At 41.2% G+C, this 144,179-nt stretch overlaps 1 protein-coding gene across 11 annotated transcripts; it reads left to right on the forward strand.

Annotated features, from left to right (window-relative positions):
• The first annotated feature begins 13,990 nt into the window (after window positions 1-13,990).
• On the forward strand, window positions 13,991-113,139 carry ADGRL4 (adhesion G protein-coupled receptor L4). 11 transcript variants are annotated; one of them, XM_073357253.2, is made up of 17 exons: window positions 13,991-14,447; window positions 17,409-17,558; window positions 67,470-67,622; window positions 77,243-77,398; window positions 77,961-78,031; window positions 79,873-80,052; window positions 80,176-80,323; window positions 82,926-83,042; window positions 85,151-85,344; window positions 86,593-86,763; window positions 88,279-88,482; window positions 90,028-90,248; window positions 90,363-90,429; window positions 107,613-107,704; window positions 109,276-109,444; window positions 110,055-110,113; window positions 111,881-113,139. In XM_073357253.2, exons 1-17 carry the CDS (start codon window positions 14,426-14,428, stop codon window positions 111,891-111,893), a joined length of 2,187 nt encoding a protein of 728 aa, XP_073213354.1. In that variant the 5' UTR covers window positions 13,991-14,425; the 3' UTR covers window positions 111,894-113,139. The 11 variants fall into 11 exon arrangements, 10 of the variants coding, with proteins under 10 accessions (XP_073213354.1, XP_073213351.1, XP_073213352.1 ...); XM_073357250.2 differs by having other exon boundaries at window positions 13,992-14,447; window positions 80,140-80,323; XM_073357251.2 differs by lacking the exon at window positions 111,881-113,139 and adding an exon at window positions 111,667-111,869 and having other exon boundaries at window positions 13,992-14,447; window positions 80,140-80,323.
• The last annotated feature ends 31,040 nt before the right edge of the window (window positions 113,140-144,179 follow it).

The raw sequence follows: 144,179 nt of genomic DNA on the forward strand, positions 1-144,179 counted from the left end.
CTTTCAGAACTGTAATTATATCAGGGGACCGGAGGATGCTGAACACAGAGCACTTTCAAAAGAAGCACAGGGTAATCCTGGGCGTTAAAGATTGTTGTGGCTCACCTTTGTGCTGGGAAAACCATTTCACAATATTCTTTTAAAGAGTAATACTTAACATGGCTAATGAATACATGCACTGCACAGGCCTGCGAGTCACGAGACCAAGATTCTAATCACAGCTATGTGACCTGCTGTGTGATTGTGAGCAAGTCACTTCACCTCTCTGAGCCCTCCCACCCTTTGTCTGCCTTGTCTATTGAGATTATAAACGCTTCAGGACAGAGAGTGCCTCTTACTGTGTTTGTACAGCACCTAGCACAATCTTCATTGGAGCCTGTTGTGATAATTGGGCCTACAAATTTATCTTCAGTGTAAGTTCAACTGTGAAAAGTGAGTGAAAGTTCATAAAAATGACACAATAATCTATAACAACAAATGTTAACAAGAAGAGATTTAAGGAGACAGACTAAATTAATTTAAATAGAGAGGGTCTACTCATACCACTCAATGACTGTGTTAAATCATGATTGGAATACAAAAGAAGTAGGGAACTAGAAATCACTGGACCAAAACTGGTGCTTCAGAAATTAGGGCTAAATGGTGGGCAGAATAATGAGAGGATGGACTGTTCCAGTGATCACACCCAGAATAGATGTTGGGGGGAGGGAAACGGAACTTCTACCACCCCTGCATCTGCATCAGAAGGAATTTTATTGTAATACTCTAGTGAAGACTCAGTGAAGACCACAATCACTGCCCCATCCAGGACCCAACCTGGTGCTACATGAGAGATTCCCTCTTGTGTCTTTTTCTGTCTCCCACTAATTTCCCCCATCCTCTCTCTCTACTTTTCACCTGATCTGAAATCAACTGCACTGCGTGGCATCAGTGCAGCAAGATGAGATAGTCCATCCAGTTCTGCTTGGTGGGGAGGGACCTGACCAGACCAAATGTCCCAGACCAGGGCGGCAAGCCAGTATCCAGAAAAACAGCTGTTATGGCTGACCTGCCAGACTAAAGCAATCACTTATGACTGACCAACCACCCTGTATCCTGAGAAAATTAGCAAAATCTGCATTTCCCCCATCTTTCCTATCCTATCTCTTCTCTCCCGTCAGTGTCTGTCTGGACAGGAAAATGATTATCATTATTACCAACACAAACTGAACGACAGAACTAAAGCTTTCTTTCCCAGTAAGAGGGACTGTTTGACAGAATAAAAGACTTTACCCAATAGTCATCCACTTTAGAAAGAGATTTTAATAAGTTTGGATTGTTTTGCATAAACACTCAATTTGAGCATCAATGCTTTTTATCTTCTTTTATTTTTTTTTCCTTTTGTGAGTTCCAATCAATAAATTTCTAACCTTTAGTATGAAATTCCTAATGTGTTTGCCATGGTGCTAAGTAGGCACAAGTCTATATATGAAACACCAAATGTTGTTTAACAGTATTTAATATTGGACAGTGACAGGGTCATGTTTGGGCCCATATATTTCACTCAAATTAATATGACAGGTCTTTAGACCCTCGTGTAATACAAATGATTACTCTTCAGAGTTGTCTGGAGAGCACCTTGTTGGTACTGCACAAATAATAAATAATAATTATAGGGATAAAAATCAGTGTGGCAGACTAACTTTCTCTTAGCCACACCAACGCAAGCCCATTTGATTATATACCTGTACAAAAGTCAACTTCCTCTCTCAGCTTCACCCATGCATTCCACAGAGTTGTACGATAAGGATGCATTTGTGTAACTCAGAGGAACAGATGGCCTGACTTTTGTAAAGGTCCAAAGCTTGCAGTTTTTACTGCCTTCTTACTCCTATTAAGCCCAATTCTCCACTCATTTACCATACTCACTTCAATGTGGCTTTAAGGGTGCAAAGCAATACAATCCAGCTGTAAGATTTCTATTGGAGTTTTACAGGAGTTGAAAGAGAGGGAGGGTTTGCTCCATTTTGTGTTTCCCTAACTTGATACAGAAGGATCTTTGAGACTGATAGCAAAATAGTGGATAAAGCAGAGCTGGTGAATGTAATTTATCTGGCCTATATAAAAATATTCTATAAAGACCTCTTGTGATGTTGTCTAATTAAAATATGACCATGCAAATCATTGTTGCTACCACTGTTATACAATTGCAACAAATCTTATACAAAATGTGCCGCATAGCCGAAAAGGGTTAAGCATCCTGCAGGATAATTGACCCAAAGTCAACCATTAGAGAGATGTTAGAAAGGTATGTAAATGGCAATTAGGGCCATTCCATGGTAGATAGGCTAGAACTTTGAAATGCAAACCTATATTGTTAGACATTAGAGGTGATACTAATTGTATGTGTGTACTCAAATCTTGTTAAATGTTAGCCATGTAAACAGACAGTTCCTGTCTGTCACTATAGCTATTGATTCAGAGATCAAAAGGGAATATTGACATTTAGGTGAACCTTGGATGCAATAATGTCATTGTATGTCTCTTTAAAATCTGTGATAGACTGCCTAATGGATAATTGCCATATGTTAATTTGTGTAACTAATTACCAGTGATGCTTAGGAGATAAGTCTACTTCAAAAGTCGCCATGATTGCCTATTGTTCGCCTGAGAATTCTGAGCTGTCAAAGAAGACCTGGAACTGTATATAAACCCCTTTGGTCCTGATCCTTTTTATCTCAGATCTGCTGGATGCTTCATGCAGGGGAAGCTTAAGCGCCAGATTGAGATCTCCAGTCTTGACTGGATCTCCCTGAGTATAAACATTGGACTATAACTTACGAACTAATTCTGAAAGAACTCTTTGCAACTCCAAAGCTCACCATCTCTGCCATGAATCTGAATCTTAAGAATTATATTAATATCTGTATGTATACTGATCATTTAACCAATACTCTCTCTCTTTTCTTTTTAATAGATTTTAGTTTAGTTGACAAGAATTAGCTGTAAGCATGTATTTGTGTAAGATCTGGACTATTCGTTAATTTGGGAGGTAATGTGTCCAATCCTTTGGGATTTGTAGAACTTTTTTATATGATGAATAAGATTTTCAGTAATCCTCATCATATTTGACTTGGGTGTCTGGGTGGAGGCCTAAGGCAGGGTTACTTTAAGGAAACTGTGTTGTTGTTTTCTGGGTAACCAGTGAGGTATTACAGAAGCTGTTTTGTGCTGGCTTGGAAATCTAAGTATTGGAATATCCACCAGTTTTGGGGATTGTCTGCCCCACTCTTTGCAGTTCACCCTAATTGAGTGACCTCAGTTGGCTCCCCTAGTACCCATGTCACACTTTTACAAGAGGTTTTTAAGAGAATCTGTGATCATCTAGTCACTGATCATAAAATAAGGTCAGAGATAGAGAAATTAGGAATAAACAGCCCGTTCACAGGACTATAAGAAGATGGTAATGGGCTTAAAGGGACCGGTGCTAAGCTCAGTATTTCTCAATGTATTCAGTGATGATTTGTAACTAATGAAGTTCACCTATTTTTTTCTGTTTATAAGCAGCTTTTTGAATTGCTGAATGTATTCATGGTCTGTGAATTTCTTCAGTGAATAACTCTGAGGGCTGAGTTCTCTTGACTGCTCTGGCCACTTTGCACACTGTAAGGAGGCCAAAGAATCCTTAAAGCATCTGGAGAATGCCAGTGGAGAATTCCCCTCATGTAGGGGAACTCTCTGTTGGCACAGATCTGGTGATGATGGCTCCACCACCTCCTGTGTCAGCTGCCCGTCCGACCTGGCACCAGGGGAAGGCAGGTACAGGTTAGGAATGTTCCAAGGCCTGATGTGAGCAGGACAGGGAAGTAGGGCATAGCAGAGTTCCTCTGTGCCCAACCCTCCACTGACATGGAATAAATTAGGGTTGCCCCTGTGCAGCCCAACTAGTGCCAAGGCCGGGCCCCTATGAATCAGGGTGTCACAACCCTGCAGTCCTCACCTTGTCACTCCATCCAAGCTTGGCTGAGGCGAGTAGTGAATCAAGCTCTTAGTGTGCATAGCACTGATTAACTGTGAACATTTACAACGTATGCTGTATTAATTGTACACCTAAGTCCCAGAGCAAGGCACTCAGACACCTGTGTGGCAAGTGGACGATAAATGCCTGGGAAAACTGGAAGCAACAGGGGCTAGTGGAAAGGCCACTGGACTAGGAGTTAGGAGCCTGAATTCTATTCCCTGTTCTGCCACTGACCTTGGACAGTTCACTTCACTTCTCTGTTTTCCCTCCCACCCTTTGTCTGTCATGTCATGTCCATTTAGATTGAGGAGTTGGTGTAATGAAGCTCTAAACTTGGGGCCTCTGGACTTGGAGTGGCATTCCTGGCTTCACTATGACTGATTTGCACTTCTTTGGTGGCACACAACAGCTATAATGCCACTTATGTAGTTGGTGTCAGATTCCTCCTGCATGTGGGGGTCTCTGGGTGGCACATAGCTCCTGGAAGTGACTCCTTGGCCCTCACAGCATAGGGGTATTGTGGGGGAGGAGAAAGGAGAGGCAATGTAGCTGTAACACTCCTACCCTGTACATGTACAGCATGACTTTTACATGTATATGTACAATTAGAATTTTGCTTTAGGTGACTATTTGTGAGCTGAACTTGAATTTTTGGCATGTATTTGCACTAGTAAATCACTTAAGTATTTGTAGGAAGTGAAGAAGGAATGGTCACATACGCTGTCAAATGCAATTTGCTTTTGACTTCAAAATAAATATTCATGAATCATTTCCTCCACTATTTGCTCACCTCTCATATTTAATGATCTGGGAGATGGGATGAATAGCAAAGAGCTGAAATTTGCTGACAATGCAAAATGATTTCAGTTAATATAAACCAAAGGATAAAGCAAGGAATTCCAGACAGAGCCAATAAACATAGGTGACTGAATAACAAGATATCAGATGAAGTTCAGTGCAGATACAGTGAGATAATGAACACTGGAAAAAATCATTTGAACTACTTGCACATATTGATGGGACCTGATTTAGCTGTAACCTCTCTGGAACAGATCTAGGAGTTAGGGTGGGTATAGTGCATAGCAGCAGTCAGAAAGCAAAAAGGCTGACACTTACCCTTGTGCAGAGAGCCAACACAAATCCGATGCACCGCTTAGGTCCCACTTAAGCCCTATTGAAAAAGGACTTGGTGCATAGGCCTCTGCACAGGGATCAATTTTAACACAGAGAATAAATGGTAAAAAATATCACTGACATTTGGCCAGATTCTACACTGATTTACACCTTGTAGTAAGTGATATAGTTGCATTCTTATTTTGATGATGGCTTTCAAAATTTGGGCAAGTCAATTCAAAAAGTATATAGTCAGAACAGAAAAGGTGAAGAGAAGAGCAATGGACATGATCAGCGGCTTAAGGCGTGCAGGAGAGATTTAAAAGCATTCTTAGTTAGTTTGAAAATCAGAAGAGTAATAAGGGCCTATGTGATAATGTACAGTATAACAGAAGCCTGTCAGATGCTCCTATTTACTATCTCTTATCATAAAAGATTCTTCAGGCCATAACAGGATCCAGTAGCTGGGGCAGAGAAGATACTTTTTAACCCATAAGTTATAGTAACACATAATTGCCTTTTCACTGAGCTCTGAAGGTCTGTTTGACATTTCCTATGTTCCGTGCTGGAAACTATGGCAACACACTAAAGAATAAAATCTAAAATCACTAAGACATTTTTTTTTTAGCGCATCTAAACGGAACTAAAAACAGATCTTGTCTGTCAAGCTTTAGCCCAGGACATTTTTATAGCAGAGTTATAAATCCCCTGAAAATTGGGGTTTATTCTGGAAAGAATGGCAGACTTTAAGCTGTCATAGAGCATGGTTAATTATCCCACTGTTTGAAAGGTCAGAGTTAAACAATAATAGGGCCAGAGATAAATATTACTTTCAGGTATTGCTCTAAACTACCAAAGAAAGGAGGAGGTAAATGATGCTTTAAAACCAAATAGCAAAGAAAAGCAATATGTTTTCAGGGAAGCCTTTTATATGGGCAATAAAGCAGGGAGGAGTCAAACAAATACATGTGTGGAGCCCTGTGGAAGGGCTTATTACTAATAAATCACCCCACTGGTTCTATACATTAATCATCATCTTAGATGGCAAAAATATATTTACAAAGTCCCCTCACACACATACACACTCCACCAAACCTTTCAGGGAACTTCCTGAACAATAATACAAACAGAATAATAATTAAGAAAGAGCTAGATTTTGCCACACTTACACCAAACGCTACCTTACTCCTCATGTGGTCTCAGGACTTCCTTCACTGTAGTGTTAGCTTGAGGTATAACTCAAGTGGTGCCCCTAACCCAACTCTTGTGAGCATACACAGAGGTCTCTAACTTGAGTTAGGTGGTGCTTTAAACTCAAGCTAGCTGGCCCCTCAGGGGCGTGGTTTGACGTTCAAGGAGTGCTGAAGTTTGAACTGGCAATACAGTGCAGAATTGCAGCTGGAGATAGAGCTGGAGGATTCACTCCTACACAGATCCTCTGGTTCTCTTCCTTATGAAGTGGTTGCTAGGGCCATGGAGTAACCTCCATGGAGTGACTCGTGCTTTATGGACTAGGGCCAAAATTCCTCCCAACTTCCCCTGTAGACATTCCCAATGCACATCTGTGTCCTGAAGCACTGAAAGAGAGGATGTCATATAGAAACACCTTGTCTACATGAACAGATAGATAATTTGTACAGAATTACCTGTTCCTGCATCTATACATCAGAGAATATTCTGCAGCTCAATGGCCATAGGTTATTTTAAAAAATCAATCACCTTATAACCTTACCATTTAAACTTTTAGCATTACTAACAGTTCATTCCATCATAGACCTCAGAGATGGAAAAGAACTATTTGGGTCTTTAGTCCATTTCTTTCTGAGTGCATGATTGTATCCTACAGTCTGTAAGACTTGCATGTCATCATGTGAAAAAATAGGGCTAAATCCTGAGATCCTTGTTCAGTGTTTATTCATTCCTCAAGCCAATTGGAATTTAATTGAGTAAGGACTTCAAGATATGCTGCCTAATTTAACCTTGTTTGAGAGCCCAGGTTCTAAATAAAGAAAATGATAGTAAAAAGCCAGTATGGAATAACTGTGTGGAAATTTGGGCCAGGATGTTGTGATGGAATGATCTAGATGGGCTAAGGCAGAGATTCTCACGTATCCCAACAGAATAAATTGTCAAGACTCCTCTTCCATAGTTTAGGGATTTTCCTTTCAACTAGCCTGTCAAGGTTCCTTCCTCACTCTGAACTCTAGGGTACAGATGTGGGGACCTGCATGAAAACCTCCTAAGCTTACTTTTACCAGCTTAGGTTAAAACTTCCCCAAGGTACAAACTATTTTACCCTTTGCCCTTGGACGTCCACTGCAACCACCAAACTTTATCTGGGTTCCTGAAAAAAACGTAGTTTGGAAACGTCTTTCCCCCCAAAATCCTCCCAAACCTTGCACCCCACTTTCTGGGGAAGGTTTGGTAAAAATCCTCACCAATTTGCATAGGTGACCACAGACCCAAACCCTTGGATCTTAGAACAATGAAAAAGCATTCAGTTTCCTTACAAGAAGATTTTAATAGATGTAAAAAAGAATCACCTCTGTAAAATCAGGATGGTGAATACCTTACAGGGTAATTAGATTCAAAACATAGAGAATCCCTCTAGGCAAAACCTTAAGTTACAAAAAAGACACACAGACAGAAATAGTCATTCTGTTCAGCACAGCTATTTTCTCAGCCATTTAAAGAAATCATAATCTAACACATACCTAGCTAGATTACTTACTAAGTTCTAAGATTCTATTCCTGTTCTGTCCCCGGCCAAAGCATCACACAGACAGACACAGACCCTTTGTTTCTCTCCCTCCTCCGAGCTTTTGAAAGTATCTTGTCTCCTCATTGGTCATTTTGGTCAGGTGCCAGCGAGGTTACCTTTAGCTTCTTAACCCTTTACAGGTGAGAGGATTTTTCCTCTGGCCAGGAGGGATTTTAAAGGGGATTACCCTTCCCTTTATATTTATGACATAGCCTGTCATAAATGTAAAGGGAAGGGGAAACCCCTTTAAAATCCCTCCTAGCCAGAGGAAAACTCCTCTCACCTGTAAAGGGTTAAGAAGCTAAAGGTAACCTCGCTGGCACCTGACCAAAATGACCAATGAGGAGACAAGATACTTTCAAAAGCTGGGAGGAGGGAGAGAAACAAAGGGTCTGTGTCTGTCGGTATGCTGCTTTGCCGGGGATAGAACAGGAATGGAGTCTTAGAACTTTTAGTAAGTAATCTAGCTAGGTATGTGTTAGATTATGATTTCTTTAAATGGCTGAGAAAAGAGTTGTGCTGAATAGAATGACTATTTCTGTCTGTGTGTCTTTTTTGTAACTTAAGGTTTTGCCTAGAGGGATTCTCTATGTTTTGAATCTAATTACCCTGTAAGGTATCTACCATCCTGATTTTACAGGGGTGATTCCTTTACTTCTATCTACTTCTATTTCTATTAAAAGTCTTCTTGTAAGAAAACTGAATGTTTTTTCATTGTTCTAAGATCCAAGGGTTTGGGTCTGTGGTCACCTATGCAAATTGGTAAGGATTTGTACCAAACCTTTCCCAGGAAGTGGGGTGCAAGGATTGGGAGGATTTGGGGGGGAAAGACATGTCCAAACTGCGTTTCCCAGTAAACCCAGTTAGAGTTTGGTGGTGGCAGTGGATATTCCAAGGACAAAGGATAAAATTAATTTGTACCTTGGGGAAGTTTTAACCTAAGCTGGTAAAAGTAAGCTTAGGAGGTTTTCATGCAGGTCCCCACATCTGTACCCTAGAGTTCAGAGTGGGGGAAGAACCTTGACGTAGCCATAAAGAAAAAGGAGGCAATCATGACCTCCCTGAAACTGTTCATGACCCTCAGGTTGGAAACTTCTAGGTTAAGGGATTGGTACCATAATAAATGAGCCTTTCACCTTTAATTTTGCAGTTCAAAATGAGTTCACATCAGCAGTTACTAAAAGTCATTACCATCTGAAGTTAGTTCAGTGTTCTGTGTAAAATGAGTTTGTGGTCTCAGTCCTGATCCTTCTGGAGAGGTGTCTGTATCACAAAAACCACCACCACTGAACCTAAGGTTGGCACCTTTGTTGCCAGTCCCAGTAGAAGGTAAATGGTCATGGGAACTAAATTACTTTATCCCTGGAAGAGTTTGCTTGTGAGGATCCTTGTATTATTGCTTCCCATCCTGTACCTGGTCTGTGAATGAAAATAGAGGACTGCAGTTGCAGGGCTGTTAGTCTGGCTTTCACAAGCATTAAATTAACATATAAAGCCTCATATTGTCATGTATTTTACTGGAGCAAAACAAGAATGAGTAGAGAGAAATTGGCTTCTTCCATTTAAATTTGCAGTCTCCTATAGTTGGAGTCAGCCATATAGGTTTAGGTAGGATGTGTGTGTTTATTGCTGGAGGATTGGCTAGGTACATCATCCCAATGGGTATATTCAGTCCTATTTGTCCCAATGCAATATGATGTTTGCACATAAAATGAAAAGGATTCATAAGGCATTAAATAAGGAGGTGAGGGAAAGCAGGAGAAGCTGCAAAGACTGCTTCTGTGATAGACCTGTGTGTTCTGGGAAAATTTTTGCTGAATATTTTTTGTGAAAATAACTTCTGGAAACCCAGGAAACTCTTTATTTTGGTGTGACACTAGTCACATTTTCAATTGTATTCAGATTTGTGTTGCCTGGGGAAAAAATGGCATAACTGCCCTTTTCAGTGACTAGATAAATGAAACATTTCCTAAGTGGCACAGAGACTATCTGAATTCCTGTAGTATATTTGGTTTAGAACAGTTGAATTAGTTTGATATTTACAAAAAGAGAATCAGAAGAACGAAGGCTTTTCCCAAAACATCGCTTCCTCAGTCTGTTGTGTTTGAATCCATTTCTTTTTGGCAGAAATATTGATGGTTTGAGCAAGTTTCCATTTGTCAGGGGAAAAAAAAGAGGGAAAATAAAAAAGAACAACTAGGATAACTCTTAACTGTTGACATCAAATATTCACCAGCTCTTTTTAGTTATTTCAATAATGGAAACAGAAAGAGTGTGTGTGTGTGTGGTTGGTTGGCTGCTGAGCTCTTTGCATATATAGATGAAAGTTTCTGACAGTGCTAGCATTGTGTGTGCTGGAGCAGAGCTCTGTGTGTGTGAGAATGTGTGAAGAGGGGAACGTGTAAAAGTATACTGGAGACAGCAGCATGTGGGCTGGGGATGCAAGGACCTTAATTGGACTTGGTAGGACCTTTAGTCCCTGACACACATACGCATGCTTAAAACCCAAGGTGATAGACCTTGCCTCAAAATGTACAATACTCTAATATATTCTGTGGGGCGTGGAACACCCCTCGGAAAATGTCCAGCTTTAATGTCTGATCTATAAATGAGCACATTCAAAGCAGTGTGTCTGTCTACATTTTTATATGATCTGCAAAACCACAGCTAGACTGCCTGTAGTCATTCACCTGTTGGCATCCTAGGTCTGTTGCAAGGTTCTTTTTGAAGGGTATTGGACACCCTAATCTTCTTCATTTACGTGATTTCTAATTTTTTCTGATGTTGTAGGTGGTCTTTGGAATAAAACAATTGCTCTGTTTTTATCTGTTATGCAAGCTGACTAAGACAAAGCCCTAGGAAGTAAGAATTACTCCCATTCATCATCAATGGGGTGTTAGCTTTATAACATTGTCTGCATAATCAGCATCTTAATTACCTTTCAAAAATATTGTAGGTAAATAAACTTTATAATGCAAAGGCTGGCACATATCCAATGATCTCTAAGAGGAGACTGATGTCTTCCCATCAAACACACAGCTATTTATTTCAGAACTTTATAGTTTGACACAGGATACTTCAATCTCTGTGATTACAGTAATCAAAAGTCAGAATTTAAAATTTAGGTACCCTCATCTGTACATATACATATGCTCATGCCTAACTAAGACCCTGATCCTGAATACACAAATGGGACTATTCCCCATGTGTAAAGTTAATCATATGCATAAATCTTTGTAGGACTGGGGCCTTATTCTTTAAAATATTCAGTAAAACCTGCTAATCGGGTATATGCAAATATACATCTCTGGTAAAAAAGACTATCAAGCTATAGCTATAGCTATGCCTATAGCTCGTTTAGTGGGACAATGAGTTAACTATCAAGTCTGTGCTTTGCTGGAGGCTGCTTTATTTACAGGTATCATGAACGTGCTGCAGGTAAGTTTGTTAACATTTGCAAGAAGAGAGCGTACATGCCACATCACAATGGGCAATCCAGCCTGAGTAAACTGCGCTGTCCCAGGAGCAGGGCAAGAACCAGAGTCACATTGAGCCTTATATGGATTATAAAAACGAAGGTATATGTTTTCTTTTCCATGATGTCATGAATCATTTGTTTGTTTCTTTATTTGTAGGAAAGTGGAAGAGATTTTTCAGCACTGACACGCCATGTCACCTTCTCACATGTCATTTATTTGAATGTCCTTTTCAAATGCACAGGGATGTGTGTGTATGTATGTGTACACACACCCCTGCCCCTCTCTGTCTATAGACATGATCGTGCATATATTGATTTAATATTTTTATTACATCTCACTATGACAGTGAAGGTTTTGAAATATCAACTGTGTCCACATATCTATTCTGGGGACACCATCATAGGGCCTAATCACATCAGCCACAATATCAGAGGCTCGTTCACCTGCACATCTACCAATGTGATATATGCCATCATGTGCCAGCAATGCCCCTCTGCCATGTACATTGGGCAAACTGGACAGTCTCTACGTAAAAGAATAAATGGGCACAAATCAGACGTCAAGAATTATAACATTCAAAAACCAGTCGGAGAACGCTTCCGTCTCTTTGGTCACTCGATTACAGACCTAAAAGTGGCAATTCTTCAACAAAAAAACTTCAAAGACAGACCCCAGTGAGAGACTGCTGAATTGGAATTAATTTGCAAACTGGATACAAATAACTTAGGCTTGAATAGGGACTGGGAGTGGATGGGTCATTACACAAAGTAAAACTATTTCTCCATGTTTATTTCCCCCCTCCATCCCCCGCTGTTCCTCAGACGTTCTTGTCAACTGCTGGAAATGACCCAACTTGATTATCACTACAAAAGGTCCCCCTCCCCCCGCTCTCCTGCTAGTAATAGCTCACCTTACCTGATCACTCTCCTTACAGTGTGTATGGTAACACCCATTGTTTCATGTTCTCTGTGTATATAAATCTCCCCACTGTATTTTCCACTGAATGCATCCGATGAAGTGAGCTGTAGCCCATGAAAGCTTATGCTCAAATAAATTGGTTAGACTCTAAGGTGCCACAAGTACTCCTTTTCTTTTTGCGGACACAGACTAACATGGCTGCTACTCTGAAATCTGTATTATCATGTGTTTCACCTACTTTTCTTTTGTTATGTGACAATCTACTCTTTATCCCCATATACTGGTAGACACTATCCGTAAATCCAGCTGGTTTAATCTCCAAAATGTCTCTGAAATCTTCCCTTTCCTTTTCATTCCCACCACAGAAATCCTTCCATCATCCTTGATTATTGCAATCTTATTCTCTTCAGAATCCAATTGACACATCATGCAATTTTTTCCAGTACTCTGTTGCAAAAATAATGCACACCTCCCAGTATTAAGATCACATTCATACATTCCTAAATCTCTGGCTCCCTATTGCCTACTCAATCTGATCTGAGTTCCTCATATCATTTTCAGTTCCCTCACAACCTACACCTTCTGTTCTGCTTTTAGCATCTATCTCCCTTATGCTTTCTGCACATCCAAAGCCATTCATCAGAAGTTACCATTCCAACGTATGGTCTAACCTTCTTTGATTCTAATCTCTATGCCTGGGTCCAAAGTAGTGTGATCAGATAGAAAGTGTGCAAAATTGGGACAGGGGGTGAGGGGAAATAGGGGCCTATACAAGAAAAAGTCCTGAATATCGGGACCATCCCTATAAAATCGGGACATCTGGCCACCCTAGTCCAAGGAAGCTCAGCAATACTGTCTGAGCTGGGATGATGACAGTATCCTAGCCTGCCTGGGACATTTCCTGCCTTTTTAAACTAGAGGCCAGAGACAAAAGACGAGTGACCGTTTCAATACAAGATACCATGAATTTCCAGGGAGAAAAAGGGTGTCTTTTGTATAATGATCTTCCTAGTCTGAATAATCCATCCTTCCTTGTGTGCTTGGGCCTTGATTCAGCAAAGGATTTAAGCACATGTTTAATTTTAAGCACATGCTTAAATCCTGTTGATTCACATGCTTTGCTAACTAGGGATGGGATTATGACAATCATTAGCAGTAAACAAGTGTCTAAGTGCTTTGCTGAATCAACCTTTTTGAATACGCCTTACTGCATAACTTTCAGCTTCAGTCACATAAATCCTTAGAAATGCTGGCTCCTTCTACTCCTGACATTCCCAGCCCTGTGTTTGTCTTCCTGCCTCCTTCCTCCCTGTCTCCATGTCTTTGTTTTCCTCACAAAGCAGAGTTCAGTGGATTTCCTGTACTTTTTCTCAGGCTGTTACCCTTAAAGTGACAAAGCCTGGCAGAAATCAGGACTTTCCTCAAAATGAGGAAAGCAGTAGGGACAAGAGCAACTACAGTAGGGGTCTTCTCTCAGAGATTCTGACAGGGACTAGCCAGGGGAAGCATGCAGCAGCTTCTGAGTTGCTTACCAACCCCTTGCATTCCTCAGTCTGTCTGTTCCTCCCATCCTCTGTGATTTGTCCACTATTCCCCTGCTCCAATCTGCGCCACCACCCCTCCCTCTCTACACTCTGCAACTGCTACCCTCCCAGTCCCTTGTCTGCTCCACCCCCACTCCACTATCTAATCTGCCTCCACCCTCCCTGCCACTGATCTGTCCCTCATCTGTCTTGCCACCCACCACCCCCACCATCTATTCCACCACCATAACAATCTGCTTTTCCATCCCTCCACTGCCCTCTAAGCCCCTCAAACTACTCCTCTAGCCTACTCACCCCCTGATCTACTCCATTCCATACCCCTGCCGGCTTATTGCCCTATGCTCTCTCATCTGCTCCTTATCTTCCCCTGCAGATCTGTTCCTCTCCTTTTCTACCCTGCCTCTCCAGCTCCTGAGTCACTAAAGAGTTTTTTTGTGGGGGGAAATGAGGCTCAGGGTAAAGGGCAGGGTAGGGCCAGCAGCTTCACTGGGGTTTCACGTTCCTAATGGGCGTGTACAGGCACTTCGCACATGCTCATACATTCTAAGGCAGGGCAGGTTCTTCTGTTACACAGGGGCTCAACTCCAAGCACTGCATAGCAGTACCCCCAATGAAACTACTCCCTCTCCTAGGTAGGTGATTTTCCTTCCCAAATAAGTGAGGGGCAGGTGGAAGAAGGTGGCGGGGGGGTGGAAAGATGAAACTGGGGGACAACTTTGCAGGGGCTAGGCAAAGGACAGAATCAGTGGCAGCTGAGGGGAAAACTCATGGGTAACAATGATTAAAACGTTCCTCAGAACTCTGGTTAGTGCTGCTGCTGCATTTGACTATCCCATCGCATCAGGGTAACCCCAACATCTCAAAGTCATCGGTATTCGCTCTCTGAATCCCTCAAATGCTTGCATTTATTTCATTCTGTAATCTGCTCTGTAAAGCCAAAGCTATTGATTTGTCTTGGTGAGGGATGTTCTTGGACTTCACTTCTCCTCTAGCTTTTTTGCTTCTGATATCTGAAAGATACTCTGAACAGTAAAAATAAATGAACGAGAAGATGAAATTTGGGAGGAAATGAATTGATTTGGTTTGTATATAGTTTTTAAACAAATATGTAATTTTTAATATTTTGAGTTTTTCATGACATTTTTATTTGTCCAGTAAAGCAACTTTTCAGTGAACTTTTCAGGGGCAGTGAAAGCTGTAATTGTAACACTAGACTAGCAAGTATCCAGCATGATATTTTGGTAGAGAGAAGCAGAATTGCAGGGGAAGGGAGTACCAAGAAGGGGCTTTATGTTTTGTAACTTTCCTTATGTCTTTTCTCATGGTTTATAAAGTACAAAGTCAGAAGTGTTTTTCCCCTCCAGTGTTAGCTGCCTGGTTTTCTTAATGATTTATATTTATGTCAGTGGGCATGTATAATTTTTTGTGAACTGTTAGTTTCCTCAAAGTCAGCAGTTCCTCTGTCTTTCTTTGTGTTGAAAACTATACACATGTATACAATGGGAAAGCAGCTTCTTAATTCAGGAATCATTTAGTGAGAGAACGTAGAAGGTAGCACTTTTGGAACACAGACATGATATTTAAAAAGACTTCCTTTAAAATGATTTGGAGGGTTTTTTAAAATGATAATGCTACAAATGTTGTTCCATGGGAATTAAATCTTCTCTCAGATTGTGACTATGTTCTGTGTTAACTAGATATGGGTAGACGTGGTTTAAAAATTGATCGGGGGAACTCTCACTGGTATTTTTCACCTGGTTATTGTTGAGTAGTTTGGATTACACTCCATGCATAATTCTGGATACAAAGGCAAGTATCTGCCTCTTCAATGGGAAGGAGTAGAAAGCTTTGAAAACCTTTCAAAGGTTTTTCCCACTCCACTATGTACGTTTTATGTTGATCATCATTTTAAGCTTGTTGAACACAGGTTCCAATACTCCAAAGGCTTAAATGTGTACTGAATTTTGACTATGTAAGAAGTCTCATTGAATACGTTTTTACAGGACTGGAGCTTCAATCCTTTGTACCACTTCAGTGATACCATACTCTTTAATGTTTACATAAAAACTAAGAATGGCCATATTGGGTTGGACCAATGCTCTATCTAGTCCCATGTCCTGTCTTCTGACAGTAGCTTGTACAAAGTGCTTCAGAGGGAGTGAACAGAACAGGACAATTTATTGAGTGATACATCCCCTGTTTTCCAGTTCCAGCTTCTGGTAGTCGGAGGTTTAGGAACATCCAGAGCATGGGATTGTGTCCCTGACCATCTTGGATAATAGCCATTGATGGACCTATCCTCCCTGAAATTAATTAATTCTTTTTTGAACCCAGTTATACTAATTTTGGCCTTCACAACATCCCCTGGCAATGAGTTCCACAGGTTGACTGTGCATTGAGAGAAGAAGTAGTTCCTTATGTTTGTTTTATACCTGCTGCCTATTAATTTCATTGAGTGATCCCTGGTTTTTGTGTTATATGAAGGGGTAAATAACACTTCCTTATTTACTTTCTTCATGACACTCATGATTTTATAGAACTCTATCATATGCCCCCTAAATCATATCTTTTCTATGCTGAACAGGTCCTACTCTTTTTAATCTCTCCTTTTACAGGAGCTGTTCAGGACCCTAATCATTTTTTTTTTGCCTTCTCTGTACCTTTTCCATTTCTAATATATCTTTTTTGAGATGGGGCAACCAGAACTGCACATAGTATTCCAGGTGTGGGCATAGCATGGATTTATATAGTGGCATTATGATTTTTTCTGCTTTATGATCTATCCCTTTCCTAATGGTTCCTATCATTGTTAGCTTTTTTGACTGCTGCTGCACATTGAGCAGATGTTTTCAGAAAACTATCCACGATGACTCCAAGACCACTTCCTTGAATGGGAACTGCTAATTTAGACCCCATCATTTTATATGTATAGTTGGGATTATGTTTTCCAATGTGCATCCCTTTGCATTTATCAACATTGAATGTCATCTGCTATTTTATTACCCGGTCACCCAGTTTTGTACCATCCCTTTGTAATTCCTCACAGTCAGCTTTGAACTTAAATATCTTCAGTAATTTGTATCATCTTCAAACTTGGGCACCTCACTGTTTACCTTGTTTTCCAGATCGTTTATGAATTTGTTGAACAGCACTAGTCCCAGTATAGATCTTTGGGGACCTCTCTCCAATGTGAAAGCTGACCATTTATTCCTACCCTTTTGTTTCCTATCTTTTAACCAGTTACTCATCCATAAGAGGACCTTCCCTCTTATCCCATTATTGCCCATTTTGCTAAAGAGCCTTTGGTGAGGGACCTTATCAAAGGCTTTCTGAAAATCCAGGTACACTATATCCACTGGATTACCCTTGTCCACATGTTTGGGTTTAGAATTCTCTCTAAGAATTCTAATAGATTGGTGAGACATGATTTCCCTTTATAAAAGCTGTGCTGGCTCTTCCCTAACATATTGTGTTCGTCTACGTGTCTGGTTGCTGGAACGCCCCCAGTTGGCTTGGTATGTCCTGCCCATATCTGATTTTAGAATTCAGTATGCATTTTAGAAACAAACAAACATGGTTTACATTTGTTTCAGTGTTTGTGTCCAGTCTGCTGGACTATGGCTACACTTCTCCGAACTGCAGCATGACGTGCCATAAAGATGCGGAGTGTGAAGTTAAGGGTGGAGTGCAAGGCTGCTATTGCTCCCCAGGATTCACAGGAAATGGCATACATTTCTGTCACGGTAAACATATTTTACCTACGTACATTGCTACAGGGCATGAAAAATATACCCAGTACCTATTGAGGACTAAATTTATAACCAGAATAATACTTATGCTGACATGCTACCAAGGCTAAAAAACTGAAGTGCTATCCCTGGTCATTTAAAGTAATAGTGGGTACTGTATTTTATTGCAACTTGTCAATCAACTTTCTATCTAATATTCTAATATAATTTACCATATTACATCTCTCTTGTTTTATTAGACCTGCTTTCCCTGTTGCACTTCGTTCCACTTTGTCTTTTCTTTCCTATGATAGATAATTATATATTTTCCCCAAGTTACTGTCAGCTATTTGTTCTTATTTCCTCCTCTTCCCCCACCCCTCTGGAAAGATTACAAGAATAGAAGTACACAATTTATGGGAAAGAATAGTTATATAGATCATCTACATTGATTGGTTTCAGAGTAGCCGCCATGTTAGTCTGTATCCACAAAAAGAAAAGGAGCACTTGTGGCACCTTAGAGACTAACAAATTTATTTGAGCATAAGCATGCGATGAAGTGAGCTGTAGCTCACGAAAGCTTATGCTCAAATAAATTTGTTAGTCTCTAAGGTGCCACAAGTTCTACATTGATTGTCTGCCTTTTTCCACTGTTGTCCACCTCAGTGCTACCAACCAACTCTCATAATATCTGATGTTTTTCCTAAAGCCCCAGATCCTGGAGCCCTGTGACTAAGTGAGAGTCTCAACTTTAATAAAAAAAAAAACTTTCTGTGGAGAAAAGCTTGAAAAAGTGAACCCTAAAGACTAGTAAAACAGAAGACAAATAAAAGGAGTCCTAAATACATTATGTCAAACTAATCTCATGGATTTTAAGATGATGACATGACTTTGGAGGGGCCTGATTCAGTATTTTTGAAGCTTGGATAGGCAATACTGCCACTTCCATACTCCTTCACACCAATTCTCTTGCACATAAGGCTTTTCAACTTTTCTAGACACCTAATATTAATAACTGATAAGCCAATGTTCCCCCTTTCACCCCAGCTGCTGGAAAGGGAAGTAAGCTGGGATTCCTAACAGGAATCTGTCCCTGGGGGACTCCATCTTTCATAGGTATCTGATAGGTATCTGATTACTTTGAAGCTTCCCTCATCTCCGGTCATATCCCTCTGGCTGCTGGAAGGGCTAAGGAATTTCTCTTTCTCTCTGTTCCCCTCTCCCATCCCAATCTCTACTCTCAGCATTCTGGGCTTCTGGAACATATGCGGAGAGAAAGGGAGGTCCTGCTACTCTATCCATCTCTCTGCTTCCAGGCTGATGTAAGTGAGGTCTCTATACTCTTCCTCTCCCCCAGCCTTCATTTGTGAGTTGCCCTTTGCAGTGAATAGCTGTAGGGTCTGCCTCTGCTGCTCCAGCTGCTTGTCAGGCTATGCCCAGCTGCAGCACTGTGACCTGGTTCTTGTCGGTTTTCACTGCTGCTCACTACGTCTTTAACAGCAGTCATGAACTGTAACTGGATCCTGGTCAGAGCTTCCCCTAGTGCACCTTGGCAAAGCTCTGAGCAGAAACAAAGGCACGGAGCTAGCTGTGAGAAAAATAAAGAAAACATCTCTGCACTTGGGAGCCCTTGATTCAGGTTTATAAACCTAAAGGCTAGAAATTTACTTTCTTTTTATGAAAGCATAGGACTTGAAGGTGCTTGCCTGGGAAAGCTGCCTTCCCTGCATGTGTCTAGGGAATGTTTAAGTGTAAATATACCTGATCAATTAATGAAAAACTGTAGTGACAAAAAACCCAGGTCACCTGAATCCCAGTCCAATGATCTATCCACTAGACCAGTTAATCTAATTGATTGCAATGTTGAATACATGTTTGCAGAATCAAAATCTCTATTTGTGAATAATTATTCAATGAAAAAAATCCAAGAATTTCAATTAATATTATTTGCAACTCACATTTCCTTCTACCCCATTATCATGTCACTAGGATATTTTTTCAGTGAGGAGCAATTATGAGTCAGCAATTAAATTCACAGCAAAGATCACTATCTCCTCTTTCACTATCCTTCCTCCCCAAGGTCTGAGATATTTTTAATGTTTATATTTTGTTTATTTTAACACCCCCCCCCAAAGACTTAGAGACACTTATTGGTTACCATTTACACCAGTTTAAGACAAAAGTATCAGTCATTCTCAAAGCCTCAGGCTTGATTAGCTGTATAGAGTTATGCTAAGTGTCAGGAAGCTCAATCCTTCAAACCAAATTCCTAAAAGTGTTCAAGCAAGGCAGCTTCCAGGCCGATTCATGGTGCATCACGGTGAAATCAAGACTGTTAGGGTGTGTCTACACAGCAAAGAAAAGCCTGGGACTGGCCCGTGCCAGCCGTCTCAGGCTTGTGGGCCTCGGGTTGCAGGGCTGCTTCATTCCTATGGACACTTTCAGTCTCTGGCTGGAGCCTGAGCTCTGGGATCCTCCCATTACGTGGTCCTACAGCCCGGGCTCCAGCCCAAGCCTGGAAGTCTACCCAGCTATGAAACAGCCCCACAGCCTGAGCCCTGTGAGCCCGAGTCGGTTGGCATGGACCAGCATGGGTTTTTCTTTGCTCTGTAGACATCCCCTTAGAGGCCTCAGTTAGGTGAGACCAACAGTTTCTATAACAAACTACCTCTAAAATCACCAAAGTCACTTACCCTCCAGCTTAATAGCGCAGTTCATATGTGGGATGTTCTTTCTGAAAGAGAGGCTGTGTTATGCAGAACATTGTCAACACTGTATGTATTCGTCTAATAGCATAAACAGGTTCAATTTAATTGGATAGCTCTAAAAAGGATTAAAAATGTAGTCAGGCTACACCCCATCGTAATTAGTTTAAAGCTAAAAAAAGTAGAGCAAAGCTGCAGTTGTTTAATGATATATTAGATCTTGTTGTTCTAGACAGAGCATGCAGCACAGCAAGCTACACATGTCTCTTCAATTAATAATTTTAGGCTTTTATGATGATAATTCAGTCACCTTCAAAGAAGACCATCAATCATGCGTTAACATAAGCATTTTTTTCTAAATAGTGCATATAATGTCATTATGTAAGAATTTTTGTTATTTAGAAAGGTTGTAACAGTCATAATTACTGTCATTAACATGAATAATGTTGCACTGCGTAAGCCTATCTTCTACTCTGTATTGCATCTTTTCGCTGATAACCAACCAAACCACAGTAGCTCTTTCTTTTGAAAAAGAAGTTCAAGCTCCATTTTTGTCTTCATGATATGATTCTCTCTCTGTAAAATGCTTTTAACATCAAAACACACCCGTTGTCAGTTTAATTCCAAGTCAGTTTATATAAAACTGTCCCTCTTTATTTAAAGGGACACTTTCAATTATTTCTAAGTGGTTTTAATTTGTCTCTTTACACTCAGTTGCTTGTAACACCTTTTAAGTACTTGTAAAAATTATTTCCGTGCCAAGTCTGTCTTTTCAATGTGATGCACTTAGACATTTCCCTCTGAGTTTATTGTGGAGCACAAGGCAATATAGTCCTGTTACTTATTTCCCAGCACTATCATTGATCAATCATGAATCACTGATGTCAGCATACCTTAGGGAATGGGGTTTGTTAGTTAACTTGTCCTCTCTTTGCCAGCTGGCTAAGTGACTGCAGAGCACACAAAATTATTGGACTCACTGTGTCTAGATAGAGATACACATATATATATGAATTTAATTTCCTGGTGTCAAAATCATGGATTTTAAAATAATTATCCTTTTAGAACCGTGTGGATTTTTTCCCACCAGACTTCAGGCGTTTTCAATTAGGTCATGTTTTGGACCTTCAGGAAGCATGCTTTCATCCAATCCTGCAAACAGTTACTTCCGTGCCTAGTCCCATTGTCTTCAGTGGGAATATGTGTAGGAGTGAGCATAGCTATGGGAATGACTGTTTGCAGGAACTGGCATCTTTTATGTATTAGCATTATAATTTACCCCGTGATAAATTCTGTCTGCATATAATCCTCCAGAAAGCTACAGATGAGTCACTTTTTCAAACTTTACACTTCCTTGCTGCAAAATAACCTTACATTTCTCTTATTTCTTGTAAAAGATCTATGTCCCTAACTCTCTATTTATAATATGACACAGAGAGAATGACCTTACAGAATGCAACCATTTGCCTTCTAGGGCTCGGTTTGGAGGCATATATAATAGTGGGAGTATATTTTGAATATATTGCATCTGGTTGTATATTATTTGAATATAATGCATGTGGCCTGCATATTTCCTGACATCTGTAATTGAACTTGCACAGCTAACAACAAGGTAAAGCATGAAGCTAGCATTATGGTGAAAATATAACCAAATAGGACTGATTTATCAGAGAATTAACTTCCTTTCATGCAAGATTTCTGTGGATTTTGCACAAATAAATAGAATATATCTACCACTTTCATAAATCCTTTTCTTTATATAAAAAGGGTGACCTTTTTCTTTTGTACACAAAACATCCTTACAAGCTACAGAGAACTGAACTGGCCATGTAAATTACATGTTGCTTGTAATCCTGACTTCCTCCATTCCAAAAAACTTTCAGACTTTTGGAGAAAAGCAGAGTGTGGAAGTGAAGCTTAAGTGAAGTCAATCTTTTATTTCTGAAACAGAGAAAAATGGCCTGGCACCATTTAAGCTTTCTCAAGCAACTCTATCATTTCAACACTGGCTGCCTCTTGCATGCTGACTGCCAATTTGCGGCTTTGTTGGCACACTGCAGAAAATTAAAGTAAACAGTGTGATCACCATGTTTACTTTAACTTTCTAAAATATGGCAGGAAAATGAAGCAGTGCTGTTTGTTCCAAGCGTGCAGGCAGGAAAAATAGGAACACAATATCCCTCCAGATTTCCTTTTAAATGTCCATTGACAATTAGCCTTCTAAAAGATGAATCAATCTTATTTGTAAAGTAGATGCAGTTTTTTCAGACATAGCGAGAAGGAAATGATGCCATCAAGACAACTTTAAACTTTAGTAGGACACAGGGCTCTGAAAAGCTGTCGTGTCTCTCTGTTCAATATGCAATAGAGTAATATTTATCAGTTTCCTAGAATCACAGTGTAAAGTAAAATTTTATACCAAAATACAGAAGCCCTGTTTGATTGTTGGTAATTTACCTAAATTCAGCTAAATCAAATTGAAAGCCTACTGGAAATCCAAATGTATATATATTATTAATGTGTCTCATTTTATTGAGAGGCACGGTGTTGGCTTTATGGCTTTAGCCAACTCTGAAGATGATCTTTCCTGCAAGATACCAGGTATTACCCTAATGTGATGTTGTCATATTCTACCATCCAGCCTTCATGGCAGTCACTGAATTCATTTTGATTCATCAGTGTCCCTATGGTCATTAAATGGTATAGGTGTATGGGTTCCAGAGAGATTTTTCCTTATAAAGTAACATGACCCTATAAAACCACTGTCTCTAGTCATTTTTATTCTATAAAAAGATGGTCTTTAGCAGCAAACAGTCTAGTCTAAATGCTGGCCCAGCAAAGGATAAATTTTGTTGTTAGCAGCAGATATACATCAAATATCACAAAGCTTTTACTTCTATGTTTACCAAAAAACCCAAAACCACTGACATAAAAGATCCAGTCCACCCACTTCTAAATCCATCTCACTGGTATCAGTAACCAGAAACCATAAAGGCCAAATTACAGCAGCTTTAGCATAGTGCAGAGGAGTTGGGAGATGATATGCGTTAGTTAGACACATGTTATCAGGCTCAATACATGGTTAATGGGGCAAAATTCTTTTGCCTGTGTTATGCAGAAGATCAGATTAGATCATCTAATGGTCTCTTCTGGCCTTGAAATCTATTAAACCCTTTTGCTCCATCATCCCTCAATGCAGGATACAGGCCATGTGGTTGATCATGTCCTAGTAGTGCAAAGATAGGAGGCACCATTGCTGACATCCATGCATGCAACTCAGAGTAGTCTACACTTCCTGTGCACTGGCCAGAGGCTGTGGGTCTGTGAAGAAGGAAATTGTACAAATATAATAGGGGCTATCACTGAGTGTACTCACCCTGGGTTCCCAGAAGCATTGTGTGTACTCCTGACCTCTGTAAGCTCATGTACTATCTGTAGGCCACCATTTGGGTACTACACCTCCTCATCATTGTCACAGCAGCTCAGGCTTTCTTAGCTATAAATAAGATGAAAGTGAAATAAAGTCCCAAGCCTACAAACTATTCCTCACAAGAATAGTTATGCTGAGGTCAATGGGCAAGAACTGCTCACTTGACTAGGAGTTTGCAGTATCAAGTCCTCAGTCCGTTGTTCATGAAGATCTGAAGTAATGAAAAGCTTGGTACCGACACATTGTACTCAAACCCTAGCTTCTATTGAAAGCAATTTAATTTTTTTCTTTACATTAATATTGGCTGACTTTGACATTCATATTATTAGGTAGGGTCCTCCTGGGAGACTGATCATCATTCAGGGAGAAGGGGCTAGCTGAGTGAAGTGTGTGCATAGTCTTGTGAATAAGGTGCCTGACTTTGGTATATGGTATAGCACACAGATATGAGTTCAAGTTTTCTTTGTGCTTCTATTAAAATTCTGTACTTTATGTAGTAAATAATGTAAGGGATCTTCTGAAATTTGCTGACCTAGGAAAGTCAATCCTTCTTGCAAATCAGGAGGCTGGAAAGGCTGACCTGAAGCACAGTTCTGCAACATGGAGTTGTGAAAGAGTCCCAAGGGGTTATGAGCACTTTAACTCCTGTGTCCAGTCCTCTCCTCCACATGGACTAACAGCTTCATTAGCAAACTTGAAGCATACTGAGCGTGTGTAATGCTGACAGACCCTGGTCGTCAGCGGGTGGGGTCGAACCGGGGACCTCTGGAGCTTAGTGCATGAGCCAAAAGCCAACTGGCGCTTAGCTAAGACTGTAGAGCAGACTCATTAATCTCTCTCTCTCTAAGTGGTCTCGGTGCCACTAGATGGGACAGAACACCACACCTAGGAGGTGTGTGGGTTACATACTTCCCTTAGCTGAGGAAGCGCATCCCAAGCTTCAGAGACTTCCCAGTTGAAATCCCAGAAGAGCCGCCACTTGTAACACCAACAGATCCCGGTCGTCGGTGGGCAGGATCAAATCAGGGACCTCTGGAGCTTAGTGCATGAGCCTCTACTGCATGAGCTAAAAGCCAACTGACTCTTCGCTAAGGCTGTAGAGCAGACTCATTAATCTCTCTCTCTAAGTGGTCTCGGTGCCACTAGATGGGACAGAACAACACACCCAAGAGGTGTGTGGGTTACACATGCTCAGAGCATTCTCAAAGCATGCCAGGACGGCTGGGCCAAGCCTATTTCTGCCTCCCGGAAAAAGGGCAGTTGTAGGCATGGTGCTGATTTAGGCAGCCACAACTTCTTCTGAAGAGTTTCTGTACATGAGCTGTCACCAAGGCTTCTGTTTTATTGGCTCCTCTCTAAAGAAAATATGTGATTCTGGATGAACAATATAAAATCTGAAGAAGAAAATCCAGGATAGAAAAAAAATATATTTGTTGAAATGTTTTGTGCCTCTGATCTTGGGCATGTTATTTTTTCATTTTCCTAGCTGTGACATGGGAATAATCATACTTCCTTTCCCAAGGTGAGGGAGGCTTACTTTATTAATAATTGTAACATGACATTCTTTGATGGACAATGCTATATTTACCTGTCTAAAAGGCCAACACTTTAAAAGACAAATTATTTAGTTGTGTCTTATTTAAAGTGATGCTGTCAGGGCTGAGTATGACCTTTTGCATAAAACTTGATTTTTTCAAATGTATGTATTTATTTGCATTTCTGCCTAAACAAAAAACAAAAACAAAAATAAAAAACACTGCACTCATTTTATCAGCTCTCCCAAGCAGCCAACCCAATCTTAACATCCTAGGTGGCTGACTGGAGACATCAGAAGAAAATCCAAGATATGCTGTGTTCATTGTGGATATGGATATGCATGTGGTGTGAGCCAGCCCACTACAGTGTACCTCCACATCTTTGCTCTTCTTGGGCGCCAACAGGATGAGGTAACTAAGGATTCATATTATTTTTTATCTGTGCTATCTGTCAAGAACAGAGCTAGCAGGGAAGCAAAGGGACATTGGAATGCAAAACCCTTGTGTGGGATCCCAACAAAGATGCCGGCCTGGATCTTAAAATTTTGTTCAGTGTATGTCATCCAACTCATTGGATGAGGTTTTTTTAAAATATGATTATGGTTCATTATTTTAGGATAAGACACATGTCTGCAAGGATCCAGATGATAGATTAGCTGAAAAAGAACCAAGTGCATATATCTGTCCTCATACCAAATGGCAGAGGGGTACAGTGGATAGGACATGGAGTCAGTTACTGGACATGGTTCTGTTCTTCGCTCTGCCACTGACTTGCAGGTTGACCTCTGACAAATCACTTCACCATTCTGTGCCTCAGTTCTCCCACATGGAAAATGAGGATAATATTACTGGGATGCTCCGCTGAGGAGACCCAGAACTGTCAGCCACTGTGTTATCCCGCTGTCTCAGCGGGAGTGAGCTTTGCTGGAGATTAGACTGTGTCAGCTCCCTGCCACAGTGGCCCATCTGCTTTACCAGCATAGTCCTCAAGACTCTGTCAGTCAAACCTTGCCTTCGTGGCAATGATCAGTGAAGCCAGGTCCCCAGAGACATCTCTCTGCAGTGTCCAGTCCCCTCTCACTAGACACTCAGAAATTATTAAGTTCACTACCTCCAAAGAGCAGAGTGTACACCAGCCTGTTAACTTAGCAGAGAACTCGCACTGTAATTCAATATAATGGCACTGAGATAGTTTATGGTCAAACTAAGAATAAGTTTATTAACAAAGAACAGAGATCTCAATTATATGAAGCAAGAGGAAAAAGAGACAGTCATGGTTACAAACAAAACAAAACATGTTTTATAGAGACTAAAACTTAACTTTAGCAAGTTACAATCTTTTTGTCTAAAGCAGTTTTCTTACTTACATTAATTTACCAGCAGCCCTAGCACTCCTGGCCGGGAGGTCCAGCTTTCACAGGCTCAGAGGATGCTGTTCCCCATGTTCCCTAAGTGATGGATTCCTAAAACGTCTTCTTCCTCTTCTGATATTACCCAAAGTCCATTGTGTCTGACTCAAGGGCTAGCAGGGCTTCCTGGGATGCAGATTCTGTCCCCTGGCATGATTGTTAAACTGTCTTATCCCTGCTTGTTAGCTTGATGAGGTTGTTTACCTTGTGTGTAAATGTACTTTAATTGTCCTCTGCCTGTTATCAGGCTGGTCAGAAAGGGGAAACCATATTCCTTTGTCTAGGGTAGGCTTAATGTATGCACTGCTGCTCAACCACATTTGAAGAACATATTTCTCAGCACACCTCTATAACTCCCTGTATGTAACCCATACATACATCACTCAGTGATTTTCAGGACCAGCATGTCACCAGTTTACGTATGATTGCTTACAAGACATCTTTTTGATACGTATTATGACAACAGGGGACAGTGTCACACCTGATATGACTTTCAGTATGTTGGGTACTCTGCCAGTTGGCATTAAGGGGCTCCCAGGATCACAATTACTTACCCACTTTAGAAAAAGTACTTCGAGATCTATGGATGAAAAGCACTATACGAGCACTAAGTAATATTTATTATTACATACATACTTATTGGGGCCCAAACAGTTGTATTTGTCATTATTTCATCATCAAACAAAACAGCAGTAGATAGATGGATTTGAACAAATTGAAAATAATTTGGCATGTTGTTTCTTGGCTAGGGTGCATATTTAAAATGGAAATAGGTCCTATGAAACAGCCTACTGTGAAGAAATGATGAGATTTTACATGTTCTACAAGTTATGTATCTCAGATGACTGAAAAAAATCCTCTTTTGTTTGTTTTATTTATATTTTATTTCATTTGAAATCATACTTTGAACATGAGTAAAGTTCAGTAAGTGAACTTTCTGAATGGGCCAGAAGGAACAAAACTTCCTCTTTTCACATCTTTAATCATATCCCTACTCTTTTAAATTGCTTCTGGTGGCCTCTGACTAGAGCTAAAAAAAAGGTGGGTAGCTGATGTGATAGAAAAGCGTTATTTTCCCTTTCTCAGAAATGTTCCTAAACTTTCAAGTTGATTATCCAAATATGGATTACACATTTAATTTAAAATGTGCTTTAACATTCGCCAAGTGTTGCTGACTTCCTTTCTCTAAGAAAGATCCTTTTCATCCTGCTTTGTGGCTCTAAAATCAATCAACATATTACATGTTTAGAGGATGTGGGGAAATTCATTTAAGAAGCTGTAAATGTATTATCTTAGAGTCTGCTCTACTTTGTGTCTACCAGAGATATGATTTTATATCCGGTATCTCTAGTATCAAAAGTAAAGCAGTCCCAAGGTCCAGAAGTAACAAATATGTATAGCTAGCTTGTTTGTCTGAAATAAACTGAAGGTATGTATTTCCAGCATGTGTCTATGTATTAATGTGTGTATATTATTGTGAGTATACACCTATGTGTGTATACAGATATGTATGAAATTGAATTTACATGCAATAATATTCCCTAGAAAAATATTTGGAATAAAAATATGAAGCTATCTTTCTAACAAGAAAATGTAAAGAAATGTAAAATTGCTATTGTTTTACTTAGGTTGTAAGACTTAACACTTTCTGAAAAGATAAAATGTACACTGGGGTTTAATGGGAAGGAATTGCTTGCATAATATCCATTACCTTTAGATGTTTAGATCCAGTACCTAGACTTAAGACAGTAGTAAAGTTTGCCAACTGTTAGTCACTGCAGTTGTATTTGTGGCTAAGCAGAGAGCTGAGAAAAAATGTGTTAGTAGGATCCCAAAGAATTATACATGTGAAAGAGAATGATATAATTTTTGTGCAGGTACCTTGCTGTTTTCCATAAAGTATGTAAATTATTTCTCTATGCATGGCTGGCCTGGTCTGTTCAATTTATTGTGTCCCCATTGCATAACTTATCTAGTTTAACATTAGAGGACTTGTTCTTACTTTTTCCCTGGTATGAACTGGGCAGAGGTGGTGGTGTTGTGCATACAAGCCTCGTCTGAAATGTGTAATTTATCTAGGATGATATGCCGGCACACAATTTTTCTGTGTATGACTGTGAAAAATTGCCAACTGAGCTACTGGCAGACAGGATGTCTAACCCTGTATAAAGCTTGTATGGATAAAAGACTTTAAGAAGGAAATTGACACTTTGGGCCTCTATTTGCCGTCGAAAGAGATAATGACATTCTCCAAGAAGATTAGAATCTAACCAAACATTGTATTCTAAATACAGAGCACAAAGCCGGTGCCATTTGTGAATATGGGAACCCAAGAACTAGTTTTTTGTACTGTGTATTTTTTTAGGTACACAGATTTAATTTGGAGATTATGCTTTGAAAATAAAATTTTATGGTATGTGTGTTTTTGGCTGATAAGAAATTGATTTTGTGACGTTGGTATACTCTAATTGAAATATCTTGCACTGTGTTTTGTGGTGATTAGAGGAATCCATATATGCTTGGAACCATATTATTTTTTCACCTTGAACCCTGCAGTTAATCACAACTGTAATCACTGGGAGGAAGGAAGCTGCTGTTTTGATGTGGTACAAGGAAACTGAATAATCTCTGTTCATTGTCTAATGGGTAGGGTCTTATGTGATTACTTTGGGATTTAGAGCTAAGGTTAAGAGATTCATGATCATTTTAAAAATGGAGATTTGTGGGTGAATTAACACTGAATAAACACAGAGGGCCAGAACCACAGCTACAATTGTGCTGGACACAGAGCAAGTCAGGCTGCATGTGCAAAGGAAGTTTCAGGAGTTGAGCAACATTGTGATCCTGCTGCCTTTGTATACAGAACCGGACACCTTTGGCTGAGGCTCCTCTAATTTACACTCTCTGCTAGGCCCCCGCACTCCCAAACACCAGAAAATTGATGTAGTGAAAGGCCATCTTGACCACTCACATTATTCTATACCATGCCAGCAACAGGGAGGTGGATTGGCACTGGCATAAGAACTTCTGTGTCAGTGGATTGCCTTGTGAGGAGAAGATCTCTGCAGCTCAGCATGGGGGCAAAATGCACCAGTTTTATGGTGTGTAGCAGCAACTGTGCATAGCAGAAACCTGCCCAGAGTATTTTTCTGGTGGCTTTTCAATGTTATGTTTGTTTGATGTTGGGACTGAATTTTTGGCCCAGTTTAGGTTCAAGCAAGTGTGACAGTCTGAAGTTGTTGGAAAACCAATGTTTACACAGTTGTTGTGGCCATGTTAGTCCCAGGATATTAGAGAGAGAAGGTGAGTGAGGTAGTATCTTTTATTGGACCAGTTTCTGATGGTGAGAGAGACAAGCTTTCGAGCTTACCACAGAGCTCTTTGTAAGCTCAAGAACTTGTCTCTTTCACCAATAGAAGTTGGTCCAGTAAAAGATACTACCTCACTCACCTTGTCTCTGTAAACCAATGTGGCAGATAGTCTCATTATTTTAGTTATGATTTAATGTGACCCATTTGTTACCTTGACACAAGGATCTTGTTTCTTCAAAATAGAAAATGAAACTCGATGAAAATCCTCCACAATAAATGGTTATTTGTTCAAAAACAGTCAAATCCAATCTTCCTTTATGTTAGAGGTATTCAATATAGAAAAATAGTTCTCGTGGATATGCACTGGCTTTTATGCTTTATTCATAATGAAAGCTATTCACATAGACAGCTATCTAAATAAGTTACCTTGAGGGAGGGCAAAAGTATAAATGGTGACGAGCATGTTTATGTAGTTAATATTTATTTGTTGCAAACAGTGTCTGAAAAGGATTTGAGGCTAGTTTGTGGCGTTTTGAAAGTATAACAGATTGTTTTTCATCCCTAAGAAGCTGCTCTGCAAAGGCCAATGGATAGCCAAAGTGCAAGAGGCCAAAAAAAGGATGAATTCTGAAAATTCATTCCTGTCCCATCTGAACAGAGGAACACCACTCCACTGCCCCCCATTCCACTCCTTTACACCACAGCATAAAAGGGGCAGAAATCACCAGCATCTCCCCAGATGAGGATTCCATAGCACAGGAGAGAGTCCCCAAACAGTTGCAGAGCTAGCATAGCTGGTGTCTGTGCCATGCTTCCCACAGCCCACCTTTGTATGGAGAGGTCACATTACAGCAGAAGCTTCCCTTCACTTAAATAAATCATCATGGAGAGGAATACAGGAGGTAGCGCAGAGCCTGAGGAGGGGTGACTGGATCTGCACTTACGCAGCTCCACTGGCCGAAAATTAGCACATAGTGTAGAGGGGAAGTGAGTGGAAGTTGAGGCTGCTCAATAATCAACAGGTCCCTTATGTCCAGCCAAAAAGCATAGTAAAGTATTTCATTATTTATGTCCATGATGGTGCAAGCATCTGTCTCGAAATGGTGAGTGAGTGATGCAAAAATGTCAGCTTCACTGTCCTATTGTATAAAGGATACATAATGCATACAGAGAGAATTTTATCTCCATAACAACCACAGAGAAAATAGGAAAGGCAAATAGCTTCAAATGAATATTGACTTAAAAGCAGATTTGAGGAAAGTTTCTATAACTTAACACAGCTTCTCATGTAGGTTAATCTGAATAGAAATGAACTTGGGTTGCAGCTGTAAATGGGGCATGGCCCTGGCTCAGCTCCTTTTCATCTACCACAGTATAATAAGTGGGTGTCATGCAAATCTTGCTGCAGTAATTGTAAATATGATTAAGCTTTTAATAGACCTAGTTCCATTATTAGGATCCTGGAACGTTTTAGTAAAGCTGTCTTTAGAAAAATGAGGTCATAGTCTGCATCATGTGGCATTGTTGTTTTCACAGGCAGGGCTAAGAGCTCAAATGTGTTATGGCCTAGGTGTGTCAGGATACAACAGTGGGATACAAAAATGCTAAGTTCCATTGTATCACTATACACACAATGTCTAAGAGTGAGAGGGATGTGGCAGGAGATATTGAGGTAATATTTACACAGCTGTGTGCTGCAAAGAAAACATTCATTAGCTGAATTTTTTGTACATCCTCTTGGTTTGCATGCACTGCCAAATGCTGCTTGCCGTGGGGGTGCTCCAACTGGCATCTGGGCTGGATTCTTTGGTCTCACACATTGGGCTCTTGACTGTTTGTCATCCCCAGCCTGCCTTTCATCCACACACAAAAACCTCTAGCTCGAGTGTGGTGGTGTTTTATACCCAAGCTAGCTGGCCTGTCAGCAGGTACAGGCTGAAACACAAGTGCTGTTGACAACACTTGTTGACAAGAGAGCCACTCTGCAGTGTGGATACATGCTATGGCTTGTCCGGACAGGATTTTAGGGTTTTCCCTTCATTTTGTATTGAAACGACTAAGCCCCACTTTTGCATTTTCTGGTTAGCGGAGCAGACACCTGGCCCTCAGTGAGGGAACTCAGACAGTAGCCCTTGGGTCAGCTTTTAGCTGTATTCTGTGGCACTATGATAAAAAAAAATCCCCTTTGATTTACTTGGTTACCATGTAAATTATACTCTCCCTTTAGTGATAGGAACTACTGAATCAGTAACAGTCATGATCACTATAATGATACTGTATGCCAAACTTCCATCATAAGTCCACTGAGGGGGAGCTGATGCTGACTATAATGTAATGGGGCAGTGACATGTAGATGACTTTTACAAGCCACAACAGCCTTAGAACATATACCTATAGGTTGGGGCAGAGTTTCCAAAAAGTTGAGAGTTGAGCACTGTTGAAATCTAGCTCTAATTTAGGTGTCCAAATGAGAGCTGAGCTGTTTTGAAAATATGGTCCTGCTTGTGGGTGCTGAGCAATTGAAAATCTGGCACTTCATTTTATGCCCTTGTTTCTAGCTGTTTTTACTTTTGATTTACTTATTTTGAAATTGCAAAGACCCTTTAATTAGGGAGGGAAATATATGGATGAGTTAGATCTGCTAGTGGTAATGACTCCTCTGCCACAAGAGATTCAATAATTAAATAAGCAGATAATCTCCTTATAGATGAGATTTAGAAAATCATAAGGACATTACACTATTACAATGTTTAACGTCAGTAAATGGAGAAAAATCATTCTGGCAATTTTTATCAGCTGCAGTGCACATAGAGGGACAGTTTTCTTTCTTTTGAACAGCACAATACTGAACATTTCCTACATTCCTCCTTGTTACGTATGTTTGAGTTTTTTTGGTGGTTAAACCCCCATAAACATGAAATTGAAGGCTTGCTATTAGAATACTTGCTGACAGCTCCATCAGTAACATCCTTTCCAATAATACCATCACATCATGATTCATCTATTGTGCTCGATACAGTCAATTTAACCAGATGTATCTTCCTCACTTAGTTAGGATCCGCCTCCCCTCATTGGTAATTTTTTCTTTAGACACTTCATCAGATTCCCACTATAAACCTGTGTTTATCTTTGGTACCCTCTTATAGTTGTGGAACTCACATAGCCTGCAGAAAATCAGAGTAATTGGCTTGCTGCGGGTGAAGAGTGGGAGTGGCTGAAGGGAATGGCAAACTCCAATGCACAAGACAGCAGTACTGCCCCTTTGCTGCCAATGGCTGCTATCCCCGGCTGTGGGCTGGAATTCCAGCTTCAATCCCTCTGCACCACTTGCATGGAGTGTTAGGGCACTAGATCTGTGTAATCCCCTCAGCCGGTCTGCTTCCGGCAAGAGCCTTCCATTCCGTCCTATTCAGAGCCAGCACAGAGACCCATCCTCAGTGTGCAAGATAATGTGTGGCAACTCTGCGCAGAACTCCACTTGAAGCTCTCCTCACACAGGATCCTCAGTACCATGTAAAATAACATAGCTTTACTGATTTCTAGAGAGCTATGGCAATTTACACCAGCTGAGGATCTGGTCCAATGATCTTCCCTCGCTACATCATGAGAAAACAAAAACAAAAACAAAAACAAAAAAGGAGAAAGAGAATTAATTGAAATTTAACATTTGTTTTCAGAATGAAACATTCAAGTGGCAGCTTTATCTGGTGAAACCGGTAATACTGCTTGAAAACAAAACCTATATTTACTCAGATGCTTATATAGCTAAACATCTTCTGCAGATAATTTTGGCCCCTAAGTAATCTCTGCAAGTAATACTGGACACTGGCAATGCTGCAGATCTGAAAGATTGAAAAATTGAATCTCTTTTAAAGTCATTGATTTCGTCCTACACCCTGTTAGGTGTTCTCATCCAGATCCTTCGGTATGCAGGAGCAGTGCTCAGGGCATCTAAAAGAGGGGGACAATGGTGGCTTTTCATCCTCTTTTTGTCCCTGATCCATGGCGTAACTTAGAGTACCATTAAAGCTACTCTAAATTTGCACCGGCTTGCAGGGCCCCACTAGGGATACCATATGTCTTATACATTTTTTTAAATAATTAATCTGTATTTTGTTAATGGCCAGGTTAGACACTGTTTCTGAGAAGGCAATTGCAATCCTTAATAGGTTGCTTTATTTTTCTTTTCATGCTATACTAATACTGAATAATGAACATATGTAGGAGTGTTTATACATGCAGTATACATCACTGTTTTGCTGTGCTACAATTTGATAAATGTGATAAACATGATGATTATCCTAACATGCAGAGATTCATACAAACCCAGGGGGTCTAATTCAGCCCATAATCTGTTTCGATTTTGCATGCTGTGTGGGCTACAAAGTAGAGGCAAGAGAGATTCCTATATTTTCTCTTGGTAAATACATCTTATCTCTTTCTATATGCATGTGCAAATACAATAAAAATTATAAATGATATCTACATTTCTTGAAATCTGCTGAGAGATCAAAACCTTCTGGTCGAAAATTTGGATCAGTATTTGATTTATGAGGTACTTGGCTTCCATAAATATATTTAAAAAATCAGATTCCCTATGGCTGAAATATCCTCTGCCCTGCACAAAGCTGACTAAAATGGCTTTGGACAGGGATATAAGCAAGAGATGCTGGAGAAGAAATTCACACATCCCAGTCTACAGACAGGCTACTGGGGGGAGGGTTAGCTCAGTGGTTTGAGCTTTGGCGTTCTAAACCCAGGGTTGTGAGTTCAATCCTTGAGGGGGCCATTTAGGGATATGGGGCAAAAAGTGGGGATTGGTCCTGCTTTGAGCAGGGGGTTGGACTAGATGACCTTCTGAGGTCCCTTCCAACCCTGATATTCTATGATTCTATGACACAACTCTGTAGGCACAGCCCCTATACTGCAATTCCTGGCCATTGCAATAATCTAATCTAGACACCATGAAAATCAAAGTATAATCTCTCAGATGCTATGATCTGCTCCATTGGCCCTCTCCCGGCCAGCTACATCAACCCATTTGGAACTTCCCCTCTCTGACACACTTTGAAGCCTCCCCTCCCTGCTGCACATGGAATGTGGTGGCTGGTCTTCCATATAGCTGAAATGGCACAGAGTTTTTTGCAGGCACTCTCATCAATTGAGTGTATTTCACTGTATAACAAGATGTTACATTCACATTCTTATACTGGAAATTGAGCAGCAAGGATCAGGAATCCATGTAAATGGACAAATTGCAAAGCATAGTGACTTGCCTTTTATGGAAAACTCATTCATTCGAGATGGAAGCCACAGTACATAAAACACAAAAAATAATAGTGAAATCTCAAAAATACCCATTAAATGTGAAGTACCCAAAGGTACTAAATTTGCTATTATAGATGGAATCACCAGATGGCACTATTACATTCAGTCTGACAAGTTTTTTCTTCTTCTTCTCATATAAGCAGTCTTTGAAGAATGGTGCATTGATAGTTTTATGAGTCAGACTGAGTTTGGAGAAGCTCTTGCAAATAGCAAGGGAGGTTACTCTCTGCCTTAATCTGTGTAACCAATCAATTGTTGGGTAGAATTGCTTGCAGGAAACTGGGCATTGTGTTGGTGCTGAGATTCCTGAAAGAGCAGATTGCTTTTGTGCCTGCTGGACCACTTCTTTTCAAGGACTGGTGCATATAGTGTAAATAAAACAAGTAGATGCACAGATTCCAAGGCTGGAAGGCACCATTGTGATCACGTTGTCTGACCTCTTGTAGCACAAGGCCATAGAACGTCCCCAAAATAATTTCTAGAGCATATCTTTTCGAAAAAATCCAATTTTGATTTAAAAATTGACAGGGACAGAGAATCCATCATGACCCTTGGTAGATTGTTCCAAGGGTTAATTACTCTCACTGTTAAAAATTTACCACCTATTTCCAGTCTGAATATGTCTAGCTTCAACTTTCAGCCATTGGATTATATTATATCTTTCTGTGCCAGACTGACGAGCCCATTATTAATATTTGTTCCCCGTGTAGATGCTTATAGAGTGTAGTCAAGTCACCCCTTAATCTTCTTGTTAGTAACCCTAAGAAAACATCAACACTCTGCGTCAGTGATTTCTTTTTCAACAGGAAATCAACACGCAAGGCTCTGAGATCTGCTCCCAAGAGGCTTCATTGCAATAGCTTTCTAAACTGATTCTAGACCAAAACAAAACAAAAAAAAAAATCCAGGCACCTCCAAGTATAAAAACTGTTGGGACTATAGAAATGAAATCCCTAGGTTGAGATTTTGTACAGAGGACTTTGTGTCATGGTATGGCTGTCATAGCTGCCCCAGTTGTTGATTAGGCATGAACGAATTGTCAATGAGACTCCCTAATTGTGCCCAAATATTCCCATAGGACATACAGATGCTCACATTTAGTACATGTAAATATTATCATTGACTCTTGCTGTTCCTAACCTTTTTGCCTGCGTTTGTATTATTTCTCATGCCTGACTGATGTTAACAACACCTCCTAAGTCAGTATCATCTGTGAATTTAATTCACAGGCTGTTCATCTCTTCTTCCAGAACATTAATAAATATGTAAAATAAAACTGGGCTTACCACCGAATCCTGTGGCAACCCAACTGGCCACCTCTTCACAACTCAGTACAGTGTCATTTGTCATGACTCATCCTTATCCTTTGTTTACATTCCATCAACCATTTTTCAATCCACATGATAGCACTTCTACCCAAGAATATTAATCTATTAAGATTTTGAGAGCCTCTTTATCAAATGCTGTACTAAAATCAAGATATGTTCCAGCAACTGTGTTCCCTCCATCCACTAAGCTGGTAACTATCAAAAAAGCAATTACATTTTCCTGGCATGATCCAAGCTGCTTATTGGTCATAATTCTATTATCCTCTTCCCAATGTTTTCACCCCTTAATAATTGTTCCATTATTTTACATGGGACTGAATGTAGCCTTGCTAGAGATAACTGTCAGGCTTGTTCTCCCTTTCCTTCTCCTTTTACTTTGGAGATTGCTAACAAATTTTGAGGTTCAAAGATTCATAAGTTTTAAGGCCAAAGGGGTCCATTAGATAATCTAGTCTGATCTCCTGTATGTCATAGGCCATTAACTTTTACTATTACCTTTGTGTTGAGTCCAATAATGTGTGCTTGACTAAAACACATCTTCCAGGATGGCATCCAGTCTTGAAAACATCGAGAGATGGAGGTGGATCTCTCTCTCTCTCTCTTTCTCTCTCTCTCTCGTCTACTTTGTAGCCCACATAGCATGAAAAACCAAAATAGATTATGGGCTGAATCAGGCTCCCTGTGTTGGTATGAAACTCTGTCCATGTATGTGGACAATCCACCACTTTCCTTGACAGTTTGCACCAATGGTTAATCACCCTCACTGGTAAAAATCTTATTACTAACTTGAATATATCTGACTTTAGCTTCCAGCTATTGGTTCACATTGTGCCTTTCTCTGCTAGATTAAAGAGCCCTTTAGTACCCAGTAGTTTTGCCCTTGTGAAGATACTTATATGCTGTAATCAAGTCACTGCTCAGTCTTCTTTTTCATAAACTAAACAGACTGAGCTCTTTAAATCTCTCACTGTAAGGTATTTTCTATAGCCATCAAATCATTTTGTGGCTGTTTTCTGTATCCTCTCCATTTTTTCAACATCCTTCTAAATTGTGCACACCAGAATTGTATTTGGTATTCTAGGATAACGGCGGAGATGAGGACAACAGTGGAGGGCCCATAATTTTTCATTCATTTCAGTAGTTCCTAAAGTTGCTATTTTTTATGAAAGGGTCTTGGCTTTTCATTTTTCTGGTAATGCTTGTGTTACTGCTTTATTCAGGGCATTGCATTGGTGACTTTAGAAGCTGATCATAAGGTTAATGTCCAGTTTCTGTTTGTGAAATGTGATGCATTTGTTTCTAGTATAGTATACCTTTAATCTGTGATTCTCTTCTTGTACCATCTGTGCATTTTGCTGTGTTGAGGAGGATAACCTTTGTACCTGTGATCCCACTTTGGGGGCCAATCCTGTGGTTTAAGTCTGCAGTACACAGGCATAACTCTCACTGCCTTCAGTGAGAGTTGTACTCGCCTGAGGACTGCCGGATCACACCCTTGGTGGAATTATTTTTGTATGGCAGCAAATTGGTGACATGGTTCAGTTTCAAGAACCTATGGCAGGAGGAAAGCAGGAAGAAAATCAAATGGAGAAAATTGGCAATGACAGGATGGAAACTCTAATAGTGGCTCAGCATCAGTGGGGATCATGGGAGACCGCACTCGCAGGCTCTGATCTAGGAAACAACTCTGTGTGGACCCAATGGGACTCTGCATGAGTGTAGGAGTCTACCCAACCCAGATTAACTCTCAAGTTGGTGCCTAATTGAGCTGTAGTGCAAACTAATGTATCCCACTGTGCCAAATTAGGAAAATGCTAACTTATTGCTGCTGATGCTAATTTGCCACCAATTCTGGTGGGTTTCCTAATCTTTTGTATCAAGGGGTCCCAACATTCTCGTTTATTTTCAAACATTATTTTCCTTTGCTGCCATCTCTTGTCATCTTTCTCCAACACTTTTCCCTTTTTTCTCTGCATCTCATTCCCCAATCTTTATTCTCTCTCTCGCCAAACGACATTCCTCAAAAGGATAATGGGTTTCATTTTGAACAGCATCAAGGATTTCCTTGTGAAAACAATGGTGTTGAAAACATGGAAGGTCTGACTTGAAAGGATAGTGTGGACACTTTGTCCATGCCACAAAAATCTTGATCCAGCTCCTGGAAGAAAACAACATTAGCTCACACAGAAGATTTTTGTTTCTTGCAGACCTGCATTCCATATGGTTGATAGAGCAGCAGAAAGACATACTTCCTCTGTTGACAAGCAGACAATCAGAAAGGCAGATGTTGTCACTTCCACGCACTGGAATTTGGCTGCCAATTTAGTTAACATCCTCTGCCTATTCAAACAACTCAGTTAGGAAGCTGGTGGTGATAGTGTAACTTTGAGGATTTTGCTCCCAGATATCTGGTTAGGATTGCCAAGCATCCGGTTTTCGACCCGAATGCCTGATCGAAAAGGGACCTTGGTGGCTCCTATCAGCTGTTGGGTTTCAATGAGAGTAGCAGGTGCTCAGCAGCTCTGAATTTCATCACCCACTAGCAGCCAAGCTCAACCACTGCGAAACAGCTCTTTGGCAGTGTTAGCATGCTCTGGGAGGGAGGGGGAGGAGCGGGAACATGGTGTGCTCAGAGGAGGAGGCGGGGCCAGGGCAGGGATTTGGGGAAGGAGTTGGAATAGGGCAGGGAGGGGGCAGAGTTGGGGTGGGGTCTTTGGGGAAGGGGTTGGAATGGGGGCGAGGCAGGGGTGGGAAGAGGTGAGGCAGGGTGGGGCCTCAAGAAAGGGGTGGAGTGGGAGCGGGGCTGGGGCAGAGGGGAGGTTGAGCACCCACAAGAAAGTGAGGAAGTCGGTGCCTATGCTACCTACTACCTCAGTGAGGACCCCACAGGTGCAGAGAATTGGGGACCGTGCCAGTGAGCCAGCTAAAGCTCCTTTCCAAACAGTAGATGGAAAATCTGCACCAACAGGGGATGATCTGGTGGCAGATCAAAGGCCTATGAATTTAGATACCTACATTTGTATGCCCAAATAGGAAATTTGGCCCCCAAACTATAGTTTTATTGTGATATGAGGAAGGTTGTGTATTTTATTCCTATTCCAATTTTTGCTGATTAGTTCTAAGAAAAAACAATAACTATGATAAGGAGACAGACGGTGGGGCTGATTCTGTCATCATTTTCACCAGTAGCCTTTCACTAGTGACTGTGAGAGAAGAATCAGGCCCTCCTTTTTATGTAAATAATCTATTTTAGGTACTCATAGGACCACATTATATGAGCAGCTCCCAGTCTTTAATCATTTACCCTCACGACACTTTTGGAGGTAGGAAAGTACAATTATCCCCATTTTTCTGATGATGAACTGAAGCAAGAGAGACCACGTGCCTCGCCCAAGGTCACACAGGAAACCCCAGCCGACTGAGTCCAAGGCTAGCACCCTAACCATTGGGCCATCCTTGTGACAGTTTGGGGGAATCAGTCTGTGTACAGCTTAGGAATTCCAGTTTGATTTTATGAACTGTGTGTATCCTTATATCTTATGCCCATCATTTACTGTGTTCTTAAATCATACCCCTTGTGTCCAGGATGAGGGAAGCACATCAGGTGTGTAAGGCCTTGAATAGGCTAATCATAAATGATTACCACCATCTGAACTGATCTAGGCCATAATAGAATAATGGGGTTGTTGAAACTTGACTGAAACCAGTTCTGGCCAGAGTGTTTGGAGAGAGCCTGTGTTTGGAGTAGTGGAATTTCCCCAGAACAGGACAAAGAACCAAGGTGTTGATGCTAGCTTTTAAAGCCTTGGAGACTGGGTAAGTCTGAGAGGGAGACAAAGGAAGCATGAACAAGAGAGAGGGGAAAGCTTTCATAGCAAAGGGGACCTATTTAATTTCAGGACTAGGTGATGTGATGAATTGTCGGGCTCAACGGGTAGTGATCAATGGCTCCATGTCTAGTTGGCAGCCGGTATCAAGTGGAGTGCCCCAAGGGTCGGTCCTGGGGCCGGTTTTGTTCAATATCTTCATAAATGATCTGGAGGATGGTGTGGATTGCACTCTCAGCAAATTTGCGGATGATACTAAACTGGGAGGAGTGGTAGATACGCTGGAGGGGAGGGATAGGATACAGAAGGACCTAGACAAATTGGAGGATTGGGCCAAAAGAAATCTGATGAGGTTCAATAAGGATAAGTGCAGGGTCCTGCACTTAGGATGGAAGAATCCAATGCACTGCTACAGACTAGGGACCGAATGGCTAGGCAGCAGTTCTGCGGAAAAGGACCTAGGGGTGACAGTGGACAAGAAGCTGGATATGAGTCAGCAGTGTGCCCTTGTTGCCAAGAAGGCCAATGGCATTTGGGGATGTATAAGTAGGGGCATAGCAAGCAGATCGAGGGACGTGATTGTTCCCCTCTATTCGACATTGGTGAGGCCTCATCTGGAGTACTGTGTCCAGTTTTGGGCCCCACACTACAAGAAGGATGTGGATAAATTGGAGAGGGTCCAGCGAAGGGCAACAAAAATTATTAGGGGTCTAGAACACATGACTTATGAGGAGAGGCTGAGGGAGCTGGGATTGTTTAGCCTGCAGAAGAGAAGAATGAGGGGGGATTTGATAGCTGCTTTCAACTACCTGAAAGGGGGTTCCAAAGAGGATGGCTCTAGACTGTTCTCAATGGTAGCAGATGACAGAACGAGGAGTAATGGTCTCAAGTTGCAGTGGGGGAGGTTTAGATTGGATATTAGGAAAAACTTTTTCACTAAGAGGGTGGTGAAACACTGGAATGCGTTACCTAGGGAGGTGGTAGAATCTCCTTCCTTAGAGGTTTTTAAGGTCAGGCTTGACAAAGCCCTGGCTGGGATGATTTAACTGGGAATTGGTCCTGCTTCGAGCAGGGGGTTGGACTAGATGACCTTCAGGGGTCCCTTCCAACCCTGATATTCTATTATTCTATGATTCTATGATTCTATGAAGTGGAACTGTTCTTAATGTTTCCTCTGAATATTTTAGGGGTGCCTCAGTTTCCCCTATGCATTTCTTACGTCTCTAGGTGGTGGGATAACGGGGTGTAATTGTTGCAGAGCAAAGGGCCAGTGTACATAAATGGCCGACGCTCTGTCTCCTGGCAACTGATGGCCTGGGCCCTTCCCCCCTGCAAAGTGATAGCTAAAGAGTTGGAGAGCAAAGGAATCAGGTTACCTCCTGGCCTGGGAAAGGAACAAAGCCCAGAGAAGGAGGGGCTGGAGGATGAGTCAGTTTGGGCTGGCTGGGGATGAGGAGTGAAGTGCAGATGTGGTTGTCTGGCTCACTGAGCCCCAAAATGGACCTGGCCAAGGGGTCCTGTTCTCTGTACCTACAAGCTCTGTTTTAGACCATGTTCCTGTCATCTAATAAACCTCTGTTTTAACTGGCTGACTAAGAGTCACATCTGACTGCAAAGTTGGGGTGCAGGACCCTCTGGCTTCCCTGGGACCTCACCTGAGCAGACTCACTGTGGGAAGCGTACGGAGGGGCAGAGGATGCTGAATGCTCAGAGGTCAGACCCAGGAAGGTTGAAGCCGTGCAAGCTTTTTGCCCTGCAGATAGTCTGCTCACAGAGAGGAGACCTCACCAGAGTCCTGACTGGCTTCGTAGGGAGCAGTTCCTGAGCATTGCCCGGGGACTCCGTGACAGGTGAAGAAGCAGGAAACTGGCCCCAAAGGAGAGAGACTCTGAGATTCAGAGGAGAAGCTGTGTGCAGTAGTGGGGATCGTGGACTACTACAGGACTCTGACCTGAGCACAAAGAACACTCAATAGTGGTGAGGAAACTGAGGCAGGGAAAGGCATGTAGGTATTTATTATTTTGTCTAGATCTTCATATTTCTTGGGCCAGCTAAAGTGAAGAGTGATTGGTGTTTTGGGAGGCTTACAAAGTCTGTCAATTGTGTCAGTTTGCTTTCACCATCAGGTGTCCCTGAAGAACTGAACTGTAAACCTAGAGCGGCCACAAGACTGTTGCTCTGGGAAAGGGTATGCTTAAGCTTATGGGGTGTCAGCACTAGTCCTGGGGTGCAGGGCAGCTGGGCTGCAGGCCTTCATTTCCATGAAGGGGTAACAAACAGACAGCTAGTGCCTAGGAAGTAGCAGCCAAGGAAACAGTGTTATTGCCTACTCAGGCCAAAGGACGCACCTGGTTTTTGTATGGTAGAACCCAAACACAGCAGCCTAGTGAGTGTCCTGCTGGAGGAGTTCAACCAGGGCTGTGTGACAATATACAAAGACTCTTTCTATGATGTATTTCGATAAATGGTGTATAACTATTGTCACTTGTAAAATGAGATATTGGACCTGCCTGGTATTTTAGCTACTCCTTAAAATGTAGGCCAACTTACTGGTTCCATCATTTTAATATTCATTGGTGCAAGTTTTTATGGCAGTAGTTGCTGCTATCATTTTTAATTTCTCCTCTGATTTCTTGGTCATGGTGTCTGGGTTGTCTTTAGTCTGGCTATTCAAGGCTACTCTAAGGGACATTTCTTTGGGTATGTTAAAAGATGTTAAAAGAAAACACGGGTATGTATTTTCAGGGTGCCTAAAGCATATGGATATGCACCCATTTGTAAGGTGTCGAGATCTAAATACATAAATAATACTTTCTATGTTAATATGCAGTAAAACAATGGGCCAGTTCCCAGATGGTATAAATCGGCAAAGCTCCATTTAGTTCAATATCTTCCTGCTGCAATTTTTGGGTGTGGGGAGGGGAATTTTCTTACTAAGAACATTGAAAAATATATTTTGCATTTCAAAGATAAAATACAGAAACCAATATGTCATTAAACCTTTTAATTTTCTTCCAAGTTTGAGACTGAATTGACAAGAGATCAGCAATTGGCAGGACAACAAATGGAACATACTAAAGCAACCAATTTGCCAGCATGGAGGGAGGCAGAAGTGTCTGTTTTGCATCTGTTGTTGTAAAATCCTGGTGGTTGATTTTCTTTTCACATACAGTACGTTGTCTACAGGGTTGATTATTAGATAATTTAATAATCCTTTACTATACCACAATGTGTACAAATGCTAGGCCACCTCTTCCGCTAAGGATCCTTTCCACCCCGGTGTTGTGGTTCTGTGTTACAATTCATAATGGAGGTTTATGATTTACACAGAACGCTTCATATCTGCCACACATCTGTTCCCAATGCCAATTAAATTTGCTTGTTGTGCCCTTCTGCTCCAAATACCAACTCATGTCTTTTTTCTAATAAGTGCAGAGACAGGAAGAGGAGTGGGATTGTCACTGCTACCCTGCTTCAAGCCAGGTGTCAAGCAGCAGACAGAAACAAGACAAAGAAAACCTTTTCCATATTTTAAAGAAAGCCCAGCAAGTGGTAACCATAGATACTTATTTTCTTCGTAAAACAAATAGATAAGTGTGAGCTAGAGTTGCAAACTTTCTAATTCCAGAAAACCGAACTCTCTTGCCCTGCCCCCAACTCATTCCATCCCCCGTTAGCCCACCACCTAGAGATGTAAGAAATGTATAGGGGAAAATGTATAGAGGAAACATGCTCATTTTCACTGCAAGGCCCAAACAGGCATATTTATTGTTTTGACAGATGTATTATGCTAAGTTCAGGTTTTATTCGTTATAGGACCTTAGAGCTGGCAGCAATGTAGTCAAAAAGGGTAATTAAAAAAAAATTCACAAAGGTTTTCATGATTCTTTCCCTCCCCTCTTCCTATTTTTCATAATCAGCTCCATGTTTTTTGTTCACTAAAGTTATTGTAATTTTATGTGTGGAATTAGGACCACACATTATCACAGCTGCAATGGGTCCATTAAAGGCCCACTCCTGAAGCCCAAGTACAAATCCATAGAGCAGTGGTTCTCAAAGCCAGTCCACCGTTTATTCAGGGAAAGCCCCTGGTGGGCCGGACCGGTTTGTTTACCGGCCGCGTCCGCAGGTTCGGCCAATCGCGGCTCCCACTGGCCATGGTTCGCCGCTCCAGACCAATGGGGGCTGCGGGAAAGGCGGCCAGCACATCCCTTGGCCCGCGCCGCGTCCTGCAGCCCCCATTGGCCTGGAGGGGCGAACCACGGCCAGTGGGAGCCGCAATCGGCCGAACCTGCGGATGCGGCAGGTAATCAAACCGGTCCGGCCCACCAGGGGCTTTCCCTGAACAAGCGGCGGACCGGCTTTGAGAACCACTGCCATAGAGCACAACCACAGAAATGCACACCTGTCCAGATACCTATATAAATAAATCTGTAGAAACTGACTCCCACACCTACATGCAGATACACACACAGTATTCATGTGTACAGATCTGGCTGCACTAACACATATACTTCCACATCATTTAATATTACAATTGTTGTTTAGTGCCTAGAGACCCCAACTAAGACCAGGGATCCAGGGTGGTAGGTGCTGGACATACACATAAAAAGAGAGAGTCTGCAACGAAGAGTTTATAATGTAACTAGACAAAGGTGAGGAGAAATGTATGATACATTGGCTCTTCTGCAATTACTAGTCAACAACATTCACTTTTTAAGAAATAATACATTTCTTTTAGAGTTCCCTTCTCTTTTAAAAATTTGTTATGAAATAAATACATATACATTTTATGTCATCAATTTTTTTGTGCACTAGCCAGCAAAATGAACAAAAGTCAAAGAGTTAGGCTGCAAATTTTATTCACACAGGTATACACACATGCAGCAATACACACACCTCCCTGCACAAAGACACACAGTCTCTTACACACACACAATGCATGTATGCACACACTTGCCTATACAGAGACACTTTTTCATACACTTTTCCAGGGGCTGCCTAAATCACCCAGTTGGGAAGGGAGGAGGGTGGGCTGGAGGGGAAAAGATGGGGGGGAGGAGAGAGGATGGGGAGGGAAAGAGGCCAAGGATGAGAGCAGGGTGGGGGTGAGAGGGGGCAGTGAAGAGAGAAGAGAGAGATTGGGGGGTATATCGGGGGTGGATGGGGATGCAGGGGGGTGGATAGGGATGCAGGGAGAGGCAGAAGGCTACAGGTGCATGAGGACATGAGGGGCACAGAGGTGTATAAGGACATAATGGGAGTTCAGCAGTGTATGGAGGTGAATGGGGTGCAAGGGTGTCGGGGGTGAGGGACATGGGGGTGGAAACTCTGGGAAAGTGAAGAGGATTGGTGGGAGAGCACTGTAAGGGATACAGGGCTGGGATGGGTAGGTGTGGGGGGCAGGACAGAATGGGATAGAGGAGGGATGCAGGTAGGGGGATGGGGGTGCAGCCCCATTCCCAGCACTCGGAGATGGGGATACACACACCTTGAACTCCTGGGTGCCAGTGATGGGGTGACAGACAGACACCATGGCGTGGCGGTGCGCCAAACAGAGAGTCAATGGCTTGGTCAGTGGTGTGGTCTGGAGCTGCCATGATCCCTTTTTGACTGTGTGTTCCAGTCCAAAACCGGACACCTGGTCACCCTAGCTAGATGGTCAGATAATAGACATTAGTTAGTCTGGCCTGATCAAGAATGCTGCAGTGGTTATTGTTTGAAGGACTGATTAGAGATGATAAAGTAAATAATTCTCTGCCCATAATTTTCCCAGACATTAGTTCTTGAGGCCTTAATAGAATGAGATAGGTAGAATAATGGCATACCTCTCTTTTATTAATTTTAAAGAATTACAGCATATCCTGGATGGTATTGAGAATTTGACACTGGAAGTAGCAACAACTCTTGATGAAGCATTCAAAATATCATGAGTCAGGTATCAAAAAGTCATGAGGTTGTCATAAAAATGAGATTTTTTTTAAAAAAATTGGTTTTTGATCCTTTTCTCTGCAGCCACAGGGTTAGAATTGTGGGGGGGGAGGGGTCTTCTCTCCTCATGTAAACTAAAATTGTCATGTAATCACATGATTCCAGGAGCTAATGCTTTAGAAAAATACTAAATATCATGAGACTATTAATTTTGTGCAATCTAAATATTTCTAAAGCAACTGATCCTCATAGCATCATGGTGTTGTTCACAGTAAAATAGCACAGGGAATGCTTCCCAAAGTATGTCTAGCATTTGCTTTTTTTTCTTGCTACGATTTATCTCTTAAATCCACTACTGCCTGAAGTTTTGTGTTTCGTTATGGAGGGAATGTCTTTGTAGAGAACTCCTCCTGATCAATCTTCTACAGGTTAAGGTCCTGCCTTAGGACTGTGCATTATCCACTCATCCATAAATCCACTAACAAAATAATACAACCCAAGGGAGCAGGCACTGGCTGTGGAAACCTTGTTTCAGCTCCAATGGAACTGCACCACTGGGAGCCGGGACAGTAACAAGGAGTTCAGAAGCTAATGCAGAGGCAGAGAGTCTATAAATTCTCTTGGGCCTCAAAAGGATGTTCCAAGTTCTGCACAGTTTTCAGGGGTTCCAGAGTTTGGGAGTTCCACCTTTAGTTTTTAATGTGAGAGGACTCCAAGCTAGCCTGTTTTAAAGTCACACCCTAATCTTTTACTATCCTTCACCCAACAACATGGGAATTTGGAGGGAGACTTTGCAATATTTTGTTACTACTGTTTACTAATTACTTGTTTTACAATAGCAGCAAAAAGTCCCAAATGAGATGAAGGCCCCATTGTGCTAGGTGCTATATATACACATAGTAAGAATCCATACTTGCCTGAAAGGGATTATGAATAAATAAACAAGGACAAAGAAAGAATTTTGCTGATGGGGAATTGAGGCACAGACAGATTAAGTGATTTGCCCAACATCACACTAAAAGTCTGTGGCAAAGACAAGAACAGAACACGGATCTCCTGAGTCTCAGTCTGGTGATTAACCACAAGATCATTTTTCCTTTCTTCCACCCTGGACAACCTCCTATGTCTCAGTGTTGCCAGTGAAGAAGATGATGAGGCCCAGTGTATTGTGTTGAACATCATTCCAAACTATCCAATTGGTATCCACAAGAATATCACACCTTCCACATCACTGTAGTCACCCTTCAAAAGTCAGCATTTCCCAGCAGTTATCACACAGTGCTACTGAAGGTGCTGCAGCTCTCCCTCTATACTTAGAGTAGAAGGTATCAGGGTGACTGTTGTTAGCAGTTGGCAAATGCTGAATTTTAAAATTGTGTCTACAGCACTTCATATAATTATTGCCAAGGTGATAGTGTAGTGAGATAAGCATAGCGTTGACAAGCAGACTTATCCACCTTCAGAGTTTAGTTAACAGGCTGGCTGTTTTGAAATTCAAGAGAAGTCCACTCTGTCAGGAAGGATTTCAACAGAAAATTAAATGGGTTTGCATATTGCTCTGCATGACAGATTTTTCTGTTAGCCTTCAAGGTCTGCATGCTCTAACCAAGCATGTAGAAGTAAGATACATGTTTCTGAGTGCTGTAATATTTGTTTTTATTGTGGAGAACTATGAAATATAAGCAATGGTTCCCTTTATCATATTTTCCAAAATTGTTGTTTTAATCTACTAAATATTTTATGGATTTATAACATTGGGTGGTGTACTTTTTTGGGGTGTATTGCCCCATTAGCTTTCCTCTCAGAACAAATGTTCTCTCCGGCTATCTTCTTCCCTCAGGGGAACAAATGTAGACAAGAAAGATGGCTCTGCAATTATGTCTTGACTGGAAGTAACTGCAGCAGAAATTGTGTTGAGTTTTTCTTTTCTCTTTCTGATGAAGTGCAATTAGTACATTGCTTATCTCTTTTCACGAGATGTTTCCGTACAACGTTATTGTTAAGCAACATATGCTGCCACTGCACCCGTCCTTTAAATATGCAGCGGAAACAGTCAGCTCTGTTCCACTGACAGAAAACATCAGACTGGCAAAGCACAGCTTTTTATCTGGTGAGGGTAACAGTTTCTCAGCTAATAAAATGGCTGTCATTCTGCCTACCGTATAGATAAGGAAACCAAGGACCTGTGTTGGCATGCCAGTTTGGATGGCATGTGGATGCCCTCTGTTGGCATGCCAGTTTGCAATTATCCTATGATGGAGCACTTCTGAGCTTTGATTGATTAAGCATTTTGGAAGAAAGGACTTAAATAAGGGAATTTCACTGGATATCACAATGACATTGTTAACGCCACAGTAGGCAGAAACAAAAACATTTAAAGTACAACTGGGAAAAAATGGCCTCATTTAATCTCCCTTGGATGTCCTTGCCACATTCCCTTATTCACCTCATATGTGGGATGTAAACAACTTAAATTCTAAGGTTCTTGTGTTGACCTTTTTTACCACGTGGCTCAAAGTAGTGTCTGAAATAAAGATGAGACACTTTCAAGACTTCGATGGCTTGTCACAATAGACTGTGTTTAAACATAAAACAACAGAGTGATACAGCCTTTGGCTAAAACAGGCACTAAAGGAATGTGCAGCTCCTCAAGAGAATCATGATTATCTTGCACCTTGAAGATGACCTAAAACTGGGCTAATTTTGAACGGTTTTTCTTTGTTCTTTACTGTGTTTTAACATAGGAAATAACAGTAAGATTCTTTGCCTTGTATCTTAGCACCGCACATAACTTACAGTCTGCAAGGAGGGGTGACTTTAAGCTACCCGTGAACTTCTTGATCCTGGGCTGCTTTGGGGACTGGAGAGGCCCCCTGTATAACTTGCACAGCCCTTGGGGCCTTTCTAAATTATAACAACTTCCCTGAGTCATAGTGCTGCCTGGAATTTTTACAGTGTGATATGCTGTGGTCTCATCCCTGAGGTTCCCCTCCTGACCCCAGCTCTGGCTTACTCTCTACACCAGGGCTTGCAGCAGGGTCTTTGGAAGGCAGTTTCCCTGACCTTTCAGAGCTCCTTTATGCCATTCTGGTCCTTTTATGAGGCACAAAGGAGTTGGAACGTAGTTAAGAATCTTGCCCTCGAATTTTAGCATGACATTCCAGGCCACTAGTTCATTTAATTTGGTTTTCTGTCTCTGGCAGTCACCAATACATCAGAGAGGAAACTGACCAACACACCCAGATGTTTGTGCAGTGCTGGAAATGGTACTGTGGAAACCCCACAAAAGATCACAAAGCATGAGATTTGGTTATTCTTTTTATTTTAGTTGGTAGAGATAAAATGGTATGATTATGATAGTTTACTGTAATAACCATGGGTGTTACAGTAGTGCCTAGAGACCAATAGAGAATGAGGCCTGGTTCTACTAGGCACTGGAATAGACAGTACCTGCTCTGAAGTGCTTACATTCTCAAGGGTAGTGGAAAGGGTAGGGTTGCAAACCCTCCAGGATTGCCCTGGAGTCTCCAGGAATTAAAGATTAATCTTTAATTAAAGATTGTCATGTAATGAAACCTCCAGGAATATGTCCAGCCAAACTTGGCAATCCTAGGAAAGGGAAATAACATCTGAGCAGAGAAATCAATGTGATGACAAGAAACATGCAGTTCCAAGACACTTTGGGGGGATGGCAGGAGGGATAGGGGTTGAATTAGGCAGAGATGAGCTAAATAAAAAGACAAGGGGAGGGAGAGTGGAAAAGAGGACAGAGCAGGTGAGAGGGGGAAGGAAGGGGGAGCATGTGGGGAGTGAGGCTGAAGTGAGCAGACTGAGGAAAGGAATGGGAGAGGGTTGGAGCAAGTAGCCAATCAACACAGGAGAGAATGCTGTACAGCTACTTAGATGGCCTCTTGTGGAAGTGAGTTCCCTGTATTAACTATATTCTGTGTATTTTTCTTTTATTTCTTCTGAATGTATGGCCACTTTAATTCATTGTTTCCCCTTTGCTTTCAGATTATGGGACAGATGTTATTAGTTTTGGCTATAATCTTCATAATTTTGAATCCCTTCAGTCACTACTTTCCAACCTACATGATAGTAATTTTTGCAACATGTCCTCATATCTGTCTTCCTATACCTCTTACCCATTTTATTGTTTTGCACCTTTTTAATCTCTGTCTTTCTTAAGGTGAAGTCACCCAAACTGGATAAAATGTAATCAAATTCCATTTTTAATTTTGGTGAAGTTAAGTCCTAAATTAAGATTGAAACTATATTTTCAGGAGCTATAAACCTATTCAGTGCTGTGACTGAAATAAGAGTGTTTGTCAAACCCCAGTTAAGTTAATGACCTGCAGTGTCTTGACTCTTTAAAGGAGCAACAAACTAAATAACTTCTGTAAGTATTCAGTAAGGAAGGGACTGGACACTGCAGGGAGACATCTCTGGGAACTCAGCCATTGCAGTGTGCTGTTTGTTAACACTGGCAGAGTCCTGAAGAGTTTGCAGGCAAACTAGTATGGCAGGGAGCTGTCACTCATCTTAGCAGTAGCAAAACTCTTACTTGCTGAGGCTTAGAGGGGTAACCCAGTATCTCACAATTCTGGGAACCTCAGCAGTTTGTCACATTGGCAGACAGGTTGGGGAAAATTCAGGCCTGGGAGGGTGTTGCGGTCACCTTGCAAAAAGTAACTGGGTGGTGGAAGCCAGGGTGAGTCTTGCAGGATTGTAGACTGGCTGTTGGTATCAGGGCTGTGAGCCACAGCAGAATAGTGCTGAAGGCACTCAGTGTTGCAGGGCAGGCAGTTACACAACCCTGAAGTGTCATTACAAGTTTCAGCATATATTCCCTGTTATATGTATGCAAGTTATCTCTCAAGCCAGGAGAATCTGTCAAAATCATATGAATGTTGGACTGGAAGGGACCTCAATACATCATTTAATCCAGTCCCCAGAGGATGATAAGTATTATCTAGACCAGTGATACTCAATCTGAGGCTCAGGAGCTGCGAGTGTCTCTTCAATGTGTCTCCTGCGGCTCTTTGGAACACATGATGTTAAAACACTGTGTGATTTAATTATTAACCAATCTAAGTTATTAACCAAATAGGATACTTTTAATATGTTATTAACCAATTTTAGAATACTTGGTTAGTCATTTTGCTGTGAGAATTATACATAGAGAGAGTAAATGAAACAATGAATTCACACTACTGCAGCTCTTGTGGGTAATGTTGATTGCTAATTTGACTCCTGAACCACTGAGGTCTAATCTAGGCCATCCCTAACAGGTGTTTGTCTGTCCTATTCTCAAAAATTTCCAACAATTTCTGAAGATTCCACAACCTTCCACAAGCTCATTACTTCTTGTCCTGTCCTTTAGTGGTTAAGGAGAACATCATATCACCTTTCTCTTTATAACAATCTTTTACATACTTGAAGACTGTTATCATGCCCCTCTCCTCTCCCTCCCCCCCACCAAGTCTTCTCTTCTCCAGAATAAACAAACCTAATTTTCTCAGTCTTTCCTCGTAGGTCATTTTTTCTAAACCTTTAATAGTTTTTTTTGGAAACGGAAACATTTCAAGCTTGCTCACTGTATAAACTGGGAGTTTCACATCTCAGTGCCAAGCATTTCTGTGTGTGTGTGTGTGTGTGTGTGTGTAAACATAGTAATAACTAACAAGGTTATATACATAAGTTGCTCAGGTACATTATTGGTATTTGAAACCACTGTGCAATCACTATTGACAAATACCGTAATGGGTTGCCATTAGGGAACACTGATGTAACCATCAAAGGCAAAGCTACCCAATGGAAAGAGTTAAGATGCCATAAACCACGTTTGCAGTCACCCACCTTGTCTCTCTGATATTCTAACTACACACACAGGAGTCGACGAGTGGGTTAACTCACTCTACCCTTGGAGTTCAAGCTTTGAGAATCCTCTGTATTGTAAACAGGCACAAAAGGAGGGCTGAAACCCAGCTCACCAAACCATGTGGTCTCAAGGCAGCTTGGGGCTGCCAGCGTTACACAACTGTAAAGCTCATAAGCTGGGGTTGTAAGAGGAAAATTGTTCTGTAAAGTCCTCAGTTTTGGCAAAGACTGTGTATATGTCTACCCTGGGGGGAAAAAGTGTGTTCTTAACTTCGGTTAAAAGAGCAGTGAAGTCACAGTTTTTAACTCAGTTTAGCAGCTCAGGTTGAACTCCAAGCTGCTAACCCAAGTTACAAGTTGAGTTGCTGTGTCTTGGTTGTTATTTTAACTTGGCTAAGCTAACCTGTGTTAAGAGTGTACTTTTTAACAGTGTAGATATACTGTGAGTCCCGAGACAGAGGAAAGAGAGCTGTTTCTTGGACAGGGCACAGGTGTTCAGCCTGAGGTTTCTGCCAGAGAATGTTGTCTACATGCTATTTGTTTCTACTTCTGCTCCAGAAAACCAAGCAGGTGTTCATTTTGTAAATAAACAAGTTGCACTAAGCAAATACATGGCTCCAAATCACCAATTTCTGCTCCAAAGAGGAAACTAACTTGTGAGAACCCAAAATCTGCTACTACTTGGAAGAGGGGCCTGTTTCTCCCCTTCTTACGCTATGTGACTCCATTGATGTCAGTGGACTTAGTCCTAATTCACAGCAGAGTAAGGTATAGGGCAATCAGGACCTATCTTTTTGATGGTGACCCCTGTTACCAGAAATGTAATTTTAGGGTCCAGGTCTAAGAACATGACTGTCAGTAATATACACACTCCTTATCTAAAGAGGATTTTCACCAAGGGATTGAATACTTATAGTATTTACAGTAGCTAGAAATACTTACAGTAGTTATTATAGTTGAAGTAATTAGTCTAGCTGAAGTATGGCTGGGATGTTTTCCCTCTGGGCGGAATACCTCAGTCTGGGTGTCTCCTCCTAGGTCTCAGCTTGCCAGACCGTACATGATATCTTCCGTTTTGGAGACTGGAACTTTTCCAAAAAGTAATGGCTTTTCTCAATTATAGATTGAAATGGTTTCCTTTTGTGAGTTACTCTGTTATTGAATAGTGAAGCTACTGAATTCCAGAGCATTTAACTGAATGGCTTACAAGTAATATAGAAGGCATTTTGTTTATCACCAAGTCACATTAATAGTAGGGGAGTCATCATGTAGCTATTTGGTGACATGGTAGCTTTATGGTTCACGTGCAGTCGGAAAAAAAGGATGAAGCAGAGGCAATTAAGAAAAAAATGTCCACTCCATGCTAACATCAAGTGGTTTATTTACTGGGGTTGTTTTTCCTTTAATAACTCAGCCTTAATAACAAAGGAGACCACAGTGACATAGCTCAGTGTCTCTCATCAAGTCACAGATTAAGGCCAGAATGGACCATTAGATCATCTATTCTGACCGCCTGTGTATCACAGGCCATAGAATTTCATCCAGTTACCTCTGCAGTGAGCCCCATAACTAGTGTTTGACTAAAGCATATCATAGTCTCAATCTCTGATACCCAGACAGATCTCTGAAAAGGACTTTCTCCACACAGAGGATAATTAGCTCCTGGTTTTAGAAATCAGTGAATGCTGCTCCACGCAGAGCAAATATCTTTTGCAGAAGGCCCTTCTTTAAGGGCTTCTGTTGTATTTGAACCGCTATTTCTGTCAATGCAATTTTTACCACATCTTTTGGTCTATTTTATTACCCAGAATGGAGGGTGAGACAGATATGCAATTTCCTGCAATATCCAGGACAAACCTTATTGAATTAAGTTGGAGTATTTTAGGAGTTAATTATATTAAACTGCAAATGTTTGTGTTATTGTGGGATTGTACGTAACGTCTCAAGGGGGGAGACATGACTAATGTAAACCCTGGGAAGTGCTGTTAGCTTCAAAGGACCATTGGAAACAACAGGCAAGACAAGAAAGAATTTGTTAAGTCAAGTGGGTTTCCCAGGAAATCTTTAAAGGGGAGGTGTACACAAAGGTATCCCCCGGGGTAATGCAAAAAAACAGCCTTTTGAAACTTCACCATGAGGAGGTGACTTCTGTCTGCTGGTCACCGTTGCATGAGGACAAGATCAAAGGCCCAGCAAGTACATAGGGGTGACTCTCAGATTCATGGTGTGCTTGTTTTGAGCCAAGGCACTTATGAACTTGTGTCCTCAGGAAAACCCCTTTGTGGGGTTTGAAGGATTGACTTCTTACCAGAGCCCTTGTTGGAGATGGGATGATCTCTAGTAAGCTTATTAGCACGTGTGTCAATTATTTCATTGTTTTAATATGTTTTCTCTGTAATGATTTCATCATAAGAATTTAATGTGCTTGCATAGGGAAAGCTGGGTGGTAACTTATAACTGTGGGGAATTATGCTATTTATAGCCTCTGAGGAGAAAAGCAAAGTAGGCCTGACTTGCTGGGGGCTTCACAGTGTAGGCAGGGAATGTGCAACCTGTATATTCACTTGGTCAGGAGGTAGGGAGATGTGAGTCTCCACCCAAGACAGCGACAGCTGGGGAGCAGGAAGCCGGAAGGTCGGTACCCTCAGTAGACCATAGAGGGTGGAATACAGTTGCCCCAAACTGTGACAGAGGGTATTATTATAACAGACCTCAATCTAAGAGCAAGCAAGAAAATTAATAAATACTTTATTTCAGATACTTTAAAGCAATTTGTTTTTAAAAAGCTTGGCATTTCTAAAGAGAAAGGTAACACACTATTATATATATATGTCATACATAGTGCCATAATGTGGCACCAGTTTTTAAGTGGAAGACCCAGTGACGTGAAGCAGGAGTTCTGTTTCCACACTGATGGTACCAAATGGCTCATATTATATGTGCCATTGTTTCTCAGAGCTGAGATTTCCTATAATGACTTTTAATTCATCCGATATCATGATATCAAATAAGTTTTCAGCAGGGATGGATTTTTTTTTCCTTCCCAAAATATTGTTAATCAATTAAGCTGTGTAGTGTTGGCATAGGCCAGGGGTGGCCAACCTGAGCCGGAGAAGGAGCCAGAATTTACCAGTGTACATCGCCAAAGAGCCACAGTAATACATCAGCAGCCCCCCAGCAGCTCCCCCACCCCGCTCCCAGTACCTCCCACCCACTGGCAGCCCCACCGATCAGCGCCTCCCCCTCCCTCCACACACCTCCCGATCAGCTGTGTCGTGGTGTGCAGGAGGCTCTGGGGGGAGGGGGAGGAGCGAGGGCACTGCAGGCTCAGGGGAGGGGGCGGGAAGGGGTGGAGTGGAGTGGGTGCAGGGCCTGTGCAGAGCTAGGGGTTGAGCAGTGAGCATCCCCCGGCACATTGGAAAGTGGGCACCTGTAGCTCCAGCCCCGGAGTCGGCGCCTATCCAAGGAGACGCATATTAACTTCTGAAGAGCCGCATGTGGCTCCGAAGCCACAGGATGGCCACTCCTGGCATAGGCAATCTTGAAGTATCACCTTGGGTTACAGACGACACCCTGAAGCCTGCATAGGGCTCTTTTACCCCTCCCCATTCATGCTGCCAGTAGATGGGGCGTTGCTCGAGGAAAGGGGCTGTGGCCAATACTTACGTGTGCTTTTCTGGCCTCTGACTGCATTTGCAGCCCCTTTGGAGCTGCTAGCAATTGACATGAGTTAGAACAGCCTGAGAGATCCACTAACTTATGCTGAGGGTACACGTACACACAAACATACAACGATACTACTTTGCAGATGCGTACAACCTGTGCTGTACATAAAATGGTACTTAGTAGTTAGATGTGAAACCATTTTCCTGAGGATAGTTGGTGTAAAGATTCTGCTTTAAACATGCAAAAGAGAGTAAATTCACATGTAGGCTGATGTTCCATCCTGAACTTGTGCTACTGGGCTTATGTATTTCATAAGATCATATAAATCGTACAGTTCTGCATCTGGAAGATTCAGAAGTGGGTGATCTGTCTTCTGCAATAGCTACAACAGAGTGAATTAAGGGCTGAATGGTAGCCTTAGCTCTGACTTTCCTGAATGTTGTTGTAGAGTGGATTCTGGTATTCATTTCTTAGAAGAAACCATTGTATGCCCAAATGCCAAAAAAGGGTTAATTTGAGACTGTGCACTTAGAATTGAGCATCACAGGTTCTGATCCTTCTAATTCTGTAATGCTGGTATAATATCTGCACCATGGCAAATTGAAAATACAGTGGAAAGTCCACAAGAAATTACAATGGAGATGTTGTCTGTTTTTAGTTTTAAAACAAATACTGTTCTGCTTACCCTGCTGAAATTAATCATTCATTTGGACTGCATATTTAATGCTGCAGTGGACACTGTTGTCAACCAAAGAATCCTTCTCAATTCTAGACACTGCTTCACTTCTCACTTTCCTTTTAAAAGAAAACATTTTCTGAATGTACATATGCTTCTTTACTTCTTGGTTAGAAGATGTGATTTAATGAAAATAAGTCGGTTATCAACAAAAAAAATAACACAAATTGAGAATGACTTAATGTAATAAGCGTGGAAGTTTCCAAAACCCTTATTGGTAGTGTTCAGAAAAACATTCACACCTGTATATTGCTGACAAGCCACATCCGATGTACTCCAATTCCAAAGTACATCACCTTGTTTTAATTCATTTTTTTCAGTGGAGGAAATCCAGGCATCTGATGGTGGTTTCTCTTGCCGTAATGTCTCAAGCATGTTGTGTCCAGTACCCAAATGGGATGTTTGACAAAGGGTGCATGCCAGATTGTGTTTCCCTGAGGAAGGAACTTGGAAACTTGATCCATTTGTGATGAGAAGAGTATGAGCCATATGTTTTTCATTCTTCCTTCTGTTTCTGTGCCATTTTTGTCTCCACCAGCCTAATAAAAAATAACTGAAGTCAATGGGAGCCTTTCCATTAATTTCCATGAGTTATAGATTTGGCCCCACTTCGGTACCAGACTCTTCCCACCCTTAAAATATAAATATATGAATAAATTGTGGATCCATTCACTCCAGGTGAATGTGGAGGCTGTACTGCCATTTCACATCATATCACCTGGGGGGAGTGATAGTGCAGTTCATGCAAGAAAATGCTCTTTTTTTCAGAGTTCAGTGGAGATGAGCCTGAGCTAAATCCAAACACCCATCCCCATCCTTTGAGGGAGTTCAGAATCCCCACCTGACTCTGGATCCAAATTTCATGTCTGGCCTCTAACTCTATAATGGACCAAACCAGAACAGAACGTGGTTTTCCCTTGCGTCCAGTAGGCCCCAGTTCAGCAGTGTATGCAAGGATGTGCCTAACTTTGTGCATGTGAGTAGTCCCATATAGCTCATTATAGCCAGTGAGCACAGTCCATTTCATACCGCATGGTCAAAGTACAGTTAGATCTCAGCCTAACTCCAGTCCCGCTCAAAACTTCCCTCCGTGCTCCTGAGGGGGGCTTCCTAGCAGGCAAGGAGTTGTGAAATTCTCCTCAGTGCGTCCCACCCCAGCTCCCACCTGCAAATTGGAAATGGGCAGTTTCTGCTGCCATTTGGGCCTAATGTCGACAGGCTGAGGACTCCAGGATTTGAACCTATATAAACAAAATGTGAGTATATATGTTGGCCTAATGCAGTGTTGTTTATCTCAAGCCCTTTGTTGTCTGTTTTATGTTATGAATAGCTTGTAAGATAAAGCTGTAGGTATGTCTGCCTAATTCAAGGTATAAACTTGTTTATCCACACTGCAATGACAGGGTTTGTAAGCCAGAGTGTTATGATGCATTTTCTGGCTGGTGGTGATCAGGGTCTGGAAATTTGGGAGAGTGTTGCCCAGAGCATAAACTTTTCTTCTTTTTTTAAAATCAAACTGCTTGCTGTTGTGTTCTTTTCTGTAATCTTTGGTGTGGGACCAAAATGTTTAGACACGCATGACGTGTCTCACTTGCTCACATCCTCTCCAAATAAATTCAGTGTATTTGTAACTACTCAGGTATAGAAGATGCATGTGACTGCTCAGTAGAAATTGGATCATTGTTCATCTCCTCTTGTCAAGTCTCCATCAGCCCATTTTCCAGAGAACTAATCCATTCCTCACAGTCACAGACTGAGAATTCAAACAACTCACTGCTAACCTGAACTGCCAGCATTTCAATTTTGTTTGTGACTCATCATTTTCTGTTATAACTAAGCTATTACAAACAGGTCACTCGCTCTTCTTCTTTCAGTCTGCGTCGTAACAATCTCACCGGACTAGATGCTCTGCTGGTGTAAATAGACATAATGCCATTGAAGTCAAATTTCTACTTGCTTTGTGATGAATTCATAGAACAGCCAGTGCTATTGGGTTCCTGGAGGGTGGGGGGAGTTGCCGCCTCCTATGGGAAAATTCACAGCAGAGAGAGGAATTCTCTGTAATGTCCGCTCGTGAAGTTTTCCTCAAATTGTTCTGAACAGGGAGGGGGCTAGGAGTCACCTAAGTGAAACAAGCAGTTGACTCTGTTTCTTCACATGAATTCTGGAACCACCCATAAGCTTCCAAGCAGCTGTAAAGGAGATGGGCTACCGAGTCTTCTCCGGTCCACTGCTGCTTCTGAGATTCCTCCCACCCCCACCCTCAACACTACAGTGCTGCAGACCTCCACACATTTTTGGTGAATCATGCCAAGGTGGGGAGGTTGTGACACATCTCCTTCCCCTACACATTCATGGGACTTTTTGAGGGAAGAGGAGTGACAGTGCCCAGGACGCTGCTAAATAAACATGTCCCTCTCTGTATGGGAACAGTGAGATCGTACGCAGTTGTTCCAGACCTCACATGGATCCTAAAATCATTGAATTCCCTCCCCCCCCACACACACACCCATGCTCACTTTCCCTTCTCTAACCTGACTAATTTGAGAACCTGCTTCTTCTTCTTGAGTCCAAGTTGATGCTTTGCAGGGTAAATGTTTTCTTTCCAGTCAAGGAGTAGCATTTTAACGATGTTTTTTTTTCTTTCAGTCTGTTCTCCACATATGAATGATCACAGATTATAGATTTTCTTTTCATGATACTCCACACACATTGGAGAAGTGCATTGTTCTGTGCAGCTAAGCAAATGACACTTCTCATCACTAGCATTTATCCCAATAGTAAATGCATTTCACATTTAATTTCTAATGTCTGATTTTACAAACAATAATGAGGAAAGCTTTTTGGATAACGTAAGAACCTCTCCAAAGTTTGCCCAAGCTCTGAATAAACCATCCTGAATGTTTTTTTTTTGTTTCAAAAAAGTGTAACCCTTTTACTCCTCACTGTCCTTCATTTGCGCAGGCTGCTTTGCACTTCAAGGTTCAAACCAGGACCTCAGAGTCTATTTACATGGAATGTGCAGCCCCATTTTTCAGCTAGAAGCACAAGAAATACTGGCCTCAATTTGCCCATGCATCAGTGCGGAGCCTGGTGCAAGGACTGAGAGGGAAGACTTGTGCCTCACTGATTCCAGGGCTTTCCGGGGTTAGTTTGGAACTGGGGTGTGGAACCATTGTACCCACATGCCTAAAAGACCTCAGCATGCTATTAAAATGCCCGGGGCATCTCCAGTGCCATAAACTCTTGCAAGGAGGTGCACAGTCATGAAAGCACAGCGGGAAAGAGGCACAGGTATTTCCCATAGCAGCTGTGTGGCTGCTGTGTATTCCCTTTGTACCAGCATAGCTGGTGCAAAGGCACCAGAGGTCAAAGATGAATCAGGCCCATTATGAAAGACATTAATCCTAATGAGATTTCCAGCCCAGTTTTGCAGTCTCAAATGGTTCATCTAAGCATCTGCTCTTTCCTGCTGATTTGAACCAAACCTAAATGCTGAATATTTTAAGAATCATAAATAAATTGTGTTAAATTAACATTAATGGTAACATATTGCAGAAAAGAAAGGCAGATTGCCATCCTCGGGTCAGTCTCTTACAACTGTAGATATACTGTACTGCAGCACATGAGCACTGTATGTAAGATCGCTTGCTGTTCTGAGACCTCTAGACAGGCAAAGCACAGCAGGGTGAGTAGCACTGGAATTTGTTTTACAGGAAGCCTTCATTTCCTTGCTTTTGAGGGGTTAAGTGAAGCACTTCACCACTGCTTTCTCTTGGGGGTTATGCTGGGGAAGGTCAGCTTTAAGTTTCCCCCAGAGGCTTTTCAGGAGCTCTAGCAGGTGAGGCTGCTGTCAAAGGAGAACAGCAGAATGCAATGAATCAGTGTATTCCCCAGCCACCTTGGCTACATTCCCTTCCCAGCCAGTGCTGTCCATTTTTCAGACTGTGATGGTTCCACGCTAGTCCCCAGGCTTGTGCTGTCACAACCATCCTGACAGCTTTTTGACCACCAGGGACCCTGGTTTACGCTGGCCTGAATCAGGGCTCAATCTGATTCTCTGTTTTAATTGCTTCTTTTAAGGCGATACGGGGAGGGAGGAAAGTCTGATGATAAAGCTGAGAGCGTAACATTAGCAGCAGTATGAGCTGTGTATCTTATGAGCCATAATAACATCAAATGTGTAACTGCCTTTATGGCAAGTAGCCACTGTGCCTGTTCAGTTGTTGATCCCTACATGGCCCCCTAAAGGATTGAACTCACAACCCTGGGTTTAGCAGGCCAATGCTCAAACCACTGAGCTATCCCTCCCCCCGGAAAGTTCGTGCTTTCTCTCAAGAAAAAAATGAAAAGGGTATTTCAAATCAAACCATACATTTAAACTAGGGTTGGCACTTCAGGGGCTTCTATTTAGCTACTGCCATATTACTGACCAGTGATATCATTTTGTAACTGTAATAGTTCCAATATAGCCATATTGGAGATTGTAATTTAGTTTCCATGGTGCACTAAAATTGGGTAATGCCAGAGAAACTGAAATGTCGAGTGGAATGGGGATGGAGAATTTTGTACTATAAATTCAGATTGTTAAAGTCATGCTGAATAGCACAACGATGCATTTTTCAGTAACATGGTGGCATCAAGACACATGAATTATTATTTTAAACCAAAAGTTGTATTTCATCCACAATTTAGAGTTCATGCATAAGAAATGTTCCATATGTAAAACTTTCTCATAACTGCATTGAAAGACATAGTTATAGCTTTTCTTTAACAGTAGCTATGGGGTTGGGGGTGGGGAGGTCCAATGCACAGCCTGCAGAAGTCAATGGAAAGACACACATTTGGCATCAGTGGTTTTTGGATTAGACCCTATAATTCTAATCCAAAAACTAATTCATGAACTAATGTCATGCACTGTTCATACAGAAATAACATCAGCCCGATTCAAAATGCAGCGGGCAAGTAAAAGCACATCAGTGTCTCAGACCTATTCTTTTAGAACATCTTTATATATAGCCTGTAAACTAGCCGAGAAATTGAGTCTGGCCAATAACTGACTGGATTTTTGTTTGATTATAAATATGCCCATGCATCATAAAATATAAAGTGTTCTCTGAAAATAGATGTCCATTATCTTTGTATTTTTGAGACCAGCATGTATAATCATTTTTATTTTACACTTATAAGAAAAAAAACCACCCTACCCTATAGTAACACATGTACACGCCCCCATGTACAGTCCTTTTTGGTCTTTGGGCTACTTAAACCTAATTTCCTGTAACTAAGTCACAAATTATTCATGGTTTCCTCCCATTGTGATATTTAATTATAACAATTTGAGTGCATACCAAATATTATAGAACTCTGCTTAAAAAAATGAATTCAAGACTGATCAGCCATTCTGTGAACATCTTGTGTATCAAATAGATTGGAATGACACATTACCATTCAGGCACAAGAATTACCCTTGTAATTTGACCACTCTTGTTTCTAAAAGTCATTCATATTTATTCATCAGTTATTTAAAAAAAAATCTTTAAACAATACCTGTTTCACTTGTGTCATTTCTTTCCCTTGGTTTTTAGTTTGCATTCCTGAAATATTGCCTGCAATGCTTCATGGGTTTCTTTTGCCAGCAGTTGTTTTACAGTGCATACACATGTCATAATTAGATTATGCAGCAACAAAGCAAATGGCTCATATGCCTGTTCATCATTTAGCGTATCCTCCTTTCTGTCCATATTGCTAAACAAGTTTGTTTAAGAAGGGGTTAGAAATTATCTAATCTATAAATCCTGATTTTTGTCTGACTCCCCATAAACCACAAATCTGATAGCATTATAAATTATGTAAAAATTGGAAAACATCTTTAAACTCCTAGGCTTCACACTGGATTTTTTTATACAGTAGCTCAATATCTTGACTATAAAAAGAATTGAAAAATATGTTTTGTTGTTAGTGGTTTTTAAATATTTTTGTGAAGTCAAGCAGAATACTTAAATATGACAATTCAAAGTTTATGTGAAATTTCTTTTTTCTTGAAAACACATCCCCTTTCTGTCCCTTGCAGGAACTCAGTGATTTTTTTTCCATAGCAAGCATCCCCTTTGTTCCACAGATGTCAGTGGTACTTTTGCCATTAATTTCAATGGGAGCAGGACCTGGTCCACTAAATTATATCCCTGGCATGGTCTACTCGAAATTTCACATATATGAAATCTGAGCTTGTAGGAAAAGCTAAATGGAAGTTTACTGTCAAGTCTTCATTGATATCATATTAGCACTTCAGATGCTCACTTTGCTTGTGTTTGACATGTAAATTGCTAGGTTTCATTTCAGATGACTTTGAGGTTCCTTTCATTCCGATCTAGATTATGTCAAACTTTATGTATTCCTGAAAGCAGAGTTGGTGGCCAGGTTAGAGATGGCTAAGGTCATGTTTGGCCTAATTTTCTACTGCACACCCTGTGTCACTGTTGACCGATATGCAAAATGTTGTAAAATGCTGCCATTCTGATTTTGCACCCACTCTGCGCAAGTCTAAATGACCACCCCAACTCCAGTAGTAATAGTTTCTCCTATTACTCCTAATGCCTTGTCCCACATCAGAAAAGTTTATCTTGCACAGTGCAAGCATGAGGGAAAGGTAATGACCATGGCAGGGAACAATTGGTGAATTTTATCAGGCATTAACGAAAACAATGCAGTGTGACCACCAAGTTCCTCTGGACTAGGAGCTCTATCCTGCAAGGAGCTCAGAACTCTGGCTCCAATCCAGTAAAGTACTTAACAGCATGTGCATAGTCCATTGTCTTCAAGGATGCTAAGGCTCACACTTAACTCCTATATGTCATTAGACACACACATTTTCTGTCTTGTTATATCCTACCCTTCATTTTACCTGCACTGTTACAGCAGAGTAAAAGAGGAAACATACAAGAGGCTTAAGACTTCTCTGCACGCTTGTACATAGACAGAGCCTGCATTTACAGATAGTGCTGGAGATCAATAGCCATCTGCTTCCTGCTGTGCATCACGTCAGCACTCGTAGGTTCAATACTAAATAGTTTCTCTCTTTTCTTGGTACTGAGATACTTCAAATATTTGTACACAGTTCTTAGGACCCTCATAGACATTGTGGATCAAATTATACATAGATCAGGCCTGATTCTGCTGTCGGTGACACGGGAGAAAATCAGGATTAGAACCATTGATGTAAATGGAGTTGCATCCATGTAAATCTGACGTTAAGTGATCTGGGAAGTTAGTTCTCATAATCTTCTTTGCAAGGAGTTCCTGCGATGCCTCTGTGTAAGCAACCTAAAATTCTGTGCTCATTAGCTAGTCAGGCCAGATGAATGAAAACAAGCCATGCTTGTAGGGTGATTAAAAAAGAGATTTGTTTCCTCTCAGGAAAGTGGGGGCCAGCAGGAGCACTTATCTGAAAAGGTTCCCAGAACAGGAGATCCTTCCAATATACAATGATTACCATTAAAATATTTATGAGCTCCCAAAATATATGGAATGCCGCCAATACCACGGGAAAGTTAATTAGACAAAACTGTAAAGATTTTAACGGTGTCCACTGTATGAATCAGTTTATACTGCTTGAGCGTGTTCTTTGGGCCACTTGAGAGCTGTCATACAGCCAGGCTTTCAGGACTGCCGTTCTTATGTCTGAGACACTAGAAAACACAGGCAGGAGTTTTTGCTTTTTCCACGCACAAAATGGAATGACCTCTGTCTGTTCAGCCCTATTTCCCCCTGGCCTTGAATAAGTCTCCATGTAGCCAGTCTTCTTACCCGCTTCTGTTCTTCCAAGGGTTCCGCCCCACATTTTCCAAAACCACTGCGTCTTATCTTCTAGAAACCATTGCATTGCCTGCCCCAACACCATAGTTTTCGATTTTAATTGCAGACTTTGTATGGCGCACTCATAGCCACACTGATTTTTTCAGCTGAAAGGCTAGGGTTCTAATGGATAGTGTGCATCACAGTAATAGGTCATGCTGAGCAAGATCACCAAACACGCACACACAAAATGCAATTCCATGGTCACAGTCATTGTCCCCAAGAGGGTGAGTTCTAAAGGAAAACAACGCGAAGGTTAAAGTTTTCTATGGCATGCTTGTCATTGGAGTGAGAAACATGCCACAGGTCATGAAGTGCTCATATCTTAAAATATTAGTTTCTGGGCTCTGATTCTGATCTCATTTACACCAGTTTTCCCCCGATGCAATTCCATTACTTCACTGCAGTTAATTCGGGTGTACACCAGTGTTCTGTAAGTGAGAGCCAAATCACACACCCTTCTCTATTGTTTTTTCAGAAGTACAGCTGCTAAAGCCATAAAATAAATATTGTTAACATACCTTAGCAAATTGCTTTTACACTTGGATTCCTTATTAAATTAAATTACAATATTAGTTATAATGAGTGTAATCCATTCATTAGCATTGACCCAAAGTCCCCTGGAGAATGTTGTAAATCCATTTGATGTTCCTGAGTGGCATTTGCACTGTGAACTAACTGAAAGGTGTGTTAAATCACATGTAGTAAAAGGGTTTCCCATTAACTTTACATCTGAAAAGGTCCCTGTGCAAGGGCTATTCCAGGGGTTCAGAATAAGTTACAAGGCAGACATTTGTCCCTGCTATAGCCTTACAAATGTCAGCTCACTCTATTCTTGCCACTCTCTCAACTCATTTGGCACACTGGTATCGTCCTTATCTGCTGGCACCTGTGTCTGAAAACACCTTATTTCAGAGAATCAGAGAATCATAGAAACCAGGGTTGGAAGGGACCTCAGGAGGTTATATAGTCCGACCCCCTGCTCAAAGCAGGACCAATCCTCAACTTAATCATCCCAGCCAGGGCTTTGTCAAGCCTGACCTTAAAAACTTCTAAGGAAGGAGATTCCACCACCTCCCTAGGTAACGCATTCCAGTGTTTCACCACCCTCCTAGTGAAAAAGATTTTCCTAATATCCAACCTAAACCTCCCCCACTGCAACTTGAGACCATTACTCCTTGTTGTGTCATCTGCTACCACTGAGAACAGTCTAGATTTGCAACACTTGCCATGATTTTTTCTCCCTGCTACCATGCCTCTTAATATAATTATATTTCTGCAATTAGTAGCTATATCTTAGAGTTTTATACTGCTCCCCATCATTGTAGACTCTGAGCATCTTCCATATAACAGTAAGAGCAAAGTCCCTAGTGGACTTCATGAGAATAGCCTTCTCTTAGGATGAAAAACTCTTCTTGGAGTATTTTTTGGTTCTGGGGAGCTCTTGCTAGATTAATTTATTTCTTTTGCTTCAGGGTTTTGGGGGGAGTTTTCGGGGGAACATTTGAGTGGATGGAGGTATCAGTGTTGTGTCATTCTTGCTATAGTGGATATACTTTACTGGAGAGGAAGGTTTTGCACTGTTCCCTAAAGTTGGTCAGAGGATTATTTAATTGTATAGAACATCCAGAATGCAGTGTGTATGGAAGAATATAGAAGAAATAATTGTATTGTGTGTATTGATTCAATTGGCTTCTTAGTATGTTTTGTCAAATCACTTAGATCATTCCCCTTCTCCTCCCTCACCCCTATGATAAAACCCACAGGAAAGGTGTCTAGAGGGGTAATCTTCAGAAAGATACCCTTATGAAGTTCTTTCCCTGTTGCCTTTATAGTCGGTGAATCCTCCAGAATTTGTGGGAGATGAAGGTTATCTAGGTCAGGACACTTGCCCCTGGCAGAAGCCCTCTGCTCTTTGGCATTCACTGTCCCAAGGACCCTAAGGAGAGAAGGCTCCATAGCAAAGATAATGCATTCTTTTCCAAAAAATCTCGAGAAGGATAGAAGTGGAGAACAATATACTGTATATCTGTGCACATTTTTTTGGCACCTGCCCATGTCCCATCCTCCATATGTGGATTTCGGGACACCATCCACATGTTAAGGACTGGGACAACTGTCTGAAGATCGGAACAGAAGTCAGGTCTAGTGGGTACAGCAGGTGTCCAGGTCAGTGAACAAAGTCAAGGGTCAGCACCAGAGTCAACTGCCAATTACCAGAGCCAGAGCTGGGACTGGTAACTGATTGTCAGAAGTTAGGCAAGAGGACAGGAACTGGAAGAGAGGCAAAGATCCCGCACAGAGCAGGAACATGGTGGTGAGCAGGAACAAAAGCAGGGGGACGCCAGGAGCAGAAAAGGAATCAGGAACAGGGTTGGGTGCAGAATGAAGGAAGCAGGCACAAGCAGGATCCAATGCAGCAGCAACAGGGAATCACCTAGTTGCTCAGACAACTTCCTATGCCTCCTTCTGGCTTACGTGGCATGGTTGAACCAATCAGTGGAGCTTGGCAATCCTCCAGTCCAGGCACCTGTGTGGGGTGCCTTGGCTGAGGCTGTTGTCCTGTTAGCTTCTCAACCCACCAGCCTTCAGCAGACATTGGGTGGAGGTGAGAATGCGACAGCTGTCTGGACACTCTCAGGCCTGGGTTTGAGACCCAGGATATCACACCAGGTCTCTATTTGGAGATCTTCTAAACATGAGCGTATCTGACCTGATATGTAGTTTGGAAGTGGGGATTCCTGCTAGAACATCAGTTTAGTACAAGCATTTCTGTTCTCCTCTAATACATGGCTGGTTTTACTTTGGATACCTATGTGGCTTTGAGCATGATTAAGTCCTTGGCATTTGTGAGGCCAGTGTTAAACAGATAATCAGCATGTCAGTCTCAACATCGATAAATAAAAAATACTGGAGTCCAGATTAAACCATTATTTTATTTAACTGACAAATGAAAATTATGTTTATGTAATTTGTGTCTTGACAGATGATAATGAATGTGAAAATGCTACACAACCTTGTGGAGAGAATGCCAACTGTACCAATACTGTGGGGAGTTATTACTGCATGTGTGCAACTGGTTTCAGATCTAGCAGTGGTCAAGAGAAGTTTGTAACTAATGATGGAACCTTTTGTGTGGGTAAGTTACTATAATGTCAGCCAGGTAGCTTTAAATTGTCACTTATTTCTTATGCATCCTGTTAATTAGAGAAATCCAGTAAAAGAAATTCAGGTGCCCTGATCTGTGCAATTTGGATGAGAGCTTCCCATAATTCAGAGTGGCACAGACCTGGTATTCCAGTTCAAGCCCCTATGTCTCAATAACTAAAGACTTCTTCCTAATATCTTTACTCAACAAAAGTCCCGTTGACCTCAACAGAACTTCAGGATTTAACCTGAATGCAGTAGCTTTATATAGGAATGTAGATCTAAGGCCAAATGGTGGCCCACATTCTTTCCACCTTATGCCACCTTCTCCTGGGTCTACCAACACAATGGGCCTGGCAGGGACCAGATGGGATTTGGTCAGAATTCAAGGCAATCCACTGATCCTGGACCAGCAGAATGGCCTTTAGGGTTTGACCCAGCCACATTCAATTTGCTCACACCTCAGCACCAGACTCTGGGCAATATTCCAAACAGCCCTTCATCCCTCACTGATTCTTCTTTTCAGTTCTGGTTTAAGATAGTGAGTAGGATGAGTATCTACCCTACCTTCTGTGCAGTCCTTCAGTTTCTACCTCTATAGCAGTTTGATGGATCACGTTTAGGATTACAAGACAGGAAATGTTCTCTGGGAAAATATTATTTCTGAACAATTGTGCAGTCCTTAAGGATTGCCCTTCATTGGAAGAATTGTAACTATTTCTCTTTTTTCAATCCTTTGGTAATTTTCTTTTTGTGCTGTGATTCTCTTTTGGGAATGGGAAAACAAGCAATAAATCCACTGCCTCTTTACACAGGTATATCATCTTTGGGCTGATTATATTTAGTTCCAGATATCTCTCTCCAAAGCTTGACAGTCCTGACAATGTCTGTCTTTTCTTACCATTCCAAATATAAGCAAAATAGTTGCATATTAGGCTAGAGAATGATCTAGTCAAAATTTCATTGATGTTTCTCACATCCTGATATCATGTTTCCATTTTACTACGTTGCTGTGAATCTGTTCTCAGGTTATCTGGGATTCATGTTGTGAGCACAATGAGCTGTAAAAATTACCTGTTTCTAGAAGATGTCTTGATTTTTACCATAAGCTTCAGAAATCATGTCTTCAAAGTTGTTTCACTTGACTGTTCCTAGCTTTGCTTTACTTTTTTGCCAGTTGAGAAAGATTACTTTTCATTATTACATTTGTCTGTCTATATCCATCTGTTGTCCCTTTTCCTGTACTAAGATTATGTCTACACTGCAGCCATAGGTGTGACTAAAGCACGTGTAGACATACCTGAGCTAGCATTGGTCTTGCTAGCTTTGTACTCAAGAGGCTAACCAATTTAGCCATCTGCTTTGCTGCAGCTTCACTATTATTATTCGAGTTAGCTAGATCCAAGCTAGCTTGGATATGCCTACACATGCTGAAGTCCCTGATTTCAAAGCAGTCGTATCCTAGATCAGGGGCTGGCAAAATTTTTAGCCTGAGGGCCACATCGGGTTTCCAAAATTGTATGGAGGGCTGGTTAGGGGAGGCTGTGTCTCCCCAAACAGCGAGGCATGGCCCGGCCCCCGCCTCCTATCCGACCCCGCCCCACTTCTCACCCCCTGACGGCTCCCCCGGGACCCCTGCCCCATCCGACCACCCCTTCTCCCTGTCCCCTGACTGCCCCCAGAACCTCTGCCCCAAACTGCCCCCCATCCAACCCCCTCCCTCCTTCCTGACTGCCCCATCCAGGACCCCTTCCCCATCCAACCCCCCTGTTCCCCGCCTTCTGACCACCCCGACCCCTATCTACACCCCCAACTCCCCAGCCGTCTATCCAACCCCTCCCCCCACTCCCTGCCCCCTTACCGCACTGCCTGGAGCACCAGTGGCTGGTGGCATTACAGCCGAACTGCCCAGAGCACTGGGTCAGGCCACAGCTCTGCAATTGTGTTGCCCGGCTGCCCAGAGCATTGCGCCGACAGCGCAGTGCACTGAGGCTGCTGGGGAGAGGGGAACAGTGGGGGAGGGGCTTGGGGTGAACCTCCTTGGCCAGGAGCTCAGGGACCAGGCAGGAGGGTCCCATGGGCCAGATGTGGCCCGCGGGCTGTAGTTTGCCCACCTCTGTCCTAGACTGTAAATATCTAGATGGGGCAAGGACCATCTCTTTGTTCTGTGATTGTACACCACCTAGCTCAATGGGGTCCTATTCCATGCCTAAGGTATTATAAATTAATAATAAACTTTTTCCCTGCTGTTCAGAGTGTAGACATTCTACTGTAATCCTCTAGTGGTCCTTGATTGTCGGCTTTCCTCTTCTTTTGTGCAAATCAGTGTGGATGGAGTTGACACATTCCAAAACAAAAATAACCTCGTGGCATAGTATGCCATTAAATACAGGTACAAAATAAATAAATTCAGTTTTGCAGTTTATCGAGGAAGCCATAGAGGATTACATTGTAACCCATGGATCTGCTACAGGGGGGAGAGGTCTCAGACATGTCTTCTACACACAGACAATAGCACCCTAGTGGAGTACCTAGGTGGCAGGCAGTGCCATATTTCTGGAGTGGACACCAGTATTATAATACGAATCTAGTAGTGTTGGCTATGCTGTACAAGTCAGAGCTGCTTAATTTGCACTAGGACAGTGCTGTCACTTGATGTATTTATGTGGCCCCAAGACACATTCTGAATTTGTATCAGAAGGGTAGCCGTGTTAGTCTGGATCTGTAAAAGCGGCATGGCAATATACAAAAACCTGTAGGAGAACACTTCAACCTCCCTAGACACAATAGCAGATTTAAAGATAGCCATCATGCAGCAAAAAAACTTCAGGAGCTGACTTCAAAGAGAAACTGCTGAACTTCAGTTCATTTGCAAATTTCTCAGGAAGAAAAGGAGTACTTGTGGCACCTTAGAGACTAACCAATTTATTTGAGCATGAGCTTTCGTGAGCTACAGCTCACTTCATCGGATGCATACCGTGGAAACTGCAGCAGACTTTATATACACACACAGAATATGAAACAATACCTCCTCCCACCCCACTGCCCTGCTGGTAATAGCTTATCTAAAGTGATCATCAGGTTGGGCCATTTCCAGCACAAATCCAGGTTTTCTCACCCTGTGAATGGCTCGCCAACTAGATAAGCAGTTTCTCCTTCCTTGGTGTTCACACCTCAACTGCTAGAAGAGGGCCACATCCTGCCTGATTGAACTAACCTCATTATGCCTAGGCTGCTTCTTGCTTGCATATTTATACCTGCCTCTGGAAATTTCCACTACATGCATCCGACGAAGTGGGTATTCAGCCACGAAAGCTTATGCTCCAGTATGTCTATTAGTCTATAAGGTGCCACAGGACTATTCTGAATTTGCACAATCTAAGCTTTCTTTAAACAAACAAACGAAAAGTTTCTATCCCTCTGGGATTTCATGTTAACCTTTCAAATGTGAAGCAAGCATAACTGATGCAATGTTGTATTCCTGGGTCTAAAGATAGCCTGAAACACTGTTTCTGGGAGATGGCAGTTCCCCACCATTAATCTAATTGGGCTGTTAACTCTAATATCTAATGATGACACTTTACATGTCAGTGGTAAGTTTTTCATGGCTGATCATTATATCAGATAGATTAGGGAAGGGGGTGATGATAACACCCACAGGGAGAAGAAAACTGGAGGTTTCTGTAGAGAAGGAAAAACAGAGGGAAGGAAGGACGAGAGTCACAAAGACAAGGGACAGAGAAATTGAGAAGGGAGAATAGAGAATGAAAAAACCACAAAGTAGAAATAGTGGTGGTCCTGAAGGTGAGGATATTTTCCCGCTTGTGATGCTCAATATAAGCTAAATAACAATTATAAGCTTATTTACTACATAAAAGCCATTTTCCACCCTTGATCTTTGTATATGAGTGAATGTTCTGCTGTGGGTCAATGGGGGGAATGGAGCCCTAAATTGTAACCCCAGTCCGAGGGGGTCAAAAATAGAATTTGTTCCTGTCCAGAATGAATTTGACATCTCTGCATCACAATTTCTGGAAGAAGTTGCACCATTCTTCCAAGCATGCACTTCTGCATTCGGGTCCTGACTTTTCCCCCAGCTGATTGGCCGTATGCCCTTCTTTGTCATAGCACATTAGAATGCCGTTTGTGCAGGGATATGGCATTATGCCACGTAGCTGTTATCGCTTTGCATATGCCCTTCTTAGGACAATTTGGAACCCACTTTGTGTACATTGTTCCCCTCCATAGTACAGAACCAAAAGGAACATCTGGTCCTTTACCAGTGGACTTTTCAATACCCTACAAGCTAATAATAAGCATAATTTATAATGGAGACATCAAGCTATCTTGACTGGCTGATGAAGAATCAAAGAAATATAGCTATGATCCCGTAGTTGGCAAGACTGAACATAATAACCATTCTCACTACCTTTATATTAATTGGAATTATCTTGCCTGCTGTAGTAAACGAGCAGTGACAAAAAAGCAGAAAGATAATAAAAAGTTATGCATCTCTTTTCATACTAGCTAACTGGTGCTCGTGGTGTTATTTTGGGGGATTTTGCTTTAATATTTCTTTCTGATCGGAGCTATTATAAAGTCTTCGAAGCTCAGTTCCAGAGTTTGTTTTGAATATTTTCTGAAAGGGAGGGTTCCTTGCTGAGCCATGGCAAATGGTCTTCTCATTAAAGGGCCCGATCCTTCAACCATCACTTATGAATCTTCTCACTAAAGACTACTCATGTGAGTTAGAGTTACAAGACTGGGCTTTTGGTGCCCAAACTTGCTCTGATTGTAGATAATCGGAGAATGAATGGGCTCCTAGCTATAAACCTCAGGTGGAAATGGATCACTTTCTAAAAGCATTGACAAGCTGTTGTCTCCTGTGTGGTCTAAAGTTGCACATGCATCTAAAATAGAATGACCCCCTCAAAACCCTACAAAAAGTACAAAAGAAAACTTAAACTGACACTGTTAACATTTTTAAAAGCAACATACAATCTACCTTGAAATGGCAGTAAAATCGTTGATGGCACCTACAAATCATATTGATTTAAAGAAAATATGAAGGTGATCAGTACCTTTAGTTATCTACTCCAGTAACTATTTTCTCCAGTAAATACTGTATTAGCTAGGTTTCATATATATTCATTCAGTATAGACAACTTAGCTGCAGATAAACTATTTGTATATACTCCTTAGCATCTTTGATGCCTTGTCCATGAGCTTCCACTTCTGTTTTTAAAATCCTGCTTCCTCATTAAGGTCTCCATTACAACTAATATGTGACAACAGTATGAAAAGAAAGGTAATTTATATAAATACCTAATAATGACAAATAAATGATTTGGGCTTATGAAAAACAAATTATCATATGTTGCAAGACAAGTATAATAACCTTGAAAAACTTGTAATGGTAAGTGACATAGCAACCTGATACTTAGCAATGATGATCTGGAATACGTTCAATTATTTATGCACTTCTCTAGGAGGTATAATTTTTAGGAAAGGAAGGTTGCTATTAGTCATCTATTGATTTTAATACCAACTTTATAAGTGTTGTTATAAATCAAACTATTAATAGATTATTTTAGCACACATTCGAATCAGGCATTTCAGGTTGTTGTGAAGTTTGTCATTTATTGATATTTCACAATGAGCTGCATGCTGGAGATCTTGTTAGGACTTACACATCCTTCTCTTCATAGCTGAGAAGGCCAAGAAAATCCCTGGAGGTAAGGCTCATCTGTGGAACCATTATGCAGACTGGTGTTGTCATTGTTTTCTCACCCTTGGCTCTTCAATTTAATCCAAGTGCATCTATGTTACAGTAGTGGGACACTGAGTGACATTTATGTGCTCCAAAAAAGAGCCATACAATTAATTGATGTGAATGGATTATTTAAATGCCGGGACTAGTGTCTTTGGCCCCATGCGTTCAAATGACAGCATTTGATTATGATTTACCTTTTGTGTAGGAATATCTCACATGGTACTTCTCTTTTTGTTTTCCTCACTTTTATCAATCCACTGAGATTTGACATGGTTGACACCTCAGCAGGCAGGTCATAAAAAACCATTCAGGTATAAATAATGCAAAAGCCCATATGATGAAGTCAAATGACTCAATATTTGTTAATTAAGTATAGAAATGAATTATCAACATAATACAGATGTCAGCAACTTAGTCTCACACTTGATCTTTCAAAATAACTCTTAGTGCCTTCCAGTGTGATTATGGCACCCTGTAATTGTCTAGGAAGGCCTCAGTCTAAACCAGTAGAAGATAGGAGGCTGTGGGGACCGTGGATAAAGCAATAAAAAAAAGTAGGGTGAGATGGTTCTTAGACTCCTCCATTAAATGTTCAAATGCCATGTACAATTCCATGTACAAAAGATTTTTTTAAAGCATTTATCTGATTTTTTTAACCAGACATGCTTGCCATTGGCAAATTATGTTCTATTAAATTACCAACAAATGATTCCCACCAAAAGCAGAAGCCCTTTGAGTATTCCTCAAATGCCTTTATGTATCTTTGCCTCCCTCCCCGCACTCAGACAAGTAAAATCTTTTTTTCTCCCTCCATTCTCATTGTTCTTCTTCCTCTGTTCTTCTAATATTTATTTTTTATTGTATTAACCCGTCCCTACCATTGTCTCTTCCTTCCAATTCCAAATGTCTCCCATTCTTCTTTATTCCCTGAATTTCTCCCTTCTCTCTCTAGTCCACATACCCTGACTTCTACTTTCCACAAATGTATTCCCACTCCTCCTTATCGGTACTCTCCCCTTTCTGTGCCAAATCCAGTCATTCTTCTTTTTCTTACCCATTTTTGCCTCACACATTCTCTGCCTCACAGAATCACTGTCACCAGAAATCCACTCTCTAATCTAACCAGTACCAGCACTGAAAACCAATGATCAGTTCCTCAAAACTAAAAGCCTATTTCATAATGTAGTGCCAATCTTTAAAAAAGGGAAGAAGGAGGATCCTGGGAACTACAGGCCAGTCAGCCTCACTTCAGTCCCTGGAAAAATCATGGAGCAGGTCCTCAAAGAATCAATCCTGAAGCACTTGCATGAGAGGAAAGTGATCAGGAACAGCCAGCATGGATTCACCAAGGGAAGGTCATGCCTGACTAATCTAATTGCCTTTTATGATGAGATTACTGGTTCTGTGGATGAAGGGAAAGCAGTGGATGTATTGTTTCTTGACTTTAGCAAAGCTTTTGACACGGTCTCCCACAGTATTCTTGTCAGCAAGTTAAGGAAGTATGGGCTGGATGAATGCACTACAAGGTGGGTAGAAAGCTGGCTAGATTGTCGGGCTCAACGGGTAGTGATCAATGGCTCCATATCTAGTTGGCAGCCGGTATCAAGTGGAGTACCCCAAGGGTCGGTCCTGGGGCCAGTTTTGTTCAATATCTTCATAAATGATCTGGAGGACGGTGTGGATTGCACTCTCAGCAAATTTGCGGATGATACTAAACTGGGAGGAGTGGTAGATATGCTGGAGGGGAGGGATAGGATACAGAAAGACCTAGACAAATTGGAGGATTGGGCCAAAAGAAATCTGATGAGGTTCAATAAGGATAAGTGCAGGGTCCTGCACTTAGGACGGAAGAACCCAATGCACAGCTACAGACTAGGGACCGAATGGCTAGGCAGCAGTTCTGCGGAAAAGGACCTAGGGGTGACAGTGGATGAGAAGCTGGATATGAGTCAGCAGTGTGCCCTTGTTGCCAAGAAGGCCAATGGCATTTTGGGATGTATAAGTAGGGGCATAGCGAGCAGATCGAGGGACGTGATCGTTCCCCTCTATTCGACATTGGTGAGGCCTCATCTGGAGTACTGTGTCCAGTTTTGGGCCCCACACTTCAAGAAGGATGTGGATAAATTGGAGAGAGTCCAGCGAAGGGCAACAAAAATGATTAGGGGACTGGAACACATGAGTTATGAGGAGAGGCTGAGGGAGCTGGGATTGTTTAGCCTGCAGAAGAGAAGAATGAGGGGGGATTTGATAGCTGCTTTCAACTACCTGAAAGGGGGTTCCAAAGAGGATGGCTCTAGACTGTTCTCAATGGTAGCAGATGACAGAACGAGGAGTAATGGTCTCAAGTTGCAGTGGGGAAGGTTTAGATTGGATATTAGGAAAAACTTTTTCACTAAGAGGGTGGTGAAACACTGGAATGTGTTACCTAGGGAGGTGGTAGAATCTCCTTCCTTAGAGGTTTTTAAGGTCAGGCTTGACAAAGCCCTGGCTGGGATGATTTAACTGGGAATTGGTCCTGCTTTGAGCAGGGGGTTGGACTAGATGACCTTCTGGGGTCCCTTCCAACCCTGATATTCTATGATTCTATGATTCTATAGTCCCCCCATCCATTCTCTATTTGTTCTCTCCTAAGCCCCTCTTATCAGCATGAGCCCCTCCATCAATTCATCAATGTTTGCACTCTCCCGCAAGCACTGTTTCCCCCCAACCCCTATCCAATGTATTCAGTTATCCCCAATTCACCAGTTTAATTTTGGCCCCTTTCCCAGTTCATCAGTTCTGTTTTCCATGTCCACAAGCCTTCAATTCAATTATCAGCCCCTCCTCTTCTAAATCTTTACATGTATTGGCTTCTAACTACAAATTAATCAATTCTTTTTTGGTCCTTCCTCTTTCCAGCCTGTTCAGTTCTTCCCTCCTCCCCCAGTACATAATTTCTCAGATCCCCACCCCACTGTTCACAATTACTCAGTATAGTTCCAAGGCTCAGTGTGTCAGTAGAATTCTTTGGTCGCTATCCCCAGTCAGTCAATATAATGCAAGACCCTCTTTCCCATGCATCAAATCAGTTTTTGCCCTGCCTTTCCAAATCCATCAGTTCACAGCTTTCCTTCCAACAATTCATCAGTTTAATTCTCTGACCCACTCTCACTCTGTCAATTGAATTACTGAACTTACCTACCCAAATTAATTAGGAAGGAATCATCAATTGTAGGAAAATTAAGTTTAAATGTGGATAAAATAGACAAGTCAAGCACTTTGAAGAGCCTTTGACTTTAATATTAGATTAACTAGACAGGCAAATTGATCCATTAAATACTAAAATAATAAAGCATTGATTTTAAATCAAAAGGCTGTGTATACCAGTTTCCTCTGTCTTTCCTAACTGAATAATAAGGTAGTACAATCTATTTTAGTATGATATGTAGAAAAAATAGGTTTTAGATTATTTTCATCATACATAATCTAGTATTTTGATATTGTTGAATTAACTTGTAAACTCACCTTTAAAACATGAAAAATACAGTATATGTACAAAGAAGGTTTTTTCAGTGAACAGTTGTTATAGCTGTGCAAAAAATCAGCAGTCTCTCATTGAAGAATATTTTTAATATTAAAGAGATGCTTAATTGTGCTTTATTGTCCCTAACCCTAAGTGATATAATTAGCAGATGTCTTTGCCATTCAATTTGGCTTTTTTAGCTTTTTGCTATTTTTTCTTTAATGTTATTTTGTGAAATCTTGATGTGAAATTGCTGTATGCATAACTTATCAACAAGGCAGCAAGTGTTAGTCTTTAAATACTTAATAAAAAATTCAATTTCTCACAATATTTGCAGATATAGATGAGTGCAGTGAAGCAGTAACTATTGCCTGTGGAGATCATGCGAAATGTGAAAATGTGGATGGAGGATATAACTGCTCCTGTAAGGAAGGTTATCAACCATCCACAGGAAAATTACAGTTTAAGCCAAATGATGGCACTTCCTGCCAAGGTAAATGATATTATAAAGGTTTATGTGTTATTATAGAACTACATCTTCTGAGAAACCCACCAGTGTCTCTTTATCTTCAGTTAGATTAATCAGCCAGACATGAAAAAGAGGCAAGACACTCATACCTACATTTTCTAAGAATATCATTGAGATGTACTCTTAGCAATATATTTGTACTGAACAATATGATGAAATCTGTTCTATATTGAAGACCCAACCTGACATTGTGTTGATGTGTATTCTAAACTGTATAAGTCTGATTTCTTCTCTCACTCATACCAGTGTAAACAGTGCATCAATGGGCCAAATTCTCTGCTGGTGTAAATTAGCAAAACTCCACTGAAGTAAGTGGAGCTGCTCCCATTGAAACCAGCAGAGAATGTGGCTTGGTGCCTTTATACCAGTGTCAAACCAGTAAGTGAGGTCAGAATCAGGTCCTAATAGTTTATGCTTGTGAATGATCCATATGCATGTGCAAGTTCCAAATACTGTAGAGGTTTGAGTTTTCTTATATAAGAACTGTTATACTGTAATTGATTAGTCTTCTTTTTAATTTCTACAGAAAATCCAAAGGCAAACTGCAAGTTACATAATGACTGTATAACTGAAAATATTACTAGAACATTAGCTGAAGTAAGTAGCAATGGTTTATAGATTAATTTGCAAATTCTTTTATTTTTTTCTCTTTTAAAATTGTTATTTCAATTATAATATCTATTGAGGCGCTTTTAACAAATGGTTGAAGAAGATATAATTGAACGTAAGCATATATATAGAAGTCTTTTTAATACTTCCAGCTTATTTGAAATGGGTTATGTATTTGAATCGCAGTGTTAATTTGCCTGCAAGCTTTGTTTTGTTTGTATCTCCAGTGAACTAAATCATGTTTTGCATAGAATTCAGAAGTGTGGTAATCACTCAACAGTTTCTGAATGGCAAGTTCTTGAAATTACACCTTTCTACATTTAATTATGTGCAGCTATTTGTTTGTTCTGAATGAAACCTAGAAAGATAATTTATAGAGGCAGTGAAGGCAAGTGACAAAATATAAAATAGAGCAATAATACACTTGGGTACCAATATTTTTCTCTCCTTCAAAACACTGTGTGTTAGGCTGCATGTGAAAGAACTGGGGAACCAGATTTTTACCCAGAAGCTTACATTTCAAACAGCAAATTAAATAAACTGGTGAGTCCGCAAGACTATCTGTTTCTGATTTGACTGAGTAAGTGAATCACCATGGGCGTGTTTGCTTTTTATCTCAAGCAGTTTGCCTCAATGATCAGATTTAAAAGAACCCAGTCTTTTAACATAAGAGGTTTGATTTCTTCAGTTTTAAGGTATACATTATATTAACATGCTTACTGTAAATTAAGTAGAGAAGACAGAATAAGTACAACATCTGAACTTAAAACCGAATGGCTGTCTGTTTTTAAACCTGTATTTAAACTAGGGTTTTAAACCTGTGTTTAAACTGGGTCAAAACCTTGAATCTAAATTTTGAAGAAAAATTAATGCTTTAAATTTGAGCCCTTGGATCTGAACCTACCCCTGTAGTTTTGATTCTGAGTTAGATCAAAAACAGAAAGAGGCCTGTTTTCCAGTTCCATTAGGATGCAACCAAAGATAAAGTCCGGATCTCACGAGAGCACTGTCTCAGGGGATATTCACCTTTGAGGTCACAGGAATCTCACCAAATTGGATGATCTCATGAAGTTTCTACTATTTAGGGATGAAATCTCATTGGATTTCAATGCCAGGAAATCTGAAACCCTTCTCTGATTCAGCCATGACACTGAATTCAGAACTCTAGCCTAAACCTCATACAGATCCAGATCTCAATCTTCTCAGCCCATTACTACTATAAATATTTGTGTACAAATGTTTCCATCTAATTATTTTATATTAATATTTTCAGTAGGGAAGTAATTTAATAGTTTTCAACCCTTAGCAGTGAGGATTAAGAATGCAATAGAATTTTGGTAATCTGTGTGCTTTATAGTCCTCATTTTTAAAAAAAACTGGCTATCTGTTTCCACCTCTCAGCAAAGATTTAACAGAAGAGGCTGTAGGTAAGTTGCCGTACTACTAAGACTTAATTATTTTTACAAAATATGCAACAAAACATTTACTAGTACATAATGGAGCATTATTCTAAATAAAACTGAGTTGTACTGGTCAAAATAAATTAAGACGGTATGCTGATTATGTATTATACTTTTACGATGGCTATTTGCCTGGTCAAATTCTGGCATGCCTAATCAATTGGAGTAGCTCCATAAGTAGACCCACTGACCTGCTGTGCCCTGTTTGTGTGCAGAAGCTGGCCCTTATTCACTAATTCACACAAATCCTTAATTTATTTCCCCATCGTTTGTGCAACTCTTGTGTTCTCAAAAAGTCACCCGTTGTGACTTTGCTGGTTGAAATGCCAGTGGAATCTCCTAAGTATACTGATTTCCTGTTTCTTTCAGATTAGGACTATAAAAGAACCCTTGGCTTTCCTGCAAGAAATCAATAGGAACACTGTAGGACAACTTTCACCTGTAGATGTGATTTCATATGTGGAAGCATTATCTGTATCTTACCCATCACTAAGTACCATGAATAACACAATTTCTGACAAGGAAGCACTTACTAATATGACTATTAATGTAAGTGACTTGAGCCTTACTATTGTATTTTTTTCTTTTATAAATAGCATAAGGCTTTTGTGCTCAAAAATATTTTTATACTGACAGGTTTTTGTTAACACCGTGAACAATTTTGTTCAAAAGGAAAAAATTACAGTTTGGGAAGCACTCCCTACAGATAACAGGAGAACAAGTCTCACTAAGCTGATGCATGCTGCGGAACAGGCAACGCTGCTCATGTCACAGAACTTCAAAAAGACAACACAGCTAGATGTTAATGCAAGTGAAATGGGTAAGAAAAAGAAAATGAATGTAAGTGATACTTTAGATGTGAATTACACTATGAAGTTTTTTCAGTATAAACTGTTGAGATTAAAGTAGTGTTATGGGAACCCCACAGATTTTGGTTTGTATGAGCAACCAAAAAACACCTACAGATTTTGGGCCAGATGCTCGGCTGATGTAAATCAGCTAACTTGATTGACTTCAATGAAGGTAAGACCAGGTGTAAAAGCTGAAGATCTAGCTTGGTTCTTAGAGGGATGATGTAGCGGATCATGCTTTCAGCTCTGAATGTTTCCCAGTTCAACCCTCACTCATGACCAAAGTGGCAGTCATCTTTTAGCAAATCATTGTACATCTTGAACAGATGCATTAAAAACACCAACAGAATGAAAATTAGAGTTGCTAACAGAACTCTACAAGCCATGTTTTGTTTTATTTTTGATTCAGGAAAAGCAATGTAAACAAACTTTGAACTAGTCTGTGCTTTGAAGGCCCAGCCCTGTGTTGGTGATGGTACAGCTGTGTTTTGAGTTTCAGGAAAGCACAGAGAAGGATATTGGAGAAGATCTCAACTTGGCTCTCATGACTTTCCACTATCTCCCTCCATGTATCAGTTGCTTGTCTTCTGTATTGTGGTCTTAGGAAGACACTAAGAGTGGGATTTTCAAAAGTTCTCAGCTTTGGTCTATTTCCTCTCACTGAAGTCAGCGATGCAGTGAAGATAACAGTGTTACTAGAGGTTTCAGTGGGAGCAGAGTAAGGCGAGTGCTGAACACTTTTTGAGACTCTATCCTAAGACTATGGGTATGTTTAAACTACCCGCCGGATCAGCGGGCAGCAATCAATCCAGCGGGAGTCGATGTATCGCGTCTAGTCTAGACACAATAAATTGACCCCAGAGCGCTCTCCCGTCAACTCCTGTACTCCACCACTGCGAGAGGTGCAGGAAGAGTCGATGGGGGAGCGGCAGCAGTCGACTCACCACAGTGAAGACACCGCTGTGAGTAGGTCTAAGTACATCAACTTCAACTATGTTATTCACGTAGCTGAAGTTGCGTAACTTAGATCAATCCCCTCTCCCCCCTCCCCCCGCAGTGTAGACCAGGCCTAAATTATTGTTTCCCTTTTTTTGATTGTGACCAGCCATTCTGCTTTCCTCCTTCCAGAGCAACTCATATATCCTCTGATTGACCCGGTTTCCTGGTCTGGTGTAGTAAAATCCAGTATTCCTTCCCCTGGTCACATCAATCTCACCCTTTACAGATCACTCCCCAAATGCACCGTGATACTGAGAAAAAACCTGCCTCAGTTTCTGAGGAAGCACAGATCCTTTTCCTTCTTTCACTTCAGTGAGATTTGCTGCTGTCAGATGAAATGAGGGAGAGAACACAGTGGTTCATTCTGTCTCATACACTCCAGGGAGCCTGTTGCATTTGTAATTTGTAGCACAGATGGACCCAGTTGTATGGCCAACTGTGGGACCAGTTTACTAGGCCACACCTGAAAGAGAGCAGATGCTAATACAGGGACCCAATGGAGAGCTTTGAAAATTTCAGTCATTTTCTGGCAAAGTTTTGTTTGAGAATCTGAATTTATGGGCACTTATCCAAACTGAACCCAAGCTCTAAACCTTTTGAAGTTTTCCCATTACTACTCAGCACTACAAACATCTTACCCACAATGCTGATGTGTTTCTCACAAACTTATTTTTGAGACCAGTCCCACAATAATATCTCATTCTCCATTGCATTTCATGGCACAGCTTCTTTAACTACAGGCTATCCAAAACTTCAGCCGCGAAGAACTATTTCTTATGTCCTGACAAACATTTTCTGGCAGCTGGTCTATTGAAAAGCTCATATTGTTTTTGTGTGCTGCACTATAAGCAATGCAGATGGTCTAGTTTAGTGATTCTAGCCCATCAGTCAAGTTTTAGATTTTTTTTCTTTTTCTTTAAGGCCTGATTGACTTTTTTTTCCCCACTGTTGGTGATTGAAACTCTGCACTATAATGAACTGAGTAAAGAGCTCAGTGTCCTCTAATGTAGTTTTTGTCCTGAGGGGCGATGATTGTTTGTTTGTTTTTGTTTTGTTTGTTGACAGCACACGTCATTATTATTATTATTATTATTATTATGGTGCAATGTGCATTTCATACCAGGGAATGATAACTGTGAGGGTATTCACTTTTCAAAAATTGGCTTTTTCAAATGTTACTATTCAATGGAGCATTTTATCCTTTGCTTTTTATAATTGTGATTTGTGGTCCCTTTCAGAAATGAATTTTTAATAAAGCAATAGCTCTTCCTAAAGTAACCTACATTATTCTTTCCAGGGCCTAATTTAATGCAAAGTAAATAAAAGACCATATTTTTCATGGAAAGAATAAAAGGTATGAGAGAAAAATGTATGCATTAGAATAACAAAGTCTAGAGGTTTAAAGCAAACATGTACCATATTAATAGCATTTCTCCTTGAAATATTTGGCACAATGGTGTATTCTTAAAATTCACAATAATTATGCAATCCGATGTCACATTTATTAACCTAACTGTAAAATTATGTTAGACTGTAATGGAAGTGATTTGCATAGTATTTTTCTTTTTACAGCTCTCAAGGTTTTGGCTTTTGATTCGCACCACACGAAACATATTCACCCTCATGCACGCATGGGAGGAGATTATATAAAGATATCTCCAAAGAAAAAGGAATCACCTAATTCTAATGGTAAGAAAAAGCCATTAAACAATAGCTTGTTTTAAGCAGCATTCCTGGTACCTACTTGCTGGCAAAAATCAGATGCATAATTCACTAACTGTGCAGTTGTGATGTTGATAGCAATAGAGAAAGACATTTGTAACACCTTGTTGTCTAGCCCTGTGTCCTATCTGCTCTACAGCTTCCACTGCTGTAATGCACCGCAGGAAAATTATGCCTCTTGTTTTTGTATGAGTACAGCCCTCCATTTTTTTTTTTATTACAATATGTTTTAAATGTACTAAAATACTAATGATCATACTGGCACATCTAAAGCACTTTACATGGAAGCATATTGCTGTAGCTATCGTAAAGCTTGAGGTGCATGTACGTATATTAAAAATATGTAAAGTAAGATCCAAGTGTAACTAGCCCATCCAGACTGACCCCAACCCCCAAGGAATGAACTGATCAGCAGCACAATAAAACTTCCCATTCCCAACCATCCCACACATCTCAACCCACTCCTCAGCAAAAAGAAAGCCAAGACAGTAGACAAGTCTTACAAGCTGTCAGAGTTGGATTAAGTGGAAGGAATGACTTGCAGACTCAGTTATCCCTCCTGAAAATACCCCATCAAATGTCCTTTGAAACCAAGATGCTGTTACCCTGATTGCTCTGGTGGGAGTACCACACAGAGACGTACGAAAGTGATGGTGGCTATATTGAGAACCTAGAGGGATAATATACCATTTATGTGAAATCCCCTCACACATGACAATCTATCCCCCTAAACTGAAACACATCAGCTGTGTAATAGCACATGGCACCACTGTATAACACTTTAGGACAGCCAGTGAAGAAAAAATGTCTAACTGAAACAAGGTGGAGAATTTTGGCAGGCATAATGTATCAAAATGATCTGCGAGAGATGGTGTAGTACTGCACTTCTCAAACTGTGGGTTGGGACCCTAAAGTGGTTTGCAACCCCATTTGAATGTGGTTGCCAGGGCTGGCGTTTTACTCGCTGAGGTCTGGGGCTGAAGCCAAAGCCCAAAGGCTTCAGCCCTGGGCAGTGGTGCTCAGGCTTCAACTTAAGCCCTGGGAGGTGGAGCTCAGGTTACAGCCCCACCTCCACTGTGCCCTCGATTGTGTAGTAATTTTTGTTGTCAGAAGGGGGTCACAGTGTAAGGAAGTTTGAGAACTGCTGGTGTAGTGCAATGAGTAGGGTACTGGCTTCTGGGATTTAGAAGACCTGAGCTCTGTCTCTGGCTCAACCACAGATCCACTCGGTGACCTTGGGCAAGTCACTTCACAACTCACTGTATCTCTGTGTCCTCTTCCAGCACTAGCGTATCGTATCTTGTTTAGTTTGTAAGCTTATCTGGGCAGGGACTTTCTTACTATGTGTTTGGACAGCACTTAGCATAATGAGATCCTGATCTTAGTTGGGGCCTTATAGTGTCACTGAAATATGGATAATAAGAAGAAATGAGACTTTTGCCAGAACACCAGAATTAGTGCCCCAAATCTGGCAAAACCAACCTTGAGTTCTTTCTCCATCTTTACCTGGGTTTGCAGTCAATCAAAACCTCACTCCCAAACGCCACAGAAGGACATGGTATCTGTACTGACTCAGGAGGAAGCATTCTACATATTACTGGGGGTTTCTGTGCCTTGCATGTCTCCTATCCAGCCACTGACCAGGCATGAAATCCTGGGTGCAGTAAAAGTAATGGCCACATTCCCATTGACTTAAAAATGGGGCCAGGATTTCACCCCAATATTAACATTGTTTATCTTACAAGATCTGACACATGACCTGCAGCCGGAGGTAGTATTGCTTCAAGCATACATTGCTCCAGAAAAAAATATGCATCTACCCTGTTGGAATACCCAATATAAACTCGCATTTTTAATTCCAATGGACATTATTACCTTGTTTTAAATCAGGCTATATTTCACTGTCTCTAAACCATTTTTGTAAGTATTCCACAAAGATTCCATCTGTTTTGCATATTTTATGCCATAGCAGTAATAATGTCTATTGTTTATTGTTCCCTTAATGTCTTCAATTTTGTTCTACTATTAAAAAAAAAACCCCACAAACTACTAAACACAGTCTGTTTGATTGATAGGCACTGTTGCAGTTGTGTTTCTGAGGTATAGCAATATTGGTCCTTTGCTTTCATCATCTAAAAACTCCTCATCGAAAGATAGTTCAGAGCAGAGAGAGACAGTAAGCTCATCAGTTATTGCTGTTGCAATTAATTCAAATCCACCTACACTCTATGAGCTTGAGAAAATAACATTTACTTTAAAGTACTTCAAGGTAAGATTTTTTTTAATCAACATCTGAAGAAAGGAAAACAGTACTGTAATTATTTGATGTGATATAGCTGTACCTGCAGGATATGTTGGCTACCATGGGAAAATGTTGCTAGAATATGTCAACAGTAATAACTACAGAGTCACTGGGCTGTAAAGGTGGGGAAAAAGTTATGAGTGCGATCAGAGAATCCTTCCGGCTTCTGACCTTTCTGTATTTAGGATAATCTCGCCAACAGTTGGTCAGATGATTAGAGCTATAGCCATAAAAGGGAAACACTTCAAATCAGATTGAAGCAGATTTCCGTAGGAGAAGTGACTGCAGAACCTTTTTGTTGTGTGCACGTTACCGAGTGTAGCACATCAGGGCCCTGGCCCGTGCCATACCATGACTGGCACTCCGAGGTCTTACCCCAAATACAAATAATAATAATATGGGTCTTGGCAGTTGCTAGCATCACATTTGATGTCAGTGTGTTGATGTTGGGCCAGAAATGGCCTTAAGTGCCAATTAACCTGACTCCCTCCTCCTCCTCCCCTGCCCACCTGACCCTCTGGCTGGACTTATAAAATGTAGAGGAGAAATCTATTTTCTCCCTGTGCTGTGACTATTGCAACACAAGATAATTTATGAGCAGTGAGCTAAGCCTCAAGTCCTTTTCTAGTTCACATTACTTGTAGATGGAGGCACCCCAGGTTGCTTTACAAGTGCCCAAGGTCTTCAGTGTGACAGAACAGAAAGACCCATGTTGCCTTCGGGCTGCAAATGAAGAGGCAGGAAATGAGAAGGAAAGAATGGAACCAAGCTGTTCTATTGGGTAGGATAGGGGCAGCAATGTGGCTGTAATGTTGCAAGTTGTTCCATTCAATAGGTGCATGTATGTATGTATATATAGCTGTGTACCAGATATAAGATTCTGACACCTTTTTAAGTGCCAGGAAGGTTGGGTAATTGGGTCAGTCCAGCTTGTTTAGCCTGCTGTTAACTAGGTGAAACAGGTATTTCAATGTTGTGCCATTTTTAATTGCCTGGGATAGATTTGTTTGTTTGTTTTATGTTTTGATTTATGTTCTGAGGGTTGGTTTGGGGTGGGGGGCAGGTTGTGTCTAGGTTGGGGTTTTATTTTTTTCTTGAACCTTCCTTCAGTCAAATACAATGTTTAATGAATTGTTCTGGCTAATGTAACAACAGTCTCTTGATGGAAAATTTCCTGCCTTTCACCATCAGTAAAACATCTTATTTCTCTTCCAGACTGCAGATAAGGATATTAAATGTGCATTTTGGAACTACTCAGCAGATACAATGAATGGCAACTGGTCTACCGAAGGCTGTGAGCTGACACACTCCAACACTACTCATACCTCATGCAAATGTAATCATCTGACTCATTTTGCTGTTTTGATGTCTTCAGGCGGCTCTCTTGTAAGTGCTATTTTTCACTTAGTGTTTTACCAGATACTTAGATCTCATTTAATGTGTTTTTTTTTTCATTACCACTAATATACTTCCCCTCCCCCAAGCCTCCTTTTGGTTCCATCTCTTTTTCCTCATTCAGCAAACACACAGTTTATTGTGAACAGTGCAAACACAATTCCTCCAATTTCTGTCTGAATTTCTTTGTGTCCATTTTGCAGTATGACAGGACAGTGATGCAGCAAAGAATCTTGTTCCAAACCTGCAGTCTGTGGCTTTTTATTTCAAAACCCACTTCAAGGCTACAATGTGATTTAACTGGTATCTGAAGTGGTCAGCAAGACATATGGCCTGGGATTTTTCTCACAATGCTTTTTGTCATATATTTGTCTTGATATCTAAAAATCTGGACTGTCTCCTTTAAATGTATCCCCTGAGTTGCAATAGCACTGTCAGAAAATTGTATAGGAATAGCAAGGCAGGACTGAGTTCATGAACATTAAAACAGAGACTCTCACAAACATCACAGAATTGTGAAAATGACCCCTCACTTTGGGCCCCACTTACATTAAAAGGCCCCTAAGATTTTTGGAATCCATACAGGATATATAAAGAGCCTAGGTTTAGCCTTGGGAGGCAGCTTTTTTTAGTCATCAGAATCGGCGATAAGAAGAGCATTGGCATGAGTACGTTGTGCTGAGACAATTCTTCCACACTGTCCACTTCAGTCTGATAGAGGGAGCGTCTTAGTTGCTAAATAGCATCTTAAGTCTTCCGTTCAAATTTAAGACTTTTGAGGTGTCCTTGTGTAGTTTATTTTAAAAAGAGGATAATCTCTGGGCCTGTATTTAGAATCCATACTTAGATATACTTTATGGCCAGCCACAGCCTGTCCTTATGCGGTCACGTATTTCAGAGGTTCTTTTTGCTGAATACCAAGTAGCCAATGTAACTGTCCTTCTGAACAGAAAATACGTGCACATAATCATTAAAAATAGCCCATAATATTTTAGACCATATCCATGCTATGTATCTTGAACTAGCATTTGATTTAAGCAATTGTGATTTCCAAGTCTTTTATTGCTCATGTTTACACTGAAGAAAAGAGATGCCCTTATGCTATGTAGGCAAATATGAATGAGTCTCTGATGGGTAATATTTTAATGTCAAGTATTAATACATTTTATATTGCCAATATGTTTATCATTTAGTAATAGATCAGATATTTTAAGTCATATTACCAGATATCAATACTAAGATGATATTATGCAAGGAAATAACACATCACTGGTGTTAAGAACATTGAAATATTTATTTTACTATTGGTTTTCCTGAGCATTATATCTGCCTCAAAAAAAAAAAAAACTTCTGAGATGATCAAAAGTATGCATTTGCACTGCAACCCTACACACAGTTTTGATGTATGTTTTGTAAAAAGGTAAAAGGGACTATATTATAGAATGATGCTTTTTTGACAAGGTACACAGTTATTCTCTTAACTATTATATTATAATTTCCCCCCAGGGTGTTACAAATTATAACATTCTTACAAGAATCACTCAGCTAGGAATAATTATTTCGTTGATTTGCCTCTCCATGTGTATTTTTACCTTCTGGTTCTTCAGTGAAATTCAAAGCACTAGAACGACAATTCACAAAAATCTCTGCTGCAGCCTTTTCCTGGCAGAACTTATCTTTCTTGTTGGAATTAATATGAACAATAATAAGGTGTGTAGCCTTTGTCTTTCCTTGATTTTTACATTTTTGCAAAGTAAATATACAGAATAAAGTACCATTTTCCATATAGCACGCAATAGTTTCTGATGTTAATATGAATATTCTAGTGCTATTGAGTCTCCACAGTACTTATGGTGAACACAAAGTGTTTTTTCTGTGCATGCTTTAGTTCAAGAAATGGAGCCACATTAATTGATGTAGCTACATTGAATTCAATGGTGCTTTGCCAGTTTACACTATCTGAGACCTTGGCCTCCATGTGGTTGGTATTTCAGCTGTTTCACAACCCTAATGTTTTGGCCTTTAACAGTTCCACCAACTAAGCATTTAGGTGCTGTACAAAGCAATGCTGGCGAATCAATGGATGGCACTTTTCCCTCAGAGTCAGTCCTGAATAAAGCCCCAGTCTTGTGTTAAAGACACTGTGCTGCTAGAGGTGCCATCTATCAGATAAGATCTAAAAGTGAAGTCTTGACCATTCACTGTCACTTTGTTAGTCTCTAAGGTGCCACAAGTACTCCTGTCCTTTTTAAGACCTCATAGAATCATAGAATATCAGGGTTGGAAGGCACCTCAGGAGATCATCAAGTCCATTGTCATATATTTGTCTTGGTATCTAAAAATCTGCTCAAAGCAGGACCAATCCCCAATTAAATCATCCCATGACACTCTTCAGTGGAGTACGAATGTTGAGCCCTGCTTCCTGGGAAGATTATAGTTCAGTTAGATATATTCTGCCTACCTAAAGTATCCTGTGGTTTCAAGTGAATATGGTATTCTTCACTTCCTGCCTTAAACTGCTGGTTAGCATTGATGTGTACCACACCAGAGGTGGCTGAGTCAGTAGGGGAGGGGGTTGTGACGTAATCCCTGCATAATCTACCTCAATGATGTAAAAAGACCTCTTTATCACCTTGAGATTCTCAGGTGAAAGTTGCTATGTACATGTAAGATATTAATAATTATAATTTTTGAATTAGCTTGACATCTTCTCTTTTTTCATGTATTGAAGAACAGTATTTTAAATTGATTGAAAAATATCACTTGAAATTCCTGAGACAGCTCTCCGGTATTGATTGACTGAGGAGTGTAATTTTACAAGCATTGTTTACTAAAAGCATGTCCATAGGCTTTAAAATAAAACTTTAAATAATGATTTGTCAGGCAATTTAATTTTGGTATCTCAAGGAAAAATGCATCTTGATTAATTCAGCACAATATATAGACTAAACAGCAATTGTGGGGTCAAGAGTGTCCATTTATAGATGTGATTTGGGCAGGGAGACACAGACATATCCACAGCTCGATTTTAAAAGTTAAATATATTTTCTTTGCCCTACAGATTGCTACAGAAAAATAATAATGAAGACGTTTAGTTTTCTGTTTAGGCCAAGTATCTCTAAATCATGGTTAAATTTTGACTATGATGATACCCTTTTGGCATAATTATTAATAAACAGAGCCCCAGGTCATATATTGTAATAGTAATAAATTAATTACTATTTATAACTTTGCTTTCTCTGGTTGACTTTCTAGCTCTTCTGTTCAATCACTGCTGGATTACTCCATTATTTCCTTTTAGCTGCTTTTGCATGGATGTGCATTGAAGGCATACACCTGTACCTCATAGTTGTGGGAGTCATCTACAACAAGGGATTCTTACACAAGAACTTCTATATCTTTGGTTACGTGAGTCCAGCAGTGGTGGTCGGAATTTCAGCAGCGCTAGGATATAAATATTACGGCACTACCGAAGTGTAAGTTGCTGTTTTACATGTCTGTTTCAGTCAATAACATGATGTAAGAATGCACAGGAAGTATATGCAGGAGTTGGGCACATTTCAAGACATTCTGTGCTGTTTATTTTTCAGATGTTGGCTCAGCACAAAGAATAACTTTATATGGAGTTTTATAGGACCAGCATGTCTAATAATTCTTGTAAGTATAATTTTCCTTTTTTATTATAGTTCATAAAACTGATAATAAAAGGTGTTTAATAATCACTAAACTATTGGCAGTTTATCTGTGAGTGCTAACTGTGGGGCAGGATTGATTATTTTAGACTATTTTTATAGTGTCTCTAAATTATTTCTATGCTGTACATCTAAATGCTTTGCTAGCCTGGAAAACAAATGTTTGACTAACAAAACTCCATGGCAGATCAGGGCTGTTTCTTTATACTTTTTTTCTTCCTTTTAACTTGATAGTTTTAGGAATTCAGTGCAGCATTTTTAGTCTGTAAGAAGCAACATCTTCACATTTAAGTGGTATCTCAGCAAGGCTCAGCAGGAGGTGTATACAGACACTGTGCCAACAGACAGATAATCTAGTATTTGAAATGTTCCGTTACTTAATCTTTTATCAGTGATCGGTCATCTTAGAAGATTAGACTGTCATCTTTATGGTTTTATCTTTCCTATGTACCCTGTCATCATCAAAGCTATTTTAAACTAAATTGCGATGTCAACGACAAGAACCCTCTATTTCACGTGGGCAGACAAGTCAAGTATTGATAGCCCTATTTCAGATCGGAAGAGGGCCTTTTTAATTCTTATTGGAAGTGGTTTCAAACCTGTAAATTTGGCAGGTATTATATGTTCCATTCTAAATAAGACATCTTTTGGTACTTTACAGCACCTAGAAATGCTCTTGAAGTTTAACAAACCATTCCATCTGTAATTGGGCATCACTGTATATAAAAAGATTGACAGTGATCAGACAATAGCAGGAGCTCTAAGAAGGAGAATGTATAGTGGGGACCTTATGGCCTCTATGGTCAGTTCAGTTACAATCCTTAGCTAATTTTTTATGTGTTTGGTGATAAATTTGTGGATTTTTAAAAGGAGAAAGTGACAGTGCTCAATATGAGTAGAGTGAAAGCAAAAGAGTTTAAGCAATGACTACATACATGAAAATATTAACCTCTTTAATGCTGAATAAAGTACCAGATATATTTTGGCCCAATTCTACTTGCATTATGTGTGTACCGAAAATTCCCACAGAAGTTAGGGGTCCAAATCTTGAGCTCTGTCGTGCTAGTTGTGCATCGTTCCTGCGAGAACTCTACTAGATACAGGACAATCTCACTCAGGACAATATAGCCCCCACTCACCCATCCCTTCCAAGCCCAGCACAGAAGCCAAAGGCAAATTTCAAGTCATTCTAACTTCTACATGGGAACCAGACCAGTGGAGAGTAACTCCAGCATCAGAGTAGTGCAGAGGTATATTTTGCAGGAGACAGGTTGTCAGGGCTGAAAGGGGGCAAGAAGAGCAGTGAGGAGAGACAACTCCTCACTAAGACTCAGTTTTCTCCTGTCTTCTAGATCGTAGGGCTTTGCGGGCTTAGGATGCCATTTCCCCTGCCTCCTTTATGGACTCTATCCACTTCTTCTGAGAGGATAACTTACAAGGTCCACATTTCTTTGTTCTTGCCATTCCCATCCTCATATCTCTGAGGGGGAGGGGTATCAGTTTTTCCTTTTGTCATTAATTTCTTGGCAGTGCTATGTCTTAGATTAATTCACTGTTAGTATAAGGAAACTCCAGTCTATAAAACTATGGGATCCAAATATAAAAATTGTCACAATATATACATATGAGTTTCAATTCTCAGATCCAACTGAGCTGTGCTTGGTGCAGGACCTAAGAAAAGATGCAAAGATACTTGACCCCACTTTTGTGGCTCCCCAGTTATGCCTGCTCAGCCCTTGGCATAAGTTAGAGTAGCATCAGAACTGCTCTAATTTATGTTTAGTCACCTTTGACCCCAGAAGCAGTCCAATCATCCAGTAGTAGGTGGAATATGTGATATACAGTGATAACCTGATTGCCATGTCCCCTACACCAAGAAGATCACGGGGCACAGATTGGAATGGGTTAGACCCACTATGTCAGTTCTACACAACCAGATAATTTCCCTCTCCAGGAAGAGACCACTCTGACTAGTTTCCAATCCCTTTCCATCCGTGGAGCAGCACAACATGGCTGTAGCAGATCAGGAAACCAGATCAACAATTGTTTTGTTGTGGTTGCTTATGCAATGAAATTGCCTTCTGACACTGTTTATTTTAACAATATTCTTACACATTGATTATTACCTGTTAATAACCATGTGTGCACACACTACTAAATCCATGAGGGAATGTACTCCATTCACAGTGGACTGTTTTGCTGCTGTGTGACTTTTTGATAGTTTTGATTGGGTGGTAAAACAGAAATTAAGAAGTGACATACACAGGAAGGTTTTCAAAGTACTTCAGGAGATTCACTAATTTGCCTGCTCTACTTTGAAAACCTCAACCCAGGTAACTCTCCAAGGAGAAAATAGAAAATATCTTATGAAATGCTTGATGTAGGAAATGAAGTCAGTACTAAGTTCTGTGGAATGGATACTGATGGCATTATTTCCATTCTTGCTATTCGTCCTTCCTGAATAGTGTGCTAGGTGCGGGGAATGTAACAATTGTATGCTTTTTCCAAGGCAATGAGGACTTGGAAATACCTTTTAAATTAGTAAGCTCTGTTTCTTTCCATAAGGCTTTCCAAGGTTGCTATTCCAGAGAAAGATTAATTAATTCAAAATCAGTGGAGAAATCTCTGAGAAAAAACACAAAACAATTACATACTTTGAAAAAGAAATGCTACTTTTCTTCTGAGATAAACAGATAGAGCAACAGAATCTTCAGATATAAAACTATATATACCGGCAGCTTTCAAACTTGCCTTTAATCCTCCACCAGAACTGCATACTGTATTCAAGATGTGGGCGTACAATGGGCGTACAAACCATCCTGATGTGTAGAAAGAATAGTAAATTTGGCAGGCGACCAGCTTGGCTTAACAGTAAAGTCCTTGCTGATCTTAAACACAAAAAAGAAGCTTACAAGAAGTGGGAGATTGGACAAATGACCAGGGAAGAGTATAAAAATATTGCTCGGGGATGCAGGAGTGAAATCAGGAAGGCCAAATCACACCTGAAGTTGCAGCTAGCAAGCGATGTTAAGACTAACAAGAAGGGTTTCTTCAGGTATGTTAGCAACAAGAAGAAAGTCAAGGAAAGTGTGGGCCCCTTACTGAATGAGGGAGGCAACCTAGTAACAGAGGATGTGGAAAAAGCTAATGTACTCAATGCTTTTTTTGCCTCTGTCTTCACGAACAAGGTCAGCTCCCAGACTACTGCACTGGGCAGCACAGCATGGGGAGGAGGTGACCAGCCCTCTGTGGAGAAAGAAGTGGTTTGGGACTATTTAGAAAAGCTGGATGAGCACAAGTCCAAGGGTCTGGATGCGCTGCATCCAAGAGTGCTAAAGAAGTTGGCGGATGTGATTGCAGAGCCATTGGCCATTATCTTTGAAAACTCATGGCGACTGGGGGAGGTCCTGGACAACTGGGAAAAGGCTAATGTAGTGCCCATCTTTAAAAAAGGGAAGAAGGAGGATCCGGGGAACTACAGGCCAGTCAGCCTCACCTCAGTCCCTGGAAAAATCATGGAGCAGGTCCTCAAGGAATCAATTCTGAAGCACTTAGAGGAGAGGAAAGTAATCAGGAACAGTCAGCATGGATTCACCAAGGGCAAGTCATGCCTCACTAATCTAATTGCCTTCTATGGCCAGATAACTGGCTCTGTGGATGAGGGGAAAGCAGTGGACATGTTATTCCTTGACTTTAGCAAAGCTTTTGATACGGTCTCCCACAGTATTTTTGCCAGTAAGTTAAAGAAGTATAGGCTGGGTGAATGGACTATAAGGTGGATAGAAAGCTGACTAGATTGTCGAGCTCAACGGTTAGTGATCAATGGCTCCATGTCTAATTGGCAGCCGGTATCAAGTGGAGTGCCCCAAGGATCGGTCCTGGGGCCAGTTTTGTTCAATATCTTCATTAATGATCTGGAGGATGGCGTGGATTGCACCCTCAGCAAGTTTGCAGATGACACTAAACTGGGAGGAGAGGTAGATACACTGGAGGGTAGGTATAGGATCCACAGGGACCTAGACAAATTAGAGGATTGGGCCTGTCAAGGTTCCTTATCCACTCTGAACTCTAGGATACAGATGTGGGGACCTGCATGAAAACCTCCTAAGCTTACTTTTACCAGCTTAGGTTAAACTTTCCCAAGATACAAACTATGTTGCCTTTTGCGCTTGGACTTTATCTTGCTGCCACCACCAAACGTCTGACAGGTATATAATTGGGAAACAGGCCATTTGGAAACGTCTTTCCCCACAAAATCCTCCTAAACCTTACACCCCCTTTCCTGGGGAAGGTTTGATAAAAATCCGCACCAATTTGCATAGGTGAACACAGACCCAAACCCTTGGATCTTAAGAACAATGAAAAAGCAATCAGATTCTTAAAAGAAGAATTTTAATAGAAGAAAAAGTAAAAAGAATCACCTCTGTAAAATCAGGATGGTAAATACCTTACAGGGTAATCAGATTCAAAACATAGAGAATCCCTCTAGGCAAAACCTTAAGTTACAAAAACACACAAAAACAGGAATCTACATTCCATTCAGCACAGCTTATTTTCTCAGCCATTTAAAGGAATCAGAATCTAACGCATATCTAGCTAGATTACTTACTAAATTCTAAGACTCCATTCCTGTTCTGTCCCTGGCAAAAGCATCACACAGACAGAGAGAGAGCCTTTGTCTCCTCCGCCCCCACACCCCAGCTTTGAAAGTATCTTGTCTCCTCATTGGTCATTTTGGTCAGGTGCCAGCGAGGTTATCCTAGTTTCTTAACCCTTTACAGGTGAAAGGGTTTTTCCTCTGGCCAGGAGGGATTTTAAAGGTGTTTACCCTTCCCTTTATATTTATGACAGGGCCAAAAGAAATCTGAAGGACAAGTGCACATTGGGAAACATAATTCCAAGTATACATACAAAATAATGGGGGTCTAAATTAATTATCACTCAGAAAACATATGGTGGCGTCATTGTGGATAGTTCTCTGAAAACATCTGCTCAATGTGCAGCAGCAGTCAAAATAGCAAACAGAATGTCACGAACCATTAAGAAAGGGATAGATAACAAGACAGAAAATATCATAATGCCTCTATATAAATCATAGAATATCACGGTTGGAAGGGACCTCAGGACGTCATAGAGTCCAGCCCCCTGCTCAAAGCAGAACCAATCCCCAACTAAATCATCCTAGCCACGGCTTTGTCAAGCCTGACCTTAAAAATCTCAAAAGAAGACGATTCCACCACCTCCCTAGGTAACGTATTCAAGTGCTCCACCACCCTCTTAGTGAAAAAGTTTTTCCTAATATCCAACCTAAACCTCCCCCACTGCAACTTGAGACCATTACTCCTTGTTCTGTTATTATAGCTTCAGCCAGTTTGCCTGGAACTGAAGTTAGGTTTAATGATCTGTAACTACCAGGATCGCCTCTGGAGTGGTTTTTTTTTTTTTGTTTGTTTGTTTTTCAAAAATCAGCATTATTTTAGCTATCCACCAGTTATCTGGTACAGAGGCTGAAAAGCAATAGGTTACATACCATGGTATGTGTGAATCGTACATTGTACAATAGAAATATTCTAATAATTGCAGTGATTGACCATAGGATTTTGAACTTCATGTGTATAAATGAATGGGTAAATGAATAAAATATACAGATTGCAGTTGCACAATTCAGAAGAGTGACATGTGAATGATGAAAGCAGGCTACCAGTAGATTAATGCTTTTCATTAAGGGACTGCCTTCATATTCATTAGAGCTGGTCAATTACTTAAAAAAATATATTTTATTTATTTGATGAATTTTGCTGCTTTGGTCAAATTATTTATTCAACAAAAATGGTCAAATGAACTGAATAGTGCATTCATCAAATAGTATTCAGCAGCTTTCATACTAGTTCTGTGCATTTGAGGCTGATTCAGGATTAGTAATATTGCTGTAATCAATGCAAAAGAGGTTCTAGACAAAACTATTACAGCACTGTTTCCCATGTAGCAAATTTCCCATACTTAATGCTTTAATCTGGATTGTTCTGATTGATCACATCTTTCATGTTGAAAATACGCTCAGCAGAAAAAAATATTTCTCAGCCCTCAGATATCAGGCAGATTTACCACTCTGCCACTCCAGTTTTATAGTGCAGCTCCTCTGAAATCAATGCAGTTCCACTGGTTTAAAAAGCAACAACAGCAACTGGACTAATGGGATGGTGAATCAGGCCCATTGTCTCTTCAGATTTTGATATTATTATTTCTGTTCTAATTGTGAAGTTCATGGCCAGTATTCTTGATAGCCTACAATAAGTTATTTAAAAGGTTCCTTGACCTCCAGCACCTGCCATAACAAACTTTACCACCAGCTCACACTTTTCAGCTAGCGTTTATGCTCCTTAGAGTTTAAGCTTTCCTGGAGGTTACATTGTTGTAGATACCGATTTACATTTCTTACACAGATGTGTATTGTTTGGTCTCTAGTGTTTAGAGTGCATCTTCCAGAAACTATAAGCCATTTTAACCACTTGTTTTATATCTACGCTGGTTATTAAGTCTGCCTTTTAGTGGCAATTAATTTCTTTCAAGGACTTTCTATAGCTTTATTATTCTTCAGAAAAGTAAGTCTTAATAGTCACCTTTTCACCTTTCAGAAAAATGTTCCACTACTCCATTTCTCTGGATGAAGTGGAAAAAATTGGCAGTTGATTTAAAGATCAAGGCTGCAATCCTGATTGAAATACAGTAGTTCAGACTGTAGTGTTGTTCAGCAATCCATAAACCCTGCTGTGCTAAATAATCACAAAACCTGAGGACACCTACCTTGTTCCATGGACACCAATCAGATGCAGCCTCCAAACTATAGCTCCCTAATCTTACCAGTGTTGGAGTGGTAACTGTTTTCTCATTGAGGCCCTGGTACTTGTGCATGAGAGGAAGACCCAAACCTTCATGCATGTCTTCCCCAAATCATCCTTAATACACCTGTTCCCAAGCACCTGCAAATAATTTACATAAGAACATAAGAATGGCCATACTGGGTCAGACCAAAGGTCCCTTATGCCCAGTATCCTGTCCTCTGACAGTGGCCAATGGCAGGTACCCCAAAAGGAATGAACAGACAGGTTATCTTCAAGTGATCCATACCCTGTCACCCAATCCCAGCTTCTGGCAAACAGAGGCTAGGGACACCATTCCTGCCCATCCTGGCTAATAACCATTGATGGACCTATCTTCCATGAATCTATCTTCATCCCTTTTGAACCCCATTATAGTACTGGCCTTCACAACGCTCTCTGGCAAGGAGTTCCAGAGGTTGACAGTGCATTGCGTGAAAAAATACTTTCTTGTGTTTGTTTTAAACCTGCTACCTATTAATTTCATTTGGTGGCCCCTTGTTCTTTCTTATTTACTTTCTCAGTACCACTCATGATTTTATAGACCTCTATCATATCCTCCCTTGGTCGCCTCTTTTCCAAGCTGAAAATTTGGAGCAAGAGGCCAAGCCACAAATTTCCACCATAAGGGAATGTGCTCCTATTAAGTTGTTACATTGAGAACATCAAACTCTGATAGCTGGATGCTCCAGGGGGAGGGGATGGTGGTGCCACAGGTAAAAAAAAATGTTTACCAACGCCAAATATGGTGACCAGCTTCACCCTGGATGGAGCACGTGAGGGAGGATCAATCCAAACGAGCTCTGCCATGGAAGCAATTGCCACACAAAGCCCAATCTTTGCTTATCAGAGTTAAAAGGTTCTTTCTCAGACAACCCCATAGGCTGGTGGGTACAGAGCACTTTCAGGTTGTTAGCAGTGGTATAAGAAAGGCCCCAACTCCCACTGGCAGCCCCTTTTTAGTTTCTGCTAGCATGTGGAGGGCCCACTGCCACTTTCTCCAGGCCCATGCTCACACATGCTAACTGGAGGAACATTCCACTCATCAAAGTTAAATTGGTGGAAAAGCATCCAAGGAAAGAGAGGAGAGGAGAGGAATGGAGGTCAGGTGCAAGCTACCCTTGCAGACTTTGTGACATCATCCCACTAGGGTTGCCAGGTGTCTGGTTTTCTCCTGGAACACCCAGTTGAAAAGGGACCCTGGTGGCTCCGGTCAGCACCGCCAACCGGGCTGTTAAAAGTCTGGTTGGTGGTGCGGTGGGCCTAAGACAGGCTAGTCCCTACCTGTCCTGGCACCACACTGCATCCCAGAAGCAGCCAGCAGATCCAGCTACTAGGTGGTGGGGGCCACAGGGCTCCACACATTGCCACTGCCCCAAGCAGTGACTCCGCACTTCCATTGGCCAGGAATGCCGGCCAATGGGAGCCGGCGGGGCAGTGCCTGTGGGCAAGAGCAGCGCACGGAGCCTCCCGCCCCTCTCCCCCACCCTGCCCAGGAGCCGGACCTGGTGGCCACTTCTGGGGTGCAGCGCAGTGCCAGGACAGGCAGGGAGTCTGCCTTAACCCTGCTATGCCACTGACCAGTAGCCACCCGAGATAAGATCGCGCCCCATCCCTGAGCCCCCTCCTGCACCCCAAACCTCTCATCCCTGACCCCAGCCCAGAGACCATACCCCCTCCTGCACCCTGACCCACTGCCTCAACCCGCAGCTCCCTCCCACATTCTGAATCCCTTGGCCCCACCCCCCTGGCCTGGAGCCCCCTCCTGCACCTCAAACCCCACACCCCTAGTTAGAGCCCTCACGCCCTCCTGCACCCCAACCCCCTGCCCAATTTGAAAGTGAGTGAGGGTGGGGGAGAGCGAGCCACGTAGCGAGGGGAATGTAGTGAGTGGGGGTCGGGCCTTAGGGAAGAGTTGGGTCCTGGGGAAGGGGCTGGACTAGGGTGTTCAGTTTTGTGCAATTAGAAAGTTGGCAACCCTGCATCCCACAGCCAGCCCAATCCCCCACATTTTCACGCAGCACCCTGTTTCTTTTCTAGCTATGGAAATCATATCCACATGTGTGTTTCACCTTCATGCTGCTTTTCACTGAAGCCACTGACATTTGGATGACTTCTCTTCTTACTTTTCTATCCCTTAAAATGCTATTGGAGCTACTTTACTTTGTCTCTCTTTAAAGTGCTCATTAAAAGGAATGTGTGGGTTTGCTTCAGACAATCTACGGAGAAGAGTGATGTCCCCTGTACTTTTCCTAATGATGAGCTGTGATTATCTCTCTGACACCAACATCAATGGGTGAATTCTATGGAAAAATATTCATGAGCATAAGTATTTATTCAAATGGGAATTTGCTTCCACTCTGCTACTTCGATTCATCTTTCACAAACATTCTCAGGAGGGAATTTTTATTCACAAAAATGATTGCAGAAAAAATGTTACAAATATTCCCATGACCACAGATTCATAGGAGTATTCTCATTGGCAGTGTCACATGGCCATCCCCTGTAAGCTCCTTGGATTCGAGTCATCCAACCTGGGATCGGAAACAATACCATGTGATTTAAGTGACCAGTCACACAGCTGAAATAGTGAATATTCAGGGAACACGTCATAACAAATAGTTGCTGAGCAATCCATACGTCAAAATGTGTTTGATAAATAATACATCAAATAATGAACAAATCCAGTTTTAAAAAAAAAACAAACAGATTCCCTGTGCATCACAGCAGCACTCTGTGCACCTGTGGGAAGTAGGAGACTGTCTGCTATGTATTCACACACACACCCTGTATTTGTAGGCTGCCAATTGACTTGAGTATCCCCAGGTATCATGCTGCTGGTCACTCTGCCCCACAGCTGGCACTCTCCCTCCCAGCAGCCTGCACACCCCCTAATGCCCACTATGCCTGGGGTCCTGGAGGAAGGCTGACCCCTGTGTAGCCAGCTCTACACCAGTTAAAGATGCTCTTGTGCAAGGGAAATCTTCAGGCACTGCTTTAAGGCAGCTTTAAATCCCCTTTGCACTGATGAAGGTGTGTGGGGACTTAAGAAGTGCCTAAGACTTGGCCCAAAGGGTACAGATTCTTTGTAGAAAAGGGAGCAGATTCAATCTAATAAATAGTTTATTCATATTATTATATGAATCATATCATATATCATATTCATTATTATTCATATAAACCTATCAGAACTATTACTTTCTCTCATATATTGACCAGTATAGGCCACAATCCTACAACAGAATACAAGCAGGCCACCTTTATACCCAAATGGAGTTCCATGGATGTCAGTGGAGCTCTTCATTGGCACAGAAGTCTACCCTTGGCTGCAGGACCAACATTAAAGAAAGCTATTTCAGAATTAACTAGTAAATCAAGGCTAGAGCCGCAAAGAAATTTAGGAGCCTAACTGCCTCATTAGGCACCTATATCCAAAATTTAGATCCTCAAAACTCCACAAAGCTGTCATCAAACGCTTTAGGTACCTAAATTCCAAATTTGTCTAAATTTCTGCTCGTGGCATGTGCAAAGCTACCTAAATCAGTATCTAAGCCTCAATGGGATTCTCAAACTAGGTGTTCCCTGCCTATGTCACCTGTGGAACCCCATCCATCTCCTGGAATGAACCTTACTCAAAACCGAAGGGGAGAAAGTGGTGGTAGTCCAGTGATCAGGGCACCTGCATGGGAGATCCAAATCTTCATGTTGTCTGACTCAGAGCAGGGACTTCAGCACCATCACCATGTCAATATCCTCATTTCCTTTGTGGAAGGACTGACCGGGCATCAGCACTTAACTCCAGGAGGGGGTTCCTGGCTGTGAATCCTATGTGGAAAGATGTGCCTCACTACCTTTGAAGGGCAGGTGTTAGGCCATACTCCCCTCCTCAGCATTTTCTATTAGCTAACTTAAGTGGTTCCCTGCTCAGTTTACTGGCTTTTGTGGATCCCATTCTTAGGTGTCTAACTCTTCCCATGCATCATATAGGGAGCCTGGATGCCTAACTCAGTGCTGCGGATTCCACTAGGCAGAAGGGCCCCTACGCATTAGACAGGGCAATACTGAAAGTCCTTTTTGTGGATCTAGCCCCTGCAATCCACTGACACACTGCACTGAATCTAGAGTGATTCAGAGAACAGAAGCTATGCACTCCCGTGAGAAATGCAGAAAACCACTTATTTATTTATTGAGGCCTCCCTAAAAGGGTTCTCAGAAATGTTGACAACTCCTCACTTATCAAATTGCTAAATCCACAGCTTGGGATGTTTAAAAAAGATTATGAAATATTCATAGCGACAAAACTTTATGAGAAGATGTCATAATTATTGAGACAGGGTCTGAAATGAACTCAACCAGCACATATTCATACTTTTAAATAAGTGAAGTTACTTAGACAATTAGAGTCACAAAATCTAACATGTACCACTGCAGACCTTTCCTTTATTCTAAACAAATTCTTAATTTTTTCCCTACATTTTCCACTGCTGTGTAAGGTTACTATTGTATAAGTAAAGCATTTAAGAAGTTGTAGCCATTTGGGAGATGATAATGAGAGAAATCAGACAGGAAACAAAACCCAGACTGTTTGACTGCCAGCTTGTGTGCAATTTTATGCAATTAAGATGGCATACATTTTCAATTTGAAGCTTGAACTGTTATATTGTTAGCAGCTTAACTCTATTCTACCCTTTCAGAAATAATGTCCCACTAACTGTTGTTGTTTTATCCATCAATTAGTCAGATACCCGGACAGATCTCTCTCTCTCTTGCTTCATGGCAGAATTCAGACCATCACAGACTCGTTAATTCCACCACTGATAATAAGGGTCACTGAAGGGAATGATACAGATACAACTGTGCTGAACATCAGACATTGTTTGAAGGAGCCAAAATCAATCTGATGTATGTAAAAAAGTCAAGTATATGCCTAAGAAAGCAGCAGGAGAAATGTTCTCATTCTTTTTTGTGAGATCTGACATCAGCATATAGATGGTTTCATCAATTATTGAGACAGAGACCGAGAAAGGAAAAAAGAATGATTTGGGGGCGTCATTTTTGAAGTTTGAATGTGGAGTGCTCAGACTGAATCAGAACGAGTACGTCTGATTCTTTAGAATTAGCTCCTTCTTTATTGTACTAGCTCTGCTTTGTAATGATGGAGAGCCTTAGAGTCTGGAACTCAAAGGACTTTAATATCTTATGAAAAGCTAAACAGTGTTTTCTGTGTTCTTAGACCAGAATAGCATTTATGAAAGTACACACTCCCTTTCTCTTCGGTAAATACATTTGTACTTGAAATAGCCTCGAAAAGCTTAGCTTCAAATTAAACTATTACTGCTCTGTTATAAAGCGTTAAGTTTAGATAGTCCTGGGAAATTTCATCTTAACAGTTATTCTGATGCTCTTCCTTATAACAAAGCATCTGGCAGAAACCCACTGTATATATTTGTGCAATCAGTTGCTCTTGTGCCACACATTCTGTACGTTACAAAAAATAAGTATTCTCTTGGTTGCAAAATCTGAAAGCTGTAACATAAACTGATGGAGCAAAATGATGGCAAATCTCCTTGCTCAGTAAGCTCTCAGTTCTATCACCCTTACTCACATTGAGTAGTACCCTTTCTCCTCAAGTAGTCAGAGTGATTTAGTAAGGGCTACTTATGGAGTAAGCTACTACTCAACATAAGTATGGATAGCAGAATCAGGCAGTTATTTTGCATGCATTAATACATTTTATACATTATAACATTTGGCACGCATCAAAAAATAATTAGCATTTGATGCTAAATACAGAAGTGTTTCATATAATGCGAAGCAGAAACATAATATGTACTCCAGGATATAACATTGTTATTCTGCCATTATAAAATACTCCATTTTTAACATTTTAACAGTGGAATTAAAGATCATTTTAAAACATAGCAGTTGCTAAGCAATATGCTATTAGCAGGACTCCAACAGCTTGGGGCATTTAGCATTTTAAAACCTATGTGATCATCTTTATATGATTACACAATTTGAAACATACAGTTAGAGATCAACAAGGAAGTTTTTAATTTGCTTAGACAATAACATAATGCTATTTTTCAGTACTTTTCTGAGTCCTTGGAGTGGCATGTTTGCTGTACCTAGACACCACACACCACTGTTGTTGGACTGTCTCCCTATATCACCAGTTCCCAGAAAACTTCAGAGATCAACTCCATGCTGTCAATGGAAGGGTAGGAGAGCAGAGGCAGGGAAGCAATGACACCCAGGCTTCAGAGGACAAGCAAGTAGAGTACAACCACTTCAAATAGATTTCTCCATGGATCATGGAATAACTGTGGTTGGAAGGGCATACCTTCGTTGATTCCACTGGCAAACAAACCCCATCTCATGACAAGCTGATTAGTTGAGACCTCTGTGGGTTTCTTCAAATTTGCATATTTTTTAATCCTATGAGTTTTTCTCCAAAACGGCATCATCCAGACCATGACATACATGTATGAGGGCCATCTTTAAACTGCAGAGTGAGTTATGCATCTGATGAGGCTCAGAGTAGTGTCGATTCTTACCTGTAAATCTTTTGATACTCCACTATTCCTCCAGAAAACATTTAGGTAAAATCCTGGCACCACTAAAGTCAATGGGAGTTTTGCCATTGGGGCCAGGATTTTATCTCAGATTTCTGACACCTCCTGTCCTGGATGTGGAGGATCCTACAAAGAAGGGTGTGTTTGGACAAATCAAAATATAGCGCTTCTATTACCGTATGACAACAAAATGCATTTAAAGCCAGCTGTCTAATGTCTGGAAGGTGGCAACAAAAGATGAAATAACTTATGCTCCTTGAGTTTCCTTAGTTGTGTACCCAATATGGAGCTGTCTGATATCTTTCTGATCCATCATGGATCCTAACGTAAAAGCCAGCATTCCAGGATGTCATTTGGATTTCTGACTCTCGCTGGAGGAATCTGAGATTAAATTGGTTCATATACATAGCTGTCTCCCTCTATAACATACATTATAGCTAATTTTCCTTTTTCAATGGCTTTTCATTTACACATGCCTTCACTTTTTTTGTTGTTCACATAAAAAGCTATAGAACCACAAATATACCAGTGCACATAAATGCTACTAGAAGGTAAGATAGGTCTGGCTAAATATGTTTTTGTAAATGTATTTAGAAACAGGTAACGCGCCGTAGATGATATGGTAGGGGCGGTTTCTCTTTCTCAGGGGTTCTCAAACTGGGGGTCGGGACCCCCCAGGGATCGTGAGGTTATTACATGTGGGGTCGCGAGCTGCCAGCCTCCGCCCCAAACCCTGCTTCACCTCCAGCGTTTATAATGGTGTTAAATATATTAAAAAAGGTTTTTAATTTATAAGGGGGGTCACACTCAGAGACTTGTTATGTGAAAGGGGTCACCAGTACAAAAGTTTGAGAACCACTGCTCTATCTTCTTTGGCCAACCACTTATGTCATTGAACTTCATAGGCCACTTCTAAAAAGTCAGAGTAATTTCAAAAACTGTACTTGCAAAGCACCCAATCCTCCAAGTTGCTGAGCACCTTCAGTTCCCATTGAAATCATTGGGACTAGGGGCTGCTCAGCACCTTGCAGGCTTGGGCTCTACGTCAGAAGCTTTTAATTTGTGTGCCTGATGTTAAGGGAGGAAAGTGGAATAATAAGAATTCAGTTTGCCACTTGCCCAGTGGCACCTGGTTTTTATGAGTGTACATTGCAGTTTCCCCTGTTTTTTGCAGGAGAATGCAGTTTCCAGACCTGATTTATCTCTAGGGGACATTACAGTTCCCCTTTCCCCCATTAGATCATATAGTGTTAGAACAGCAGACCAAAAACAAATACATACTTCACAGAACCCCCGTCAGGACACGCATCAATTTCTCAAGCCGTTCAGCCTTTGTTATATTGAAAACAAACTTTATAACAAGACATACTGTAACTTCCTTCCTTACTTGGGAAAAATGTGGCTCCTTGGTGGCAATTGCAAATATTTTGTTATCACCTACTCTTGGGTCATCTAACAGGGAAAGCTGCAGTCCAAGAAGTTTCTTGCTAGGGTTTGGAAAATTTGCATACAAGTCACTGTTTTGAGCATTCTCACTTTATTATACACACTGCAAATGTATTTGGCTCATTATTTTTTATGTACAGAGTACTTGGAAATGTTAGAACATGGGGTAAAAACCTACTTAGGATTTTAATAACTTTTGCAAAATACCCTGAATTTCAGAAGTAAAGCTCACTGTCATTACCCTGTAACACAACCTCCTATGAGGCTACTTGAGACAATAACTGTGTTCTGACAGCAGACTCCAATGAAGCCACCGTTAACCTAACCCATTCCCTTGATACATACAGATTATTCCCTTTATAATTAATTGATTAATCAAATGATTAGAATTAATGGTTATTACATTAGTGCAGAGGGCCAAATCCTAGTACCTTGCTCAATAGACAGAGTCAATGGTCTGTGTAGGGGAATCCCATTGGGATCCAGGGAAATGGAATCTTCCCTCACCAACACACCCCTTTCCCAGTTACTCCCTGTGGGCTGCCCCATTCTCACTTTTCAGGACATTTTTGTCTGTAGGCAAGGAATAATAGGATTTGGCCCATAGGCCCTGCTACAAAGCCCACTGAAGTCAATGGAAAAGGCTCTCATTTGGCATTGATGGGTTTTGTAGCAGGCCCATCGAATAGAAACTAGGCCACATGCTTTGTATTATGACTCAAAGGTCTCCAATCTTAGGCCACTTTATAGAGAAATTACCGTGAGTATTCTCTCTGCGTACGGTATTTGGATCACATTTTACCTTACTTTTTAGACAGTATTTTAAGAAATACATTAGATTGGCTATGCAAACTTCACTGTATATACCAAGTTACTTGATCTATTATTCACCAATAAATATATGATAAAAAGTAACCCTGCATATAATTATCACAACTACTGACTTACTTATAATTAACTTTGAAAAACTGCTGGGTTGGGAGATATTATAGATTACAATTTTAAATGTAAGTAGCTTCAGAAAATATCTCCTGATCTATGCAAGTGCAAGGTATTCAATGAAGAATTAATTCCCTAAACTACTAATCAGCTCTCTCTCCTGTCTTATCAAATTGTAAATACATTATTACTGTATTAAAGCAGGCTAATTAAAGCAGAGCCTGCATTTAACAACATACCTAATACCACCTCTCCCCCCAACATAATCAACAATGTTCTGAGCCCATACACAGCAAATGTTAGAAAATTAAACTGATACCTTAATAGTGATACTGCACTTTTATAATGCTTTTTTTTTAAAGGAAGAGAAGGGGGGAAATAATACACAATCATTCTGGAGAAACAAGTGAGGGAGGTATTAATTCTATTCAGTCTACAGCCGTAACCCACAAGCATCTACAAATAGAATCTGGAAGACATCCAGCTGAAACTTGTTTAATTTATTAACATTTTTAATAGATGCTGATGTTAAATGCTTCAAACCAAAATAAGAAATTTTAAAAAGGAAGACCGCAAACCCATATATCTTGGAAAAGAAATGTAGTAGAAATTTAAACATGAAAGCTCATTGAAGCCTAGCCAAGCAAGCAAATTGAGCATCATTTGCAAAACCTCTTTTTTAGTTCTTTTTTCTGTTTCAACCACAGATAAAGCACGATAATCATAAAACAGGTCCAAAAAAATCACTAAAAAAATTATTCCCCAGTCAAACAAACATAAATATAACACATAATACCCAGCAAGGAACCCTTCAACCAAAGTTATTTTTGAAATTCTTTGTGTAAACCTCTGTTTTTTACTCCGCTTGAAAGTTTACTCACCCTAAAGACCTCAGATTATATGATGCCATTAATATTATTTGGCAAGAAAAAGCATATATTTTATCAATATAGAGTACAATGATAAATCTGTAGGATTTTATTTTTATATATATACACACCCACAGAGGAAAAAAATTTGAGCAGAAAATCTAAGAGATTTCTCAATGAAATCAATAAAAACATTTGCAGGCTACTGTCAGTGATACTGTTTAGGTGAGATAGAGTTACAGACCTGTTTGATCATTGTTTATTACAGGGCTCATAATTTTGTTTTTAATATAAGTGGATCAGAGAGAGGGGTTTTTGCCCCCAACAACAGATTCTTTAGAGTCCATGTACACAGAAATCTTTATCTGACTTGTTTTATTTAAACATACAACTGATTTGCACATCAGTCTGAACTAAAAACAAAAGCATTTTTTCCCTCAGGTTAATTTGCTGGCTTTTGGGGTGATTATTTACAAAGTATTTCAACACACTGCTATGTTAAAGCCCGAAGTTAGCTGTTATGAAAATATAAGGTAAGTTTCCCTTTTAACACAAATTATACTGTGCATAACTTTAAATACAATCAGAAATTAAAGTGGTCATTCCAAAAATAATGAATTTGCCTACTCAAGGATTTTTTTAATGGTTTGTAGAAAGAAAACTAATTCTCTGTTATCACATTAAGTTTATTTTGGGCTAGATTCTGCCATCTTTTGCTCACATTGAGCAATGCCTTTCTCCTCAGATAGTCCCACTGACATGAGTGGGACAGCTTGCAGAGTAAACAAGCTCTACACAAGATGAGTATCAGAATCTGGCCCTTTATAAAGAACAAGTTAAAGGCTGGTGGTAAGGGTTAAAGGCCTAATTTTCCACTCCAGTTGAAGCACCAGATCTTGCAGCCCCTACTCGGGCAAAAACTGATTTCATGAATTGTGCCTGAATCAGAACTGAAAGATTTCTCCCTGAGTAAAGAGACATATAATAAATATATGAAGAAACCAAGTTCTCAGTGAGTCACATTATCTGTGAAGAAATTGTACAATGAGGCTCAATGTTTCCTTCTTTTCTTTTTCCTTCCCCAGGATTTTTACTTTGCATGCTGCTATGATTTTTCCATCAACTCTCTCTCTTTAAAGCTGATTTATAGGGACCTTGAAAACCGTTTGTGCAGGAAAAGCTGAAGTGTACTACAGGGAACATTGAAAACAACTTACTGTTTGTGTTGCTTAGAAACACTCCTGCAGTTTCAATGCATTGCCCAAGATTTATAGTTAAGATTTAGAAATTGTTTGATTGATTACTTTCTTTTATCCCTCATCCTTCATAGCTTCATGTAGTGAGTTGGTTTTAATGAAGTTGAAAATTATTCATTTTCAGAGGAACAATGCTAAAAATGTCTTCTGCTCTAAGGAAGTCCTGCAATGACTGGGCTAAGAATGAATAAGGAAGTAATGAGTGGTTTCATTTCCAAGACAACATACTGTAATTTGCTGGAGCAAGGGAGCTATACAATATGTTCGCAAAAATAAATCACAGCCAATCAATGTATAGAATATTAAGGCAGCAATATTCTGAGCTGGAACTATGTGAAGTTATTTGCGTTGTAAAAGCAAAATCTTTTTTTTTTTTTAAAGAGAGTGCATTGTTTTACTGCTGGCCCCATTTTCTGATGAGGAAGCCATAAGATCTCTTTGATGCCATGCATATGTGTTCACCTAACAGCATACTGTACGTTTTTCCTGGTTTTGGGGGGAGAATACTTCATAACAGACATATGGTTTACTTTGGGGAATTACACTCACAGTAGATTTAAAATCAAATCATACAGCACTGCAGTACACCAGAGGAAACTTATATGAAGATTAAAAAAACATTAAGCCAATGTTTTAAATCCATCCAGTCTTACCCTTTTACTATTCTACAATGACTGTGAGCATATTCTTGCAATAGTACTGCAGCACAACCTAAAGTATACACCATGCAACCGCAAAAAGCTAAATGTTCTCAGACCTTTGTGAAGCATTCATTTTTCAAAGGAAAGATTAGAGGAAGAAAATGATATAGGTCACCACATTGATTGCAATGTTTTTCTTTTGCTTAGGTCTTGTGCTCGGGGTGCTCTTGCTCTCCTGTTCCTTCTTGGAGCTACCTGGATCTTTGGGGTGCTCCATGTGGTCCAGGGATCAGTGGTCACTGCGTATCTTTTTACAATTTTCAATGCATTTCAGGGGATGTTCATCTTCATATTTCTTTGCGTTTTATCTAGAAAAGTAAGTACCATCTTTCCTGTGGGAAATGTTGCATGTGAATATTCATATATAACAACAAAATCAGGAACCTAGTCCTGCAAACGTTTACGCACATGAGTAACTTCATGCATCTGAATTAGCTCTTTGAAGTCAATGAGTGGTGTTCACATATGCAAAGTTATTCATGTATATAAGTGTTTACAGGATCATGCCCTCTGGCATAAGTGGTGTAATCCTGACCCCGCTGAAGACCATGGGACTTTTGCCACTGACTTCAATGGGGCCAGAATTTCACCCCAAATTCTTATCTTCTCAGATATCTCTCCCAGGTTTAGGGTTTTAAAAACAATGCATTTCAATGTCAAAAATGATTACAGTGCAACTACTCTATGAAATAATTTAAAAGGTTGAATAAATCTGGTCTTCATTCTTTTCAATTAGGATCTGAACTGAGGCTTACTGTTCACATTCCAGTACTGTGTTCTGAGATTATGTAGTCTTTGGTGTCCTTTCCTAATGCCATAATCAGTACCTCAGTATTGAACACCTTTAAAACCAAGTAAAATGGAACACTGGCTTTATTAATCTGTTAATAAATTTGTCATGTTTTAATCCCATCTTTTCATTTCAGATCCAGGAAGAATACTATAGGTTGTTCAAAAATGTCCCTTGCTGTTTCAGCTGCTTAAGGTAAATGGAAGAAAAATATGTATGAGCAGTACAATGGAAGAAGAGAGGAGACCAGACATTATTATTGTTATTTTGAAAAATGTAGCATTGTGAAAATATGAAATGACCTAGTGAACAGTTAACCTGTCTTAACTCAATAACTGTCTCTCCAGTATAGGCATTGTACTTAAAGGTGCACTCATGCACAGTATTTATACTATACTGTGTACAATTGGTATACATACACAAGAGAAGCTGGATTATTGTAAAACAAATATCATAAACAAGAAGAGAAAAGGAGTAGAATTCCTAAAGACGCTAGAGACTTTTCGTAGTTTAGGGTTTATTTCTAATATTAGAAATATTTGCAGTTCATGAGAGAGAAAGAGGGAGAGAAAAAACCAACTGGCACAGCAGATTTTATTAATCACTTTGCTAGTGGAAACATGCCTGTTGCCTTTTTTGTGGTAATGAGATTGTTCACATAAAGTTGTGTATTACCATCTACAGGGAACGGGTTCCATTAAAGTGTTCATAGAGACAGGTCTGCTTCAGCCCAAGCTTTTGTTCAATTTAAAGTAGATTTTTAAAATGTTTTGTGGTTTCATATAATTCTCTTCCTCCTCCCAAATATATAGTTGTATTATTAATTTTTTTTTAACTTGCAAGGAATTTCTCCGAGGCCTGGTCTAATAAAATAACTTGGACTAGACATTTTGTAAGTCCAATTTCTTTTGTGAATATCTTCACAAGAATTTGGTGCTGATTTTATTTAACTATTGAAAGATTGGTATCTACTACATCCAGCATTGTGACTTGGGAAGGTTTTGGAAAATAAATGTTTTTATGAGTTTGTCATCTGGTACACATTTTGAGGATCCTGACCTTATTTGTCAAATGAAAATGCAGGAGCATAAGCTACAAGGGCAAATCAATATAAGTGTAAATGCAAGGGTATGTGCCTTAGTTTCAGTGTAAAATATATTGTAAATACCTAGCAGATTCCTTTGCTTCCTTTATTACACGCAATAGTCTTCCATCCGGGCCCCGGATACTGCGAGCACTTACACATGTGTTTAACTTTAAGCCCATGATAATTCTGTTGATGTCAATGGGCCTACTCGTGTAAGTTTTGTGCGATTGCAGTCTAAACATGTTGCTTCAGCATTTCCAATGTTGTCCTCTTATAAGGTCTGCTGTCATATCATCCTTTTAAGTGCCTGATCTTGTGAGGTGCAGAGACCCCTCAGTTCCCACTGCCTTCTCAGGAAGTGCCCCGCACCTTAAAGAATCAGGCCCAGTACCATTACTGGTAGGGGGCTGTGTAAATATGTAGCTGTTTATAAAATTCTACTACTGTCTTTTTTCTGTTGAAATAAAGAACACCTCTTAATAATTTTATTTATAACTAAGAAGGCTTTTTAGCAATGGTCAAATTTGCTTGGTTTTTATCTATTTTCCTTACATACAAGTCTTTACTTACAATACATTTCCCATTAAACATATTGTATGTTTCTGTCAAAATCTTCTTTTGAAAGTTCAAGTGGCAATCTTCTTTTCATTTTTTTTTTCAGAGAGAAGTAATTACTGTTGGTCACCTGTATGTAAAATATGTTAATAAACTGAACTGTTTTGTTTGATTCTTTCAACATGTTTCTTTTAGTTCATTTAAAGAAATAAAGAAACAAGTTCTATAGCTGTTTTGCTGAATCTATTTTGCTAGCTGTATATTCTCCTTAAGCTGTAGGGATATACAGATGCATATCACTTACATATGTGTTTTCACAGGAATCCCTATTAAAGCATCATCTGTTATCTCATATAGAAATGTGTAACCTGTACTAAGGTTGTCTGGGCAAAGAAACACCTCTACTAACTGCAAAATGACTTCAGTATGCTCAGGGAGATTGAAAAAGTACCTTTGAAAGAAAATATCCCACAAAGTGTTTACATTACAATGGACTTTATGATTAAAGAACATATTTTAGAGCGAAACTCTGCTGTCCAATCCATGGGTCAGATCTTTACTCTGATACTTTACTTTCCTCCCAGGCACTGATGAAAGATCCAGGCACGTAAGAGAAGATCTATCATGTGGCTCTTAGAATTCTTAAATCTTAGGACCTTAATATATTTGTCCTCACTAAATAATGAGGATAAATATAATTGTATTGGGCACATCAATCACCTTATCAACACATGCCCCATCCCACACAAGTTTCTCATTTCCGATACTATTGCCAGAATGAGCCTTTCCCTCTCCTTTAGCCATCTACCGCTGTGAACATTTGAAACTGGCCCTCAGCCACACATTGAAGCAGGCAGTTTCTCACTTCCTGACCAGCTTTGGTGGCAGTCTGTTCTTCAGCTGCTCTGTGGTCTACACCAGCCTCTGTGGCAAGTACATACTGTTGCTTCTTGGGCTGAGGGTGGGAGAAAGGGCTCAGCAACTAGTGGAAGATGGCTGTCATTGAATGAGCCAGCAGGGTAGGGAAGAGAGGAGATGGTTCCTGTCATGGTGGATCTGTGAGCAGACAGGAGTCTTGAACCAGATTCAATTCCCATGGGATACTGGCACAGCACTTTCTAGTTGCTCCCCAAATCTCTTGAAAAATAGCTATTCCCTCAGTTAAGCTACCTGAGTACTGACCATTTTCCTATGGTTTAATTTGTTTAATTATTTTTAGATGCATGTGTTTCACCTGAGCAGTTTCTGCATGCAGTGTAATTAGTATTCAGGTAACCAATGAGTTTGTCACTGACAGACTGATTTAGTTTTTATTGAGATATGTGGAAGACTTTACCACACTGTATTTCTCTTGGAGATCCCAATCTTGCAACCTTAAGGACATGCATAAGTCTTTGTAGAATTGGACCTTTAGCAAATGAAGAATACTGTATACTACAATAGGTATAAAACCACATAGTCAAACTATGTTGCTTTATTCTTTTACATGTATTAAATGGAAAAATAAAATCATGATAAAAAACTACATTTTTAATCAATAATGAAATAATAATGAAACTAGCAGAGGTCTTGTGATATGACAGGGTGTAATCAATAAATCTTGTACCACATAAATATGTCTGTATGTCGAATCATATTTCAGAGTCTGTGTGTTTTGTTGATGTACCTTTCCGCCTCTTCAGATGCAATTTAAGAAATGTTATTCTGGGTTCAGAATAATTACAATAAAATTCATTTCTGTGTGCTTCTACCCCAACCAAAGCATAGACTGTAACCAACAGAACCAACAGAAATATCCAAATGGAAAACACCACCTACACATTATCTATGGCTTTGCTAAGAAAACTCATACTCCGGCGAGTTGTATAACATGAACAAACTGCAGTGCCAATAAGAAATCTGCATGACCCATTTGTCAGTCCAGCTTATTACCTGTTGACTGATGTAAGTTCCTTTGAGACGTACAGATTAAGAGTTTTTGAAAGTTTGTGGCACCTCCAGTTGGGTCCAGTAGGGGGTAAAATTAGTGAACAAGACAGATGAAAATAAAATGTTAAGATTCAACTCTGAAATTGTGCTGGCTGGAAGAGAGGGAGTGTTTCTACTAAACCAATGAAAGCTTATGTTCACTGTTCCATTTGGAGATGTGCTACAGAACATTATAAATAAGATCTAGGTTCAGAAAGACCTGTTCATTCTGTAAATAATTACTTCACCTCCATTCCTCACTGAATTGAAAGTGAATTTCAAAGAAGCTGCAGCATTTAGGAGATAATTATCCTCACAGCCAGCCCAGCTTTGGAAGTTTCAGGCTGCAAGAGAAACACTGCAGAATAGACCACCTGTAATCTTTGCCTGCTGTGAAGAAACAAGTATGTGCCACCACCACCGCAAATATTGTTCAAATTACACTTAAAACCTTCCCAATTTTTTTTCAACTCTCTAATTTTTTTCATGAATGGCAGTATCCCAGTGTGGCCATTTATTCCACTATTTAGTCCCACTTGTCAATCATGGGCATTCACAGCACAACATTAATGTATAGTGATTATTATTACTATTTATAGGACATAATGTTACTTAGGTGGGCAAAGTAATTATTTACATACACCATAGTCAGACCTCACATATCTCAGTTCTGAGTGATTGTGTACTATTTTTACATGTAGATATTCCCTACATGGGCCATGTGGTTACAAACTACTCTTCATACGTATGGGGGTCTGCCATATAAGGAAGTTTTCTCTTCTCACATAGGCCATTTTCTCATTTGTAAATTGGATAAATTGTTAACTGCATAGGGAATTAAATTCAGTCTTTTCTTGTGTGGCTGCAAGGAAAGCAGTATGGGTAACCTAGTGGTCTGCTAGAGAAGCAGTGAGAGGCTTGGATAGCCCAACAGTGGTCCTCTGCCTCAAGGTGGTGTGGCCAGGTCAGATTATGTGGGTAGCACATAGTGCTCTTTTTGGACCAGCTGTTAGGAGCACTGCTGCATATGGTGGCCGCTGGCAGAATGAGTGCTGCCCCTGTATAAGCAGAATACTTCAGGCACCTCTCCCCAAGAGCCACAGCTTCAATACCATTCTAGCATCAAATACTGTTTATTATTTGTACTGTGGCAGCCCTTAAAGACTCCACTCGGGAGAAGTGTCCCCCTCCTACTAGGTGCTGTATGAAAACATAGGAAGACCCGTCCCTTCCTGGGAAATCTTACAAGTGAGATCTAAAAGCCAAAATGTAGCTCATTAAAAATACCAACATTTTCCTCCATCCAGGGAAGGTGAGAGGGGGCTAGGCAGCTTCTCATCACCAGCTGAGCTCCTCCTTTTTGCTTTGTATTCAGACACACGTAACTCCCTCACTGTGCCACTCGGCAGCTCCGGTGCACAAAAGTGAAGATGCCACCCCATCAAACCAGACTGGAAAAGCTAATTTTATATCAAATGAAGTTGTTAGGGTAGATATAGGATTGAAACTGTACCCTCTTCAGTGAACTCACACTCTTTCACCTCAAGAAAAATGTCAAACTTGCTAAAGCATTTCACAATACACGCAGGTCTCTACACCTCCCTATGCGTAAAGGATACAAACTGTGCTGACCTTATTTAGCATCTACTCGTCAACTTCAGTGGAGATGGAAGCACTTAAATCTGCTCTGTACAGACAACTTCTCCATTGTAAAGCTTTACACATCATTTCCTTGTGAAACACAATCCTATCTCTTTAAAGCAATTGAAGCAAGCTGTTCCTTGGTTGCTACTGTTAGTAGTTTTTAATAGCTGTAAATGTTTTGTGAGACTCACAGTCAGACACAATTTTAGCAGGCAGTAGGAGTGTGTGACACAGAGTCTCATCCAAAAGCCTCAGATGTATGTGGGAGTCTTTCCATTGCCTACAATAGGCTTTGGGTCAGGTCCGTAGGCTATTACACAGACACTGATTCATCTGTGAATGCCTGGAGATTACCAAATCTCCCAGTGTGTGGTTGCACTTTTCTAGGACCTTTTTCCCAGAATACCTTTTGAGGAGCTACTGGGCTACTGGCCCTTTAAATGTGACAGATGCAAGCAACTGCTGCCCTAAAACAGCCATTTTGCAACTGTCTGCTGTATCTTCTTCTCCTCCAATAGATAAGTATTCTTATCTCCTATTGTACTTATTCTTTAATATTTCGGAGGGTACGGTGGAGACTCTTTAACATTTCAGAGGGTATGGTGGAGACTCACAAACTTAAGTACCATCTGTGAATTTCATTGAGGTGATGTTTACTCTCACCAATCCTTACAGCAACACCCTAGAAATCTCCTTCTGACTTAATCCTTTGTATGTATCATAAGCATTTGTATAACCCCTTCACTGCACATAAACCCAAGCCAATCTGAACAATTTGTGAGTAAGACTTGTCTGCCAAAATGTGTTCATTATAGATCCATGTTGCTTGTTAGGATATAGATATCCTATATCCTGTCTGCAAAGGCCTGTACTTTAAGAATTTAGGTGTATTCTTATCACTTGGCTAGTTAGAGGTATAAAAGAAAGAATCAAACTCACTCTCTGCCAGTGTAAGGTCCTTCTCTTAGCCCTGGTCTACACTAGGACTTTAGGTCGAATTTAGCAGCGTTAAATCGATTTAAACCTGCACCCGTCCACACAGTGAAGCCCTTTATTTCGACTTAAAGGGCTCTTAAAATCGATTTCCTTACTCCACCCCTGACAAGTGGATTAGCGCTTAAATCGACGTTCCCAGCTCGAATTTGGGGTACTGTGGACACAATTCGATGGTATTGGCCTCCGGGAGCTATCCCAGAGTGCTCCATTCTGACCGCTCTGGACAGCACTCTCAACTCAGATGCACTGGCCAGGTAGACAGGAAAAGAACCGCGAACTTTTGAATCTCATTTCCTGTTTGGCCAGCGTGGCAAGCTGCAGGTGACCATGCAGAGCTCATCAGCACAGGTGACCATGATGGAGTCCCAGAATCGCAAAAGAGCTCCAGCATGGACCGAACGGGAGGTACGGGATCTGATCGCTGTTTGGGGAGAGGAATCCGTGCTATCAGAACTCCGTTCCAGTTTTCGAAATGCCAAAACCTTTGTGAAAATCTCCCAGGGCATGAAGGACAGAGGCCATAACAGGGACCCGAAGCAGTGCCGCGTGAAACTGAAGGAGCTGAGGCAAGCCTACCAGAAAACCAGAGAGGCGAACAGCCGCTCTGGGTCAGAGCCCCAAACATGCCGCTTCTATGATGAGCTGCATGCCATTTTAGGGGGTTCAGCCACCACTACCCCAGCCGTGTTGTTTGACTCCTTCAATGGAGATGGAGGCAATACGGAAGCAGGTTTTGGGGACGAAGAAGATGAGGAGGAGGAGGAGGTTGTAGATAGCTCACAGCAAGCAAGCGGAGAAACCGGTTTTCCCGACAGCCAGGAACTGTTTCTCACCCTAGACCTGGAGCCAGTACCCCCCGAACCCACCCAAGGCTGCCTCCTGGACCCAGCAGGCAGAGAAGGGACCTCTGGTGAGTGTACCTTTTAAAATGCTATACATGGTTTAAAAGCAAGCATGTGAAAGGATTACTTTGCCCTGGCATTTGCGGTTCTCCTAGATGTAGTCCTAAAGCCTTTGCAAAAGGTTTCTGGGGAGGGCAGCCTTATTTCGTCCTTCATGGTAGGACACTTTTATCACTCCAGGCCAGTAACACATACTCGGGAATCACTGTAGAACAAAGCATTGCAGTGTATGTTTGCTGGCATTCAACCAAAATCCGTTCTTTCTCTCTCTGTGTTATCCTCAGGAGAGTGAGATATAATTCATGGTCACCTGGTTGAAATAGGGTGCTTTTCTTCAGGGACACATTCCTGCTGTGCTGTTTGCCTGTGGCTGAACAGAAATGTTCCCCGCTGTTAGCCACGGGGAGGGGGGAGGGTTGAGGGGGTAGTCACGCGGTGGGAGGAGGCAAAATGCGACCTTGTAACGAAAGCACATGTGCTATGTATGTAATGTTAACAGCAAGGTTTACCCTGAAAGAGTGTAGCGACTGTTTTATAAAATGTGTCTTTTTAAATAGCGCTGTCCCTTTTTTTTTCTCCACCAGCTGGATGTGTTTCAATGATCACAGGATCTTCTCCTTCCCAGAGGCTAGTGAAGCTTAGAAAGAAAAAAAAACGCACTCGAGATGAAATGTTCTCCGAGCTAATGCTGTCCTCCCACACTGACAGAGCACAGACGAATGCGTGGAGGCAAATAATGTCAGAGTGCAGGAAAGCACAAAATGACCGGGAGGAGAGGTGGAGGGCTGAAGAGAGTAAGTGGAGGGCAGAAGACAGGGCTGAAGCTCAAATGTGGCGGCAGCGTGATGAGAGAAGGCAGGATTCAATGCTGAGGCTGCTGCAGGACCAAACCAGAATGCTCCAGTGTATGGTTGAGCTGCAGCAAAGGCAGCTGGAGCACAGACTGCCACTGCTGCCCCTCTGTAACCAACCGCCCTCCTCCCCAAGTTCCATAGCCTCCACACCCAGACGCCCAAGAACGCGGTGGGGGGGCCTCCGGCCAACCAGCGACTCCACAACAGAGGATTGCCCAAAAAAAAGAAGGCTGTCATTCAATAAATTTTAAAGTTGTAAACTTTTAAAGTGCTGTGCTTAAAGTGCTGTGTGGTATTTTCCTTCCCTCCTCCACCACCCCTCCTGGGATACCTTGGTAGTCATCCCCCTATTTGTGTGATGAATGAATAATGAATGCATGACTGTGAAGCAGCAATGACTTTATTGCCTCTGCAAGCGGTGATTAAAGGGAGGAGGGGAGGGTGGTTAGCTTACAGGGAAGTAGAATGAACCAAGGGGCGGGGGGTTTCATCAAGGAGAAACAAACAGAACTTTCACACTGTAGCCTGGCCAGTCATGAAACTGGTTTTCAAAGCTTCTCTGATGCGTACCGCGCCCTCCTGAGCTCTTCTAACCGCCCTGGTGTCTGGCTGCGCGTAACCAGCAGCCAGGCGATTTGCCTCAATCTCCCACCCCGCCATAAACGTCTCCCCCTTACTCTCACAGATATTGTGGAGCACACAGCAAGCAGTAATAACAGTGGGAATATTGGTTTCGCTGAGGTCTAAGCGAGTCAGTAAACTGCGCCAGCGCGCCTTTAAACGTCCAAATGCACATTCTACCACCATTCTGCACTTGCTCAGCCTGTAGTTGAACAGCTCCTGACTACTGTCCAGGCTGCCTGTGTACGGCTTCATGAGCCATGGCATTAAGGGGTAGGCTGGGTCCCCAAGGATACATATAGGCATTTCAACATCCCCAACAGTTATTTTCTGGTCTGGGAAGAAAGTCCCTTCCTGCAGCTTTTGAAACAGACCAGAGTTCCTGAAGATGCGAGCGTCATGCACCTTTCCCGGCCATCCCACGTTGATGTTGGTGAAACGTCCCTTGTGATCCACCAGAGCTTGCAGCACTATCGAAAAGTACCCCTTGCGGTTTATGTACTCGCCGGCTTGGTGCTCTGGTGCCAAGATAGGGATATGGGTTCCGTCTATAGCCCCACCACAGTTAGGGAATCCCATTGCAGCAAAGCCATCCACTATGACCTGCACATTTCCCAGGGTCACTACCCTTGATATCAGCAGATCTTTGATTGCGTGAGCTACTTGCATCACAGCAGCCCCCACAGTAGATTTGCCCACTCCAAATTGATTCCCAACTGACCGGTAGCTGTCTGGCGTTGCAAGCTTCCACAGGGCTATCGCCACTCGCTTCTCAACTGTGAGGGCTGCTCTCATCCTGGTATTCATGCGCTTCAGGGCAGGGGAAAGCAAGTCACAAAGTTCCATGAAAGTGCCCTTACGCATGCGAAAGTTTCGCAGCCACTGGGAATCGTCCCAGACCTGCAACACTATGCGGTCCCACCAGTCTGTGCTTGTTTCCCGAGCCCAGAATCGGCGTTCCACAGCATGAACCTGCCCCATTAGCACCATGATGCATGCATTGGCAGGGCCCATGCTTTCAGAGAAATCTGTGTCCATGTCCTGATCACTCACGGGACCGCGCTGACGTCGCCTCCTCTCCCGGTATCGCTTTGCCATGTTCTGGTGCTGCATATACTGCTGGATAATGCGTGTGGTGGTTGATGTGCTCCTAATTGCCAAAATGAGCTCAGCGGCCTCCATGCTTGCCTTGGTATGGCGTCCGCACAGAAAGAAGGCGCGGAACGATTGTCTGCCGTTGCTCTGACGGAGGGAGGGGCGACTGACGACACGGCTTACAGGGTTGGCTTCAGGGAGCTGAAATCAACAAAGGGTGTGCCTGTACATCAAGGAGTATTTCAGGCAGGACTGCACGGAGGGTTCCAATAAGAAATGGTGCACCAAAGTTATCGTTGTTATTGGAACAAGGAGGTTAGCCTGGCCTCTGATTGATACATGGCTAGATTAACCTCGCTGCGCCTTCTCTGTGACTGACTGCAGTGTGATCTAGACAGGGGAGGAGGAAAATGAGTCCAAAACAAATCTGGTCTATGTCTTGTTCTGACCCACTCCATCGATCCTTTACATCTTTGGCTGGCAGCAGACAAAAAAGGCGCGAAATGATTGTCTGCCCTTGCTTTCACGGGGGGAGGGAGGGTGGGAACGGGGCCCTGACGATATGTACCCAGAACCACCCGCGACAATGTTTTAGCCCCATCAGGCATTGGGATATCAACCCAGAATTCCAATGGGCAGCGGAGACTGCGGGAACTGTGGGATAGCTACCCACAGTGCAATGCTCCAGAAGTCGACGCTTGCCTCGGTACTGTGGAAGCGCTCCGCCGAGTTAATGCACTTAATGCACTTAGAGCATTTTCTGTGGGGACACACACACTCAAATATATAAAAACGATTTCAAAAAAACCGACTTCTATAAATTCGACCTAATTTCGTAGTGTAGACATACCCTTACTGTGACAGTCTGAGGCCCTGTTCTTAGGCTGAGATCTCTGGCTAAGTAGCAGAGGCAGCCATAAGCTGGGAAGTGAACGGTCACATCCTCACATTCCAACCTAGTCACATTGAAATAAGGTGCTATTGGGCTGTTAGGAATACAGTCCTGTCCTGATAGTGCCTATCACCTCCAGAGAAAGGGAAGTGCCTAGAAAATGTAAAAGGAAACTTAGTTTGATAGCATCCTGTCTGGCAAGAGCTCACTTATCAATAGCTGGGGTGTGAAATCCTCACTTCTGTATTGTTTTGTCATTATAGTTCCCACTTTGCTATTGTTTGTCTATATAATCTCTGTCTGGTTCTGTGGTTGTTTCTGTCTGCTGTATAATTAATTTTGCTGGGTGTAAACTAATTAAGGTGGTGGGATATAATTGGTTACATAATCGTGTTACAATATGTTAGGATTGGTTAGTTAAATTTCAGGAAAATGATTGGTTAAGGTATAGCTAAGCCAAACTCAAGTTTTACTAGTCTGCAGTCAATCAGGAAGTGAAGGGGTGGGGGTGGGTGGAGGGGGAGATGGGAGCAGGGAATGGGGGTAAGGAAATTGGAATCATGTTTTGCTAAAGGGGGAGATAGGAACAGGGAATGGGGGTAAGGAAATTGGAATCATGTTTGGCTAAGGGCAGGAATGGGAACAAGGACACAGGTGTAAGGCTCTGTGGTGTCAGAGCTGGGAAGGAGGACACTAAGGAAGGAAACTGGAATCATGCTTGCTGGAAGTTCACCCCAATAAACATCGAATTGTTTGCACCTTTGGACTTCGGGTATTGTTGCTCTCTGTTCATGCGAGAAGGACCAGGGAAGTAAGTGGGTGAAGGAATAAGCCCCCTAACATTGCTCTTATCCATCATTTAATTATACTCTAGATAGTGATTTCCTCCCCCACCCTCCATATTTGCTCCATTATTTTTCTGGGACTAGAAGTTTGACTTAAAGGTAGTAGTTTCCTGAATCAACTTCTCTCCCTTTTTTGGAATATTGCTTCTACAGTGTCCAGATTTCTGGTCCCTCCTTGGCTCCCCATGAGTTTCAAAAATAATTATCAGTGATACAATTTGTTTACTCTCCTTTAGCACCTAAATCCCAGTCCTGCAAACACTTATGCATTTGCTCAGCTTTATGCATGAGTAGTCCCATTAACTTAAATGGAGCTACTCATGTGCATAAAGTTAAGCACATGTATAAGTATTTGCATGATCAGGATGCTTATTATCTGTACTAATGGATCTGCGTATATTCATGATCTCCAAGTACAGTATTCCCTTATCTGCTCATTATCAGTAGTGATTTTTCATTAGTTATTCCTTATTTACTGATTATATAGAGTTGGGGGCGTTTTTTAAGAGTTTTTTTTAAAGTTTGGTATCTCAGCTACTTTTTAGCCATCATTAATTTCATCCCTTCCTTCGTTTGTTAATTAATGCACATACTTTCCCTCTAATACTACTTTCCCCCTTGACACACTTCTAAATGTTCATCTCAAGCCCTGTAGTTTAGCATCAGCTCATTTATGTTAGTGGTGAAAGATCAGGTTCCAACACATAATCTGCAAATTTGTTCCATGACGGATTAGCAAAATCCCCAAAAATATCATGCCCAAAAATGATCTAGAAATCATGCAGCCTCTGTGACTCTTTCACAGGTCATGGTTCCTGTCACCAAGGAATTAGGAGCTAAAAGAAATTAGCAGCATCTGCAGCACATTTGACATGCCTGGTACTAAAGTAGAAGGCAGGTTATCTACATCTGCTTTTTAGCTGTTGGTGCTATGGAGGCAGTGAAAAGCTAGGGTTAGTACAGCATGCTTTGCCCTTCACTGAAGTTATGATGCATGCTGTAACAGACCACAGCCTTCCTTCTCACATTTTTTTGTGCTCTGTCATTCCTGAAGTTTTGCAGGATAACTCCTATTGGCTTCAGGATTTGGCCCATAGTGTTCAGAAGCATAAGAAAACCCTACTCATTTTGCTCATCCCTGAAATTTCAGAGGAGGGATCCAAAGCAGCTTTCATAACCCTTTTTTCACCTAGGGCCCACAGTTTCTTTCCAGGCTCCAATCAAATTCTGCAATCCAAAGGGTGGCGGCCATAGGCTCATAGTTTGAGGAACCAACATTTCATTTTGGTTGCTGGAGAGTTGTTGGATGCTGCTGCGTGGGAAGAGATGGAAATGGGGATGGCTGGGACACTTGTAGAGAAAATGTTATTCTTCAAGTAGCATGCCTATGGGTCCTCCACTCTTGGGGCATGTGTGCCCTCAATTGGAGATTTTCATTAGCAGTGTCCGTTCAGCCTGTGCGTGTGCCATTCGTCTCCTTGTGCCCTGCACCAAGGCTATATCAGGCTGCCTGGGCAAACCACCCAGGCAGCTCCTTCTGAACTGCTTCGGCCTGAGACAGAGCTAGGGTGTCCACTTCTTGTCTACCACAGAAATTACAGAGGTTCTCTTTAATTAAGTAGTTAGTGCATAATTTGTTAGTAGTATTTCATTTAGTATTTGTTTTAAAACATTTTTTAAAATCACATATTTGATTATAGAAACTTGCTCTGTTCCCTCTGGGGAAATCCTCCCTGTGAGGGGTGTGCCTGATTCGCTGTGGTTTAAATGCTGCCTCTCATATCAGTGATGGACACTCAAAGTGGATTTGCTGCCTAGGCTAGTTGCGCATTTCGCATAAGGGCAACTTCTCTCGAGCCATGTGTGAAGGTGCACCCCATAAGACTTTATGGAAATATGCTTATGAATGTATATATGACATAACTGGAATATGTTTTATGCTACATATGCCATGTAATATATCTCTGTAAAGGTTATGATCTACCTAATCTATTCATCCTATTTGTATGCATGTATCATTTTTGTATTTGAAATTATGAATATTGGCTGTGTACTTGCTTGATTTTTAAGTAGCCTTAGTAAAACATATGGTCAGTTTCTTGAGAAAGGAATGTGCAAATTAAGTGCCCAAACAAGAAGCACTTAATGCACAATGGATCTAGGAAGGCTCCAATCCACATAAGAAGTCTACATGAGGACGTTCAAGGTAGCATACAAACCATGGCTGCTGCCTGTAAAAACTGAGTCATGCATGGACATGTGACTTGACCAGGTGACTCCAAGACTCCATCCTGGAACTGGACTTTGCATAGGAGAGAGGAAAGTCAATTTAAGCCCATGGGAGAGCCTTCCATTTTGTCTTCAGCTGGCTAAGGAGATAGCCTCTCCACCCCCAAGGATACCTGAAAGTAACTGAAACAAAGGACAGTAACTACAGGGGGTGTGAGTGATTGCTGGACCCAGACTAGAAGGGGATTAGTCTGTAAAAGGAAGCTTCCTGGAATTCCTCTGAGGGTGAGGTTTTTATCTGTATTCAGTTTTCTTACTGTATTAGACACAGACTTGCATGTTCTATTTTATTTTGTTTGGTAATTCATTTTGTCCTGTCTGTTACTACTTGGAACCACTTAAATCCTACTTTCTGTATTTAAGAAAATCACTTTACTTATTAATTAACCCAGTGTATGTGTTAATACCGGGGCGGGAGGGGGGGGGGCGGCAAACAGCTGTGCATATCTCTCTATCAGTGTTATAGAGGGCAAACAATTTATGAGTTTACCCTGTATAAGGTTTATACAGGATAAAACAGATTTATTGGGGGGTTGGACCCCATTGGGAGTTGGACATCTGAGTGTTAAATACTTCTTAAGCTGCTTTCAGTTTAAGCCTACAGTTGTTAGGGGACGTGGTTCAGACCTGGGTCTTGGTTTGCAGCAGGCTAGCAGGTCTGGCTCAAACCAGGTAGGGCACTGAAGTCCCAAGCTGCCATCGCAGAAAAGCAGGGGCAGAAGTAGTCTTGGCACATCAGTTGGCAGCCTCAAGGGGGTTTCTGTGATCCAACCCATCACAACATGAAATCTAGGGCTTTGAAGAACCAAGAAGTTGAACTTTGACTCCTTTGGAGAAAAAACAAAGTAGATCCAATTAGGCCTAAAACTTTGGTCAAGCTTACTGTGTATATGAAGCATAAAAAGAGAGTGAGGAAAATTCCATTGAGGGACAATTGCAACAGCACAGCTTAAGAAACGTAACCATAACCGCTAGAAGTTAAAAAAGACCGTTAACCACAAAAGAAACACCTGTCAATAACAGGTAAAGCTTGTTTTGCTAAACTCCAAGTAAGGCAAAGCTACTGTTGAAGCTTGCACTATATGCCAAATAAGGAAAATGCTGTTGAAGGAAGTGGGCTTAACAAATTATGGTTTTCAGCTATATAAGCTCCTGTATTTCTGTTTACACCAGAGCAGCTCTGGCTGGTTCTCCCTGTATGCACATTGAATAAATGCATTGAATACTTGAATAAAGGAGCCTCAGGCTTGTTCTAATCCAAACACAATGAGTGGTTAATTTTCCACCTCAATCTTGGTGCAGTGACTCGGTTGGACAGCGACCCCTGAGAGCCAGAGAACCGCGAGCAGTTCCCCACCAGACCCCAGGCCCATCTGAAAAGGTAAGAGACCTTTTGAAATCTCTATATTGGGTTTCTGGTGGAGGACCGCCCGTAGGCTCTGGGCTTGGGTAAGTTGTAAGCTCTATCTGGACTTTTGCTGCCAAACATGCCTGACGCCCTTCGGGTGGGTTAGAGTCCCATCCAGGTTTGGTTTCCCCAGGAAGAGCCACTGCATCATGACGTGGATAGACCTGGGCAGGTCATGGATAGACCTGATTCCGTGTGCCAGTGTGAAAGTGAAGGTCGGTAGACTGGTGTGAGTGTGAGTCACAGGAAGACGCCCAGAGTGCCCTGCGAAGCCATGGGCTCATGACCAGCGAGGGGCCTGTCTGGGTCTAGGAGTGTGTGATCCCATCCCTTCCATTGTCGGGCGGTCTGTTTCCATACCCTCTTTCCTCCCCTGTCTCTGGTTCCCACCTGAAGATGGTTTGACAAGCCACTGACTGGTCTGTTCACCTCACCTGAAGCGACAGAGTATGCGTTGTCAGCCAACGCTCTTTGCTGAAGGGGGCTGTAAGACTGTCATGGAGGCTCTAAACAAAACCTTCACTGTATGAGTGTGATGAGTTGGGTACTGGGGGCCAGAGGGTCCAAGAGAATCCCCACCTTGCCAGGAAAAGGCCTGGGATACTGGGGGCCGGAGGGTCCAAGGGGATTCCCTCCTTGCCAGGTAAAAAATGGGGGCCGGTGAGTCAAGAAGAATCACTGACCCGCCAAAAGGCACACACTAGTTCACTTGGAAGTTTCTGGAAAAATTAAAATTGGTATACCAGGGATAGGGATAATTTACAGTTATGGTTTCCCTTGGAGGGAAAGTTTTGACCTTGACAAGACTGTGCACCTCAGATATGCGCTTCTGGCCAATGTCAGTGTAAAGCATATTTCTATTGGCATGAAGACACAAAAGGAAAAAAAAAACGGTGCTGTGAATCTCAAATAAGGAGTCTCAAGGACTCCCAGAAGAAACTTACAACACAATTAAAAGAGACAAAAAGAAAATTGTAAAGAATTTCAATCCAACTAAGCCAGCAAGAAATATTAAGCAACAGAAGCCCCTTATGTTCACCCCTCAGACAGTGTCTCCCCTTACTGAGGAAATGTTCCCCTTGCGCCAATTCCTGGGCATTGGTGTTTCAGGTCATGAGACCTCGATGTCTGCACATGCACCTTGGTTTCCTACGAAATTGTATAATTTACTTTAAAATTTTCCAAAAATAAGAGAGGACCCTGTTAAATTCAAAAAAGAATTGCAAATTGTTATAAACTGTTATAACCCTACATGGGCAGATTTAAACTAGCTTCTATGAGGGGTCATGCCTAGGGAAACACTGAATCACCTTTGTGAAGAAGCTCAGTGGCCCAAGCAAAATCCAGGCCATGACCAGGAAAAGTTAAATAAAATCAGGGAGAAGCTGTTCGATAAAATTCTCACAGTCTGCCCAAAGAAAGCTGACTGAAGCAAAAATTAGCACTTGTAAACAAAGTAAAAATAAGAATTTGAATAAAACCCAAATACTCTCACCGCCACATTAAAACTATGTTAATGACATTCCAGCTCCAGAACATACAGGGACCCCGTAATAGCCGCCCATCGCAGGGGGAGAAGGGGAAGGCCAAACCAAGGTCCCCACCGTCCACATCCCCTAGGGACCCAGTGATGGTGAGTGTTACTATTGCAAGCAGATGGGCCACTGGATACAGTAAATGTCCCTACCGCCCTGGTCGATCCAAAAGTGGTAGGTGTGGGCAATACTCTTATTCCCCACCCCGTCTCTTCACCTCTTTCCGTTTCTATCGGTCCTTTGTTTGACCGTCAATGTCCTTGTTTGACCTCCTAAGCCCTTGTTCACCTGCTAACCTTTTCAGAAAAGATTTGCTCTGTAAATTAAATGGTATAATCTGCTGTACCCCAAATGGTGTGTATCTGGACATGCCTGATCCCCACTCACAATGAGGTCCTGGCAGTTTACAGGAAAAGATCGACCCTAGCCTTTCCTCGTTGCAAAAGGAACTGCTGGCTAAGGTCTCTCCTTCCTTGTAAGCCTTGTGAGCCGATCATGCCAACCAGGTTGGGTGCATTGGGTCTGCCCAACCCGTTATAATTCGCCTGAACCCAGCAAGACCCCTTCCCGAAGTGCAGCAGTACCCTCTATCAAAACAGGCCAAGGGAAAATCCAACCTGTTCTTACCTCCTGCATTCAGCAAGGAGTCATTATTCCTATGGCCAGTGAGTGTAACTCCCCCATTTTACTGTGCTGTTAATGCTGCTGTTCTTCCTACCTTTCCCGTTGTCCCTAGCCCTGCTACTATCCTTTCCTGCAAAGCACCGGTGCTGAGGGGTTGTTACCACCTCAAATAAGGGAAAGGTTGTATTAAGTCCGGACATAAAGAATTAAGGTTATTGTTAAATAAAATGCATCTAGATATGAGGACTAAATGTGTGTGTATGTAAATAGGTGTGTATAAATAAATAAAAGGGGGGTTAATCAAAAATCCCACCCTCCTTGATAAATTGGTAGTAAAACAATGCTTGTGCCCATGGAAAGAAATAATGCAACAAGAAAAGAAAAAAAAAAAAAAACAAGAAAAAAGGATTGGGCCCAGACAAGCAGGCAACCACAGTAGAAAAAGTTAAAAAAAGAAAGTGAGAGGTTAACTCTGTAGTTACTGGAGGAAATTAATCAGTAAAACTTTGTACAAATGTTAAAAGAAGGTGTTATGAAAAAAAATTCTTGATTTCTTTGCAGCCATTCCTTTGGAGAAAGGGCACATTTCTCTGGAAAAAAATTCTGTAAATAATCCAGGCAAAAGGTTATTTAAGTGAAATCATTTAACTATGAACAAGTTTGTCAAATTTGCAAAAAAAGAACCCCCACTCCTCGTGTGTACAATGTTTGTTTTATAAGTTTAAGATGAATTGGTGTTGTTTTAAAAATTAAAAAACCAACAAATACTTTTGCCAAACAAAAGAAACTAGTGTTGTTTAATTTTGGTATTTAGCATTTAATCCTTAAGGTGACATAATGCTTTACAAGATTTAAAATGTTTTTAAATAAAGACCAAAGTTGTGGCTGCAGGAGGGCAGTCAAAGCCAGGAAAAAGGAAAAAGATTTTAAATCTGTTTTGGTAACAAATAGCAGATAAAAGCTGTAGTCAGTGCCCCACACTAAGTCTTAAGGTGGCTCTGTGTAATCAATGGTCACTTTGCCAAAGGGGAACCAACATGGGTTGTGTTTTCCTTTTCAAATCAATGTGTTTTGAAAAGTAAAAGTTAAAAGTTAGAAGTTAATTGTGTCCTTTTGAGACAAAGTCTCTAAGCGGCTGATAACTTTAAATCCAAAAGCAAGCCAAGGATGCCTGTGTTAATGCAAATCACCTAAATAATAAAGATAGAAGCCATTGAAACTTGACCTGCCTATAAAACAAATACAGGAAAATATGGGAAGTAATTCCTCAGTTTTGCCTGCAATCAGCAAGGGTATTTGTAAAGAAAGGAATATGTTAAGCAATACTGCCAACAGAGTGTAATCTTCCAGCAACATAGTGTTGGTAAAGCTGTCAAGGTTTGGCAGGCAGCACATCCCCCTTCCTGGGGACCTTTTGTAAATATTCAGATTGATTTTATTTAAATGTCTAAATGTTGTAATTATAAGTGTGTTAGTTTAATTAATGTATTTTCCAACTGGGTTGAGGCCTTTCCCTGTAAAAAGGCAAATGCCAAAACTGTTGTCAAACTTTGTTCTGTAAAAAGGCAAATGCCAAAACTGTTGTCAAACTTTGTTTAAGGATTTTGTATCACGATTTGGCATACCTGTGAGTAGCAACGGTGATAGTGGACCTAATGTTATTGGACAAATTATAACAAGTTATGTGCAGCTTTACAGATCCAACACAATCTCCACTGCCCCCAACACCTGCAGTCTGCCGGGACAGTAAAACGTCAAAATGGGATTTTAAAAAATAAACTGGCCAAGATCTGTGCTAAAACAAATGTAAAGTGGCCAAATGCCCTCCCATTAGCATTAAAAAATATGAGGGGCACTCCCAATCGAAAGACTGGACTCAGCCCTGATGAAATTCTAACAGGGCACCCGATGTGACTACGGGCTGCATCCCTACTGGTCCTGGCTCAGAGGGACAGCCATTTAATGAATAACACAATGCTTAATTATTGTCAAGCATTAACAAAATGTGTTATATACAGCAGCCCTGGCACTCGTTGAAACCAGGAGACTGGATCGACATAGAGGTCCATCAGCAAGAAACCGCCCTAGCCCCATGCTGAAAAACCCTTATCAAGTCCTGTTAATTACCAACACCGCTGTGAAGTGCCGAGAATTGACTACCTGCCCATGTTTCTCACTGTAATGGCTCTCCAACTGATGATCGGTCTATCTTTCCTTCTGGTGTTGTTGCTCCTTCTGGACAGCAGGAGTGAAGGACAAGGTGAAAAGCCAGTAACCTCTCCTTTGTCTGCTGACAGACCTACTGTGCCTTTAAAGGCACAACCTCTCCACCTGAGGACATAATAAAGCCTCCAACCAAGCAAGGTGATTGTGCTAGTAACCCCTCCCTTGCTGCCTCATTGCCGGACAGCTAAGTGAATTAAGACTATGAAATCTTAAAAAATAGCTTACGGAAGCTAGCCAAAACTACCCTGAAGAGAAAACTTTTAATATTCCTCAGCCCCTCCTTCTTCACAAACTCAGGGTGGGGATGGGAAAGTAATATTTTTCTAGATCTTGACCAATCAGTAGCCTCACTAGTAAATAATCAAACGTATACCCAAAAAGTTTGTTCTGCCACCCGGAAATTTTGCCTGTTCTGAAATTATCCCAGTAACTGATCATTTGATCTGCACCATGTTGTAATATACTCCTTCTTATGCCATTAATGCTAGTGCCTCTCAGCCTTTCTGCGAAGGTGTTTAGCCAACAGATGTGGTATAACACTTCACAAGGGAGAGATGTGTTAGTGTGTTGGGACACTGATGGACTGTAATTAATGCTAAACTAGGGACTGTAAAATTTACACTACCCTTATCTAGTTTTCAAATTACCTCTATATATCCTAATTGTTCAAAAGAGGTGACCTCGATATGGTATAATGTGCAATGAGAAGGATGAACTGAAGCACACTCTGTACTTTCTCTCTTTGTGAATAATGTGAAAATCTGTCAAAAGCAACCTAAAGACTTTTAAAAAGTGAATTGGCCTTTCAAGAGGCCAGTGTTCTCTGAATTAGTAAGATCTCTGGATGGCCAATGATCTAGACTCTGTAAACTGTATACACAAGTCACTGCAAAGTGATGCCTGTAATTAAATCACATTCTAAGCCATTTGGTAATGAGTGCATTTTACAAATTTTAGACTCCTTTCTCCCCCTCATAGTTCAAGCAATACTTACGGGAAGTGATACAAGTGACTGTTGTTCTGTGCTTTCTGTACTGACATGACAGGTGAACAGCACCTGGCAAAGGATGTGGAAAAATTGGAAAGCGTCCAGCAGAGGGCAACAAAAATTATTAGGGGACAGGAACACATGACTTATGAGGAGAGGCTGAGGGATTGTTTAGTCTGTGGAAGAGAAGAATGAGGGGGATTTGATAGTTGCTTTCACCTACCTGAAAGGGGGTTCCAAAGAGGATGGATCTAGACTGTTCTCAGTGATAGCAGATGACAGAACAAGGAGTAATGGTCTCAAGTTGCAATGGAGGAGGTTTAGGTTGAGTATTAGGAAAAACTTTTTCACTCGGAGGGTGGTGAAGCACTGGAATGCATTACCTAGGGAGGTGGTGGAATCGCCTTCCTTTGAGGTTTTTAAGGTCAGGCTTGACAAAGCCCTAGCTGGGATGATTTAGTTGGGGATTGGTCCTGCTTTTAGCAGAGGGTTGGACTCGATGACCTCCTGAGGTCCCTTCCAACCCTGATATTCTATGATTTTATGAAGAGTTTTATGCAGTGACAACAAAGCAATATTATTGTTTCCTTTTTTGACCTAAGCCACTAGTCAGAATTCAGGGTCCTAGGGATGTTCCACGTGGAAACTGAAATTGATGGAGTCTGGTATTATTATTTTTTTATTCAATCTTGTTTATTTAAAAGGAATGTACTATGTCCTGCTTCTTCAATTGCAGGAAGAACCAAGACCAAAAGGAACAGTTTTTTAGCTTACAAACTGAAGCCTCTTTAGCCAATGCCAACCCCAAACAGCTGTCTCTAGCTTTTTGCCAAGGTCATAAACCATGCTCACAGGCTACTGCTTGGCTTTCTTGCTTTTTCCCTATGACTCTCTTACTGTTTGTGTCTGTTCTCAGTTTCTGTATGTTCTCCCTTCCCTCACACACACATGCACAAAATAATACTCAGCAAAAAGCCCCTCAGCCCACGTGATCCAGAACTCCTGGGCCAGTTCCATTACTTTAGGTGTGGCCCTTTAACTTTCTCACAACTATCTTAAGTGAAGGGCATGCTCACACAACAATTTCAGTGAGGTTTTAACTCAACCCATAACAAGGTTTAACCCAGCTCATAACAATGTCTTCTCCAGCCCTTGTAGTGCCACTCCAGCAAGCTGACCTCTGATGCTTTGCCTGTCAGTTACTACAGTACTACTGGATGATGGCCAAAGTAAACATCCTTTCCCTGACACTGGTCACATTTCAGATTTCCACCTTCCTATAGAAAGAAGAGCTAAAGGGACTGTAAATCTGAAACATACTTTGACTCTGCTTCCAGAATGTGTTGTATCAGAGAGAGAGAGAGAGAGAGAGAATCAGTCCACTCTCAACTGAAACTGCAACTTCCAGACCAGTGAGAGGGAGCAGTTAAGGTCAAGAACACTGATTCTGATTCTGATTTTACTTACATTAGTATATAGTAAATCGGGGCAATTCCACTGAAATAAAAGGATTTACACTGATGTAAAACTCATATAAGGGTCCAATTCTGCAAGCTACTGAGCATCTCCTATGAATTGTTGAGTGACCTGCACTCCCAATGACTTCAGGAGATACTCAGCATCTTGAAGTACCCAGCCTTCAGTGGGAGAGCAGAATCAGACTCATTAACTGTGTGTAAGCCTGTCACTTTACTTTAGTGGGCCTAAACACCAAATTATAGCTCCCACATCTGTCATCCCACATCAGCGCAGCAAAATTTTAGAAAATTCTGAAATCCATCTGGAGCCACAGTGAGTAAAGTCTCTGGAGGCTACTGAAAGAGGAACATATTAACTCTATTTGTGCTGATGGAAAAGTGGAAATTCCAGGCAGTTGTTACTAAATAAAATGAGGCACCACATAGAAACCGGTAAATGCATAATTATTTTTATATAACATGTTTTTTTACCAGCTTTATGCTTGTAAAGGTAAGACCGAAAAGAGAGTATTCAGGGACGCCTCCTTGTGTCCTTGCATGTGTTTCAAATTGGAGCAAGCTAAAGATTTTGGCGTGAATTTGCAAAGGGTGGATCTATCAGCAGAATTTGGCCTATTTTATCTTACTCTTTGAAAGACAGGAACTTTTATTCCTTACACAGATGCATTCTTCCAACAAACATTGGTTTCAGAAGGCTCCGTCTGATTGCTCTCTGTCCTACATGTTTTGGCTTGCATCTTGCAAATGTATTCTTGTGACAAACCTGCTCCTTTGCCACTTATTTGTTTAAATGGGTTCAAAAGTTCTTAGCTTCCTGACAACATTTTTTCTTTTGTTTTACACCAATCAGTTAATTCTCTAACATCACCCCCAGTGTCTTCTGATCTTAGTTCCAGATGGCTGAGGATATGAGTATCTTTATCACCAAGTTACAGCCAGCAGTGAGGAATGCTGGTCAGAAAGGAAAGGGAGAGGGAGAGTTTATTCGAAATGGGGAGGAACAAGGTCAGGGCACTGGGGCAGATGGGGAGAGGATGGAGCTGCAGAAAATGGATGCATTTTAAAAACAAACTAATGCAAAACCAACCAGATTGGTGCTTAACTTTCCTTATATCACTTCGGGTACATTTACACTTCGAGCTGGGGGTGCAATTCAAAGAGCTCTGCTCACTCTAGCTCTCATGGAGGTAGTGCGCTAAAATTAGAGTGCAGTTGTATGAGCACGAGAGGCAGTACATGCCTAGGGTCTCAGACGGGGACTACTTGGGGTGACCAGGCCATCCTGCATTCTATTTTGGAGTGCTGGCTCAACAAGAGCTGGTGCAAGTATGTCTCCTCAAGTTGGGACTTGCAGCCCCAGGGCAAAGTGTGGACATGCCCTTTGAAGTGTATGTTACATCCTTTCCCCCATCTACTAATTGTAAGGTCTTCAGGGCAGGGCCCAGTCTTCATGCAGGTTTTGTTACATGCCTTGCACATTTTATGTACTATATAAATAATAACATTTCAAAAGCCCTTATTAACTGCTGATCCAGAAGAGTAGGAGTCTGCATTCCACATGGAAATGTTAAAGGCAGTTGAAAAACAGAAACATTTTTCACAAAACTTTTCACAAAAAAAGTTGTCCCTTTTTTCAGTCCAAGTTTTTAACATCTCCAACATGTCTGCTTCAATAAGCTTGATTTGGGTCTCACTTTCAGTGGATTGATGGAGTTACTCTTGAGTTACTCCAGTGTCCATGAAAGCAGAATCTAGCCTTATGACTCTGCAAATGCATCAGATAATTAGTAAAACAAAATTTACTCAATGTATTGAACAATGTTGTTCAATATTTGCAGGGTTTAGAGCCTGATATCTACATACTGGGAGCCTGATTCTCATCTGGAGTCAAACGATGTAGCTCCTTTCTTTGGCTCCAGAGGAGCCACACTAATTTATATCAGATGTGAGATCTGAGATTCCCAGATGTGTTCTCCACTAGATGCACCTGGCAGTATGTGTCCTAAGTGAATGGTGTAACGCTGCCTTGCCCTGTCACCTCTGGCAGTGGCCCTTCCCGATCAGGGTCAGGGCACACCCGAGGAGGATTATATGGGGAAGCATGCACTGCTGCTGTCATTACTGTAGCTCTTGTGTGGCTAAAGAGAAAAATCTATTTTCTGTTAACCCAGCACTAAAGTCAGCCAGAAGAAAACAGAGTCATTTAACACACTATTGCATTTTGTGTGTAGTGGGATAAAGCAAATAAAGAGTTAAAGTGTGAACACTTTTAAATAACTAATTTCACTGGCAGAACTTTTTTCCTTGCTGCTGGCTAAAGGGAAATGTAACTCCATCCACAGAAAGAGGGACAGGTCTGCCAGTAGAAAGTGTTTACTTTCAACTTCTATTTGTTTTGCTGCCACCCAACAGAGATGCACTATTTCTGAGAGGCACTGTAAATTTTTCTTTTCCCTTCAACTGAAAGTGCTAGACTGACAAAGCAGGAAACTAAAGGGCTCTGTTTATCCATTGGGCAAAGAGCGAATGAGCAGCAGCAGCATAGCAAGCTTCTCTCCACCAACCACCTCTAAGGCTGAGTGGCTGGTTATGACAATACCGTGTACCTAGGCCAATATTCTCAAGCTCGTGAGTCACCTCCATGTATACCAAGGCTATGTCTACACTACCGCGGTAAGTCGACCTACGCTAAGCAACAAAGGTCGAGTTACTGTGGGGTCTACACTTCGGGGGGGTCGATGGCAGAAACTCTCGTAGGGGGTAGAGTACTGGGTTGACTGGAGAGTGATCTGCTGTCGATTTGGCAGGTCTTCACGAGACCCGCTAAAACGACCACCAGTGGATCAGTCTCAGACCATCGATTCCGGCTGTAGTGTAGACCCGCCCTTCGGCACTGAAAGGAGTCACCTGACACTGAAGGGGACTGAGCACCTGCAGATACCAACTTTGGAATCATGTCACTTATTTAAATGCCTAACCACGGGATTTAGCCTTGCTAACACTAAGTTCCCACAACTAGTGGCAAACAGCATTCTCGGAATTTTAAATCCAATTTCCAATCAGTAAAATTCATGCTCCAGCTAACAAACAAGGTGTGCTGATCTGGAAGCAGGTCTCAGTACAGGTGGCAGAAGATCAATGACAGATAGTTTGCTCTGTGGCTAGGATACACTTAGCAAAGAGTTGTTGGCTGATTTTTGTAAGAAGACCATTTTAAAGCAGTTGGAGGCCTGTATTAAAAAAACAGTCCTTCCCAGATCTGCCTGCTCACACAGACATGGGCAGAAAGTGTGTGTGTGCACATGCTCACATGATTCCTCCCTTGCTTTCCCCTGAATTAATGTTGGGTTGAGGTTGAACGTGCAAAGTTTTAAATAGTATCAGAGAATTCAATATTTAAGTGCCATTGAAGCTTTACAGGTAAAAGACACAGTGTAATGTTGTTGTTGTTGTTGTTAACATGCGGTGTTATGAGACTCTGACCTCAGTGCGCAAGCAGTTCAGGAACATAGACTGATAGATTTTTAAAGCAGAAGGGACCAGAAGTCTGACGTCCTCCATAACACAAATCAAAGAGCCTCTTTAAATAATTGCTGCTATTCTCTAGCATAGCTTTTAATATCCCAAGACTCTAAGTTCGCTTGGCCCCTTTTCTTAAATCCTCTACAGTTGTGGGATAGAAGGCCCTGTAAAATATCTATGGAAATGCAGGCATTTTACAACATGCTTGCCATGAAGGCAAATGTTTTAAGCCTTCAAGGAAGCACAAATAGGTTAGGATTATAATTCATTGTAATACCCTGGCAAGGTTCCATTTCAAAGGCAAAGGGCCTTTATTTTGTAGTCAATAAAAAATTTAAAGGGACAAAAACACAATTTTAGCACTGCTACTTTGTAATCAATAAAATGTAGAATTTTTTATCTTATTAGAAGAGCTTGTCAGTTGCATTCAACCATTGTCAACAGCCTATTTGATCCATCAGTGAAACAAGTCATTACAAAGAACACAGCGATGCTGCTGCAGTTATTCACTGTGTTTTTAATGAGGAATGAAATTACATCTATTCCATTTCAAGGTTTAACAGAACTTTTGTTGTACTCACTCACTGGCTCACAATAGAAGGCCGAGATTTAAAATAATTGCTTGAGTCTAAAACGTTCAATTAATTAATTTCTTTTTAATGAATTAGTATTTTATTGTATCTGTTAATGTTATTTAAATGTAGGCACCCTGGTGTGTTAGATGCAAAGGGTTTCAGCCAAACATCTGGGCTGTGCAAACCACAGGGTTATACATGGCTGCTCTGTGGTAAGCTAACCAAGGGAACCAGTGAGGATTTTGGAAGCAGCTCAGGGAAGGAGGGCAGAGAAGATAGTCCGTGAGTTTCCTTCCTCCCATAATTTTGTAACTGTTCTCATGATCCTGTTTCTGCTCCACAATCCAGAGTGTGAAGCCTGAAGGAGTACTGTGGCCTAGTTAGTAGCTTGCATGAACCTTATGGCACAGTCCAACTCTGCCACTACTTCTGAACTGGGGTTGGAAGGTAAGCAGAAGAGCAGGACCTTCTTTGAACCAATATCAAAGCTGATGTTTGTTTGTGGGGGAAGGAGAAAGAATCCTTGGGCCACATGGTGCTATTGTTGTGACCCTAACTAAACTCCAATAGAGCTGCCAGCCAAAAAAAAGCCTGTTTAGGGCCTCCAGTCCCCTTAAACCCCTTCCCTGACACGCTCACTCTTCCCCCCACTTTCCACAGTAAAATATCAGGGGGCTCAGCCACAGATGTACTTCCCATGTGCCTGACTGTCATAAGTAGTGAGTGAGGTGGGCAGATCTGTAACTCCACTCCTCGGGACAAGGCAGTGGGAGCAGAGGCAGAAAACTGGAGCTAGCGTTATTTGGTTGTTACCCAGGGATACCTCCCCTTAGGAGCTAGGTTTGGGAGTATCCTCTGTGACCTTTGGAACAGCTTCAGAGGCTATTTTGAGCTGGCCGGGACCCAGAATTGTCAACAATCTGAGTAGCCACTTACAGTCCTGCTGTGAACTGATTATCACATCTAACAAAATAATTTGCTGGAACAAATAGCACTGCAGGCTCTGTTGTTTCAGGTGAAACTTAGTCCTAGCAAGTATAAATTTATAATAACAGCAGCAGCATGATGAGTTTCCCAACAGCCAGGTTTAATTCAAATACATATTTCAGACCCTTGAGGGGACACTCTCATCTCTGTGCACTGGGATTTGGGGATTTACACACATAATTCCCATTAACACTAATAGGGCTTACAGTGTGCACACAAATCCCCATGCATCGAGAGGAGAATATATCCCTGAGGATAATAAATACATTTTTAATTCTGGTTTCTTGCAGATTCATTATGATAGTACATAACCCAGACATAAGACTTGTTTCTTTGCAGGAAACATATACATACTCTGACCTTCCCACAGCATTCGCACGCACGCACTTATGTGCATGTACGAAGGATGTAATTTCTCTCAACTAGCAGGGCAAGTTCAAGACAGATGCTGCTAGTAGTTTAAACTTATACAGTGCTCATTTTTTTTTCAAGGATGAAATATTCTTTGTTTGCAAATACACCTTCTTTTCCATCTACCAGCCCTCTGGGACCCTGTAGAGCTTTTACCAATGGATGACATTTGAGAAGTAAGCTATACAGCTTGTACCCTGTCCCAGTGTTTTAGCGCCACCTGCTGGAAAACGCTTAGAAAGCTGACTAATCTGAAGAAATGGCACTAAGATCGTATCTCTCAGTCAGCGTAGGTGTAAGGAAAAAAACCAAAATGAGGGGCACAATATAAACTAGCCGAGGAATTGCTCAGATATCATGGTGGTGAGCTCAGTCTAAACGCCTAGGTAGATAGATAGATGGATAAGATGGGAGCAAGGAATTATATAGGGATATTTTTTTTTTCTGAAAACTCTGTTGGGTAGCTACAAGAGTCAGCATATCCACTGGTACAGTAATGGGGTGATAGATCTTCAGGGTGGAGTAAATCTGGGCTTAATATGAGTGGCATTTTTCATAACATAGGTGTTAAACAGGTAAGCCTCTGACAGCTACCCTTCCCCCGCCCTCTCCCCACCCACCACCCCCAACTATTTCTCTGCATTTGCTGGGGGTAACTTCCTGGCATGAAACCCTGAAGCAGCTTTGTGCTGTACAGTCAGGGAGGTAAGGCCATTGGGAACATGAGGGTTGGCTGGCGGGGTAGCGGGCTCTTGATCTTCGCAGAAGTCACTGCTTGAGAGATTCAGGAAGTCACTGCTGAAGATATTGCCGGGGGGGAGTAAGTGTCCTTAGAGAGAGGTTGGAGAGAGTTGGGAGCCAAACCCTACCTCACTCTGGCCCCAATTCAACAGAGCACTTGAGCAAGTCCCGTTGACCTCAATGGAATTTAAGTTAGTACTTTAAGTTAAACACGTGTTGCTCAGTCAGCGCCTCTAGAAATTCAGTGGAGAAGTGTATTATGTTGCCTTATGTTGCATTTATACCTATTGCGCTTGTGGTCCACCATGTTGGAGCTTCTAAGGGTTAAGCCTTGGACCCATACCACAAAGATTCCTCCTTCAGCACAAATCCCCACACAAATTACCTTTATAGTAAAGCAGTTTCTGGAGAACCCAGTAAGAACATGTCCAAATGGAATCTTTCCAGGGACTTGATTCCCTTCTTACCAACAGCATTGTATTCAGAACTGACACAATGGATTTATGCTGGTGTAAAACTAGTGTGAGGGAAGAGTCTGTTCTTTATGCTTTCAACACTCATCAGTAAGAGTTAGACTGAGTCTTTGCTTGATGCCCTGAATATGAGGTGGCATATAGATGCATCACCCTAAGAGGAGGTGGCATATAGATGCATCAGCCTAAGAGGAGCCCCAGGAAGGAACTGTGAATTCCAGAAAAGAAGTAATTAGTGTCCCCAGGTGCTCGACTGGCTGGAGTCAAGGTTCTACACCTCCCTGCTTAGTTGGTCACATCAAGTGGGGGAGTAGAGGCCACACAGATTCCCTCCTCACACTCACACACACACTCTGCTTAGAGATGACATGCTGGGAGGCTGTGTAAGGGAAGGAGAACTGACTTACCTTATTTCCCTGCATTGCTGCGTTAGTGTCATCCGGAGCCAAGAACTGCAATTCTTACTGTACCCATGAATTACCAAGATGGACTTGTAATTGGCTGTTTAATGATGGTGTATCTAAGGAGAGCTACTTGAACTCATCTAGCAAGGCAAGAAAAAATATAATTGGAACAAGCTCTGCTTAACCTAAACTAGTGTGCAAAGCCCTCGAGTCATTTAAATCCCACCTGAGGACCCACCTGTCTCACAAAGAACTATAAAAAAGAGTGTTCCGAATTCCACGAGAAATGAGCTTGGTCTACTATGTATTGTGGTTCCAGAAAAGAGGGTTTTAGACACGGAATTTAATGGAGTTCCAATGATTTACACAAGCCGGGGATCTGGCTCTTTGCGTATTTCCTCATCTTCAAAGGGAGGAATGTTTGCTAATGAAGTGCTACTATGTGCTGTGAGACACTAAAGGATCTGCTGGGTCCTTGCATTCCTATGAACTTTGTAATTGGAGGCTCTCTGCAGACAATACACTCCTTCCCAGGAGAGTGTTATACGTCATGCTGGAGATTTAGATGCTGCTTTGGCTGTAGGGCCTGATCCAAAGCCAATTGACGTCAAGGGGAGTTTTTCAATGGACTTTAATTGGCTTTGGATCAGGCCCTTAGAAAGCACGTCGATTTCTCCCTTGTTATTAGGGAGGTGATCTGTACATCGCTGTGTAACTAACTGTAAGGAACTTTCTGTGCCTTGTGCTTCCCTACCAGCTTCTCCAATGGAATTGCACTAACAAGGCCTCCTCCCTCAGAGCAAGTTGCTCGCAGGCCCCTTTTAAAAGGAGGCCAGGGAAGGTAATACATCCGCAATCTATAGATAAAGAGAATAATCCAGCCTGAATGCTGTAGGTAGCTCATTTCAGTGGGTCAGAATGTCCTTCAAAATCTATGTATGGAGGCAGCTTTGTGTGTGTGTGTGTGTATCTAACGCTTCTGTGTGGGCACTAGGCAGCCTTGTACTGGGTGAGGTGCTGTATCAGGAGGCTCACACTGTCGTCTCTCCAGCCAGCACCTTTTAAAATTATAATCCCTCTGTTCTGGTTTCTCCATTTATTTCTTGCTCCCCACTTGGGGGTTTTCTGTATTTTTACTTCTGTTTTGTTTTGTCTCCTCTCTAACTGCTGCTGTTTTGTCTCCTCTCTATCCACTGCACTCATTCTCCTGCTCTCTCACTCTCTGTGTCAGTTTCACTGGCTCAGCTGCTCAGTGGCTCTTCCAAGTAGACCAGTCTGCCCAGGAAGGGGTACTGACAGCACAAGACACCATTCTTTGTACAGGGACTAGGACTCAGGGACACTCCACGTTTTCAGGGACACTGGCTCATCCCACACAACACTGACAGAATATTTTGAATGAAAACTATTTTGTTGACATTCCAATATTCCCCTGCAGTTTCAGTATTGCCAGCTCTTATGATATTTGATTTGGTGTTCTGCTTAAAGCTGCTGGAATCAAGTGAATGCAGGAGAACCTCAGTTTTCATTTAAAAAAAGTAAACTTCTAGCCCTTGTGGTTTTCAAGTGCCCACTAAAGGCTCAAAGACCAGAAGAAAAATAAAAAGAAGCCAAAGTTTGTTACTTAAAATCTTATTATTTTTAAGCCAATCTTGTGGTTTTGTGGGGACTGAGACATGATTTCTGAAGGCTTGAGGTTGGCAGTCCTGCAGTTTTGAAGCTGTGAGTGCAACAATGAGAAGCAGAAAGTGAAACTGACTATAAATATAAAGTGAACCTGACCTGCCTAGTTTCATTGTCCAAATTGAAGCCGCATCAAAGACAGGTAAGGATTTAAATTAATCATGATTTTCATATTGATTTCACAATGGTTTTTCAGCATGATTCAGAAACAAACACTTATTTTTAACACACACACACACAAAACACCATTGAAAAGATATGGACAAACCAACAACTGCCTATGAGAAATCAAACATTCTCTCTGGGAATGAAGTCTGTATCTGTGAATGCTGTCAGGTCATCATGAAATAAAAAAAGCTTTACATTGCTGACCTCTGTTGAAAGCAAACTTTCAGCAGACCACTTTGACCTGTCTCCTGTCTACCTGTCAAAATAATTGTTTGCTCTTTCGGGTGCCTAGAACAATTGCAGGGTAAGGGTTTATTTACTCTTTTGAGTCATATTCAAATCATTTACTTGTATAACTGTTCAAAGCTGTTCCAGGACAATAAGGGCTGAAGATATAAACAGCGATAACAAACAAAGACAGCTAAAGAGAATGTGCATTTTGAAACAACCCAGGACTTAACTATTTTAGTGCATCAGGTCATGCAGCAATCTGCCATTAAAACTGAAGCACACTCTAATACCTACTACAGTATATTCTTTTTTGGTACACATAGTGAACTCCTATTAATGTCAATGGGATCCACACAGAAACTGAGGTGAAAATACAGCCCTTAACCACTGTTTTTCATATAATCATATAAGTCAGTGCTAGAAAAGACTTCTTATCCCAAATCCCTGCTGCAGCGTATGGAGCTACTTGATGTGATTTTGTTTCTGTGTACAGGCTCTTTAAATATCTAGATCTGTGTTGTCTGCTGGAGGCAGCTGCCATTTTGTGTTCAGTTCAGATGTAGTTTGTTCCAAAGGTGACGTATGCACCCACACTGAGATTTGAAATTACTGAGAGCCAGGTGGCTAAAAAAAACCCATCATCTTTGAAAACCACTGTGCTTTCCTGTGAAGACTTTACTTTGTTGTATCTTGTTCTGTTGTTTTCCCTCAAACTAAAATAAGTAATTTAGACTGGACATATATGATTGCCCTAAAAGTATAAAATAGAATCTAACAGGGTTATCCCACAATATAATCAATAATGTTTGGGCACCGTTTAGTACAGATATGTGCACCATTAGGGTGTACACTTCCCTGGATGCGCATGTATAATTTCCATTAGATTTAATCATGTTCACTTGTGATTCAGAAATCAGATAATCCAAAACAGAATTTAGCCACAGAAATCTCCTTCTTGAAACAAAAATCTTTCATTTTCTTTTTTGATTGCCTTTGTGGCATTTCCATGCCAGGAATGTGTAGACAAAGGGAGTTTTTTGCAACCCATGTATATGGAATGTGAGGTGGCAAGGGTTCCTTTCAAACTGAGTACACATGCCAGGTGGCATTTCATTCCTTCAAAGTAAATCAAACATTTGTGTATATCTTACCATTTGATCTATTCACAGCGCAAGTGTATGAAAAACTGCTAAACGTGTATACTCCGCTTAAAATACAGTTGAGACAGACTTCACCAAAATCACATACTCTCAAATGATTTTGCAATCCATTAACTGCTACAGAACTTTGCTACACAGTTTCAGAAAGGGGTGCCCCAGAAAGGAGGAGATCATGCCACAATACATAAGACCAGTGTGCCACTGAGACCACAGGGACCTGATGTTAATGTTAATCAGTGTGCAGTCGTGAAAACAAAAAGAATGGTGCTGTCCTAAGGGGAAATGGTCAGCCCTAGCAACTGACGGTCTAGTGTGGGGAAGTTTACTTTGCTGCTACCCAGATGCAGAACACATTTTGTGGACTCTAAGCCAAAAAAGTACTGTGAGCAAAGGGGGTCAGCATGGAAAATTTGTATAACATGTGCTGTAGAATATCTTTCAGAAGAGGCACTGGACTGGGACTTGAGCAATCTGACTTCAGATCCCAGCTCTGCCATGGACTTCCTATGTTAATCTAGGCAAGTCACTTAATTCCTGTGCAGCTCTGTTTCTCAGCTCCCTTTCCCCTGATCTGTATCTGTCTTGTCCACTTCGACTGTATGTTCTCAGAGGCAAGGACTGTATCTAACTATATGTTTGTACAGTGCCTAAGATAGCGGGGGGCTAAGGGGAGCTGATCTCCATTGTGGTCTTTAGGCACACATTAAGAATTTAATCAAAATATGATTGAAATATATTAGTGGAGTACAGAATGCATCTGAACGTACTTTAATCAACATGATAGGGGAAAGGATCCTAAGGACACATACTCTAGACAGTCATCCTGAACTGACCTGGTTTTGTTCTTATTGTACAACTTCTCTATTAATTATTGTAATAGAAATCAACAAAAGACAATATAAGCAGCAAGAGAAAAAAAACGAAATGTAAAATCATAATATACACTATGAATAGCGGCTATAAGTGCTATGAATAGAAAAGCAAAAACAGTACCATGCTCTGCATCATTAGGAGCTAAGATGTTCAAGAAGTTTGGATTTAGTTTTTCAGGCTGTCTACCCTTTACCCTGGGTAACCCATCCCATTGACTGATATTTATTCTCATGCTCCCTTTTGGTGATCTCCTACCTCTTTATTCACGTGCCCTGCCGTTCTGCCACTGCTTTCATTTTGTCCTTTGTTTATAACTGCTCTGTCGTCAAGCTCTTCTTCTCCCAAGTTCATTTATAAGAGGAGTCGTCTCAGATTTTATATTTTCAGATATATGGCTTGCTACCTTACAAAACATGTTTTTGATAGATTGTATCTCCTCCCTCCCCAGAGAGATCAAATGCTTCATATCAGAGGCCACAGCGGCTTTTGTTCAAACTAGCTTCACTTATTTGCCTCTTCACTCTTTTTGTCTGGCAACCAAAGTTATCTTTTGTTTGTAAAGCCTTATTATGGATGCTCCGGTCATCAAAAATGTTGTTTTTAATGAAAGGCATAAAAAAGATTATTTTTTCTAAATCACAATATGTTCCCCACTGTGGCTAACCATTCAAGCATCCATACCAAAGGCAATCATGAAACTGAGAGAAATGTCTGTTGAAAAGACTTGTTATGTACATAGGAAAGCCTAGAGTCCCTCAATGTGTGTGTGTATATCTATCTATCTATCTATTATGCACCATGCCATACACGAAGTGAATGTAATTACTCTAGTGTAAAACTTGTGTAAATCAGATGCTAATCATGCCACAGTTTTTGCAGGTGGTCTCAATCTAGCCTCTTGGGGTGTGATTCTGCAAACATTTAAGTTAACTTGGCTCCTGTGAGCACTCCCATTGAAGTTAAAGAGGACAAAAGTGGAGGAAGTCATGTACATACTTCAGATCGATATCAAGGCCTAAATTTACA

This window comes from Lepidochelys kempii, chromosome 8 (assembly GCF_965140285.1).
Source record: "Lepidochelys kempii isolate rLepKem1 chromosome 8, rLepKem1.hap1, whole genome shotgun sequence".
NCBI lineage: Eukaryota > Metazoa > Chordata > Testudines > Cheloniidae > Lepidochelys > Lepidochelys kempii.

Excerpts from the sequence above, each read along its gene's own strand:
- ADGRL4 (XM_073357250.2), top strand. The coding sequence starts at position 14,426 with ATGAAACTACTCCCTCTCCTAG. Across the intron at positions 17,559-67,469 it reads TGGCATACATTTCTGTCACG|ATGATAATGAATGTGAAAAT; the intron begins GTAAACATATTT and ends GTGTCTTGACAG. Across the intron at positions 80,324-82,925 it reads TGTTAATGCAAGTGAAATGG|CTCTCAAGGTTTTGGCTTTT; the intron begins GTAAGAAAAAGA and ends TTCTTTTTACAG.